This window comes from Colossoma macropomum, unplaced genomic scaffold (assembly GCF_904425465.1).
Source record: "Colossoma macropomum unplaced genomic scaffold, Colossoma_macropomum, whole genome shotgun sequence".
NCBI classification, from domain to species: domain Eukaryota; kingdom Metazoa; phylum Chordata; class Actinopteri; order Characiformes; family Serrasalmidae; genus Colossoma; species Colossoma macropomum.
Genome location: NW_023494794.1, coordinates 12,248,025 through 12,361,681, shown reverse-complemented (window position 1 = coordinate 12,361,681; position 113,657 = coordinate 12,248,025). Strand labels below are relative to the sequence as shown.

General features: G+C 38.7%; 6 protein-coding genes across 10 annotated transcripts; 3 read left to right on the top strand and 3 right to left on the bottom strand.

The window, feature by feature from the left end:
- Positions 1-5,721: 5,721 nt before the first annotated feature.
- pax8 (paired box 8) lies at positions 5,722-24,295 on the bottom strand. Of its 3 annotated transcripts, XM_036580189.1 has the most exons (13): positions 24,166-24,295; positions 23,628-23,767; positions 19,973-20,095; positions 18,717-18,882; positions 17,610-17,807; positions 16,600-16,676; positions 16,364-16,489; positions 15,402-15,571; positions 14,384-14,504; positions 12,869-13,111; positions 12,400-12,501; positions 7,897-7,983; positions 5,722-6,667 (listed from the first exon to the last, which is right to left on the bottom strand). In XM_036580189.1, the coding sequence occupies exons 2-13, from the start codon at positions 23,647-23,649 to the stop codon at positions 6,597-6,599; spliced, it is 1,506 nt and encodes a 501-aa protein (XP_036436082.1). In that variant the 5' UTR covers positions 23,650-23,767; positions 24,166-24,295; the 3' UTR covers positions 5,722-6,596. The 3 variants fall into 3 exon arrangements, with proteins under 3 accessions (XP_036436082.1, XP_036436083.1, XP_036436084.1); XM_036580190.1 differs by lacking the exon at positions 23,628-23,767; XM_036580191.1 differs by lacking the exons at positions 19,973-20,095; positions 23,628-23,767.
- Positions 24,296-48,428: 24,133 nt separating this feature from the next.
- Positions 48,429-59,823, bottom strand: LOC118814543 (ADP-ribosylation factor-like protein 3). Of its 2 annotated transcripts, XM_036580188.1 has the most exons (8): positions 59,767-59,823; positions 57,419-57,619; positions 54,156-54,299; positions 53,421-53,537; positions 52,504-52,554; positions 52,234-52,419; positions 49,840-49,899; positions 48,429-48,675 (listed from the first exon to the last, which is right to left on the bottom strand). In XM_036580188.1, the coding sequence occupies exons 2-7, from the start codon at positions 57,419-57,421 to the stop codon at positions 49,852-49,854; spliced, it is 549 nt and encodes a 182-aa protein (XP_036436081.1). In that variant the 5' UTR covers positions 57,422-57,619; positions 59,767-59,823; the 3' UTR covers positions 48,429-48,675; positions 49,840-49,851. The 2 variants fall into 2 exon arrangements, with proteins under 2 accessions (XP_036436081.1, XP_036436080.1); XM_036580187.1 differs by lacking the exons at positions 48,429-48,675; positions 49,840-49,899 and having other exon boundaries at positions 52,071-52,419.
- wbp1 (WW domain binding protein 1) lies at positions 58,688-65,567 on the top strand. The gene is made up of 4 exons (XM_036580186.1): positions 58,688-58,903; positions 60,606-60,708; positions 61,166-61,333; positions 61,896-65,567. The coding sequence occupies exons 1-4, from the start codon at positions 58,841-58,843 to the stop codon at positions 62,387-62,389; spliced, it is 828 nt and encodes a 275-aa protein (XP_036436079.1). The 5' UTR covers positions 58,688-58,840; the 3' UTR covers positions 62,390-65,567.
- A 2,190-nt stretch (positions 65,568-67,757) lies between these two features.
- lman2la (lectin, mannose-binding 2-like a) lies at positions 67,758-81,391 on the bottom strand. 2 transcript variants are annotated; one of them, XM_036580185.1, is made up of 9 exons: positions 81,298-81,391; positions 80,437-80,555; positions 78,649-78,766; positions 78,262-78,344; positions 76,643-76,675; positions 76,060-76,221; positions 73,214-73,328; positions 72,992-73,111; positions 67,758-69,764 (listed from the first exon to the last, which is right to left on the bottom strand). In XM_036580185.1, exons 2-9 carry the CDS (start codon positions 80,518-80,520, stop codon positions 69,622-69,624), a joined length of 858 nt encoding a protein of 285 aa, XP_036436078.1. In that variant the 5' UTR covers positions 80,521-80,555; positions 81,298-81,391; the 3' UTR covers positions 67,758-69,621. The 2 variants fall into 2 exon arrangements, with proteins under 2 accessions (XP_036436078.1, XP_036436077.1); XM_036580184.1 differs by having other exon boundaries at positions 81,194-81,388.
- A 3,146-nt stretch (positions 81,392-84,537) lies between these two features.
- mtfp1 (mitochondrial fission process 1) lies at positions 84,538-94,421 on the top strand. The gene is made up of 4 exons (XM_036580183.1): positions 84,538-84,710; positions 90,785-90,912; positions 92,166-92,398; positions 93,240-94,421. Exons 1-4 carry the CDS (start codon positions 84,641-84,643, stop codon positions 93,304-93,306), a joined length of 498 nt encoding a protein of 165 aa, XP_036436076.1. The 5' UTR covers positions 84,538-84,640; the 3' UTR covers positions 93,307-94,421.
- Positions 94,422-95,418: 997 nt separating this feature from the next.
- Positions 95,419-100,873, top strand: LOC118815069. Its single transcript, XM_036581002.1, has 10 exons — positions 95,419-95,515; positions 95,750-95,925; positions 97,275-97,366; positions 97,464-97,531; positions 98,661-98,841; positions 99,014-99,119; positions 99,207-99,295; positions 99,493-99,578; positions 99,728-99,817; positions 99,909-100,873. The coding sequence occupies exons 1-10, from the start codon at positions 95,455-95,457 to the stop codon at positions 100,061-100,063; spliced, it is 1,104 nt and encodes a 367-aa protein (XP_036436895.1). The 5' UTR covers positions 95,419-95,454; the 3' UTR covers positions 100,064-100,873.
- The last annotated feature ends 12,784 nt before the right edge of the window (positions 100,874-113,657 follow it).

The following is a 113,657-nucleotide window of genomic DNA, read 5'->3' as shown; positions in this document are numbered from 1 at the left end:
ACTGGAATAAAAGGCCATTTTACAGAATTAGGTATAATCTCTGCTGAAGACAGTACTTCTTCTTGATCCATCAATGGCTTCCCCAATCACAAGATCTAGACACTGTTCAACATTTATTGGAAGTCATGGAGTACAGAGAGAATTACACAAAGAACTAGAGGGTGTCCTTCATTATCCTTCAACATCCATAGCAACATTCCAAAGACTGAAACTGTTATGAAGGCAAAGTGTAGCTATGCTACTTATTGGGGACTTGATATCTTGTTAGGTGTTTACAATTTTTTTGTCAACACCCTTTAGTATAATGTGTAGTTATGGGCCATGAGCATGTAATCTAGCATAAATGCAGACTCAGAAGAAGAAGGATGGAAAGCAACTTTAGGCCTTTAAGGTTCTACTTAATATTTCAACAATACGCAATATGAACCACAATAGTTTTTTCATAAGTTTGACATGTAAAAACAGACAAAAAAGATGCAGTAGTGCCATGTTTAAAAAGTACAATCATTTTTATTCAGTGTTTCACATACTGACACTGATGGTCTGCTGAAGTCAAAAGTTCACACTTCATCTCCTAAGGGCTGTATCTGATACCTGACAGATTCCAACCAGGTAAGAATGTATAAAAGAGTAAGTGTGTGTGTGTGTGAGTGGGGGTAGTGGTGGATGGGGCAGGCTTTGTTTCATTTGTCTGCTGTAGTGTCTCTGGTCAATAGGACTTCCTGCCCCTGGGGTTCCTGGCAAATTAACTGGTCAAACAGAGTTATTTAAATTCTTCTTGGAGTTCCTTGAAGTTTCTATTTTTTAAGTGAATTTATTTATTGAATAGAAACTATACACTTTGGATTTCTTCACTTTTGTGGTATGTTTTTAGAAACTATTTTCCCCACCAAGTTTATAGATTTTCACAACATACACACACATTTGCTCCTTAAGAGTAGTGACATACAGTCACATGAAAATGTAAGTACATCCCAATGAAAGATTTAGACTTTTTCAACATATTTGGAGATACGGATATCAAGTCTTCATTTCAACAGTGTTGATAAATAAAAGTGATATATAGTTTAACAAGTGACAATTAACATTTTTATCATCGCCTACATAACTGAAATAAACAGTAATGCAATTTTTCTGATGTGGAACAAGTAAATACACCCCTACATATATCATTGCTTTAAATGTGGCAAATTGAAATCAGGTGCACCTGAATGGGTGCTAATGATTAGAACACTAGTAGAGAATATCTTCGAGGAATCTGTCTTATTAAAACCTCAGATATCTGGTCTGGTTTGATTTTTGTTATTGGAATGTGTGGCATCAAAGCCTTTAAAAAAAGTTGTAGATTCCTATGAGTCTGGGAAGGGGTTTAAAAGGATATCCAAATTATTGGAAGTCAATTATTCCACTATAGAGTCAAAGATAGAATTGTTTGGCCACAGTACCAGAAGCCATGTTTGGTGAAAACCAAACACTGCATTTAATCAGAAGAACCTCATACTAACTGTAAAGAATGGTGGTGGAAATGTTATGGTTTGGGGCTGCTTTGCTACCTCTGGGCCTGGCCAACATGTAATCATCGACTACGAATTCCTTTTCATACCAGAAAGAGCTTGAGGAGGAAAGTGAGACCATCCATAAATAAGTTGAAGCTGAAGAAGTGGACCTTCCAACAGGATAATGATCACAAACATACAAGTAAATGCACAATGGCTCAAAAGTAAGAAATGTTTCTCCCAGTAGGCAGAAACAAGTACACAGTTATAAGAAATGCCTACATAAAGTTATTTCTTACAAAGGGGGCACTACCACTTACTGAAGCGGTGTACTTACTTTTTCAACAGATAAAAAGGCATCTCATTTTTTTTTTTAAATAAATGATTGCAAAGTCAAATTTCCATTTTTCCCCACTGTTCTTTTACAGAACTTTTATCTACAAATACTGTTTAACTGAATAGCAATTATTCACATGTCGACATATGTGAAAAAAGAGAAACATTTTATTTTGAATAATACCAGCTGATTGCAGGTCCTGTGGGGGTCCTGAAAACTGAAGAACGGGCAATTATAAACCACTTGCATGACAAAGGGGAAAGTCAAAGAAAAATAAGCAAAAAAACAGGGGGTTCCAAAACTGGAGTTAATAAAAGAGAAAAGAAAGTAGTCAATAAAGTACATAATCTGAAAATCAAACAAAGAAGCTGCTGGCGTTCTCAGAACAATAGACTGACCAGTCACGAATCCAGATCTCAACATCACTGAAAGCGTTTGGGACTATTTGGATTGTAAGAAGTGCAACCAACTTCTAAGACTGAACTTTGGAGGTATGGAAAAATTTTATCGAAAAACTGAAAGCAAGTCTCCTGAAAGGAATGCAAGCAGTAATAAAGGCATTTAACCTGACACTGAAAGATGAATAACTTGCACATAATGGTCAGTAATTAAATAAATGAAGGGTGGCCTTTGACTTCTGCACAGTACAACTGGACCTGATACAGTGGACAGTGAACATAGATACAAGGTGGCTAGTGAGAGTAGTAGCTAAGGAATGAACTTGTTCACATTTATACTAGATATCTAAGGATGGTTCAGCATGTAAAAACAGCAACAACAAACTGCTATTTGAGCGGAATGAGCTCACCCTAAAATTGTTGATCACTAATTAACTGCCCTCAAACGTTCTGTAATAAACTGACATGGTTCACATTAATGGGCTATGTGCTACTGAAATCAATTAATGAAGCTGGTTTGTTCATTCACCCAATCTGGGTTAAGTGTTTCACTCAAACCACAATGACCGCCCTCACTTTTCATTTGCGCTCACAAACATTCAGCAGACAGAAGATGACTGCAGCTTTCCAATGTTGCCATTCACCACTTCCACTAACAGCATAGCTTAATTCATTTAGCCAGACAAATATTGTCTAGTGGACAATGCTAAAGGGGAATTTGAGTTTGTTGTTGACAAATGTCTCAGTCCGGGATACAAATGCAGAAGTTTCCAGTTGACTAGCGCAGGACAGAGGGGTGTAAACTCTCGGATGGTCCTTCCACTCATTGTCACACACGGCGTGTGAACGCGCACACACACACACAGAGGCCAGACTGCCTTTTTGGCAGGAGCTCCTCAAGGGGCCTCTGTGCGTCTCTTATTTGGGCCCAGTAATGATAGTAGCACATGCACCCCCTCAACACACAGACACAATCTCAGCCCCATAACACTCTCTGTGCCAAAGGTAGTTACCCTGTGCGCCAGCCCCATCCTGCTGGCTTTGTTCTCCCTCAGCTGTTCCAGCCTGGTGCCCGTATTGTGCTGCTGGGCTCATTACTGGCAAAGCTACGGCCCAAGCCACCACACTAATAGGCCCGCAGTCGTCCTGAACTAGTGAGAGGGAAGGGGGGATGGTGTGAATGAGGGAAAGATAGAGAAAAAGGCTGTTAAAAGAGATAGGGAGGAAGTATTATCATTGGCACATTCTTGTTTTTTTCTACTCACTTTGGCATCTCAGGAGCTTTAATGTTTGACAGTTGTGGTCATTATGTAGCTGGCAGCGTCCCATTTGGCAGCACTGATCAGGAGTTTTCAGGGCATGGATTGTGTCATATTCGCCTCTATGAAAAAATTAAGGAATATTTACTTTAAAAAACGCTTTTGTGCAGCCCCAGAGTGACTGCATGTGCCTTTGTGCTCAAGCATACAAGTTTATATGTGAAATGCTCACACATGAGCACTCCTTTCCATGTGCCAGTTAAAGGGGAAAGCCACCTATTTTTCCAAATTTCTGCAAAATTTAAAAGTCATTCAGAGTGGTTTGATGTGGAATGCTTTGTTCTAGAGAAACTTAACAGAATTGGTAACAGTGGTGTGGATAGGAACCAGATGTCTGAAGAGTTTACTGCCTCTAAAAGCTCCCTCACAGAAAATTATTACAGGTGACAATGATCAGGAATGCCGTTATTTGATAAATTAAGTGTAAATTTAGAAAAATCAGTGGAACTTCCCTTCATTTGGTGCCAGCCTCTTCCGCCTCAGAAACAGGAAGTGTGTGCAAAGCTTGAGGGTCAAGTACTGCAGGAACAAAGTGAGGCTAGAATAGAAAGCCACAGAGTGGGTCATTCCTGGGCTTTTCTGAGTGACTCAAGGATGAGAGAGATCTCATGAGTAACCTGAACCACAGCAATTAAACATGTTGTCAATTAAACAGTGCTCAACTCAGCAGATGTAGCCTTACAAGACCTCTGGAGCCTTTTAATTCAAAACCAGCCTTAAAGACCTAAAGGCACTGTGAGATGCTGCGAATTTTCTGCCAGCAACGTGACATAATGTAGTAAAATTATTAATTATCCAAATGAGTCTTTTAATCACCGCTAAAACCCTCTGGTTTGTCGCATACTTGGTAATATAGTTAATAGGGACAAAAAAAATATAATCGATGCTAAAATGCTACAGAGAAAGAGTTAAGGCCTATGCACGTTCATAAACGGGCCTACTGTGTAAGACTAGCTTAGCTTAGACACGGTCATCCATCTTCTTTTAAATGTTTTAGTCTGTTAAAACTAACCGTATAACAACTATTACAGCTCAACAAACATGAATTTTATCTAACTGCAGGGTTTTCGACGGTATAAAACTTTAGCTTCACTCAGACATGGTTGTCCACCTTCTCTTGTAGCATTTAGCCCGTTAAATAAGCCTCTGTAACGTCTATAACTGTCGAGCTGCTCAGTTGTCGTCCGTTAGTCCTCATTTCCAGCTGTCTGATGTGAGGCGTTTTTAAGGGGGGATTCCACCGATTTTTTCCTGAGGAGTTTAATTCCTCTAAAAGCTACCTCAAATAAATGTATTGCATTATTAATAGCCGGTCTGCTCTAAGACGTTCCAAGATAAGGTTTTGGCCTAAATTTTATTTTAAAACATATTAATGGCGCGTATGGCGCTGCGAGGCCAAGTAAATCTTATTTTCAGATTTACCACTGTTGTACCACTACATTACAGAGAAAACGTAAACGCTCAGAACCAGTCCGTAAGGACTCAAATTTGAGAAACTGGTGTACCGTCCCTTTAAAATGGGCGCGCGTTCTGTGAGGAAGGGCGGGACTCTGCGCGAGCTCACAGGACGCTGGATCCAGGTGGGCCGCGAGCGCGTCAGAGCGTGGCCTCGTTAAAGCGCCGCTGTAATGAGGCCGCAAAGAGCGGAGAAATAATTGCGAATAAAAGTACACCAAGCAGAAAATAAAAAAGGAAATTAAACAGATGCGCGTGTTTTCGGGATCATTGCTTTTGCCCCTTTCAAGCGTTACGTTAAACCACTGACTTGCGAAACATGCAGCATTACTGGGTGTGGCTTTTAAGAGGAGATAATAATAATAATAATAATAATAATAATAATAATAATAATAATAATTACACTGGTTCATAATGTATGATTGATAATCTCAATTAGATTATAGCTGAAGTTCTTTAAAAAGAGATTATTCTGGAATTGAGGGGCAATCACATTGGTCAAATTAAAATTTATCTTATTTAAAAACTGAAATGACAGTAATAACATGCAGTGGTCATACAAAAGCCTTCAGGCGCGCAAACCCAAATGTAGCAGAATGACCCAACAAAGTGAATAACAGTTTACTGCACTATATGATTGTAACCATTTGGGACCGTACAGCATTTATAGACAGAAAAAACGTTTTCTGTCATCCACTGATATAAAAAGGAAGAAGTCAGTTTGTCATGCTTTATTTAATTAAAAATAATTCTGTAGAAATTGATTATTATTATATACTTGACAGTACAATAAAAAGAAATAGTTTAATCACAGATCTTAGCGAAACCATTTCACAACAATTGTAATTACATACAGGAAGGATAAAATAAAACATTTTAAAACCTTTAACTTCTTTTGCAATTTACTAATTCGTTCCCATAAAATTCACTCCTAATTTTTGTAGCATAAAAGGGGATTTTCAATAAGGGTTTTCCTTTTCTACATTATTTACACATGGGCCCAAATAACAAACACACGGTTTGTGGTGTGTAATGTTCTTTCATTTCAGAGGGACCAGACACCAGCTTTATAACCACTGGCATTTGCTGCTTATGATGATGATGATGATGATGATGATGATGAACTGCAGGTCTTTTGCTCAGAAATCCTCACAGGCTTATGAACACAACATACGAACCGTAGTTTTCATGTTTTTCTTCAGAGGATGTACCACAGGTCATGAACTCCTGTTGGACAGAAAGTTGTGCAGTAAGATGATCTTTGGCTGCTGGTCGTAGTTGATGAATGCAAATTCATATGGCTTTTAAAAGCCAAACCCGGGGCGAGGTATGAAAGCTGGTTAAATGGAGGATGTAAACTTGTGCGGTTTGTAAGTTTGCCTCGGTTGAAGCTGTCAACGACGTGAATAAATAATCAAACCAACAGCCGTCAACAACGAGAGGTGTTGTCCATGAAGAGGGGTCTTCTTCATGTCCTTCATATCCTTTAATTTTTCCTCTTGATTTCCCTCTGTAGCTGAAGGAGAAGACCAGAAAGGTCCCTTTTTTTCTCATGTCCATCCAGTTTTTTGTCCACAGTGCTCGTGTGACACTAGAGGTGGTCGTACGCAGCGGTAGAAGGCGGGGCCGAGCGGGGTGCGGAGCTGTAGTAATACGGAGAGCCTGTAGGGGGAGACAGAGATTTAACAAGACTGTGAATAACGGCGAAAACCAATGTTTTTCCTTAAAAAATACATTTTATAAATTTATTTTAGTGCTTTTGAAGTAAGATTTGGTGGAAAAATACTTCTATCGTTTTCATTTTATGGGAAGACCTGATAAAGGAGATGCATATAAACTTATATTGGTACTATTTGGGACTATTTTACTGCTCCGTACTTGCTTGGATGTGGAAGGTAGTGTTGTGTTTCTATACATTCTTGCTTGTCACTGTCCTCCCTTATTCAGCTATGTAAACACTGTTAATACTGAATATGTTAAAATACTTGTTTGTGGGTTAATTCAGACAAAGACGTGATGTTAAACTGTTTGTTATGCTTGTAGTAATAGCTTATTTTTGCAATATATCTTACTTTAGGGATGTACATAAAAATCAAAACCTCTAAACTTGGAAATATGTATTTTGAGAAAAACATTTAATTGGACTATCAGAAAACTCATCCAAAAATCAAGAACTTCAATATGTTCGTAAAAAAAAAATTGTAAAAATGTCAAAAGGTTAAAAAAGACCTTTTTTTAAACCTTTTGATGGAATTAGACATAAAGGTATATTTTGTCATATATAATGACTCTGGTGCGCCACTGTAGCTTTGAATATTTTAAGGATTTTTTGTCTCTGTGATGTGTAATTTGTTTGTTTAAAGCTAGAAGATCACCTGGCTCAAAGTTAATGGCTGTCTTGTGACTGCCCTGTAAATGTCCTCTAAAAAACGCTGAACAACCTCGAGCAATTGACACAAGCAGGCCTATTTGTCAGCAAGCAAGCTCAGTGCCCACCTCAAGTCTGTGTGTGTGTGTGTGTGTGTGTGTGTGTGTGTGTGTGTGGGGTCTACTGGATGTCATGTGACTGAAACCCTGTGTAAAAACTGCATGGTGGTTCTCCTTTAATTTGTGCACAGGTCACTGATAATTTTCCACATGTCCTCCGAAAATGGCTTACAACTAACCTAAGGAGGCCAAAGTTCTGGATTGATGAGGGTTGAAACAGAGAACACGAGCACGCTGACATAAAGTTTTCCAAAATATCTGATAAGCAGAAGCCAGAAAACATTTTTAAACTTTTAGGGGCTGATGCTGCTTAAATGCCAGGCAGTCAATGACATCAGAAATCAAAACCCCATCCATTTTCACTGTTGACCAACACTCTGAACTTTTTGAAAGTTTTGGCTTACCTAGTATGCTGGAGTTGGTGAATCTCCACGCGTCACTGTAAGACGTGTAGGGTGAGTGTGTGTAAGTTTGGCCTGAGTACTCTGCACCTGCAAGAGACAGGCGCATTCAGCACTATTAAACAAACATGCATAAACAACTGCACATACAATTACATGACACTGTACAAAGATGGATGGATGTACTTTAATAATCTCCATGAGAAGTAAACATTATTATACAGACTACACATATTTAGCCATACAATGCAAAGACATCAGTGCACAAAAATATTTGATGTAAGAAAATCACATCAATTGAAATATTCACATTCAGTGCTGTGTTGGATGTGGGGCTTTTGTGGGTTATCTTGAAAATTTTAAAGATGCCATATGCTGCATTTTTCTTGTTCCACTTACAAAGTTTATTTGGGTTTACGCATGAAAAATACTTATCATTTATTTTTGCATAACTATTTTCCACCCTCTATCTCTTAAAATTGTACACAATTTTCCACTATATTTTTACCACTAGTAATCAGTCAGCAAAGACATGTTTAGAGTCCACTTAGCACTGGAGCTGGGAGGCTAACAAACAACAGAGTTCAATAATCACCCAAATAGTTTCCATTTTAATACATAACCAAAGCCGCACCCAGATATAACTAAGGTCACATGGACCAGTTGATATGTTTTAGGACAAGGTATGACTTACTATGTTAGTAAGAATAGTAAGTATGCATTTTTACAGAAACAAATTCGGTGGCTGTTGAGTTCTCGTGGTTGTCAGCAACGATAGCCTTGCATCTCTATTTCTACGATAAATAAGCTAAATGTGGCCTCCAAACATGTCATGGAGCTCAAAACAGTAGTTTGGCCTGAAACTCTCTATATAACTCCACAATGAATGGGCAGGGCCAACCTGTAGGCTGAATAGACTAATTGCCTTGGTTTTTGAAAGAGACAAAACAAACAGTTTCCATAATATGGACTTTTTAATGCCTGGGTGTGTAAAACATGGTTTATTGTTTTTCAAGCCAGTAAGGCATTTACTGTAACAATTGCACTCCTACTGTAAAATGTACCGTAGAGGCATTTCAAAAGGTTTTCTTATGCTTGTTGGTGAAACACATACAGGGTTGCTTTTTGCACAGGCACTCACAGACGTCCGTTTGTCCTTCTGCCAGGCTATGCTCTGCCTTAGCACATCATTCACTCGACGGTTAAGGGTGCCTTGTAAACCATTAATCCGTCGGCCAGGTGGAGGGCTGGGGGCTAAAAATCCCTCCGCTCACTGGTGCGTACACCCGGCGTCCTCTCTCTAGCGTCAGTCCCCGTCCTCTCTTCCTCCCTCCGTCCCTTACTTCCTTCTTTAACCTTTCACGCACTCTCTCTCTCTCTCTCTCTCTCTCTCTCTGTCTCTTTTCTTTTTTTTAAACATTCCAATATCTAATTGGTAATTATGTCGGCAGGATTGAATCCCCTCTGCCTAGCCTCCCTAACCCCCCCACTTCACACACACACAGTGCTCTGTGAGTAATTGTGTATGAACGCTTCCTCTCAGCAAGCCCACCAGAAAAAAATAATAAATCAGACCCTCTCATTTCGCGCTTCGGAGGACAGACTTCAAATAAAAAAAAGGGAGGCCCATCACACCACACACACTCACAGACAGACACACCAACCAGTCCCTTATATTCAATGCTCTCTCACACTGATGTCCTTTAAACATACATTTTCTACAGACAACTCTGTTTTTCTCACTCATCCTCTCCCTATCCTCCTCCTCTAACTCTCTTTGTCTTGCTCATGTGCTTCCTCTCACCCATTTGAATTCTTTATTTAGGCCCATGATTTAAAATGTAGTATAAAAGATTAAATTAAATTTCAGATTTAGTCATCCAAACATTTGTAAAAATGTGACTATGTCAGTGATAGGTGTACAACAGTATGGAGAAATTTATGGAAACAAAATATTTACTGAGGATACGGAACAATGTTCTATGAGATGTTTCGCATTCATTTTAATGAAACCATGGACACGCCTAAAAATGTGAAACCAATTTACACTCTTAAAAATAAAGTTCCTAAATGAGTCTTGGCTTGGACCTACACCTCAAGGAAGAACCTATGATTTGAACTTTTTTGAAGTTTATGTACCAAAAACAATCATAATTATTTTTTACATTATCATTTTCCAATCTCTTTATCCCTTACAATTAAACTGATTGTGTTTGTTACTGTGCTTTTAAGATTGATATATGTAAATGAGCTCTGTTCTAATTGGCTGACCTGTATTGCGTTTCATTCAAAAAGCAGTCTGGCCTGAAATGTTGCTTATAACTTCAGTGTACACTGTAGGGTTGGTATTCAACTTTTTTTGTGGCATCACTAAAACAATGAAAAACAGGCTGTTTCTGTAGCTTACTTTCAATATATGGACCATATGTTTCCTCAATGGCATCACCCAAACGAATCCTTTTGTGCATCTTTTTAAGAGTGTAGTGACTGATCTACGTACATGCCCAAGGCGTCCTTGTAAAGGAATATGAGGAAAATACATTTGTAGCAAAAATTGTTGAACACCTGCGCTGTAAGTAGCTGATATTTCCAAAAATTACTGATAACAAGAATGGAATCTTGTATTCTAGTATTCAAGAATGAGAAAATACAAGAATTAAAAAATGCTTCTAGGTGTGCTTCAAAAGCACACACCTATATACACAGTGCACACACATACTGTACATTTTTCAGTCCTCCTTCTCTCCCTGTCCAATGCCACCCATCACTGCCCCCCATCCCACCGCCCTCCTTGGGGCCCCACAGTTCCCATGGCGATGTGTGGTCGAGCTGGGGGCGCGCGGGCAGCAGGGCGGAACCCTCGCTCTGCTCCTTCGTCCCCCCTGGGCCATCCTCTGCTGCGATGCAGTTCACCAAAGCGAGCAAAGCTACTCATTAACCCACCTCTCCTTCCTGTTAATCTCCAAACCTGCCCTCATAGCACTCTCATTCTTTCTCTCCCTTGCTCTCTTTCTCTTTCCCTCTCTCTCTCTATTTCTTTCTGTCTCTCACTCTGAGACCACAGCCCATTTATTATCACCTAATCTAATTTTTCATCAAATCATTTCTTTATGACACTATGGACTAGTTTCTCACCCCAAATTAAGCCTGGTTCTCAACTAACAAGAATTTTCAGTCTTGCATTACCATTGGTGATGCACTTTGCAGACATAGATTAGACTTAAATCTGTGCCCGACCCTACAGTCTTAAAAATAAAGGTGCCATACAATACAAGCCAGATCATTTTATACATTGTAGACACTGGGGTGCTACCTTACTGGTTATAGAATAAAAAAGCAAGAAATAACCACACACTAAATACTAAAACAAGCAGAAAAATACTGGCTCAGGTCAGTGAAGAAAACGTCCTTGACAAACTGGGTGGCTGTTGTTGGGCAAAATGAGCACATATTTATTTTAACATACATGTATGTTCACATTACCAGTCTGGCAAGTGTTGCTGTATATATTTTAATTATTCTGGATGTTATGATCTTTCAGCTTTGTAGCTAAAGGTCTGTAAATTGTGGCATGCTATTTTGCTAGACTTCCATTATCTTATTTTTGGAGATTCATATTTTTTGTGGTATTTGTGGAATGCAGCACTGATGGTGTTCTTGAGAAGGCTGGTTGTGATGGGGTTCAGTCGGTCTTGTGCTATTTACCTCTAGCTTAATGCTGATAATATGCGCGGTCCGGCTGTTTTGTCACGTGTTTTTGTCGTGTGCACCTTACGGACCTGGCTTGTAACTATCACTTATCTAAGTTTTGCAGGCTGAAGGCTCTTCACAAGGGAGCACTGAAGGAGCTTTTATGTGCACCATTAGAATAAAGGAACTTGCATAAATATTGCATAACAGTTATGGAAACAATAATGGTTTTAATATTGATTTCATCATCCAGGTTGTGGATGACTGCAGGCAAAAAAGCAGGAGGGACGCTAGAGAAGAGAGGAAACTAGCATCAGTGGCTCAATGTGATTAGGCCAAGGCAGAAAAAGCCACAGAATACAAGAAGCTCTCTTAATTCCCTAAAGAACTTGTAATGGATGGTTCCCTAAAGAAAAATATTCCTAAATGAGATGTTAGAGTGTTTGAACTTTGAACAGAATCATTCTGCATTTTGGATGTAAAAAATGGAGGTATTTCCTGGAACTGTACGTCCAAGCCAATAAACATTTAGGAACCTTGTTTTTTGAACCTTCTGTGCAATTTTGAAGATTTTCTCTTCTCATGAAGTTATATGCCTACTCCTTTTTTATAGAGATGGAGGTGGCTAATTTATTAGGCAACTCACAATGCAGCTGGGAAGGTCAATTTAAAAAGTGATTTAACATTAATTCCTAAGGAATATCTAAACTGATATGCACTACAGGCCACATGGAATTTTGTGTGGTGAATGTGTTGGAGTGGCCTATTGTGTTCAGTGTTTAACATATGGAGTGTGCTTTTAGACAGCGCTCTCACCTGCTACCATTCCTGTGATGGCGGAAGATGAGTAACCTGTTTGACCTGCTGAGGGAATGTGTGGAGGATATCCAGGGAGAGTGGAGCTCACCATATCTCGTCCTGTGACATGCACATACGCAAAAAACAGGCAAAAAAAAGATTACTTTAGTGTTTAAGAGTCCAGCACTTTGAAAAGAGAGGTACAAAAGGTACAAAAAGGGTTCTTTGGAGCAATGCCATAAAAGAACTATATCCCTAAAGAACATTTCTTCTAAGAGGTTTCAATGTAATTTTTTAAAGAGCCATCCACTGTAAGGTTCTTAAGGGAACCAATAGTGATTTGTTCCGAAAAAACCCTTTTGACACCATTGTTTTTAAATTGGGCTGAGATTTGCAATATTAGACCAATCAGCACATAGCATACTACACTTTACTTGTATAGTAAGGTGCATGAAGGTGTGGGTTAAAATCTATTACTGGTTTTTACCTGTAATGAGAGACTGGCTGCTGAACTGGCCATACACTGGCGTGTGATGGGGGAATGAGTTGAAGGCATGAGAGAAATGTGTGGAGCTGCTGCAACTGTTACCCATGGACACCGGCGACGGAGCCGAAATAGAGCCCATATCCAAGAAGGATGAGTTGGCGATAATGCTGGGGGAGGGGCTTGAACTGGCCCCCTCGGGTGACATTTCCTGTTTCAGGCAGATGGGAAGAGGCTGGAGGGGGTCTGAGGTGGAAGCCATGCATGCGATGGACAGGTGGGGAGAATGAAATAATGGAATTAACTTAATGTGAAAATGAAATGGATTTGTGGCAGCAGTAAATGGAGCCCCACTACATATGCAAAACTAAAATATGAAAAAAAAAATGCAATTAACCCCTTAAACTCTTTCAGTTCCTCACTCTCATAACTAAAAAGCTTCAAATTACTTTCAAAGTAGTTACTGAAATAATTAATAGTAGTTACTGAATTATAAAGTTAATAATTTACATGTACAGCATCACTTCAAATAACTCATTTTTGGCACTTTTATTTTTAAGAGTAAACAGATTAACCCATTAAAATCCCAGGCTTATAAGATACTAAGCCTTATTATTTAGGAACTACAGGGGCTTCAGTGCAAACTGGTTGAGCTATTTTTAGGTTGCAGAAGTGTGTAATAAAACTTTGGGCCCACAGACAAGCGCTGGCCATTTACAAAGTTAAGCCCAATCTTTTGGACTAGAGTGCAGGGCCAATGGTGCCAATAATATCCTACATTTGTCTTGCATGTATTTTTTCCCATTTTATGATGTGTGCACCAAAAACAGTCAGAATTAATTTTACATGACTATTTTATAACCTCTATTAATCCCTTTGATTATTTTTTTGTTTTTACCTTATACCTGATATAAGTAAATGACCTCTTACTGGCTGCCCTGTATTTTGCCTCATTAAAAAAGCAGTCTGGACCGAAACACTCCTTATAACATAAAAGTATGAATAAATGGGGCTAAACTGCTTTAGGCTGAACAGTTAGATATGTGTAAGCACCCTGGTTTCAGAGACATCACAAATACAATCATTTCGAAACGTGCTGTTTTACAGCTTAATTTTCAAATATGGATTGTATGGACTGGGAAGTTAAAGATATGGACAATTTATTAACTGAGTTATAGGCCTAGAGTTTAAGGGGTTAAATATAAATTATGAAGAGGCACAGCAATGATTAGCTGTCACAGTACGTGATGTGGAAGTTTCTGCACCTGTTTTTATAGGACTCTGTATGGGTCATAGTAATTAGCCAAATTTATTTCATAATGCATGCTTGAGCATGGCAGGATGCAGCCACCCACTTAGCACAGAGACCATCCTATGCATGTCTATGCTCATTCATGTAAAAGATTATGACAAGTGTTGTGCATGGTACGTTTCTCTTGATGTACCTCCATGCTTGTGGAGGAAAATACAGAGAAAAAATGAAAGAAAGAGAAAAAAGCATTTGAGCTTGTCATTCACCTGTGACCACGGTGTAGCCCTGGTGTGTTGCTAGGTTCCGGCCAATGGTGGTGCTGGATGTTGCAAGACCACTCTTGCCCTCCTCTAGACTGCCGTTGAGGAGAGAGAGAGGATACAAGGACTGGAGAACAGACAGAGAACAAAAATTAAATACCATCTAACACTGTAACACAGATAAACAAGAAAGCCTAGTAAATATTATTGAACTAATTTGGGTAAGCTTTACTTTTCCTCGCATTATACGCTCCTGATGTACCATGCCTGAAAATGCTAAACGCTGTTTATTAAACATTAAACAAAAACGAAGTTTGAACCCCCCTGGTCAAATTACTTTTTTGTTTTCTAAGTGAAAATAATTTCCTCCACAGGAAATAAACTTAACATGAGCAATGAAACGTCTATTGATTTGCTTAACATATTCCGAAAAAAAAAACAAAAAACAAAAACAACCAAAAAAAAAACATTTTATGTTTTATGTTGTTTTCCCAAAATGTTCAATTTAGCAACTGTAACTGTGGCGCCAAAACTTGCATACAACACACTCATATTTCTGTTATTTTTTTCAAATTTTACAGTAACACTGTAAACATCAAAACTGAATAGATATTATCCAAGAGCCAAATTAATTTAAATTAAATGAATTAAAACTATCATTTATTTTAGATAATTGAATATTACAATTGAATATATTATTATTTATGATTCTTGTTTTGAAAATAAATTAATAGACATCAGCTTCACTATTTATATTCATCGTACAATCCTTTAGACACACTTTTCTGTACTTACAAAAAGAACAGAAAACAATGACAACTCTAAACACTTAGAGCTAAAGTCAATGCGCACTTGCTGAAGCACCTTCCCATTGGCTTCTATCATAATTGTGTTTTATGTCACAGGTTTTCTGCACTTTTCTAATTACAGAAAAAAATATTGTTTATGATTATCAACCATGTGATGTTTAGGTTTAAAAATATGGCAATATTCCTTTAAGGCACATGTACTGTGCTGTATGAACCTGCTCGCTCTTGCCAGACACGGTGGGGCTGAATGTGTCTGAGGTGTAGTGGTGCCGCTCAAAGCCGCAGTCCAGGTGCTGGGAGGGGAAGTGTTCGGGCCTCAACTGCTTCCTGGGCCCGCCTCCACTGCCCTGGGAGTCCACGCTGTGCCGACAGCTCTCCTGGTCACCTTGGAAATGACACAGACCATAAGACTTAATAAGTTAACAGGTATTTGTTTGTTGTCACTGGAGTTTGTTGTGAATGCATTAGTTCATGTCATTATACTTCACAGTTACTCCCTGTTACTAAGAAACATGAAGATACACTGCCTATCAAAGTTTGGAGAGACTATGGCTTCTTTTGAAATGTGAATTTTTTACTGTTTTAATTAACTAAAAACACCAGCAAATAAAACATCCACTAATACCTGCAACGGTGAGCTACACGTTAATTAAAGTGTCCTCCTAGCTATGCAGAGTAGGTATTCTTATATGTAATAATTTGATTTTATGTTAAAGCAAGTATTGAAACTCTTCTGTGCCAAAGCTGAAAGATTTGAGTGCTGATAAGTGCTGACATCACAACAAGAGGATAAAATGCCTGTGGTATGTCTAGTACTGTCAAAAGTATTCCCACAAATGCTTACACATTTGACATAATGGTCCCCAAAATAAACCTGGTTAATCTTTGGATATGTTACTTATGTTACTTATTTCAAACCAACAAAGAAAACATTAAAACAATTTCAAAAACCTATATGTCCCCTAAGTATGTTATAACATGTATCACATTAGCTGAAAGCAGGACAACGTGCCTGTATTACATGTTATGGGTATAATATGGTGTCTTCATTCTTTTTCACATTAACCATATGTTCAGTCTTCTATGGCTTTTATTTAGTCATGAGGGGTTAAATATTATCCAGGTTTGACTATGTGAACATGTGACATGTCCGATTGAGAAAGACCCAAGGACTCACTGTCATCATGACTCCTCTTGCCTTCTGAACTGGCCTGTGGAATGCCCAGCAGGCCGTTGATGGAGTAGGTGGATCCCAGAGAGTCAGACTGAGGCGACTCGGGAGGTGTGACTGCTGAACTTGGAACTACAGAAGAACAAAAAAAAATTAAATATGCAGGCTGAAAGATTCAGAGTTAAAAGTGTACAGTGAAAAAACTGAAGATTCATATAAGTAACATAATAAGTGGCGCTCACTTAGTGTGTGGCCTGGGCTCAGGCTTTTGCTGTCCAGGGGTACATTAAATGGCTGCTGCACCTTTGTTCGGATGATCCTAGAACACAAGTTTAAAAGTTTTAAGTCATTGTATCACAGTGGAGAATTAATGTCAAATATAGTTAAGAAATGGTAATGTTAACCCCTTAACTAAGGGCATATTATTCAGTAAAGAGGAATTATTTAGTAACTACACAAAGCGTTTCTTCAAAGTTTCATTAGTAAAAACAATGGTTATATATAGAACCACGACAGCTCCAAGAAACATTTAAATGTTTAAATGGTACTTCAGAGTTCAGAAAACAGCTAATTTTGTGTTCAGAAAACAGCTAATTTTGTGCCATTCCAATTATGTCATAGTTGAATGCTAAAATTACTCTCTACTGCATTTACTATTATTATTGTTATTATTATTATTATTATATATTATTAAAACTTGTGGCACATTTTATATTTTATGTTTTTCCAACATGTGGAAAAACAAGTTTGCTCCCTGTAGAGGATGTGTTAACTTATTTTCATTTAGAAACCTAACAAAAAAATATAATTTGGCCAGGGATGTTTTTGATGACGTTTCAAGTAACTTCTTTAATGAACCTCTTAAATAGTTCAGTGCCAAAAGGTATTCCAATACTGTTACAAGTCATAGGACCTTTTTGCTAATAACGTATACTGTAGGTATATTCTGTTATGTATTATATACTACAGTGTACTATGAAACAGTATAAAATTAAAACTATGTTGTTATGTTGTTACGTTGTTACGAGAGTGAACAATTGAAGTGCAGGCTCTTGTTGTTTAGTGGGTTAATAATATCATACACATTATACACATATTTAAAGACTTAACCAAGAACATGACCAGGTTTTGTGTGCATGGTGTATTACTATCAAATAATCTCATATAATCTGGGTTTGGGATTCATTTGAATCAGTTCTCACAATGTTGTAATTTTTTTATGAGATATGGATGCCAATCTCTGTGTTGTTACCTGTTAATGGAGCTCACGCTGGGCACTGTATCGCTGTCACACACTCCCTCTGCCAGCAGCCTGTCTCTGATCTCCCATGCAAACATGGTAGGATTCTGTCGCTTGTACTCTGCTATCTTCTCCACCACTTTTGGAGTGGCCACCTTCGGCTTTGAGCCCCCGATCACTCCAGGTTTTATACTCCCAGTCTCATAATATCTGGAAGGGTGTATAGAGATAGAGATAGAGAGAGAGAGAGAGAGAGAGAGAGAGAGAGAGAGAGCATGGTCTAATTAATTCTATTTGACAGCAACATCCAGACATCAACAAAGGGATTAAACTGTTAAGTACACCCAAAGAGACCTCCTTTAAAATTCTGCACAGATGTCTACTAATTATAATGATTAATATGTTCTAGATGTGGGCAACACGGTGGCGCAGTAGGTAGCGCTGTCGCCTCACAGCAAGAATGGCCTGGGTTCGATTCCCGGCCGGGCGATCAGGGTCATTTCTGTGTGGAGTTTGCATATTCTCCCCGTGTCTGCGTGGGTTTCCTCCGGGTACTCCGTTTTCCTCCCACAGTCCAAAAACCTGCAGTCAGGCTGATTGGACGTGCTGAATTGCCCCTAGGTGTGAGTATGTGTGTGACTGTGTCTGTCTGTCTGCCCTGCGATGGACTGGCGACCTGTCCAGGGTGTATCCTGCTTTCTGCCCAATGACAGCTGGGATAGGCTCCAGCACCCCACCGCGACCCAGAAGGATAAGCGGTTTAGATGATGTATGTATGTATGTATGTTCTAGATGTATGAACATGTATCTATATACTGTGGTAGGCAAAAGTTTGAACATCCTTGGTCATATGACATGTTTTGTTGTTTTTTTGACTGAAAATAAGTTAACACAGACTCTCATAGCAATGCCATGGAACAATTACTTTTGGTTCTTTAAAGAATCTTTACATTTTAAAGTCAAATAAAAGACAACTACAAGTGGTTTTTCTTTGCCATCACTCCAACCCTCTTTTGCATTTTTGTACTTAAAAATTGATGAAAATTAGTATGACCAATTATATAAAGCTATACAGCGTGCTGCCCTTTGGAAATGTTTAGACTTCCTCTAGCCTCTCACCTGCCCAAGATTTTGCTGACGCAGCCATGGCTCACACGGAGCTGGCGGGAGATGTCGCAGGGGCGCACACCCTGGTGAGCCATGTCCACGATGCGCTGCCGGATGACCTCCGGGAGCGGGCGTCCATTCACAAACATGCCGCCTAGTTGATTAAGACCCCCATGCCCTGGGGGAGAGAGGGGATGAACATACGTAAATGTCACGCCACCTAACCTGCACCTGACTGCACTACTAGTGTGAAAAAATAAACACACTCTTGAAACAGATGTGATATTACCAGCACATAGAAGTGTCTGCCTAGGGACAAGGCATTACTTTTGTATTATTTTTAACACAAACCAGTTAACAAAATTACTTGAATAAAATGGAGTGTTAAATTAAGTGTACACTATCCAAAACAACACACGATTTGTACTGTTAGCTGTTTAATCTAGTCTGTAAGGCCACAAGAACATGGCTCATATGAGAGAGACTGTGCAACTAGAACAGTTCTTTGAGTTAAAAATCTGCATTAACTAAGATTGCAAATTGTTCTTTGCTAAAATGTGTTGTTCATAATGGAACATGCCACGTCTTGTTTTTAACACATCTGTTTTAAGAGAGCAGGCTGTTTTCAACAGGACCCGAATGACTATATACCAATGCATAGTCATCAGCAAAGCACGTAATCAGCTTTTATTACATTGTATGAGAATTATTATTATTCAATAATTACATGGAAAACTGGCTGAGTTATTGCTAAGTTAAAGGATTGAGTTTACGAGTTAGGAAACTTCAATAATAAATCAGTTATAATATTGGGCATCAAAGACAATTCTATTATTTCTCCTAATGTAATAAAAACTGTAAATGTCTCTGTTAATAATAGCTTACTTAAAGATAAAGGACATGAGTTTATATTTAATTCCTAATGTTCAGCTCACTAATATTATCTTAAGCTAGATAATGAAGATGAAAATGTGATTGCTTTTTACTTTGAGTCATCAGAAGCTTAGACTCTGAATCTAAATTCATCTAGCAAGTAGAAAATTTTATATATTAGTGGGTTTTCTCAATGCAAATGTCTAAACCATTGATCAATGTGTTGCTTTTAAAGGCTGGACCACAAGATAGAAAATATAATATGCCTGAACATTTGTCCACATCGGAATCATAACATTCTTGTCCTACAGTGTTTAATACGCACATAATTCAAGTAAGAACAAGCAAAAGGCATATTTTCCTTCTTAAACATTGACAAAAGGGGGGAAACTGACCACTTGCGTCGGATCTAACTAGCATTTTGACAGCCTCAGGTTTACACAGCTCTGTGCAAGTCTTCCACATTATAGGCAATCTGTCACAACAGCGGCTTTGAGATCTATATTCCTGCAGATTTCCTAAAGGGGGACACAGAAGGCAGAAGGGATTTTCAGTAGGGGAAAAAAAACTACTCTTCTTCCACTCACTTCACCTCAGCTTTTAGCCACAACAGCAAACTACAGTCCCAAAAGGCAGCAAAATGTTTAGAGGTTGATTTCTTATCTTGGATTAGGCCTGTATACTCTTAAACTTGTTTGTATGTAGGTGTACACTGAAAATCGGTTATGACTCAAATAAAATCTGTTATATATATATATATATATATATATATATGAATACTGTGAAACGCAATACATTCCATATAAACACAAAATATTCCATAACTTATTGTTTAAAAAAACGATGAAATAAAAAGCCCGGAGAGGGGGAGATGTGTGGAGTCAATACAACTTCAGAAATATTATTGCAATGGAAAAGGTACTCAAGATCTTGAGGGGACCACCCCAGTGACAGTTTAGTACCTTTTTCTGAGAGTGTTTTGATTAGAAAGATCTGTTTAGATAGATTTGCGATATAACCTCTATATATAAACATAAGACGGTTGAATTAACACCTAAGTTTTAAGAATGATCACTAAATTCTGTCGGTGTTAATTCAGCGCTTTTGGTGTTAATTCAATGGGAAACTCACTACTCAAATATAGCTTTGTTTCTTAGGCTACGTTCTCAGTTGTAAAACCTCAACTGTAAGGAATAAATATCGAAATCATCGGTAAAAAATGGCATGACATATAACCTCAGACGGCAGTTAAAAATACTATGAAAAAAGGACAAGGAACTGCAGAGAATCTGCTCGTTTTTGTGCACACTGAGAGAGTTCTGTTTTCTTCATAGCTATTCAGTGTCGTGCGCTGGTTTGGAGAGACTGTAAAACACGTTTAAATCGAGAATATATTCTCATTGTCAGTTTTAACAAACGATACAGTTCTCGTCTTTGAGCGAAAGCAGGGATTAGTGCTGTCGTGTTTTTTTAAGGTGTAGAAATGCTGGCTGTTTTGTCAGTGCCGTGCTGTGCATCAATAACTCTCTTATTGCTTTTAATTTAACCCTTTAAATCCCCCTGCCCAGCTTTCATTTCCACATCAAACGGCACCATTAACGCTGGCGGCCGAGTGTGGAGGACTCTGCTCGCCAAGCTCCAGCAAGCGGCAGGATATTAAACACACACACACACACACACACACAAGCTCAAAGACCCCCTACAACATCTCCTACAAGCAAGCGATCTGCATGCGTGTCTCATATTTTTGCCTTCAAAGAATTGATGATGACATTTATTTATGACTCAATGTTAAGAGTCTTGCAAAGTAGAAATGAAGAAATAAAACACAGCAGGCCTCGTTCCAACTGCGTTAAACGAAACGTACGTTCTAGATTTATTTATTTATTTATACTGGCGTTCGAACGTTTGAGACCATGTTTTCAATGAAATAAAATAAAAATGTTGCAGATAAATGTATGAATTGATTTTATTACGATGCTGCTACTCTGCAACTTCACAGATTATAACTGTAGGAAGCAGGGAAAAGAAGAAGGGATTTTAGCTGTCAGAGCTGCAGATGATTCCTTAACGACTGAGAAAGTTGTATAACGTCAAGAATTAAGTTATAAAAATAACATCCAGAATGCCTCGTATTTAAAACGTGTTGATCAGACATACTTTATCAAGAAATTACTAAAATAATTAAGCGCAGCTCATTTAATAACTTCTTGGTGTTCCCCCCAAAATTGAAATATTCAGTACATAATCTTTTAAACCATCTTCTAGCGTGTAGTATTTCAGTCAGCACTGGGTTAAAACTGAGCAAAATAAGAGTATCATTCATTGACAATGACAAATAATTTCTAACTGTTGAACTCTATTTATTTAGCCTACATTGTTTTAGCTTGTGAGTAAGTATACTTAAAATAGTATGGAAACGAAGCCTTTAGTTTTGCAATATGATCTTTGAAAATGATGATTGTAACTCTATTCACTGTCAGCTAAGTTTACAGCTAATACAGTAAAGAAAGGCGGTAATACACGTATCCCAAAAAAGTGCGTGAGCGAATAATAGTTTCCACACAACCAGCACCAAAACCGTCAGTACATTCAGCATTTCTCAAAAGAAGCTTTTAATATCATTTATACTACAAAATGCAGATCATGTAGCTACAATTTCACGCATTTCTTAACCTATTTATGTCTATAAGTGAAATTTTACATTTCCTTTGCTCCAGATGCTCTCTAACCTTGTTTTTAAATCAATCGAGCAATATGGCCAAACAGTAACTCCTAATCACTTAATTTATCATTTCGTTTTTTATGATTTTCAACAAAACAGCAACTTGTGCAGAAAAGTACGAATACAACAAGAAAAAAATGAAAACTGTTAGACGTTATTCCAAGGCATAACTACACAAAATTGAATCACTTTAGACCCATCAGGACACGTTTTCCTCTATCTAAATTTAGTTGTTGGACTTGAATGGGTTACGAACAGAATAGCGAATTCAGTGAATATCGCCGGCTAATTGAATCTCGGAGCAGGGGCCTCAATGTACACCCAAAATTACTCTCATCTGAAACTGCGGGGAGGATGAAAAATGACAGGGCAGCTCTCAGGTCCCCCACCGCGCTATCTGCCCCTCTCACTTTCTCTAGCAGGCAATTGAAGTGACAGTGGATTGCCCCCAATTCTATATCAGACACCAAAACAGTGTCCAATTAACTATTTCAAACTCTCCACTAGGGAAATCATGAAGGCCCTGCCCCTGCTGTTCATTGTACAGCCCACATACAGATATTGGTAAATGCCCTAATCAGGTCCTAAAGCGCCTGCTTTAGTGCAAAACTCAACATTAAACGACTCACGGGTTTTAGAAGAAAAAGTATGAACATATATGAATACATTAAAAAACGTTTAGAGTTTCCAGCACTGTTTACAAGCTCATGAAATGGAAACCTGTTCTATTATATCATTTATTACAATATTTGGTAAAAAAAAGAGTACATTCTTGATGCCGGATTTGAACACTTATGGCTAGCTTTTGTTTCTTTGCCAAATCAATAACTTTTTTTTATTTAGCAAGAGTAATTTTACTCCTTAAAAACTACTCCTGAAAAAGTATCTACACGGAAATACACAACCCAGATTTAGCACGAAGTACATTTTTTTGCATCGATTAAACATTTATTTAACATGGTTGAATGGACTTATAAAAAGTTAACACGGCTTAGAAAGTTTTGCCTTTTTTAATTAAAAAAATATTTTTAAATAGTATATGAACACTATTTTTACGGAATTTAGCTTTCGGAATATGCCTTCGTTGACCCTTTTCTATATATTCAGTCATCGTTTTCAATTACTGCCCTGTATATTTACACATATCTTTAATACACGGACTGTAATGATTCAGACCCGGTTCTCAGTTTGTCTAACTGAACTCATATAAAACCACCCACAGCCACAGCGCAGAAACGGCGGTGAGGATCTACCTGCCTGTCTGCAATGTGCTGTAGCAGAAAACGCCAGCTCAAATCTGAAGAGACTAGTTCAGCAGTGTTTACCTCGACCGCTTGTGCTGGACATTGCTCGGGGCTCTGGCTCGCTCGCAGTCCGGGGGAAGTGTCCGCACTGTCCCTGTATTTTAGTCCATAAGTGGCCTCGCTTCGCGTGTAAAATCTCCTGCGTGGACACTTTAAAAGCTCTGCAAAAGGACATATTACATGGTCAACAGCGGCTTACCTAGTTAAGACAGCTGTTAGCCTAGCAGTGCCGATTCCTGCCATTTTATGTCTATTTAAAACTTAGCATCGTGTATTCTGCTAGTTTTACCCGCTGTGTTTAGCCCACCCGTTCGCATCCCTCAGACTGTTTAAAGTCAGCAGTTTTAAACCTCTTCATTAAGAGTCTGATTTGCGGTTGTCTATCTTGATTTTTTGGCAGTTAAATTAATTAATTAATTTTAGCAAAAGGTAAGTTTGCATTGCATACATTCATTACAGGCACGTGGGCTTATAAGGCGAGAACTGACGCGGTCAGTTGCTAGCGTTAACTGAAACCCAAATAAACCCATTTCTCAGAGCATAGACCGTTACTAGTTACCTTGAGGTGAGGAAAACTGTCCGTACGTTATTATCCAACGACCAAAAACGCAGACTAGGTGCAGAAAGTGTGTCCTCGCCTCAGTCAGCCTTAGAGCTTCTCCTCACAAGCTCTCCGTGCTATTTTGTTGCAGAAGCTGCTAGAGAGCAGCTGACACGCTTGTATGTGTTTATATGGCACCGCCTCTCCCAGGCTCTAGCAGTGAGAAACGACGCGCTGCTCCTATTGGACGGCCTGGGCTGTGACGTACCGAGGAGGGGCAGTTACTCGCGCCGGGCAGTTCAGATGGATGATTCAGAGTTTTGAACAACTCGCTCAGCACAAGAGAAACACAGCAAGACGTCAACGTTTACGAAAATATTTGTGAATGATCCGAGCTGTTTGAGCTCTCTGACAGGCTCTGTGTGATTAGATCCAGTGTGAGATGGGACTCGAGTCCCGGGGCTATGTGAACGCCGGCTCATTTAGGCCTGCAGTGCTCGTTTCTGTTACACACAATTTGGCTCTTGATTTGCAGAGTAATGTGTCATTACTGTCAGTGCAGACCTGCTGTCTCTAAGAGAAGCACCTGCTCTGTTGTTGTGCCCACACTTTTATTACTTGTAAGCACAAAAATGAATAGTCAGTACACTTGAATAGTCAAGAGGCTGGACGAATAGAAGTACTTTTGCAGACAAATTTAGGACTCCATAAAGATCTCATTTGGTATAATATTTGGCCTTTTGCCTTATTTAGCATACGTATACGCCTATGAGGGCATAATACAAGTAATTAAGGAGTAATAAAGCAGAACTGTTTTAAACCCCTGTTTTAAATTTCTTCTCCTTCTTCTTCTTCTTCTTCTTCTTCTTCGTTTTTCCTGTTCTTTTTTATTTATTGTTGTTCTCTCTGCCATTTGCAATAATTATTAATCTGCAATTATTATTATTATTATTTTTTTTTATTATTATGTTTATCATGATGGTGGAGGATTTATTACATTATTATTACTACTACTTCTACGCCTAGTAGTGATAGTCTTCTCCTTCTTGTTCTTCTTCTTCTTTTTCCTCTTCTTCTTCTTCTTCTTCTTCTTCTTCCTCTTCCTCTTCTTCTTCTTCTTCCTCTTCTTCTTCTTCTTCTTCTTCTTATTATTATTATTATTAATTTGTGCGGCTGTACCTATGTGTCCTCTTATTCGTCACCCTTGTTCTTGACAGAATTTATTGGCATGGTTTTTGCAACCTCTTCAGCAGAAACTCTCTTTTAGCAGTCCTTGGCCTCAAATTTAACTGTCCCATGTTCGCCGGGCACAGTTTTAAAATTCGAGCCAGTCAGCGGGGTATTCGGCCCCCTGCGAGTGTTAACACGGGCTATGTTGTTCTCACAGCTCTGTAAAACAAACAGAAACACCTCATACTGCTGACAGTCCTGACGCCACTCCGTCACCTCTCCTCAGCCGCGGTCTGTTTTTTTCCCACCGGTATTCAGAAAACCCCGCCCTCGCGCTAGGATTGGCTTACAATTCAGACCCGAGAGCTCTCTAGCACTGTGAACACGAGCTAAAAGCCAACCGCAGCCCAGGTGGGCGGGGCTCTCGGAATGCGGGTGGGAAAAAAGTGCTCACTCTGTTCTAGCCATATGGCGCGTGGCATCGGTCTTTTTAAAGCGCCTGTCATTACAGAACGAACCTTTAGCCAAGGGTTTTATGGGAAAGTGTTGGGGACTCGTTTTTATCAGTTTGTCACAGGAAGTGTTTTGAGAAATGTTTTATAAGGCTCGCCAAATTCTATCAAACTTTTTTGTCCAGTCTTGGAAGAGCCACCCGCTACGTTAGGAAAAAGTAGATTCTCAAACGAAGATTTTCTCACTTTTTCCATGTTTTATATTCATATTTTTTAAACACATAAAAAATCTGAAAAAAGGGCAGAAAAACGGCAGCGCCTTTACTCCCGAACTTCTTATCTCGTCGACCCACCAAAGCTTATTCAGTCTTTCTTATTCAAGGTCCGGCCCACAGTAAATGCAGAACAAAAAGTGAGGGTGTTTTGAAATAAATACCCCTACCCAGGGGGGGGGATTAATGGAAATCATAACAAAAAAATAGAGGCCGAAAATTCCTGTGTTAAGTATGGAGAGAGGGGACGAAGGGCGAGCGCCGAGGGCGAGAGAAAAGAGAGAGAAACAGAGGAGGTTACCGAAAGTTTAACAGGGGATTAAAACTCTGTGATGGTATCGAACTTCAGGCAGTATAAAATGATAAAAGCACGTTAATGATCATAAGGTACAGTAGATTTTTTTGTCTTGCTGATAATATATGGGTGATGCACAGCACAGTGTGGATGCCTGTTTCAGATGTTTTTGCTTATGAACTGAAATTTAATGCTCTTTTATCTACGGTCAGTGTTCAGTGGCTGTCATGTAAGTAGATTGCACAGGCTGGGAGTCAGAAGAAATCAGAGGAGCTGAGTAAAAGTTTAACAAGTTTAACCTGCCTGAGCGCAGAGCTGAAAATGAGCTTCTCATCCGCTCACTGCAGGTGACTTTTTTTTGTTCTTTCTTTCTTTCTTTCTTTCTTGTATTTAATTTGCAGGCAGTTTGAGTTCAGTTGAACCTAAACTTCTCGTGTTTGTCGCCTTTAACCGTTGTGAAGTCTTTGACAACTATAACAGTTATAACAACAGTTCTTCAAATATTAGCCATTAAAAAATAAGCAACGACAATTTTTTCTTTATTTCTTTTATTTATTCAATATTTCGTATGCAATTTTGAAAAAATTCATGACAAAGTGAGCAAACATGGTCACTTTGTCTGCTCGATCACTGTCGCCAGTGCCTACAAAAACTGTGCCTGCAAACACTGAAAAAAGCCATATTTATTTATTCATTTATTTATTTTTATTTATTTACTTATTTATTTGATTGCCAATATTGAAGATCAGTCAGAACCTTTTAGTTGTCGCTTCATTTAATTCAGTTCATTCAGTGTGTAGAAAATAAACCCTACTCAACTCTAAACAGCAAATAATTCAAATTTGTCCAAATCTCTAATTTGATACCGAGTGTGAGAATGACAGCATAAAAACAAAACAAAACAAAACAAAACAAAAAACATTTTCCTGGAAACCTTCAGATTGTCTTGGCACAGTGAGAGGCAGCATAAAGTATACGAGGCACGTCATAACAACGAACAGTGTACGTCATAATAGATCAATACGTCGTAAGTTATAATGACTAAATAGGTAACAACACTTCATAGATGAATATTTAGACAGCTATTAGGCTATTCTAACCCCCAAATACTACAACAGAGGTAACGCTCACCTCATACGAACACAGTTTACAACATACGCGTATAAAAAAGGTCAAAGGCCATTTGATCAGCTGTTTTATGAACTCTGTAAAAGTTGTCCATCAGTTCGGACCTTAAAGTCCATTTCCTCTCTCAGTGGTCTTCAGTAGATGGAGATAAGTTAAGACAGGGTGTGTGTGGTATCGGCTCGGCCTCCGGGGGCCTCGTATGGAAATGAGAGGCCAAAGGGTCATGTTGTTGCATCTTTCAAGTCCAAAACGATCCACAATGCTGCTATTGTCAGGTGCATTTAGTGGGAAAACACAGGACATGAAAGGCTTTATACACACACACACACACACCTAAACCTCGGGACGTCTGGGGGAAACACAAGGTTTTACATTGCAAACCTACCTGTGTGTTAAAAGGTCCGTGTAAGGCAAGATGTTCCTAACATCTTTTTCAGCTGTGTGAGATGGAGAGGAATGCAGCACCAACCCGCACTTATCAGACAAACCAGCATCGTAAAAAACTGATGACCGAGGCCAGAATAAACGAATTTGTTCTTCAGATTAATAGAGAATGTGTTGTATATGGTGTGTAGAACGTTTTTCAAAATAATTCTATATAACCACCTTTTTGGTGCCATATAGAACCACATACAACATATTCTTCCATGTTCGCCATGTAATGATGAAATGGTTCTATGTAGACCTCATGGTTCTAAATAGAACCATTCTCTTTACTAATGAACCCTTGATAAACCATTTGTAAGTACATATATATATTATATATATATATATATATATATATATATATATATATATATATATACTGTAGAGTTTTGCCTGCATCTGATTTTGAAGTCAACATTTAAACAAAAAAAAAACGTGTAAAACACAGGAACAGCGTTAACTGTTCAACAGTTTTGACTATTAACAAAAACTGACACAATTTGCAACATTTTTTTTATTTCCCGCGCTTTCCCCCTGCGCGCGCCGAGCCGCTCGGTCCTGTCACGGGCTGAGATGAACGAGGCTCGCGCTTAACCCCACTTAATGGCGACTTTTATAAATGTCCTCGCGCGCCGCTCTCGCTGTGGTCAACGAGTCGAGATGAGCCGCGTAATCAGATCAGAAGAGCAAGAGAACCGACTCGGTATTGATGAAGCCATTAAGCTGTGAGCTTAAAACTCAGACAACTTTACAGAAGTGTCTCTTCTACAAATGCCAAACACTGTTCGACAAAAGTCCTCGCTGTGTGTAAATACAGACAAATATGTTGTATAATTGGCTAATTCTATATCCGTGCTCCGGCGCGGACAGCAGAAACAAACAGGCCTCGCTGAAACCTGTTAACACGCGCGCAGGGCCGTTTCTGAGCATTTCTGAAATCTAAATAACATCCTAGTTGGGATCCCCCACCCACCTCAGACATGTTATTTTGTGTGCAAGAATGTTAAAATGTTTAATCGTGAACACGATCAATCAAGTCTGAGGTAAACATAAAGCAGTATGCAAGTATATGCATAATGGAAACAGAAAAAAAAAAAAAGTAATACAAAAAATGTGTGTGAATGCCATGTGCTTGATGATCTTTTAAACGTTCTTTGGAAGTAAAGCCATGACATCTTTATTTTTAAGGGGTGGCCCTTATAGCACAGTACAAGACCTACGTCAAAACACATAATGTTTACTATATAATATATATTGTTATACATATGTGTATGTATATACATATAACATGTCAAGACATTGAGTATTGTATGTGATTATGAAACTCAGGAGCTTCAGTGATTCAGTTCCCTACTAAAAAGAAATTTTTAATAATTTGAAAAAAAATCTAGCTTTGTTTAGAGAGAGTACAATAAATCAAAATAGGAATAAACTTTTACCAAGTTTTTTAAAGTGTCCCCTATTATCTGAAAGCCATAATACATGAAACCACTCTAAAATGCTTTTAAATGTGGGCTGAACCACATCTACACTCACTGTATTTTTGGCAATAATCCTACTTGGATTTTTTCTTTGTTGTAAAGCCAGATTGTTTGAACAGATAGTGACAAATTCACCCATCACGTATATTACTACATTACACAAAAGCAAAGCACCATCAAAGCAAAGAATCATATCTCCTAAGTTCAATGTAACTCAAACTAATTCTGGTTAAAAGGTTGTGACAGGGGGTCAATATTTTCTGAGGGCCTATAACGCCTGAATCCACACCCTTTACACACTTGCTTTACAGTAGTTGAACCTTTTTCATTTCCTCTCCCCCACGCATTAACTCCTCCCCTGATTTTGGCTTTTTGGCTTTTTCTTGTTCCACCTCTGGTCTTTTTTCCCCTCCTTCTTTGCTAACCCCTTCTATTACCATCTGCTTCAGACTTGCTTCTATTCGGCGCCCATCTTTCTATCCCCATCTTCCTGTGTTTTGTGTATGCTTAGCACCCCCTCCATCTTTGTCTGGGCCGGTCCAGCCCTCCTCATTGTTCCCCCTCTGTCTCCCATTTCCGCTCTGGGCTTTGGCCTCTGACCCCGAACCCTGTTCCAGTCTACCCCCTGCTCCCCTAAATCTGCTCGCTCCACTGCGGGCTGCTCCCCCAGCAAGCTTTTGGAGGTCTTATAACTGTTTCAAAAAGAGCCCCCCTGCAAGACTCCTGCGCGACGGCCATTGTACGAGCCACAATGGCACACAGGCATTAACCAGCCATTAGCAAGAGAGTGACTTGCCCCTCATTGAGCTCTACCTGCTTCATGGTGGAGGCCGCTTAGGTTCTTTCTGACCTGGCATGCTCTGAAGCAAGAGTTGGTTCTGTCCACAGTTCAGGGCTAGAGGCATTAAGATGAGCTCTAGAATCAGCAGGACATTTTTTTGCAGGAGTCGTGGCCAATATGGAGGCATTTCTGCTTTGCTTATCTGATCATCAAATGATCATCTGATTATCTACATGCTTTTGCAAAAAGGGTTGTAGTGCCAAAAAAGAGTCTATGACTTGTATCAATGGTAGAGCCCTTTTAGTGCTACACAGAACTATTTTTAAAGGTTCTTTAAAGAATTAAGTACAGCAGGTTCTCCACTGTGAAGAAGAACCATTTAATCAAAGAAAAAAAAATTAAGCATACACAGTTCTTTGAGATGTTGTGGGTCTGTATATAATCATTGCCTTTACTAAAGAACTTTTGACCTCTTTTTAAGGATGTCAAACAATGCTTTGCAACTCTAGTCCTGGAATACCCCTGATATACCCTCTTCAATGAAAAATCCTTTAAGGAACCATTTCCTTAAAACCATTTAGGAACCATTTTAATAGCATATAGAAATACTACATTAAGTAACTGTTCATCAAACTTTAACAGGTTGTCATTTACAAAAATGATTCTTTAAAGAACCATCCGTTGACAGGTTCTTCAGCCATCACTCCAAGAACCCTTTTGGCATCTTTCATAGGGGACTTTTACTAAAAACATTGTCTCAGGCATCAGATCCATGAGTTTCACTAGATTTGGTAAGCTTCTCTAGAATGGAGAATTTTACCCGTACCTGGAGGAAACCCACGCAGGCACGGGGAGAACATGCAAACTCCACACAGAAATGACCCTGATTGCCCGGCCGGGAATCGAACCCAGGCCATTCTTGCTGTGAGGCGACAGCGCTACCCACTGCGCCACCGTAAACACCATCTGTTTACATCACAGCAGAAATTTTGTCTAATCAGTGGAATTTCCTTTAAGAGTGTAGAACAAAGAAAAACAACAGAGTTTAGGGCTATATCAGTACCAGCACTGGAAATTAGATGATGCTAAGCCAGTGGCAAATCATGGCTATTAGAGTTAGGCCTTCAGTCTTCGCCATTAATGTCAAAACTAGGTCAAAAATCCAAAATAATGAAACCCCAATGAGATTCTAGCAGTATGTAAGCACTAAGCTAACAATGATTCACATGGACATTTTTTGGCCATTCTAGATTAAATGTGGATATTTGAACCTTTTAAAAGACATTCAAAGTTTTATTTGAAGATTGTAACAGTCATTAAAAATATATTTTTCCTTGCAGCAGTTTTACAGCGACTTTTTCAGTAATGAGCCCTGATGTAGAGCTGCTGTTGCAGATTTTCATTTCTAACACATGACTGAACACATTGGACAGACTATCACTTATACTTGCAGTAAGTGACATATCTGGGACTTCCAGAAATCCTAGAGTGAGATTTTTTCCTCACAAAGTTGGCCCACCCTGTGGAAATCAAAATGTGATTTGTAGTTTCCACTGTTAAATTCCAAATTATGTTAGTGGTTAATCTGACAAGTTAGGCCTTCAGTTCAGCTCCTGAAGTCCTAACCAGTGGTTGTTTCCACCTAGATGCCGTGGAGAAAAAAACTTGGAAAATTTTCTGTTGGGCAATTCAAGATTCTAATCCTTTTTTCCCAGCCAAAACTTAATGAAATAAGATTATTATTACAATATTTGCAGAGTTTAAATACAATATGATGATTCTATCTTTAAAAAATCACTAAAATTAGGCACAGCTCGTGGTAAGGTTATGATTTCCAAGACTTACAGTGATAGACTAAGCACCTTAAGGGTCTATATGACATTAGCAACAACACAGTGTTAACCTCTTTACTCTGATCTGTCAACATATCTGAAAGGTGCTCTTCAGCACGTGAGGCGGAGAAAATCACAGATGCTTCCAAAATCCAACACCATGTTATACGAGTGAGTGAGAAAGGTTGGTTAGACGGAGAGGAGTGGTTTTTGGGCTTGTGCTGGGTGGCAGGGCATGAAAGTTAGAGAGGCTTTCATTTGATTGACAGCGCCCCCTCCCCTTTACCCGCCAGGAGAGATCTCTGCTGGGGTGTGTCAGACAGAGAAGGGTTGCCATAGTAACTGATGTCACAGTGACTGGGTCAGTTGTTTGGGATACAGTAGAGAGGGCTTGGGCTTTTTGGGGTGGGGTGGGGGTAATACAGTATTTTCTTTTGCTCATCAACTGCAATTGGAATAAACAAGTTTCTTAAAAGGGAATTCCTCTGGCCTCATAAAATTTCTGCATAATTAAATGGTTGAGATATAAACAAAGTCATTCTAAAAGCTTCAATGTGAAATGTTCTGTTCCCAAGAAGATTGCAGAGTCAGAATTTTTCACAACAGTAGTGATAAAAACCAGACATCTTAAACTCTTAAAGCAACATCCCAGAAAATACTCTCATGAATTGGTTACGAATACACTGCCTGTTGTTTGAAATATTATGTTATGAGTTTTACAATAAGGTTTTGACTTACAATGCATTTTTTTAATCCATTCATGGTGGAGAGGTACATGCAGGGCAAAATTGTCCCTAAAGAAAACTTAATTTTCAGATTTTCCACTATTTTACCATCATCAGCACTACAAATAAAAGCTCAGAAAATCTAATAAAATGGCTGTATTTGCATTGGACACGTCATAAATCCTGGTTCCTATCATCATTACTGTAAAGTCAGTTCCTCCTCAAGTTCCTCTACAATGAGCCACATTAAAACAATCTGAATGAGTTTGTTTACATCTCAACTATTGAATTATGCAGACAATTTACCCTATTTTACCTGGTGACCCTTAAAGCGTGAATCCACTCTTACTGACTTTTCAATTTATGCTGATCAGCACACATGTTTTGGAACAGACTGGAAAGATTTAGAATGACTCTTAGTTTTTATATTTCATCTTCAAACCAGATTGTATAACTAGATGATGACAAATATCTGTATTACATCCTCACTCATTGCATATTTTTGAATAAGTACAATTTACATTTACATTTACATTTACAAATGACCAGTCCTTTAGTCTAATCTGTTGTCCTGGTATAATTGTTCTCCTTTTTGACGCATGTTACTTGTCACCACTTTTGTCAGCTGTGTGGTGCTGTCTCGCTCTGAACACGATTATAATGACTGTGCTGTCAGCTCCCGCTGTTCAGACACCATTCTGTTCTGACGCAGACATAGACTCCAACCCAGTTAACTCCTCGTGTAGCCTTGTAAACTGCTAAATGTTTTTGTTAGCACACATAGATGTCTGAAGTTCCTGAATGTGACTTTGAGGGGCTACACATGGGTTTATGGGCAGTGTTTCCCAAGCCTGTTCTTGGAGTAACCCGTAATTCCCTGCTTTAACACATCCGATTCAAGCTCAGATGAATTGTGTAAGGTGTGTTGGGAGCAGACATAACACAAAAGGGTGCATGCAGTGTTGGTGCACTTAAAACCGGGATTGAGAAATAAAGGCCAAAAGCTGTGATGACTCCATAGTCAGGCTGTAAAAAGCAACATGATAGTGTTATGATATATATATATATATATATATATATATATATATATATATATATATATATATATATATATATATATATATTTCATTTTTGTTAATGAGATGTACACATTTCAATATAATGTAAAAGTTCTATACTTATTAAATGTTTTTCCCTACACTCTTAGAAAAAAAACTGTTTACAAAAGGTTCTTTAAAAATCAGGCTCTCCATCATGGATAAGAACCATTTGAAGACCATTAAAACATTTAAGAACCATTTTAAAGAACTCATTAAAAGACAGTTCTGTAACTTGTAACATCAGTGGAACAGGTACTCAATCATGATATAGAACCAATGAAGCATTCAAATGGTTCTTTTAAATGTCGTGGTTCTACATAACCATTGCCTTAACTAAAGAACCCTAAAAGGAGCCTTTTGTTTTTTAAGAGTGTAGGTTCTTCGTAACATATCATTTACACCAGGGAATTGTCTATATTTCCAGCACCAACCAAACCAAGGTCTTTTTAGTAAATGGCAAAAATACCCCATAGCCTCCACTCTTCAACATCACCACACATTTCTACACCAATTTCTACACTCCTCTTCAGTCTGACATCATAAGACTACATTGAGTTAAGTCATTCCTACCTTCACACCTGATCTTGCACCGTCAGTCATTTCTTCATTAGTGGTTTTAAATCTTTCAGTCAGTCACAGTGTGTACAGTAAACAAGGATCTGCTTGATGTGTCAATTAGCTGTACGCTCTGAGCCGTTAGCTTATAACGAGGGAGTCCTTCTCCCCACATGCCTTCAGAGCCGGCAAATTTACGGCTAGGGAACCCCACAGAGGTGACGTTTAATGATCTGCTGACGTTTACGGATGGCCCCGTATAATTACGATATAATTGGCCCTTTATAGTCGTGTAATTCACCACCAAGCATGCTGCCAATATGTTGTTTGTCGAGGGTGAGGAGGAAGATTGGACTCGCTGACCCGGGTCAAGCTGGGTGATAATGTCAGCCCCTCATTCTCGTTTCCTCTAGGATGTTGATGGAATGTTTTATGAAGGTTTGCTTTTAACCTCTTAAACTGCAGGATTATAATTTGATTGTTAATCTTAACATGTACTATTCTGTAGCCACTACAGATTATTCAAAAACTACACTCTTAAAAAAACATGCCAAAATGGTTCTTGGAGTGATGCCACATAGAATCCTAAAGATTCCACTGATGGTTCTGTTCAAGTCATTTTTGTAAATATGTTAATTAGACATGTAAGTCTAGACAACTTTTCTTTTTTCAAAGGACTCGCACATAATATAAAGGTTCTTTACCACATGAAGTTTTTTTCCTAAAATCACATGTCTAAGCCAAGAATTATTTTGGAATGTGTGCAAAATAATTGTTTTATGTGGAAGCTTTCGGAACTTCTTCACACTCACACATCCCATTTATAAAATGAGTACCATTCATTCAAAGAGAATCAAAAGTGTCGTAAGGCATTGCTGTGGACTATGAAACTAATACATTATATGTCTCAAAGTTTGCAGACATCCTGTCATCCAACGTTTCTTCTGAAATCAAGGGTTTTAATAGGGAGTTTGCTGCAGTAACAGCCTGTACTATTTGAGACAGCTTTACACTATATGTTGGAACATTGCTGTGAGGATTTGATAGCACTAACTCTTTAAAATCTCAATTTCATACCTTATTATTCAGTAACTACAGGGACTTCAATGCAAACTGGCCGAGCTATTTTTAGGTCATAGAAGTCTATAATAAAACTTTAGGCCTGCTGGTGGGCCCTGGCCATTTAAGGGGTTAAGCAACATTAGTGAGGTCAAGTATTGATGTTGGATGATTAATTCTGGATCATAAATCCCACTCCAACTCATTCCAACAGTATTGGATGGCGCTCCATCATTCCAGAGAATGTAGCTCCACTATTCTACAGTTCAATGCTGGGGGGCTCTACCTGATGTTTGGCATTGGGCATGGTGACCTTAGGCTCATGTGTGGCTGCTCCAGAGCATCTCATTCTATTGGCGGTGTTTTTGTGGAGATTATACAAACTGTGTGCAGACAATTAAACTGTCAGCAGTGGGTGTACCTTAAAGTTGCTGATTTCACTAATGGAATCTCTGAATACTTTTGGACATGGAACTGAAGAACAAGTCTAGATACAGGCCCTTGGTGTAGGCAGTAATGCACTTATTAATCTGCATCTACTATGAAATATTCAGGAATAGCTCTGTGAAAAAAGTCTGTGTAAAAAGACTATTTATTTTTACTATTTAGACTAATTATTTATTTCTTCAATTTGCAGTCCACAGTCTCAGAAAACAAGGTACATAATTGTCACTGGGGCAATACCCCTCTTCTCACAGGGGTGGTACCCTCAAGGGTACATCTCAGTACCCATAGTCAGGAAACATAATTGTACCATAATCCACTGAAATGATATTTTCTAAGTTGTATTGACTCCACATACCCTGTCTTATCTCCTTTTATGTTGTTTTGTTCTGTTTTAAAATATTAGGTTATGAAAAGTACAAAACTTTTCACTGGGAAAAAACTTATTTAAGGTACACATTTGGACCTTAAAACCACTGTTGTACCTTTGCCTTTATTACAGCTTCCAATCCTTTCAGGAGTCTTGTTTTCAGTTTTAAAAAGCAAGCAGCGATATTTTTTCACACCTTCAAAGTTCGGTCTTATTAGTAATGTCTTCTTAACAGCTACACATCCTTTCAGACCCATAGCGTTGAGCTTTCTTCACCTCGGAAGGATGGACAGAAGGATGCAAGAGTGGAACTTGATTCACTCCTATCTCTCCAAGAAGAAAGCTTTGAGTTCTAGTTATCTGATGGTGACAGTTTTCATAGTCAACCAGGTCCAGCACAGTTGTTATCCCATTTTCTCTATATCTTTTAAAGGTTTTGGAAATCCAGTGTTTTCACTGGATTATCTTATATCTAATCTCCTTAGAAATATCTCCTGAAAAGTGAAAAACTTGTTCTTAATGGCCACTTTGACTAGAAATAAATCAGCGAAGGGTGGCCTCTGACTTTTGCACAGTGCTGCAGAGTGAGCTACTGAAATGTAGGTCCACATATGTGTACTTGCAGTTTGAGGGCTAAGGCAGGCTTAAATTTTTATGATGTAATGCTGTCCAGTGCCAATGGGAGAAAATAAGCTCTAGTGGCAAGGAGATGGCAGACAGCAGGACAAAGAGAAGGACTCCTGAAAGAAGGCAAGGAGATAGAGAAGAAGAGAGAGAGAAAGCGCTAAAGAAAGAGAGAGAGCATCGTTCCTTTCTGTCTAGCATGTCAGTTGTGTGTCACCAGTGGATTTGCTGGAGCGGAAGCAGATCTTTTCCTTCAGTGACTCTATTAATTTACCTCATTTATCTTACCCACCCCTTCCCCCTCCCATAAGTACTGAAGACCACGGTGAGAGGCTGTGTGTGTGTTTTTGTACGCGTTTGCATGCCTGTGTGTGTGTGAGAGGCAGCTCTTCATAGCCACTGCTTTGTGTGTGTGTGGGTGGGTGTGTGTGTGTATGTGAGAAAGAGTGTGTGTATGATAGGGGATAAAAACACAGCAGCTCCCCTTTCCATTCCCAGAGGACAAATCCGTAGCGGAAAAACTCATTTTCCTGCAAATAGTTTGTCAGTCGAGCTGGAAGGAGTGATAAATTATCACAGACGTTAGGTGAGGGAGGGTGAGAGAGGGAGAGCACTAAGGCCCTCCCTCTTTTTCTTTCCTCTCTCTCTTTCTCGCTCTCTCTCTCTCTCTCTCTACCTCCTCTTTCTGCCTTGCCTTCACGTTCTCTCCTGCTTTTTTTCTTCCCTCTCTCATTTAAGAGCATTACTCAATCGACTCCCATTCCTTCTTCACAATCTTCAAGTTCTCCCTCTCTTTCTGTCTTACTCTCTCTCTCTTTTGCTCTCTCGCTCTCATTCTCTCTTACACAAACACAAAAGCAACGTGCACGTGCCTTAGCATTGTTGTCCACGCAAGTGGAGTGTGACGTCCCTTCCCAAATGATAAATTGATGGGCAGCAAAATGGATTTGTTTTCAACTAGTAACACATCAAAGAAATAATAATTCTGTAGAGGGGAAAGTGGTGGGAATGATGAATGGGCTTGACAGCTAGATAGCAGTGGAGCAGTGGAGAGAGAGAACAAGAGAGAGTGAGAAATGGAGAGAGAGAGAGAGATAAAGTTAGAGAGAGACAGAGAGAGAGACAGAGAGATGGACAGACAGACATACAGAGACAAAGTCAGATGAGAGATGGATAGAGAGAGACGGAAGGAGAGAGAGATGGACAGACAGACATGCAGATAAATAAAATCAGAGAAAGAGAAAGGGATAGAGAGAGTTAGAGATAGAGAGAGAGAGAGAGAGAGAGAGAGAGAGAGAGAGAGAGAGAGAGACCGGGAGGCAGAGGGAGACATTAAGTCAGAGAGAGAAAGAGAGATAGACAGAAAGAGAGATAGAGAGACAGAGAGATGGACAGACAGACATACGGAGACATAAAATCAGAGAGAGAGAGAGAGAGACAGAGAGACAGAGGGAGAAAGACAGAGAGATAGACATACAGACATACAGACAGATAAAGTCAGAAAGAGACGTGCATAGAGAGATAGAGAGAGAGATTGACAGAGAGAGACAGAAAAGTGAGAGAGAGGAAGGTAGAGTGAGAGAGAAAGAGAGATGCTTGAACATATCAAAAAGTGGCAACACACCACAATATTAGCTACTGCTAAAGTTTGCACTGTACTAGTACAGCTTCAGCGGCTGATTCTTCGTCAGAACAAGATGCCAGTGCTGAACTGGAGGAACGGTCCTACATAAGTCTTTCCAGTTGAAACCGTTGGCTCCATTCTCTCCCCAAAATGATGGAATTTGCTGCTTCATTTACCTTCGTAAATGCAGTTTAGTTAGCTGAAGTGATTTATGAAATCTTATTGGGCCATTTGAGCAGTAATCAAGCAAAGGCTGAGCTGTGGCAAGTAGATTGCATTACTTCTAAACCACAAGTGATGTAGTCTGTATTGGTATTATTATACTAACTTATAGTAGACCTTAGAAGAAAATGTTTAACAGTTACAGTCCATCCAAAACCATTACATTGAAAAAGTTCTGGAATTAGAGCAGATAGGGCCTAACACAATCTCACACAGTAGTTCTTGAGTACGTGGTCGAATATAACATCTGCATGTTCCAATACAGGCCTGAAAATCCATTATCTTTCCTGGCCACAGGCATGACAGATGCTTGTATATAGGTACGTATTAACTCTGTATATGATCCACATTAATTCATTTCCAAGCCTTTTAAACCTGTCATCTATATAATCACCATGCCATCAAACCCATGTTTATATGGAAACACCAAGGACATTTGGACAAACAGGGAAAAAAAGGCGAAAAAATCTGTTCTTCTTTTTGCAACAACACAAACTTAACAGGCCTATTTATCCTGTTTTTGTAACATCACAATATGCCTTATAATATGATGACTATCTGAGTTCTGTGCCCACTAGAAGCACTTTAAACTCTTGTAAATCTGCACGAAAGCTCCAAAACTGAAATTTCTGTCCACTTCTGCAGCTTTATGTGTCCTTTTTCATGTTCATTCTGGCTAGATTAACTGGATGGGTTTGGAAGTGATCAGTGAGGACTCCTAGATCTATAAACCTCTGGCCTGCCTCCCGCTGAACAGACACACAGGCCAGTTTGCATTGGTTACGCACAGTATAATAAAAGGGCACGTGATGACCATAATTGCAATCATCATCATCATCATCATCATCATCATCATCACCAAAACCATAATCATAATCGTTATCATCGTAATGACAGTCCTAATCATGCTGACGGCCTGTACTGAACGGTATATTCATACAGCTGCTTTATTTAAATACTAATCCAACAGTTTTAGTGGCGCATATTCATTTGAGTCGCCATATGCAGTGTGTGCTCCTAACTGCATTTCTCTTTATATGAGCAGCTAACGTCCTTTTGTGTTTTATTCCCTCAACTGCTTTTCTGTTGTTGTGTTCACAGCTTTGTGTAGGCAACTTCTTTTATCAATATCTCTTTTATTCTCTCTCTCTCTCTCTCTCTTTCTTGCTCTCTCTCTCTCTTTCTCTCGAGTGATGGATGGAGAGAGGCGGCGAAGCAACAGAGCGGCGTGTGGCCACTAGTCCAAGACAGCATGCTGGAGAACGAGAGAGAGAGAGGGAGAGGATGAAGCCAGAGAGAGGTGGAAGAAATGGAGAGAGAAAGAGAGTGTAAGAGAAGGAGACAGCGAGAGAGAGACTGAAGAGATGGAGAGAGAAATGAAAAAGAAAAGACAGTAAAAGAGGGAGAGTGAGAGAGAGAGAAGGTATGGAGTGGGAGAGAGTGAAAGAAGAAAAACAGGGAGAGAGAGATGAAAGAGATAGAGATGGAGAAAAAGAAAAGAAAACTAGAGAGAGAGAGAGAGAGAGAGAGGATATAGTTGGAGAGGGAGTTAGAGTGGAGTATGAAAAAGTAGTCAGAAAGACAAAGAGAAAAAGGAAGAGAAGAAGAGGATGAAGTGGGAGAAAGGTGTAAGAAATAGAGAGAAAAAGATGGCAAGAGAGAGGAGAAAGAGTAGGAATGGAGTAGGGAAAAACAGAGAGAGAGATTGAAGAGATGGAGAGAAGAAAAACAAAGAGAGAGAGAGAAATTGTGGGGATGGAGTGAGAGAAAGAGTGAAAGAAGAGAAAGAGAGATAGATGTGAAAGAAATGGAGAGAGAGAGAGGGAGAGATAGGGAGAGAGGGAGAGAGAGGGAGAGAGAGAGAGAGTGGGGGTATGGTTGGAGAGGGAGTAAGAGTAGAGCAGGAAAAGTAGTGAGAGAGAGAGAGGGAGAGAGAGAAGGAGCGGGGGAGAGCGGGAGTGTATGAGCGAGAGGGGAGCTCAGCTGAAAGCCGCAGACTTAATTCTATGCATCATTAAGCAGTCTCACTCAATGCAACATCCCCTATACATCATCCACGCTCAGTAAACACAACGATGACATTACATTAGCAAGCGCAAATGAATTTTCTTTTTAGAGGGAAATTGAGAATACTCTCTTGCGCTCTCTCTCTCACTCTCTCTCTCTCTCTCTCTCCCCTGCCTGCCACGTTGTGCAGGCGCTCGCAAAAAACCTCACAGTGCAAGCCATTAAAAAGGGGGGGACTATTTAAACAAACACAAACAGAAAACACTGTCTCTCGCCATCCTTCCCTGTGTGTGTCTGCTTCCACACACTCACACACACTCTCCGACACTGCAGCTAGTCACTATTAGCCGTTCTATTATTTACTGACTGAGTGTGGTCTAGAAGAAACAATATCGCGGTTTTATTGCGAGAATATGGCTGATAGATGCGGCTCTTCCACTGTGTTTAAGCTTTCCTCCCCACTCAGCTTCCTTTTCCTACTTGTCATGCAGTGAGTGAATTTCAGTTCACCTCTTCTTGTCATGTTGCTGAAAACGGCGTGTGCTTTACAATAACACCCGGACAAATTCGGGTGTCCACCCTAAGACGGAAAGGTCAAGAGAGGGCAGGGAGAGGTGTGGAAAAAAAAGTGAGGCAGAGACCTACAGAACAGCAGAGTTCATGTGCTTGACTGTCCAGGGGGAAATCTCTGATTTGGTGGAAATCACAGTCGACGTAGCCAACGCTTGCCCTGAAGCGCGACCCTTTGTGTGTTTGTTTAATGATCTGATTCGGTGGCCGCAGGACTTGCGTTTGTCTCCGCTTGTCTGCGGCTTTTCTCCACAATTTTGTTCACCAATTCTGCCCTTGGTCGATTTATGGCGCTCTGTTGTCACTGTTCAGACCCCAGCTAATGCAAATAGCATAAATTACAGGCCTAATCAAATGAATAATTATGTTTTCATTGCTCACATTATGTCTTTTTCTACACCAAAGTAGCAGGCCTCTCCTCCCTGTCCCGAAACCGACAGAACCCATTAAGGGGTAGCTATAGATCATCTCATCGGGCCTGGCGTGTACATGTATCGGCCGGCTCGTTTGAAGGACTATTGAATCGGTTACAGTAAGGTAACCCCCTCCTACACTCCACAGATTTGGCCAAATGTAAAAATCCATTTCGCCCGTGCATGCGTGAGGAGGCTGTCATTTGCGTGCTGTAATGACGGATGGAGGCGGCTCCCTCTCTTGTGGTGAGAGGTGGTGAAAATGTCGAATTACTGACAGACGGAGAGAAAAGGGAGGGATGGAATCGCGGAACGGAGGGAGAAACGGGAACGGATGCGTCTGGAAATTAGGGTGATCCGTCACCTTGTTGGGGGTGGGGGTCCATGCTTGTGTGAGTGCTGCCTGGTGTCTCAGCTCAGGACGGACATGAGGGCAGTCTGGAGTCAGGGGTTAGCAAGGAGTCAAGAGCATGACCTTTGACTCCTTGGCATCTGAGCCCCACAACCAGCCAGACTTCCCAAAGATCTGATGCTTCCACTACTCCTTGTGGCACTTTGAGAAGGAGCACATGATATCTGAAGGGGACATCAAGTCTATTTGTTTTACATGGTCACTCTTAAAAGCAGATGTTCTAGAAAAGGCTCATTCGAGCAGTAACATAGAACCACTTTTAGTTGCCGAAAGAAACTTTCAGTGGATGGTTCTTTTAAACACAACTGAAACTCCTCAATTAAAAGGTTCTTTATGGAACCATAGTGGTTCTCCTGTAGCATCCCCCAAAAGAACCCTTTTTGGCTCCTTTGTTTGAGGGCTTGAGGACAGAGCATACTGTTGCAGTCGTAATAAAACCTTACTCATGTCTTAAAAACTTTACAGGAGAAGGAAACCCTATGAGACTTTATTCCAAGCAATTATGGACCTTTTATATCGGTTCACTCATCATGTTTGTGGCTAGTGTTTTCAAACAAAAAACTAAAAATACATGAGAGTTTTTCATATGGTGACAATGACACTGTCCCAGGCTACTGCTTATGTAATAATATCTACATCATTGCCACAGATTGTGGCTCCATCGTATGGGTGCCTTTACTTATCCTGGCCACACGAAACCTTTGTCAATAGTCAACAGAGTTGTTGTGTTTGCATCTGTATCATGTCACAGAAGATAGAACCTGCTCCATCTTCCCAAAGGTTTTTACGCCCTCGTTCATCTCCATCTTTGACAACTACCTCCCTTACCATATCTCTACTCATGTAGATATCTCCACATCTTCAAACAGAACGATGACCCCCCACCAAGCGGCCTCTCTAACTGACCCCCTTGCTCTGGGGTTGACCCAAACTGAGGTGTGAACTCACCAAAACATCCATGTCATCACACCAATCCCACCCGCAAACTTTTCTTTATGGTCTCCTCTCTGATTAAAGGAGTGGGCAGTCTACTCCATGGAGCAGTAAAGTTGCTGTGGAGAGGGGGCCACATCAAAGCTGAGCTGTCAGGAGCGCTTGCTCCATGTTCGTTTGCTTTTTTATCATTGCAGCATGCCGCAGAGCAATCAGGCCAGATGAGGCTGGAGAACGAGCTCGATGAGCTCTCAGAGGAGCCAAAGCTCTTACAGCACTGTAAATGGGGCCGGCTGTGCGACACTTTGCTGGGTGGGGGAGCTGCTGCTGATATCCAGGCTGGAACATTGGCTGTAGGAACCATAGATTTCTGCAGAGGGAAAAGTAAGTAGCTTGATTTTGAAGGCATTGTAAAATGGAAGGAGTGGGCTGTATTCCTGTGTAGACATTAAGAATGAATCCTCCTACATGTTGCTGAATGATTTACACCCATAGCTCATTGAAACAAGCAAAGAAATTTTGTCGTAAGTGTGGACTTTAACATTTCTACTGAAACCACAATCGGAAGTATAAGAGGAGATATTCACTAAAATTTGAATTTCACAAATAAACTTGTGTGCATGTCTTGTCTTGTCTAGTGGAGAAACATTCACTACATTTTCCATGTTTTGGCAACAACCGGGAAAAAATTAAATTCATTACATAACTATGTAATCGATGCAGTAACATAACATAATCACGCACTGACATTTACAGTACGCAAAAGTTTGCATACCCTGGTCAAATAATTTTGTAATTAAAAATAACACATTTTCTACTGGATACAAACTTTAAAAAGGCATTCTTCTGCTAATTTTAGTGCTCAGTGTTTATTTTTTAGCTAAGTTTAACATATTGGAATATATATATGCATGTACTTAACATTTCACTTATATTTACTTCGTCAGTGAATTATGCTTATATTATATCTCTTACACCTTCCTTTAGATGCCTTCAGGTAAGTAAAGGACTGATTACATCACAAATTGGCACCAAACAAGGCTAAGAATGTTCAAATAACTAATTTATTTCACCTTTTTTGACAAGGCGTATCTCAAACTCCAAACCAGACACAATGAGAATATAATGGAAGAACCAGATCTAAATAATATTTTCTTGTTGTTTTGCAGTCAGGATTGAGCGAGGAACTGTTGAGTGACAATCAAGACTGAAGATAATCAGGAACATAAACACTGTTTTATTACTATTACCTTTCATTGGTATTTGTTTTGTTTTGATTAGGGGTGGAGATAATGAGCAGTGGGTGGGTGTGGGTGGGTGGGTGGGGGAGTTTGGCAGGACTGCTTGGATTCTGAGGCATAGTTACATGCGAGTAATGACCTTTATGGTGTTTAACCCTCATTCTTACAACATTTAAAGAGGCATGTGGTGCTTCAAACAACAAAGTATTACTGGCTGCTTTTATGAGACTTCTTTCTCAACTGAGTTCAACTTTAATTAATAAATTAACTATCAATCAATTGTAGATGTACACAATTATGAGTGGATATAAAATTAATACACATACAGTATTGTATAAAATCATGGCCTACTCTTTATTTATTTAATTTCTAAACAAAACTGGAAAAAATATTAAGAGGTATAGAGACAATGGGGCTCATAATAACTGTGCAAGTCCAGGTAGACCAACAAAACTGCCCCATCAGATAAACAGTACTTACGGCTTTGATCTTTGAGAGATGAAAGAAAATTGAATTTGTTTTTCTCCTATCAGGTGTTTTCAACATTATTTAATGTGTATAGGATTACTAGGATTACTTGTCCAACCAACATCTAAGACTGAACTTTGAAGATATCATTAAAATATATTCCTTGCACATACAGTATAAATAAAATATCCCTGCAGATTTCTTTGATAAACTGAAAGTGTTCTGAGAAAAATGGAATATGTCTGTAATAAAGGCAAAGGGTGGACACACAAAATACTGGTAAACGTGGTATTCTATTTAGTCGTTGAGGCTTCTATATAAAGTTGATGTGGCTATAAAAAATGTGACTATAAAAACACTTTAAACTTTAAAAAACCTCCACATAATGTAAAAGTTATGCCAACTAAAAGTTTTTCCCTAGAACCATGTGTCCAAGCCAATAACCATATAGGAACCTTTATTATTAAGAATGTATGGAACCTTTTGTGAAGATCCTATAAACTTTAAAAAGGTTGTTCATACTCAAGTGTATCAAAAAACACAAACGGCACACGGTACTAAAACAGATATGTGTGAATGGGAGTCATGACATATACAGACACATCGATTATGGCAGAGGACAGAGGATATCTCTTTCTGGTTCCCTCCCAGGCCATCAGCCTCCACCTTCCCTGCTGAGGAGGGCTCACTCGTGGGCCGGCGAGGGCCGGGAAACTCCGGTGATTTATGGAGCTCTACAGGCCTCACTGCCTCTCTCCTCAGCGAGGTCATTCGCACAAGTGGAGCCTCCTTGATTGCTTGCCCCCCTCTTTTATTTGGTAATCATAGATTGTTCATTAGGATTGATCGTGGCTGGAGTCATCCACCCCCTCGACCCCGTTTGGCTGGTTGTAACATCCTCTTCAGTGGGTTATGAGGTCGTAACCTGAATCGTATTGAGAGAAGTGAGTTGCTTTTTTTTTTTCAATAAAGATTTGTAGTGCACGTGTTCGGGGCAAAAACTGCCCTCAATGATAACACAAAGTAAATGCGATTTGGTACAGTCCAGTTCTCCACAAAGACACAAAGACGTTTGACTGCTACTGTAAACAAAAGGAACAATGCAATCAAAGAAGCCCAGGGAACCATTTTGTGATTCCAAAAGGGGCTGGGCGAATGATTTTGGCCTAATGAACAGACAGATCAAATTTCACAGTAGGCTTTACTGTTAGCAAAGAATACTTACAGTTAAGAAATGTTAGTGCGGCACACATAAGATATTGGCAAAGGTGATTTATTGAATGTATTTGATTTTCAAGTCTGTATGTGTACTTTTAACAATAAATGTGTTTATGCAAATTCAAAGTCAATGCAATTACAAAGATGATTGAAAAATGCAATGTGCTGAATAAAGTATTTATTAATAGAAATATAGGTAACAATTTACTTGAAGGCTATTTACATAGGACATGCATAAACTTTGAACAGTGTACTTATAAAGCAATACTTGAGAGTTTATAAACAGTTTACGCCTGCATTCTCTGAAGTAAATGACATTGTATTGACATAAGGGGCCTTAAACTAAAGTGACAGATATTAGTTCCAGTTCTAACGCTTTTATGAAGCATTATTTCCAAGCAATGGAACTTTTAAGGCAGAGGCTGAGTTATGAGACTGATATATGAGTGTGATACAATTGAACTTAAGCGATCATTTTCATACATTTTCCCATATTTATACATATACATTCAGAAAAAAAATAACACATCACCATAATTAATAAATAAACACAACTACAGCAAGAATTAACAAGAATTACTTGATATATTTTGAGTTAGTTTGAAGGACAAAGTTTGGTTCCAGATTTCTCCTGGACACCCCCGACATCATCACATGGATTTGATAAATTCCATCAGCGGCACACTTGATTTATCATAATGAAATATTTATTGAGCCAAACCAGGTATTAGATGATGACTAAAGATAATATTAGGCTTTCATGAGGAGACGTTTGGAAATGGTTAAGCAAACACATTGACATGTAAAATAACTACTTATTGTATTATTATTATTTGTATTTTTTGTAAAATAAGTGCTTCTCTGGGCAAATAAATAATCATTGCCAGGATTTTCCCAGGTGCCTTTAACGTATGCACAGTGCTATACATATACATACAAAAACACTGTACTGGAGTAAAAGTAAAAATACTCTTTTTAGAACAGAAGTTGCACAAAATAACTTGCTTATAAATGTACTTAAGCATCAAAATAAATACAATGTGTGTTGTTACAGTTATGTTAAATTAATTTGATGGCTGCAGTAAAAAGCAGACTTAATTATAATTATTCAGGTACTTTAAATCTGATTTATGTTGATATATAAGTTCCATTACTTGTGAATGATGTTTCATGACAGTGTTCTAAAAGGAACAAATGTCTCTTTAGTTTACAGCCTTTCATGTCAATACAGTGCCATTTATTTCATAAAACTTTTGTCATACAATTTCCTGCATAAGCTGTTCAAAAATAAGTATTGCTTTATAAATGTGTTATGCAATGCTTATACATGTGTTATGAAGTTAGCTTTCATATGAAGTGTAACCAAATATATTCCATCAACACAATTCTGAGTTTTTATCTATTTAGTTTCAGCAATAATTGTGTTCATGTAATAAATTTGACTCAGACTAGACATTTAAATCAAGTCAGTTCAACGCATAACTGAGTCTACTGTTGAATTCCTTCCTCTCAATAATTCCATAATAGACACAGTTTTATAGTAGTTACTGAATAATTGAAATTAGTTACTAAATGATAAGTCTCAAGATTAATGACTGAATAACAAGAGTTACTGTCTCTATGCTGACAAAATCAGAAGCACACTAGTTGGGTTTGCACTTATAAAGTATTTTCTTCTATTGTACTGAGCAATCCTATTTTCTTGCCTATGCAAATAAACAATTTCCTCCTACTGACCATCTGTCTTTCTGTGTGCCGAGTGTGGACTGCTGATTCACCTTGAGGGTCTCGCTGCACTGCCCTCTCTCTCTCAATCAGGTTGACCATTATTAAATTCGAACCTGGGGCCTGCTGCATATGGAGAAAAGGGCATGGTGGCGGCCTGGCCCCTGCAAGTCAAGGCCGGGGCCCGGGTTTGTTTTCATCACGACAAAGCACCCAAATCGTGTCACTATGAAGTGGGCTATATAAATGCAAATGCTATTGGGCATCTATTAGAGGGCTTGGGAGAAGGGGGCTGTATGTAAATGTCCTATAAGAGGCTGGCGGGGCACTCATCCCAAGCCGATTACTATAGCCCTCGGTGAAAGGCGGAGCAGCACAGTGGGGTGGGGGGGAGGAGTGCCAGCACTTCGTGCTAAATCATGGCGAACAAGGTGAGAACCTGGGTAATTGAATAGTTGCGGAGTCCACCTTTGATTTATTGTATATGCAAGAGGGACGCACGGGCGAGAAATTGCTGTACACATCCATATGGTGCGGTAGAGGTTTGTTCTGATTGTACCCTTTGCTCGATAAACTGTTTTGGACTGTGATGTATGTACGGCATGCGAGAGGTGGCAACGAGCTCAATATAAAGTATTTTAGCTGGTGACTTTTATTATAATTTGATTCCAAAAGAAAATCATTGCAGTGTTATGGTTCAGAGTCAGAGACCACTGTACATGAAATTACTTTACCAAGTTCTAATATTGGGCAGATGCATTACAGCAACACTAGCCTGCTGAAGTGAATAATAATTATTTATGTGTATATTTCTGCATCCTTCATGTAAAATTCACTTAATGGTGTAAAGTACAGTTACCTGACTTCTCCCTGCCTTTGTCTAATACTGGGGAGATGCCGCTCTCTAGTGATGAAACAGAAGAAGTACATCTGTCTATGACCAAGTCTAATCGTCTGACAACAGGGTTCAGTCCCCTCAATCTTGGATCAGAAGACAAATATGTAGAGTGAAATGTTAATAGGTGTTTATTTGTTCTCTGTAATGAGCAAGTACAGCAGCTTACAATACTTCAGTGTGAACAGAACTGTAAAAGGAAATGATACACATGGCAAATAAATATTACATTCAGACATACCATAAACAAAGACAACATGCTAACACTTTACTTGAATTCTGCTACAACCATGCCATAAACATGTCATGGCAGATGTCATATGCGTTGTCATAACAGATTTGTTTAGCAATATAAGATTGTATGCAAAAGTTTGAATACCCCAAATAAATGTTTGTTGATTTTTAAGTGAAGATAAGCAAAGACATCCTATACAGGGAACAAACTAAAATATAGCATTTTCCTGCAAAGTTTAGAGCAAAGTACCTATTTATTTGCTGATTTGTACATTGGGAAAAATTAAACATACAGTAAAAATGTGCCATAACTTTTGTACAGCTAACATTTTATGATTTTTTTCTTCCAATATGTGACATTCAGCATACAACAAAAAGTTGTGCATTAAAATGTGCAGAAATGGGTTATCTGTAGAGGATGTTTTAACTTATTTTTACTTTAAAAAAATCAACAAAACATGTAATTTGACCAGGGGCACTCAAACTTTTGCATACAACTGTAACAGTGACATGTTACCCTTGACAGTAATTGTCATGACATATGTTTGATGTCATGTGACATGCTAATATTTGCTAAATGCACTCTAGTTAGCCATCATGACGTCACACGTTATGACACCTATCATGACAATTTATGCTAATGGTATCATGACACTGTTATGTTACTAGACATGATATGTCATGACAACTCATGACAGCATACGACATCTGCCAAGACATGTTTATTTCATGATTATGTCAATGTTATGTGGCAGGGTTCAAGTATTACCAAATCTGCATACTGTTGCCAGGCCATGCCTATATACTTACATACTGTGACATTTTGGTCTTAAGTCATTTCATTGCAAAAGCCATGCTTGAAATTATTCTTTTAATGGTCAGTTTTTCATGAAAGATTAGACTTAGTCCAGAACCACACAGCATCTTTACTCTCATTTGACACTGTCTTGATTTGATCAAAACTATATTACTATACTGTTGGTTCAACTGCATAGTAGAAAGGATCAACAGCCTACTTGTGTTGTGAATCATTTGGTCCTGGTTGGAATATTTTTGCATAACCACATCATCCCATCCTACAGAGAGAGAAGAAAAAATAGGAAAATGAAGAGATGAGTACCCACTCACCATGCACTTTATTAGAAATATCTCATGCTTATGGTCACAGGTCAACCTACCTTATAGACCCACTGTATAGGTTTACAATTACAAACTGCAGCCCATCTGCTGTCCAGCATAATATGTCAGCCACCCTTTATAGCAGGGGTTGACTTCAGTCATGGAGGGCCACTGTCCACCACAGTTTGGTAATTCCCCAACTCAAACATATCCACTAGTCCTGACAAAGACAAATGAGTTGATTCAGGCATGTCTGAGCAGTAAAAATCACCAAACTGTGCTGGAGCTCTAAGACTGAATGGCTATCCAGACCAGAGCTAAACAACCTGGCTCTATACTGTCTGTCATTGGCATCATCCCAACACTGACCACTGATGAATGACTAGAGGATAACTGACAAAAATGTGTAAGCAGATGTTCCACAGTCTCTAACTGTGCTCAGGCTTGGGGGGGGGCATCCTTCATTTATTTAATTTCCAGTTAAAACAGTCATTACACATTATTCTTTTTTCAGGAGATGTTTCCAAGGAGACATAAGATATAACATAATCCACTTGCATAAGGAAGGGAAAGGTTACAAGAACAAAAGAGTTTCCAAGACTGCAGTGATTGCAGCGTGATTAAAAGATATAGAGAAAAAGGGACTCCTAACAAGCATATAAGACCTGGTAGCAGGGCCGGATTAGGAGCATTTTTCAGGCCAAGAATGTAACCCAGGCCACACACACACACACACACAAATACACATATTTTTTACAGTATTATGCAAAGTCTTAAACTGTTTAAATCTAATTACCTGGGCAGTGTAAGTATTTTTTCTTGTAAAAACTACTGTATGGATCATTCTACCTCACTGGTTCCAAGTCAGAGTTGAAAACATATTTTGGACTTTTAACAGACTTGGACTTTAGACTAAAATCCTTTTGCTTTGAATGACCCTATACCTTAATTATGTTCATTTTATTAATTAAAATGATTCAACAATCCATTTTGTCACTAACAATATACAATAAAAATGTTATTAAAATTCTACCATGTTTAGGGAGTAACTGTTTTGGTAGTGACAATTTTAGTTAATTTTGAGCAAAAAAACACTGGCCAGTACATGACTAGAAAACACAGATTTGAACAGTTGCATGTAAAATCATAATATTTTTCATTAAAGCACAATACATTGCAGAAAATATGCATTTCATTAGTGAAAGCTCCTAATGTTACATACTGATTTTCAGAATTTGGGACAAATTTACTTCAAAACAATTGAATCTAACTGCTCACCATGTGGCCACGAAGAACATGGATGCAGTCTCATTTCCTGCTCTAAAATTCAGGGGTGTGGCTAAAATAAGGCTCCGCCTATGGACTTAAACTTCCAGTTTCCAGTGTTCCAGTATTAAGCTCATACGGTTTACTATGCACATGCTTGAAAAAATATTTTAGGCCAATTGTGTGTAGACTACAGGGCAGGGATGCAAGAGGGTAGGACGTTTGATGACATATGAATGGTTGTAGCTGTGCTCTGCAGTTACAGTATAGTTCATCTTTGTATTTGGCCTGACTGCCTGGGCCAACTGACAGGCCAGGCGAGTGGGAAATCTCCCAGTCTTCCTGATGGGCAGTCTGGGCCTGTCTGGAAGACCACTAAAACAGTCAACATCAGATACACTGTACTTAAAGCTTAGATGTGTAAAAAAAATAGGTGAGAGATGGGACAAAATCAAGCTCCACTCTTGCTTCTAATTTGAAAAGTTTCTGTCCATCCTTCCACAACTTAGGTTCAAAAGGATGTGTAGCTGTTAAGAAGCTGTTATTGAGAAAAGTAAATAGATGAAAAATAAGAATATTCAAAAAATCAAACAAGAAAAGCTGCTAGTATTCTGAGAACAAAGCACTGACCACCCCAGAGTCCTGACCTCAACATCACTGAATGTGTTTGAGATTACTTGGATAATAAAAATCAAAAAAAACAACCAACCAACTTCTAAGACTGAACTTTGGTGGTGTGAAAAAAATATCCCTGCAGATTTCTGTGAAAAGAAAGTCTCCTGAAAAGAATGGAAGCTGTAAAAAAAGCAACGAGTAGGCACACTAATTACTGAAAATTCTGAAATTATGTTTGGTTGTTGAGTTTTTTGTGTAATTATCTTTTAAATATATGTTTTCTGCTTTTTTTCCTGATCCTGTGAAATGATTAAGTTAATTGTTAAGTCCTTAATTTTTATTTAGTCTACGATTGAAATAAAGGATGCGTGGTCTCTGACTTTTGCACAGTACAGTATGTCTGTGGTTACCTGTACTCCTTCAGTACTGACAGCAGAGCAGGGTTGGATCTGCCAAATTCGGTCTCTAATAGTGTGAAGGCTGAGCCCCTCAGCCAGCTCGGATGCGGATGCTGCAGTCATCAAATCTTGTTTGTTGGCAAAAATTAACAATGGCACCATGCTTAACTTCTCCTCCTCCAGTAGTTCAGCCAGCTCCTGTTAAAATGTATGAGAGAAAGACTATGAGTAGACATTTCTGAAACTCTTTCATAATGCTCCACTTTGTTCCTCAGAGCTTACCTGGCCTGTCTCCTCGAACCGTTTCCTGTCTGCGCTGTCAATCACATAGATCTGTGAGAAAGAATTTTATATGTCATCAAAATGTAAAATGACTCCCTTATGATAGAGAGCTACATAAACTGATCTTGAGTTGCATAAATTCATTAATCTGGTGATCATTTGTACTTCTACTTGTATTTGTATCTTAAAGGGCCCATATTATGGAACACCAAATTTTCCTCACTTTTTTAAATAAAGAAGATGTACAACTTTTGAAATGTATTATTCACCTGCCAGGCCAAAATTGCCCCTGTTAAATTCATTGTTTTTGTGATGTCACAAAAAACAACATATTTACATATATACCTATACCAGCCTACAGCAGTTTAGTCACCCATTCACAATGTTATACAGAATGTTTCAGCCCGGACTGCTTTTGAATGAGGCAAAACTAGGGAAGCAAATCAGAACAGAGCCCATTTACGTATAGTGGTACGCAAAAGTTTGGGTACCCCTGATCAAATGACATGTTTTTGATGTGAAAATAAGTACACATCCTCTACAGAGAACACACTTTAATTCAACATACTGTAAAATATAAAACATAAAATGCGGCCTGTGCAAAAGTTTTTAAGATGGTATGTTTTTTCTGCACCAAAATTTGCAGAAAAATGACACTTTTAAGTATGTTGCTTGCAGATAATGTATTAATACTTTACTTTCACTTATAAAGTCAACAAAACATGCACATTGACTAGGAGCTTTAAAATTGTACATATGGCTTAATGGCATGGTAACAAAAACAACCTGTTAATTCTAAGGAATAAAGAGAAGTTGGTTGTTTTTGGATACAACAAATCACACAAATGTCATAAGTGGAAAAACTGTAAACTCAAATGTAGGATATGGGCCCTTTAATGCATTTTAAATAAAGGTACCAAGAGATCTGTATTCTCAAAATAATTCCTCCAGTAAGGTCGGATCTTCCTCTGGCCCCCGATGTCCCAGACATTCAGCTTGAAACCCTGAGACTGAACGCTCTTTATGTTAAAGCCCTGGAGAAACACAAAAATGTATTATATACATGATGCAGAATGTAATGACTCATGTAAAATTACAGTACATTTTCCAAAACAACTTAAACAGATGTACAAAAGTAATAGGTCACAGTAACTACTTAAAGGGAAAAATCACCAATTTTTCAAAAGTTCTTCAACTTTCAATCATTAAGATGTCAAAAAAGTAATTCAGAGTGGTTTGATGTGGTCAGATTTTCTTTACTGTGGTGTTGATGGGAATCAGGGGTCTACAACAGAGGGTCTACAGCCATTTTGTTTACTATCCCAAACACTCAGTGAGTTTTTTTGTAATGTTGATAATGGTAAAATAGAGGTAAATCTAAAAAATAAGATTCCTTTAGGGACTATTTTGCCCTTTAACTCCTTGCATGTGCCACTCTGCAATAAATACATTTATAAATGCAAAAATATATACATTTTAGGAGAAAAACTCAGTAAAACAGTGTCTCAGACATTAGGCAAAGTATTCGTAGTCATTTCATGTAATAATTTCTGTGAGGTAAGTTTAAAAGGCATTCGGACATCTGGTTCCTATCACCACCACTGCGCAATTGACATCAAATCACTCTGAATGACTTTATATCATATCCATACCTGAGTAGGAGTGATGTGGCTGATGTCCTCTGCTGCCAGCTGTTTCAGCAGCGTGGTTTTGCCTGCATTGTCCAGTCCCAGCAGCAGAATGCGCACTTCCTGATCTGGAGAGTTTTTAAGTTTCCTCAGAACAGACAGCAAGCCCTAAGCCACAATTCAATACACATTAACATGATGAACAGTTTTCCTGTATGGACTGACCAGTTTTATACTTGTTGTGTTTCATGGAGCAAAGTGGACACTGTTCGATGTCCAGTTCTAAACAGTTCTGAAGTAAAGCAGTTCCCTCCTGGCCTGGTTTAGTGCAGAGTCACTAATCCTCCTCTTACACTGCAGACAGGCAATGACTCAGTTAACTCCTGTTCATAGTAGCCATTAAATGCAATTAGTGCCTTGCATTCTGGAGGTCCCTCAATTGAAATATGCAGAACACACATTGATGAGCCAAAACATTATGACTGCTCAGAGATAAAGCTTTGACTATCTCATCACAGCATATGCCAAGGTCTGGGATATATGAGATGGTAGGTGAACAGTCAGTACTAATAATTAACATATTAGATGCAGGAGTTTTTGAAGATCTGAGCAACTCTGACAATGGTCAAACTTGTCATGCTATGGCCGGACGAATGGGTCAGAGCATCACCAAATGGCAAAGCTTGTGGCTACCAGTCAAAAACAACAGTGGTCAAAAGGAGGACAAATGACGAAAAGGTTTAGGGTGTTGGGCGCCCAAGGCTCACCAGAGCGAGAACAACAAAGCCTATCACATGGGAGTACTGATTTTTAACAAAACAACTGAAAATCCTAATTTAAATGTTGATAAAAGCTTGACAAAAAATCTAATGGGTACTATTAGATTTTCGTCCAAAGTGCGACTACACAACATTTCATCACTTTATACCAATTAGATCAAGCTTTGTAGCATTTTTCCTCATCATACTAAACTTAGTTATTGCACATGAATAGGTTAATGTAAATGCACGTATTGTGGCTACTTTTAAGATTGACCACATGAGCCACAGAGGCCTTTCCAGATGTAGCTGAAGGTCTTGGTTGCCAGTTACTTTTTGAAATGTTGTATAAATTAAAAGGACTTTGTACAGCAAATGTACAACACAAACTTTTTAGAGTGCTACAATAATCTATTTGTGACAAACCCCCTCTAAAGGGAAATTACACTGATTTTTCAAAATGTGTGTATAAACTAACATTTGAGATGTAAAGTCATTCACAGTGGTTTGATGTGCAATGGTTCAGTACTTACAGAATCCAATTTCTTTCCAGTGGTAGTGATGGGAACCAGGGTTTTGCGATATTTTAAAGCAAGTATAGCCATTTTATTTATCTAAAATGACCAGTGAACCTGCCTTTTTCTGTCTTCTGTCTGCTATGTTCTATATATAAGTTTTCTTTGAGGAATATATTCCCTTATAATGACCTGCAGGTACGTCTCTGTCATGAACAGATTTTTAAAAAACACATTTTAGGCCAAAACCTTAAAATGACTGTAAATCTAACCTTATGGTCAAACATTATCTGAGGCATAAGGCACAATTTTTCATGTAATACTGTTTCATATACATTTCTATGGGGTTGCTTTAAATCCATGAAACACTACAACATCTGATTTTACTGCTTCACCACCGCTGTAAACAATTCTGACTGTATATTATTCCAGAACGTAGCAGTTCACATTAAACCTCACATTAAACTGACTTTGTTTACACCTTAACCATTTAATTATGCGGATGGTAGAATTAACCCTTAAACACTTCAACATATGTGGTGAAATCCTGCTTCAGTTTGATAGAGAATGTGCTGTATGGTTCTATATAGAATATTTCTGAAAATGGTTCTATGGGGCACCAAAAAGCGTTCTGCTATTGTTACGACATCAGGCTTGTAACAAAAAGATTCTGTGTAGAACCATATACAGCACATTCTCCATCAAACTGAAGCAGCATTTCATCATGTGAACCATAAGGCATGAAATAGTTCTATATAGAACTCATGGTTCTAAATAGAAGCATTACCTTTACTAAAGAACCCTTGAAGAACCATCTTAGGTAAAACGTGAAACAAACTGAAATAACACAGAGAAACGCAGCACTCGTAAATATAGCCATGACACCTGCAGATCCACGGAGCTGCTGCGTTAGAAAGCCTTCAGCCAATAGCAAAGCTTCTTGAGAGGCGTTCCACCAATCACGCTAAGCTTCGTTCTGATGAAGATTGACACAGATTTAACCGGGCTTGCTGGGAACGTACATGTGCAGCTAAAGATACAAGAATAACCTGAGAACACATGAACAAGTCCTTAGCCTAGTTTCTAAAACCTATGGGCCGATTTATTGTGAAGACACGGACTAACTTTACTTCCAGACTGAAATGGAGACGCCCCCACACCATTATCAATGTAATTTAACCAGTGTCGTAATCTAGTACATATAGGCTATGAACAGCAACAGCTTGTTTTAAAATCTTACCAGGCAAGTAAATTAACCCATTCGACGGCTATGCTAATATGATACGGAAAATGCCACACGTTCTGCTTGACCTAAAATGATGAAATCTTGTATAGCTGTAACTTGGATTAACATAAAAGTGTCCATCACAGTTTTGTGATTATATGTCATTTTAATTTTATTTTCTTTTATAAGCTTTTCATTTACACTCAAACTGGAATTGTCCACCGTTTTGTTAACAATCAGCTGTCACACCAGACCAAAATGCCAAATGTATTATGATAAACGATAAAAAAAACATATCGTATTATTTTATTTTAGATTTTGTGCTCAGACAAGTTCTTGGAATATACACACCAATGGAAATGTAGTATTTCAAATATGGACACAAATGGGTTATCTGATAAATTAGAGTGAGTGTGGATGTATGGGAAGATTCTCCACACGCATACTGTCTAACAATATATCTGCTACATTAAATTTTAAATAAAATACTCGGTCATAAGGTGTTGATTCTTTACAGTGCTGCCCTAAAGCAGAAAAACAGGAAAGGCACAGCAGCTTCAGCAGTTCTGCTATGCAAGTGCAACAGGTGACACAGGCACATATACGAAAGAAACTCAATAGCCGGAGATATAAGAGCAACGTGACCACGAACTAACACGGCCGCGTTTCTGCCTCCCTGCACTGCTAACCTGCTAACAACAAAACTGGTAGCTAGTGTGTGACAGGGCATTGTTACTGGTCCTGCTGTTTTGTTTTCCTCCATCATTCTCGGTCAGACACGCTACTCACCATGTTTTGGTCCGCTTGTCGCTGTGTCCTGCAGATCCAGGATTTGACATCAGTCTGGCCTGAGCAAGCTGTCAGCCTCTATCTGTGCCACATGTGACGTCCTACTAAGCCTGAACAACGTTCGTTTGTCTGCCACTTCAGCACAGCTATAAGTTCCTTTTCACTCAGAAAAGCGTGTCTCCATTCATTTTTCTTCAAGTGCTAAATGGTAGTGTGTGTGGGTACCATGAAATCATATGTACACCTTTAAAGAATTCATTAATTACAATTTATAAGAACGACTAAAGTAATTTCAACTTCTTTACATCCTTTTAGAAAACTTGATGGAACTAATAAATTATACTTTAAACATACTATTTATTAGTAGTAGTATATTAGTATTAGTAGTAGCAGTCTAGTAGCAGTAGCAGTAGTAGCTGTGGTGGTAGTAGTGGTATATGTTTTATTTATATAGCCTTTTTCTTTACAGAGCATCCCAAAAGGCCAAGAATGAAGCAAGGATATCACAAGGAAAAAAAGAAAAAGAAGTGCAAAATAGAAAGCAAAAAGGAAAACCTGAATATATATATATATATATATATATATATATATATATATATATATATATATATTAAGATAAATAACTGCAAAGTTAGTTCATGAGGAAAAGGCAAAAACTGACAAGGACAAGGACAAGAAAAAAGACAATCATAACAAAAAATGGGACTACAACATGCAACAAAAGCTGACTATAAGGCTGAGGCAAATGAGTAGTATCGGATGAAAAGGCGTTTTATCAGTGCATATTTAGCGCAATCGAGCAGTTTCGTGAAGTACTGAAACTTGTTACGCCTGCTTGTTTATATTAGACAGACAATCTTAAATTTGACGATTTGGTGAACAGAATATGACAGGGTGCAATAATGACACAGAACAAGACACGAACAGAATAAACGGAATAGATTAATAACAGAGCAGAATGTAACAGTGGCATAATCCACCCGTGGAACATTCTCGCAAGTGAGAAATTGGATTTCCGCGCGCTCGCCCGCTGCAAGCCTGTCTGTTTATATACGGCGTGAAAACCGGCCACGTGACGCGGTATAGGGGTCATACGCCTCTGGCAGAGCTCCAGGAACTCTGTTTGGATGAAAGAATTCCTGACGGGAAAGGGGATATGTTTAGATATCTGCTCTGGAATGAAAATGTCGCCAGGCCTACAGACTGCCCTTATGTGAAGCAACACTGCCGCCTGCAGGCAAGCGCGGACAATCGCTCGGCTGCCATTGCTTTCCCCAGCCTGCCTGTCTGCCTCGGTGCAGTTCGAATGTGAACAAAAACATGTCGCTCGACTCTTCGTCTAGTGATTCTGCGGATACTTTCTAACAGTTTAAACCAGAGCTATATGATTTCCGTCGCTTTTGTGGCGAAGAACCTCGAAAGATGGGGCAGAAAACGCTGGGATCAATTGTAGGTCTGCTTTGCACGGGGACCTGTTTGGCCCAGGTAAGCTGATATGTGTGTTTTTGATGCGGGGCCGCCTGTAAATCAAGCTCCGGGATCACAGCTGGAACTAGGCCCTCTATTGTGCGGTTTTGTTTAGTTTCATCTCGTTTCCCTCACAAAGGAACTTGGCACGGAGACGTATTAAATTCAGCTGCGAGGAAAATACAACAGGACGCTTAATTTGAGCGACTTGCTGTATTTTCTTTATTTCTGTTAACGAAGAATCATCCCTGTTCTTTGTTAGAGATTCTTATTTTATTGGCTTGCGTTCAACAGATTGCTAACGTATGCTAGCTAACCGCGCTAGCCGAATCGTCTAACGTTAGCCGGCTAACGGTAATAGCATCAAGGTGAACAATAGTTTCAATAGTTTGGCTGTTTTGAACAGTCGACAGTGGTGACATTCGGAAGAAATGTTTGAGAATGACATATAGTGTAAATTATGTAGCTAGAGAATATTTTAAACAGCCAGCTCTCTGTTGTTTTGTTTCTCTTGGTTAACGTTAACGCTACAGTTTTACGAAAAGATAACATTAACGTTAGCTAGCTAGCTGGCTAGCCGTCCATAACAACGACGAGTAACATTACTGTTATAACGGAAGTGGTTAATATCCCAACTGTGCGTTTTTACAGAGAAAATGGTGGCTAACTGAATAGTCAGCTCGTTGTGAGTGACAAAAAAGACTTTTTTGCCCATAGTCGGCCGTTACGTTAGCTACATTTTTAGCAATATCACATAAGTGTCCGGCGTTCCCAACATTTTGTGTTTGTCTCTTTATATGCAGTGCTAAGTTACTGAGAAACTTCAGCTAACTAGATAACTCCCTCAGTTGTTTGCATTTAGGTTGGCTAATAACATTTACCGGCACCATAGCTTCATGTCTTCCTTCTTTCCTCAGTGTTTCCGATTTTAAGGGCTGGTGTCTAGGACGTGGGCTAAGCTTTGTAACTAAAGGAGTGTCAGTGCTGTCTGTCTTTCATTTTCTGTGGACACTTGCATATAATAACGAAAATCTTAATCTTAGGTTATTTCCTAAATAATACATTTAAAACAGTACATGTTAATTTTGGTAGTGGTCAAAAAAGTAATTGCCGATGTTTAAGTGCAAACGTAAACAGTGCTCGCTAGCACAAAACAATTTGGCCACAAGTTCTCCCTTAAAGTGAGCTGCATAATGTCTTTTCTAATTGGATGAAAAAAAAAATCCGTAAATGGAAGTTGAGTCCTAAATCCTAAGTTCATCACTTTCGTTTTGGGCACTTGCAAATTTTAAGTTCATATTTGCAGCTTGAAATGTATCCTAAGACATTTGACCTAAAATAAGTAGTTTCTTAATATGTTTTATGCTAGCTGTCCAAAGGTCTTTGCATAATATTTCATGTTCTACTGAATACGTTACTTTGTTTACCTAATGCTTGTCTTCCGTGAAAACACTTGCATATTATCTGCAGTTCAGCTGTGTTTATGGCTGTGGCGCATGTATTTCACACTTGGAGAGCAGCTTCAGATAAATTAGAAAATGCTTTCTGTTTTCTACATAATAGTTAAGTGAATGGTCTAGTTGTGTTGACCCAATGGTGTTGAGGTCTGGCATGTTAGACTGTATTATATCAGATATGCTGTATGTATAGTAAATGATTGACCATCAATTCAAATTCATGTTCTCTCATTTATTGACTCGCTGTATGTATGTTTTCACAGGGAAAGGAGTTCTGTTTTGGTGTGAACAATGAGAAATATAGGTGTGAGATGGGCTACTGTTGTGGGGAGACAGAATGCTGCACATACTACTACGAGCTGTGGTGTAAGTGTTTTTCGCTGACCTGTTTCACACATTGCCCTCCTTTGTCTTCTTTCAGTCGGGACCAGACTGATTTTATTTGAATTAAAAATGTATTGTTACACATAGAGCTCTCCAAGATTTTAGTCTTTGGGTGGTCTTTCATTTTTTTTGTACTTTTCATATTTTTTATTATAATAGTTAGCAATGTATATATTTTTTTACCTGTGTTGCATTTGTTAGCTGTATTATGTTGAAAATCTTATTTAACAAAGCTTTTCCTATTTAATGCATGTTTATGCATTCTCTGCGACATGCTCAGTAAGCTTGTCAAATACTTCCACCAGTGATGCCCTCTGTTCCTTCTGTTTTACCAGGCATGTTATGTAGTCTTAAAATAGATTAACAGGAAGCTTATTCATTGGTGCACTTAGTTAAGTGCAGTGTGTGTGTATATATATTTGTGTGTGCATTTATTCAGGGTTCTGGTTGGTGTGGACACTCATCATTATGCTGAGCTGCTTTTGTGCATACCGACACCGGCGTGTGAAGATGCGACTTCAGCAGGAGCAGAGGCAGAGAGAGATCAGCCTCATGGCCTATCAGGGAGCATCCAGCTCTTTCATCTCCCCACCACCAATCAACCTGCGTGAGTGTACTTGCTTGAGCCTTAGAGTAGTGCATTATCCCCTTGCCAGAAAAAGTTCTTGGAGCATCCAACTCAGGGTTTGTTGTTTTGTTGGAAGGGTTGTTATAGAAGGAACCTTGAGTGTCTGCTCAGGCTGCCTGTAACGTAGCTCTGAAATGAATAAACCAGCTGTTTGTTTTGGCGGTTTATTTTGAAAGGTGCTGATTACGTCTGGGTATGTATCATTGTGGGAACATGGCTCGTGCTGCTAAGGGTGTATGTGTTGCCACCTTAGTGCACAACTTGGGCCAAATCCCAGCGCAGTATTATGTTGTCTCTCACTTCCCCTCGTCTGTTCATGCTGCAGAGGGATTGTTTTTCAACTTGCTGTTTAAGTTCAACTAAAGTAGCCCCAGAGTTGAAAAATTTTGATATGGCTACCAAAGTGTGTTCTTTTTACATAATGTTTATCTTTCGAAAGTAAATTGATAGATGTTTTTTCTGAATTAGTTGCACCCATTGTTAAACAGTTTGCTTCTTATTGTTGTGCTTGAACTAAACATATTCTCTTATTCATTTTCAGGTTTCTGGACAGACTGCAAGCTCCCTGATTATGAGGAAGTAGTAGGCCACCCCCCAACGCCCCCTCCACCTTACTCTGAGATGCCCCCAGAAATCTTGCCCTCCATCCACCCATCTGTAAATCACTCAGAGTCAGCTGTGGTGTTGGAGCGCCCTGTAGAAGAGGTGCAAGCTGAGAACCGAGTTTCTGACTCACTGGAACAAGACCCTGCAGCAGTTGCAGCCCCGTCAGGATGTGAGGAGGGCGGGGGACCGGACGTCCCCTTGGAGGAGGAGTTGAATACCCGGCGGAGGCACGTGACTGGCGACTCAGGTATTGAGGTGTGTGTGTGCCAGCTGGATGCAGATGAGTGCTCCGGGCCTGAGGAGGATGAGGGCAGGCTGTGCCAGGTGGCTGGTGGTGGCTGTTGCTCTGAGCAGGAGGCCCTCAGACCCAAAGAGCGCTCGCACTCACCTGAACCCTCTAGCGCGCTCAGCGGAGACCGTCTGGTCTGATTCACACCTTGCAACGCTTAACGGTTCCAGCAATACGACATGGGGAAGGGGGACAGCAAAAGGTTTTGTCATTGTTAGCCTCATGACCAAGTCGATTATTGAAGGTTTTTTTTTTTTTGAGCTAACGGGTAGGGAGAACCTTTACATGCACATGGAAGGACATTGGATGATGGCTTTTGCATTCAAGTAATATCTAAATGAGTGACTTTTTTCCTATGTCAAATTTTTTTTCTGGAGTGGACTTTTTTTGGTGAGGCTAAGGTTTCAATTTGCCCGTTTCCATGAATCACTGTTGTTTTGCTCATTTTGCCATGAGTTTGAGTAAAGTGCTGCGATTTAGAGTGGAAATAGCAGCACTTTGAAGTAGAGCTTCTTCATCCCAAAGCACTCAGCCACATTGCAGCAGTCAACCACAAATGAGCATTCCCAACCACTCTGTACTTTGTCTGTGTGGCTTGGATTTGGACCTCTATAACTCAACCACCCCACCCCCCACCCACCGTGACATTTTGCTTCAGCCATAGCATCATAGCCCAGCGGTCACTGACTCTCATCACATGGGAAAATGCTCCAGGAAAAGCGTCCCCCTAGCGCAGTGGCGTCGAGGTCTGACTGCATGCTTTGTTTTTCACAAGCCTCTGCTAATGAGAGCACAGCTGCGGGGCTGACATCAGCCGAGCTCCGTCCCCCCAGGACCAAAGTGCCTCTCTGTTAAAGACAAAGAGAAGGGACTGGACAGCACAGCTAAACCACAAGACAGCTCCTTCTAGATGACACTGTTGCGACATACTCACACACTGGCACACCCCCAGACACACCCCTGCCCCTTGGCTCAGAAACATGCTGTGCTCAACAGGGGGTCAGAAGCCAGCAGACGAGTTATGCTATGACCACTGCTCTGGTTTTGGGGGCGACACTGCTATGTGCCAGCTTCTACTTCAGCCCCCCCACGGATGCTGTGCCTGCAAAGTTGACATCTATAAAAAGCCAGTGGTTGGCTAGCTTCTTAACAGACTGATAGTGATATAATGTGTGGCCAAGTCATCCCTCCTTGGGGTGTGGAAAGGGGGTGCTTAAGCTCTTCTAACAGCAGGGTTTTGCTCTTTCAGCCGTGAGAGAAGAAACAGCACACATTGCGGTTTGGAAAACAGGAGGGAGGAAATTAACAGCTGTGAATACTTCTATGATGTGCTAAACGTCAGATTTTTTTCATGAGCTCACGGTTAACAGTAGCCATTTTGTACTTGCCACTCTTAGAAACAAAGCTATCTCTGTAAGGTGCCCTGATCTCTCGAGTTTTAGACCACTTCTGTAAAATGACTTGCATTGAGAAAATGCATGTGTGCAACTGCAAGTACATTTCTCTTTTCTTGCTATGATGTGACACATCGAAGAGGTTTTTCACAGAAAAGCAGATAGACCCAGCCTTGACCAGTACTGCTGCTACTTCTGCTGTTGCTGCTATTTTGACCCTTTCTTGATAGGCTTGAGATCTCCGTGTGCGGGTATGTTTTGGTTTCCTCTCACCCAGATCTCACCTCCCCTAACCCATTTCAAAGCGTTGTAATGAAATAAGCCGCTGTTACTGCTTAGGGTACACTCTTCTAGCTGACTATCCATGACCAGCACATAGAGGCAGCGTGTGCCACTTGTGATATTTTCCGTTCATGTGGGCTGCCTCAACAGTGCAAAGTCAGCTCAGCTGTATGCTTCCCTATATATACATACACATGTGTGGAGGGGTGTTTCATATTTTATGTCTGCTTTCCCCGCAGAAAGGCACTTGGAAACGACCGTCCTGTGGAACGTGTGACACCTGCCACCACAAATAATGGGAGCAGGAAAACACTCAGCTCTCACAGTGTCCTGGAAGTCCACTTGTGGCTTCACCACTCTGCACTGATTGCATTCAGTGGCTATTATTAGTGCTTGCTCTCACTGCTGACTTATTCTTATGTGAATGAACCGACTAGATGCAAAACTTAGATGGCTTGTTTATATTTAACCTCATACTTTCATATGTGTGGATTTATAACCTGTGAAGAGGATGGACACTTTGAAAACGGCTACTGCTTCTTTTGTGGCAGATGTTTTGAGGCACCGCAAGCTGCCTTTCCAAGGTTATTATAGTGCTGATAAGCAGGGGCAGTCCCACGTTTAGAGCATGTCAGGTGGTGGGGCGCTGAACTGGTTGTCCTGCAGCGTTGGCGGTATTGCCTTATTGTGGTCATTTGTGGTAATTAGAGTAATACACAAACATCTTTACTTATGGATTTTAAGTTAATCTGTATGAGCATATGCTCCATAATCATACGTAGAAACTTCAGCTTTAAGTTTAGAATGTCTGAGTTATAGAGTGTTGGTTGTGACGTTATGGATATGGTTCAGGTATTTTAAACAGGTGAAGGCATGATATGTGTGTTCAGTAGTGCAGGTAGTTTGTTGTTCCTCCCTCTCCACAAAGCCTGTTTAGAAAATACTGGTAGAACCTTGAATTTTTGGAAAAAATGATGCGTCATTTCTGAAATGACCATAGTGATTGGTCTAGCTTTGAGAAGTTTGAAGGTGTTGTCCAGTTGATATGTTGATCTTCAGTTGCATGTCTTCTGCATAGCAGTGTGATCTAAATGAGATTTGCTAAACGTAACGTTTTGTTGTTGGGGTGTTGTGGTGTGTGTGTCTGAGATACGGTTGAAAATTAGGGAACGGGGTCTGATGGCACTCAGACTCTGCATAAACCCACAAGAGCGTGGGAGAATATTGCCAAACCAATATGGCACTACATGTTTACCTGTATAAAAGGGCTAGAAAATAACACAAACCTTTGGTTTGAGGTTCATGTGATTTATAGGGTATATGGAAGAATACATGATTGTACACTTTAGGGCCTGTTTCCTAAGAGCATTTGTTTGATGGCAGTATCACTTTATGTGATGCTTTTGGGAAAGTGGACCCCAGATTATATCTGCCTTTTGTGTAATACTGTACTTCATGTGTACTTAGAGACATGCAATGCATCTGATTCTGTCCTCGACCTGTGGGAATATCCCTTGAGTGTCTGTGGAACTTAGCATGACAGCGATGAGAGCTAACTTTGTGCCTCTTGTGGTCCCATTTCACCGAATGGCTTGAACGTGGCAACAGAAACTTTGGTGACTGAACTGTTTAGTCTAATCCTTCTTTTAAATGAGGGGCGTCATGTCTTCTGCAATCACATTTTCAGTTCCGTTTCAGAAATTGCCACATCGCCCTCAGTGCTCTCCTTCTCTCCCAAGAATTTAGTCTGAATTTGACTCCATCCAGTTTCCACAACACATCCAACAGGGATGTTTACACTTTCTGTGCCTTGCTCTTCACAACGAAGCTTTCTCAATGGAAAATTCCCACCTACCCACCCCCACTGTTTTCTGTGTGACTTCACACCTCTGTACTGTACTGTATCTAACTAGGCTATGCAGGAAAGGAAAAAAAAAGCCCACCCACTCATAGATTGCGTGAGTGCGCTTTTGTTGTCAGTACAAGCAATACTATTCTCAGTACACATTGCACTGTACCTTGGTAGGCATACATCTTATTTAAAGGGACGGGAGAAAGAAAAAGAAAACTGTTGCTACTATGATCATTTTCGTGTGTGAATGCTTTTGTAAGGTCATGTCTTTTGCTGTGTAAAAGAGGAATGGAAGGAAAATGAAAAAAGCCATGATAGTTTGTTTGTGTCCTCGTGTCTTGTATTATGATATGATTTAAAAATAGTTTGCAGTCACTCTGTGTCCTCTATTATTCTCCTGTCTGCCTACCATGGGAGAGACTTTTTTGTCTTCTTCTTTTCCATTTTAATAGTGCCACCTCACAGACTACACACAACTTTCATTCGTGTATCTCTGTAACGGTGGTCTTCTATACTTTTGCTTACTAAGAAGTTTTCAGTGACTGAGATCTGAGCTGTTGCCTTTTATGAGGATCTGCCCGAGTGGATATCAAGTGACAAAGCCTGTGTTAGAGGGCTGTATGATTGAACTGTGTCATTTAGTGAAGCTTAGCCTTTTCTGCATGTCATATGAAGGCCTTCCTCACAGGTTAGGGCAGTTATTTCCTTCACAAGGCAACCAACCATTTTAACCCTGTAATCAGTAACAGTCATTTAAGTTCAGTTAAAAAATATGTATCTCATGTATGTAACTGCATTTCTTGGACACTTAGTGCTAAGGTGGCACCTAGAAGGTTCTTCTTGTTGGTTTTGTGCGTAGAATAATTTTGCCAAAACAACAAAAAAAATAACAAATGTTTGCTTGAAGTGGTCATTGAAGAGCACAGACCCTTTTCCGTTGTTCTTATCACCTAGATCAAGCCAGAGGGTTAAAATGTGGAAACTGAAATACAAGCACTGAAATGTGTGGTATAATGTAATGCTAGGGTTTAGGAAGAGGTTGGCTGTGTACTCTTTAGTTATTTGTATTTTATTTTTGTAATAAAATATGTAATATGCCACTCAACCGTCTACCTGCTTTTCTTTGCTCTTTGCTAAGCTAAGAGATTTGAGAGAGACATCTTAAGCTGACATTGATGCAACAATCGTGATTACATAAGGCCATCATGTAACCACTAATGTTACATGGCTGTCTTTAAGTCCAAAAATGTCAGAGTTTATAGAGTGCTGTTGAAGTGAATGGCAGCAAAAAGGAATTTTCAAATGAGAACTTTCCAGAAAACATGATACTCGGTGGTAGTTTTGCCCAAACATGTCACTGTAATTCCTTGTAATTTCCCCTCGCAGGAATAGTAACTCGAAAGCACTTCGAACAAACAATGGCCACAATCCGGAGTTCTGCTAAAGGACATTGCTTCAATGACAAAAGTGACCTTTTTCCCCTTGCAGTGCTGCCAACAAAGGGAAACAAAGGGCATACACAATAAGCGCAAAATCAATGCTTCTTGGATGCATCCGTTTGATATTTTCTTCCTCTGCATTGATTGTGCTTGAATAGTGAGTGCAAACTGGGATGACTGATATTTTTCGTAAGAAATAAGGAAGGTTTTGACAATTAATATTCTAGTATTTGTAAATATTTAATACTTTTTTGTTTACTTTGGCTACTCATCTGAAAATAATTTTAGTGTGTGACAAGTATTCAAGTGTGTATTATATAAGAAAGAAGCTAGAAGTCTGACAGACAATAATGGCACATGTTCTTTCAAAGTGACTTTTTGTAATCTCATAAAAGTGACCCTTTTACAGCAGCAGTATGACAGCAGTGGAGGATCTGGATGTAGGAAAATGTCTGAATTCCAAAGCTGCTGTCAACCAAATGGATGAAAGGAGGGCAAATTATTACATTTCATGGATATATGCAGTACCATGAAAAAAAGCTAGAGATCACCACTCTTTTAATTCATTTCCAGTTCAGATGGCTATGAAGTACAAGTAATTTTTCAGTGCCAGAAAAGGCAGAAAATTACATAGAAGCCTCAGCAAATAAATATAATATGAAATATTTCAGTATTAACTGTCCGTGCTTTGCCTTTAATAGAGCTTCCATTTTTTCCGGAGACTTGCTTTTAATTTTTCAAAGAAATATATAGGGATATTTTTCCACACCTCCGACGTTAAGTCTTAGAGGCTGGTTGTATTGTCACCATCCAAGTAACCTCAAACACTTCTAATAATGATGTTGAGGTCTGAGCTCAGGGGTATTTAGTTTATGGATCTGGGAAAACCAGCAGCTTTTTTGTTTGATTTGCAAATTTTCTTCTTTTCTGATCTATTCCCTTTTCTCTTTAACATCTTGACAGCTGCACATCCTTTCAGACCCATAGTGTTGTTGTCTCATCACAGTGGAAAGATAGAAACAGTTGTGGAGCTTGATTTTCTCTGCTCTTTCAAAGATGAAAGCTTTAAGTACTGTTTATCCAACTGTAATGGTTGTGGGGCTCTACCAGGTTGTGCATGGTTGCTAGGAGTCCCATTTTCTCTACACATTTTAACTCCTCATTTTTCACTTATTTTTCTTTTACTTTCCCCTTCCTTATGCAAGTGGATTATCTACTCTCCTCAGAATTAAAAAAAAAACTGTACTTTTTGTCTGTTTTGACAAGAAATGAAAGAAAAGAATAGTCTCTTTTGCTCTGACTCTTGGTCAGACTTTTGCACGATACTGTATCTGGATTTCTGGACCTGTATTCACAAAGCTTCACAGTAGGAATGCTAATCTAGGATCTGTTCCTGTCAGAGGAATCTGATCCTAGGTCAGCACTCCTACTTTAAAGCTTTGTGAATAGTGTCCCTGCTTGGCAGTTTCTCAGTGAAGAGAGAAAAACACAGCAGTTAAGGGCAGGTTGGACTTGGAGTAATGATACCTTTTACCAGACAGCGATAACTTTGACTACAGCGCCCTCTCTTGCCAGTGAAATTATTTCAAACATGCAGAATGTGACAAATAAGAACTGCAATGCTAATGCCTCACTCTGATTAAAAAAAACAGATTCAGTTCATTACACCAACTAGATTTTAGTGTTTCATGCATGTCTGCAGTCTGACAATATCAGCAATCTAATAAAACTATGAATGGCTTTTAATGCTTGATTTAAAACACAAAGGTAATAATTACTTCTTATGAGCAATGAGGTCAAAATAATAAATATAATATTATAGCTTTAGTTCTATAGTCAGTTTTCAGACCTACTGCCTCTTGAAAATGATAAAAACCAGAGGTGTTGCATGAACATTTCATGCAATTAAGTACCATCAAATGTGGCTTCTGATGCTGGGACGGCTTTACAGACTGGTAGGAGGAAGACACTTTTGGTAGGCTTATCAAAGGCAGTGGTCCATACTTGATCATCGCAGCTAGATTTGCAAGTCAGAGTAGAAATAATGAATTATAATTTACAAGAGAAACTGTAAATCAATTATTTCATAGTTCAAATACTCTCAAGACTTTAAATGCCCCGTTTGTTTGGGTTCAGACAGGCAGAATGTAACCCAAAACATCCTATTACCATGTTTTCTTTGCTTTTAGTGTTTAAAAGTTCTTCATAGTTGTATCTCTATGATGTCCTTGTGGTTCCTTCTTGTAGTGACTTTCTTATACTGTTACAAGTCATTGGCTCAGAGGGCACTGAATGAGCCTGTGGGGTGCTGTTGAGTCCACCAGTCCAAACCGCAAGGTCTAAGTCACTGTCTCAAAATCTCAGGCCTTCAGTAGTTGCAGTAGTTGTGAAGAGTTGCTTTGTGCTCAGTAGAAGCGCTTGCGTCTGCTCTCATTCCAGTGGCTGTAGACCACAAGCCCTACAACGATGAGGAGAAAAAGGCCAAGCATGGAGAAGAGGACGGTGAAGAAGATGGCAATGCCGCTCATCCCTTCCCCTTCATAGTAGTCTGAGGGAGAGAAAAAGAGGGTTTGTTTGCATTTTCACAAACTAGACAATCTTGAAGAGCAGTTTCAGGGATGTACCTAGAAACTAAAGACTGAAAGAGTTTCTTAGTTGCCCGTATGTCTCCATTTATTTTCAAGGGTAATTCCTGCAAAATTCCATCATTAAGATGTAATCACAGCCGTTCAAAGTGGCTTGATGTAAAAAAGATGCCCCATTCTAGAGAAACAAAATGAAAATTGTTACAAATAAGAATAAGACATTGTTTTATGATAGTTCTGCTATAAGGTTCTGGCTTAAATGATTATATAAAAAAATAAAAAATAAATAAATATATATATTGTGGATGAGACGAGAAGGTTACCCAGAATATGACATATTATTTGAATCTCTTTAGAATGTTGCAACATGTGCTGATTTTTGAGACCTTCTAGCCTGATTCTCATTGCCAGACAGGTTCTATTTAAGTGATTAGATTCAGCAGGTCTGGCAGTAATCATGCCTGAGTTTGGATACTGAAATTGAACCCAACAGTTAATTCAGCTTTGATAACTGGTTGATTTAGTAGCTTTTACACATACTTTTTTTTTTTTACTTTTTCCACATAGGGCCAGGTAGGACTGAACAGCATTTTTCCTTCAATAAATGAAATAATTTAAAAACAGCATCTTGTTGTCTTTGTCTTATATTAAAATTAGTTGGATGATCTGAAACATTTTAATGTGACAAATTAGCAAAAACAGAGGAAATTCAGTGAAGGGGCAAATCCTTTTTTGAAGAATATCGATACTAGATTTTGTGTGTATGTATGTATGTTCATTAGTGGTTTTGAATAGTAAATGAAATGGCTATATCTGTGTCGTAGATGTTGAGATCCCATATTATCACTACTGTAAAGAAATTGTCAGTGAGTTTCTCAAACCACCATTTCACATCATTCTTCATTCCTTTCTTATTTTCCTGTAGTTGAAGCGTGAACTCCTTAGAGACCTATTTAAATCCCAGTCCCTCTTTCTATAGTGCTGTAAACTATTAAAATCATAAGCTAATATGCTGCTCTGAGCTTGTTGGCCTAGTAGATGCGTTGCACTTTACTAATGGGCACAAACCAGCAAAAAAGAATGTGACCGTCACAATAAACAGATCTGCTGCTTGTGTCATAATGTTTTAGAGCCTGCTGGCGGAAGACAGTGTGGATTGGATAGATGGTGGGTTGCATTTCACTTACGTTGCCCTTGTTTGTCCCTGATGCATCTTATGTAATCTTCCAACCATCGTTACACAAAACCTTACATCAGCTACTCAGTTATATGTGCTCAGTTATGCTGCTCAGTAGTGCTCCATGATATGGACATACAGTCTCCTCCGAAATTATTGAATGTCAAGGCCAATTCTTTTGTTTTTGGTATACATTTAAGACATTTGGATTTGAGATCAACAGATGATTATGAGATGATAGATTAGAATTTCAGCATTTATTTCCTGATATTTACATCCAGATGTGTTAAACAACTTAGAACACGACACCTTTGGTGGAGCAAATTTTTGAACAAAATTATAGGAACAAATACTCTTAAAGGAATTAAAGTAAATAACACCTAATAATTGGTTGCATTTCCTTGCTGGTAGTAACTGCATTAAGCTGGCAATCCACTGACATCACCAAGCTGTTGCATTCTTCTTTTTGATGCTTTTCCAGGCTTTTGCCAGTCTAAAACCTTCCACTGTTTTACCTGGTCCTTTGCTGTGTTGACAGTGTGTCAATGTGTTGCGGCATGATTAAGTTCCTCCCGATTAAACTGTATGCATTTCTCCATAAATTATCAGACAGAATGTTTCTATAGACTTCTGAATTCATTCTACTCATGAGTTACATCATCAATAAGGATTAGTGAGCCCGTTCCAAAAGCAGCCATGTGAGCCCAAGCCATGACACTACATCCATGCTGGACCAATGAGCTTGCATGTTGTTGATTATGAGCAGATCATTTCTTTCTCCATATTTTGGCCTTTCCATCTTTCCACTTTGGTAGAGGTTAATCCTGGTTTCATCTATACATACAACTCTGCTCCAGAACTTTTGCAGCTCATGTCTGTACTTCTTTTTAAATTCCAATCTAGCCCTTGAATTCTTACTGCTGACGAGTGGTTTGCATCTTGGGTTATGGCCTCTATATTTCTGTTCTCAAACTGTTCTTCAATTGGTGTATTGTGATGCCTACACCCCTGCCCTGTGGAGGTTGCTGGTGACATCACTGACTGTGTTTTTAGGTGTTTATTCACAGCCCTCACAGTGTTTCTGTCATCAACTGCTGTTGCTTTCCATAGCAGACCTGTTCGATGTCTGGATGTTTGTATACCAATAGTTTCTTTCTTTTTCAGGACATTCCAAATTGTTGTTTTGGCCACAGCCAATGCTTGTGCAATGGCTCTGGCTGATTTTTAGTTTCAAAATGGCTTGTTTGTCACCCATAGACAGCTCTCCGGTCTTCATGTTGGTTTATCCTTTTTAACCCGCAAAAGCAGTTTTCACAGGTGAAAACCCAGAGCTCAAACCAAGAGTAGACATTTAGAGCTAGTTACTGTTTCAGAACAATTAATGTAACAGGGCACACATTGGCAACAACAAACACCTATCAGTCACATGTTCCACTGTTTTGTTCACCTGAAAAATGGGTGAGTTCAAACAAAAGGTGCCATATTTTAAGTTCTTTAACACATCTAGATGCAAATATTAATAAATAAGGGCTGAAATTCTGATCTATTGTCTCATTTATATTTTGATCTCAAACTCAAAATATCTTCAGTGTACAGCAAAAAGTTTGGCCTTGCTGTTCCAATACTTTCAGAGGAAACTGTATAGTGTGATTTTCGCTAAATCTGAGGGACACTGCAGTGATGATGAGGGGCGATAAATTACGATTAAAAGAGCTTATACTGTATTTCAATTTGTAGGAGATATCAAAAACATTAGGACTTTGTTTTCACTAATTTGGTTTCTTTTTAGTTTGATGCTGATTGCTGATGTTATCTGATACCAAGGAATGCCAGTATATTTTTATAATTCTAATTAACTTCAATATTTACCATTGGTGGTCTTACATATGTCTACATAATAAAAAAAAAAAACATCTCTTTGGTGTGCAGTAGAGAGATGCTGATATTTCTAGCTTTTACACTTTATGAATCTTAGACATAAAAACATGCAAAACTTGTGAAATAACGTCTTACTCCTGTGTAGCTCCATATTGTCTACACTTGGAATTGTGACCTCTTCTTCATCCTCTTCCTCCTGTTTACTTCGCAGCACTGTCAGCTGGTACAGCTTCATAGAGATGAGGTCGTGGTTGTCTGCCAAAAATAGTGCATATTAAATGCAGATTCTAAAAGTGCAGTATAACTGTTTTCCATCTGAAGAAGAGACTACAGTGATCTTTTCTAAATGGATATTACCTGAAAGGTCTCCAGTGATGGCAGATGCACCGAAGTAGTAGCCCAGAGGCAGCCGCACACCTGGTATGTCCAGGCAGTCCCTCCATTCATGCTGACCATCGATATCAATCATAACCTGCAGACAAGCAGTAATATAGTAAACCACTCACACTGCATACTAAGCTAATACAGCAATGTGAAGCATAGTGTATAAAAGGGCCTGATCAATTTTTGGGGTCAATACAGATTTGCTTGTTTGTGCAAGAGCTGCTTGTGCAAAATTGAAGATATGCAGTTACTCTCGTAGTTAAACAGGCTAAATATAACAACACTGGTTTCTTTTTACTCCTTGGATCCACCTCCAATTCCCACCCATCAACACAAAGCACGCGCATAGAATCAACTGTGACGGGCAGAATTCATTTAGAGTTTGACAGCATTACCAAAGAATTGTCATGACTTCCCTTTCTAGTGATGATTTAGGCTGTCTATTAAGGCTATTGCCTTACTTTGTTATTTTGATATTGATAATAAAAGTATGGCATCATGCTAACATGGCTTGAGAGAAGATCAAAATACTCAATATGGCCTATATCTCAACAGAGCACACAGAGTACAGCCCTATTCAGAGCTAAAACAACAATTTTACAAGATGTTAATAACATATATGATTATCAGCTGACTTATCTCAGGGTGGCTGTGCTTGCTTTCAGGAACCAAACTGAAAGATCTAAGCATAAGAAGAGGGCTACAATACTGCTCTCCCCCAGCAAAGTATTAATTTAATGTACTTGGTGAATTATGATAACATACTATTATATTTTTCTTATTCAGAGAGACCTTTTGACTAATCATTATGTTATGCAAGCACTGTCCAGATACTTCTTCATATAGCTGTGGTGTTTGGCCAGAGCAAACATCATACTCCCTTGTCTCTTTTATGCAGGGGGGATTGTAAAGCCTATAAACACTTAGCATCAATTCATACCAAGAAGAGTGTCTTTGCTGTACTGTTTTTCTAATGATCTCCCAGAAGTTTTTTACTGAACCGTCACCACCAGGCAAATTTTGCCTCTACAGCAGCATTTAAGACAAAACGGAAAGTTCGAATAAAAAGCCAACTTAAGCCTTGTCTTGTTAGCTTCATGACCTGCACGCGAGTTTGATGCAGCTGACTAGGATTACATAAATCTCTAGGATGAGGATGGTTCATCCAAAGTATTACTTTACCTGGCTCTATCAGTTTAACTCTTTATACGTACTGCTTTTATACATCTGTCCAGGAGGAACACTTTTTTGTCAGCACATTGTGGTTCTCCCCCATGGCACTAAAAGCGGCTGGCAAAGGTCACTAACTGGATTCCACCATTTTGAGCAGACAAGATGGGGGCAGAGTTATCTGGTGTAGGGGAGGGTCTTATAAAATGACTGACAGGAGGTCAGTGTAAACACAGACATGTCCTTCGCTCCACCCTACAGTTTTCCAAATGGGGTTTCTCAGATGCCATTGATAAAACAATTATTATTTTATCATGTTTTATATAAATTGACTAATGCACCTATAAGGGGCTTATCAATTTAACGCTAATTATAGGTAATAGCCATAAAATCTATAAATACAATTTATTGTTTATTCCCATTTTGTAAGCATGAGCATTCTGCGCTCCGATCTGTGATCTGAAACTCCAGTCCTGGTTTTATTCCATTGCGAGGTCTTTCCTTAGTTGATATTTACAGATGTAAACGCGACTGATTTTAAACTCACGGAAACTTTTGCTTCAAAAATTTCCCCCAAAGAAAATGAAGAGGCCAAGAAAGATTCACTAAATAGTAACGACAATTAAGTTAGCATTTTGCTTTTAGCCTATGTGACAAAGCCGGTTAACAGCCCAATGTTCAACAAAGACTCACAGCTCAGCTAAAATTCTTCAAAGAAGGTGCTCTAGGCACTGTTTGTGCGATATAATTTGAGGCTCTGCTTCAGTGTAGAGCTCTGAACATTTAAAGGAGCAAACTAACTAACCATGAGCAACCATGAGCTATGATGTGCAAGAACTGGTGTTAATGTGTACATATTGAAAACTTGCCTTGCGCTTTGATGTGGCTTTTTAAAACTTGTACTTGGTGAAAAGGCCTTAACCAGTTCTGCCTGTATTTCTGTATTGGAGGGGTCCCTCATATTGGGCTCGTCAGTGGCACAGCCATCTTAGGGTTTGCCCTAACATCAGGAGATTGTGATTTCAAATTCCAGCATTATCAGAACTTGAAAATAAAATCTAAAATTATCAGTATGAGGCAGATAAAACCACAGGTCATCAATATTGACCAACATCACAACACTGTTCTTTCTGTTTGAATTACTAGGGTGCCACCACTTTAAAGAACAGAATGTTATCATGAATTGAATTCTATATCCATGATCCAACATCATAGATATAATCAACTGATATCACACATATCACACATATAAAAAATGATCACAGTGTGACATCAATGTTAGCTGAATATTTTTTGGCTAGAGAACTAATCTCAGCCATGTATTGACACTGAGCCAGAAATTATGAAAATCTTGTATGAGTGCCAGTCACACTACCACATCAGTGTCACTGCTGCGCTGAGAATGGTCCACTACCCAAATACTATCTGGTCAGCAATGATCCATAGTGGTCCCTTTCCAGTGATGGATGCAGTAGAGGACTACAATCAGTAACTGTATACCTACAAAGTGAGACTATATGGTAGGTGTACTTGATAGAACTGTCAATCAGTGCAGGTACAAGGTGGGTGTATGTAATAAACTGGCAATTTAGGCTATTTGTTCAATTTTTACGTATTCTACAAGTTACATATTCTCCTGCAGTGCTCACCGTTAGTCTGCGACGGACGTATCTGATGAAGAGGAAGGTGTCGTGCTTCAGGTTGCGCACCATAGCATTGCAGCCTCCTATCTCTGTGGGCCTGCCGTCTCGCTCATGGTCATAGCTGATCGTCCCGTTCCCCACCATCGCCAACACGTAAGGGAAGATCCTCTGATACAGCAAATGAGAGGACTTAATTAAAACAATATTTCTTGTGTAAAGTGTCTTAAGAAAATATTTAGTTTTGACCAGGTCCTAGAGTGGTTCTGAGCTGTAAATGCATTTTGCAGGACAAGTGTTCCTTAATGAGTTTTGGTATTAGGAAGGTTCGGTGTGGCCAAGAAACTGGGCTTTACTCAGTTACATTATAAATTATAAATTAAATCACTGAATCAGCATAGGTCATTGTATCATACATATCATGCATATTATACTAACAGTGCAAACAATACAACTCATAACTATATTACTATTGCAACTTGACATATGTTAAAAAAGAAAAGAGTTAAAGGGGAATTCCAGCAATTTTTCAAATTTTCTGCCAAATTAATGGTTACAATGTAAACCAGGATAGTATGTTGTGAATGGGTACCTGGGTGCGAGGGGTGTACCTTTTCTTCTGGGCCTAGCTCCATGAAGAAGCAAAGAAAAAAGCAAAAGACATCACTCAAGAGACATATATATGATATGATAATATGATCATTTTTACAAAATCCTACTGAATTCAATGACTGAAAAATGAGCATCCTCACATACTGATGAAAAAACTAGAATCCAGAACTTTGTATTAAGCCAAAGATAAACTGCGTTCTTTTTGACCAAAGTATACGTCAACTGAATATCTTTAATCAATCAGATGCTATGTAGACTAATGCCTGGCACACAGTATAGGATAATCAGATCAACCTTGAGGCAAATTTATCCCTCTCTGCAATCGCACAAGTCCAAATTCAGTGTGTTCTGATCTACTCTTGATTTAGTCGCAGTTCGTTTTCAAATCGTACATATTAAACACTTTCAATATTTATGACTTAACTTCTTCTAGTTTAGGGGATGCATCGATCGTTTCATATGAAATGCAGTGTTAGCGTCACAATAAGGATTAACATAGCATTAATTTACACTAGTGCTCCTGTGGGATTTACAGTGTTATCTCATTCGCAATCTTTAAACAACCTTAGATGTCCAATTGCTGCTTAGCATGCCTGCATTTGACATGAATAAGTTTTGAATTTAAAGCTTCAGAAGAAATAGATGCTTTGGTACCTATAAAAGCAAATCCCCATAACCCAACAGAGCACAGTGTGTTGTTTTCTACCGATTTTCAAATCCAAACAGAAAAAAAGCTGTCAGAGGTCCGCTATATTTATACATCTTCTGGGTCTAACTGCTTTTTAGTCATATTTTCATATAGTTATATTATATCTTTCTATAGCCTATAAGAGGAATGTAATTAACCGATTTTAGGAAAGTTAAGTTGGGGCTGTAATGCTAGAACAGAAATTTTAAAAGAAGTTGTGGTTTTGCTTGAAGCAAACCAATATATTTTTGAGCCCAGTTTCTAAACACATGTTTAATATTGAATTGAATTTGACATAAAGCTTTGTTAAAATATGGTGTCTAAAATATGGTGTGTGTGCACTGCTGTGAGTCGCTCTCACACCTGAAATAGTGATTTAAAAGTCAGAGGTGTTGGGTCGGATTTTGCAGGAGTTTTTTTGGGCTACATCTTACATCTTCCTATTAACATCAAACGCACAGCCACAAAAAAAAGTTCCACCTCGATGTTTAGCTCTCAAATGCAAAATCAACATTATACTGATGAAAACTTGATGATTATAATAGATAATTCACTTACATCCTCAGAAGACACACTTTTCATCAAGGTTCAAAGAGTTCTCTTCGAATACTCTTTTAACTTGCAATCATCAGATTCACCCTGTCATAAGAGTCTGCAACCAACCTTACAAAACATTGTGCAATTGTATCAAACCTGAAAGTGTGTGTATTGTTACACCCCACGGATTTAGAAGCCTAATCTAAAAGTGTGTGATATTTTGTTCTGTGTGCATCTTTGATGACTTAAAGATAACCAGGGACAAATTTCTGAAACCTATAAAACATTTGGGGAACATTTGTTTGCACTTCAGAAATCCTGTAGTTTGGGTCAGGCATAACAGAGAATATAAGACAATTCTGGTGGAGTCATACCTCTATATGCTTTTCCTCATTAGGGTAAGTATCTACAAACACGCCCAACCCAGTGAAGAAATCCTTATTTCCAAACACTGGACCTGTAAGAATATCAATGCAACAAAGGTAAAGGAGATGTTGCTATTATTACTCCAATATACACAGGACAATCGTATATCACTCTTTAAAAATGGTTCTTCAGGTATTCTGCAGTTCAGGCAAATGTTCTGTACAGAACTATCTGAATGCATAAATAGTTCTTCTCTATGGTATAAAATGAGTCATAGACAGTTCTTTAAGAACCCTTTTAAAATGGTTCTTTATAGCACCAAAAAGGGTTCCATTATTGATACAAGTCAAAAACCCTTTCCCAGTACAACAGAGAACCCTTTTTAGCAGTTTTACCTTTCTGCATGCGTTCTTTTGTGTACCACACCGCCAGGCCATCGCCATTCAGGTTCTTCTTCCCTTGACCATGGATTTTAAAGTGCACCTGCAGCTCCCAGTCTTTCAGGTGGCATGGCTACATGCACACATACATACATACATACATACATAAATAAAACACACCCATACATAAACCCATTTTCAACTACCAAATTAACATTGAGCTTTTTGTGACTCTTCAAACAATGGAATTCTTCAGATTTACAAGTGTGAAATTAAACAGTACTAAACAAAATGTGGGAGGGACATTTCTAAAATGTATTTCTACTGTTATCAGAGTTTAAAAGGTTTCACCTGTCTTATGATTCAGACTATTGTATGAATGTTTTTTAAAACGTGCATTTAATTATACTGCTGTTCTAATGATCAGTTTTGCAAAGCAGTGGCATGCAATGAATGCTGTAGAACAGGCCTCTAACTCAAGGCCTAAAGGGCCATACAGTCAGATTTTTTCACTTCCAACAGACCTGACCGAACTCATCAGCCAGGATTGGAATTCACAAATATTCATTCCTCTCTAACAGTAGGATCGCCACTCTGTGCTGTAATTTTATAACATACCTTATAAAATAGCTAAATTATCTGTTATGGTATTGCAGTATCAGGTGTTATACCATTCAAGTTAGTATTGATAAAAGTTCATTATTCCTGAGTGCTGCTAATCTAAAAGAATATCTAACATCCTTGTTTTTCACTGGATAATATGGATAACGCTCTCTTCCAATTAAGCGTGGTAAAAATAAAAAAAAGATGTAAAATTACAAAATAAAATTACATCTTTGCAGAAGCAAATCTTTTATTAATTTAGGAATCTTATCTTACAACATTGTATCTTAAGGTAGGAAATCTTAATCTACTCAATCAAAGTCGACAAACAACTGTCACGTCTGTTACCTGACAAACAAACATACACGCACAGCTGAAACATAAATGCATTATCAAAATAATCAAGTTAGTTAGCGAGACAGCTAGCTACTGTTATTGATGTAAAAAAAGGTCAAACAAAACTGAAGTGCTGTAAATTTGGACTGTGACAGAGCAATGTGCAGTTTATCAGAGTGTCGCCGCTCTATAGTTTCAGTTTCCCAAGCGCTTTAGCTGACTAATAACGTCTTCCTAATAAACAGACACACATTCAGCTCTGCCTCCTTATTATCCACCACCATCACTGTAATATTTTATCTGATGAGTTTTTATCAACATTAACACACAAAGGTAATAAGAGGCGACGGTGGAGGTCATGTCTGCAGTGTCTGGGATTTTTAAAATGCTGTTAGAAAAACCCTCATAAGTCAAAGCGCCATTTTCAACATAGATAACTGTAACATCATTATGCTAGTTTTAGTGAACTATGCTGCATAAAATGATAGAGGCAGACGGTTAAATTGTTAAAGACACCTCTGGGGTTGCCTTAAAGTTAGGACAGATTTTAGGAAATTTTGTCTAGTTAGGATGTTTATGTAATACTGTTTTCTTATCTGGAGCTGTTGTAGGTTCTGTCCTAAATTCAGTCCTAACTGTACTTATTATGGTGACTAAACAAATAAGAATTTAGACTTGAGAAGGTTCTGTAATACGGCCCCACGTTCCTATCACTACTGCTGTGGACAATTCTGACTTTGTAAGTTTCTCTAGAACGGAGCATTTCACATCAGACCACTCTGAATGACTTCCTTTAGCCATGTGATTATGCAGAAATTTTGAGAAATCGGTGGAATTCCCCTTTAATGGCCATGCAGTACTCACCATACGGCTCCACACTGCCCCCTGTTTGCTTTGCATGTCGGGAGTTAGGCGCACCTGATCAGTGGTTACCATGGCATCACCCATCAGCTCCCAGTGAGAAGAGCCAGAGACACCGATAGCTGACAGAAAAGAAGGACAACACACATATTACAGTGATTAATGCACTACTGGGAGTGGCCATCAAAAGGTTTGCATGGTTTTAGTTCTTCTCGTATCCTAATACTTAAAAGTTAGAGCGTTTTGAGCTTGTGGTACGCCTACTATAATCAGAGATATTCTAAAAAAAATTCTACTGGAATTAGCCTACTCTTTACAGAAAAAAACATCTATGGTAACACTGTGAAAACTATGCTTTGACGTCTATACCGTTGTACAATACTAATAGTGATCTCGTAATATTTGCCCCCTCCTATTATATTTCTACTGTCTTTTAGTAATATATATAGCGAACTACAACATTTGTCTGAATTTACTATAAGAATCCTACAAGAAACCTCTAGACATTTATGTCGTATTACTATATAGGCCATCTTAAAGGGCTAAAATTTATTAATTTCTCATCAGCCTAATGTACGTAACGCATGTTTTAGCTGCTAAAGCGAAATGACCCGATGATAATAATGCTTTATAATAGGCTACAACACTAAAAACACAGTTCATGTTTGAATTATGTAATAAGTCTCATTTTGCTAACTGACATAATTTGGTGCTGCATGCATATTGAGACACTGGTTAGCAGCTACAGGACACAGCCTACCTTGGTAAGGTTTCGTTAATGAATATTCTCTCTTTAAAAACTCTTCCATTTCATGTCCATCGTCGGATAAAGAGGAATGTAAATAAGCAATAAACATCACATACGTTGCTATCATCATTCGGGCCATTTTGCGCAGATTTACTTCCAAACCCGTTCACTCGCCCCTCTGTGTTTTCAATGATAAGGCAAGGCGGCGGCCATCGTAATGCTAGTGCACACCTCCGGGAGCAGACGATTGGCTGATGCAAATACATGGCGCGTTGCTATTGGCTAAAATGCTACTCTATCAAATCGTGAGGATATCAAATGTCCAGCCGCTGTAGTGGCCGCTGAAATCAAATGTTGACCCGTTTTGGCCATCCAAGCACTCATATAAATGTATGTTTTGTACAATAAAATGTAAAAGAAAAGTTATTCACTCGTTACGTTAAATGATATTGATAATGAATGAACAGTGATTGAACTGTACAGTTTTGCACCGCAGGGGGTTCATAAAAAGCCCACAATGTGACCCATACTGTGCTGTTGGGAATGTACAGCAAGGCTGGCAAGGACGATTTCGAAAGCTAATAAATCGTTCAGAAAATGTGTATTTAATTTTTTAAGTTCTTAATTTTTCTCCTTGATCAAGCTCAATAGACCGCTAACTTCCGGGATGAATTATGTAAGCAAGACTAAGGGACTGTCCAAAAAATTTTAGATCAAAAAGATACGTGTCAACAAGCGAGGAATTACGTGACAGTGGAGGACTGGCGTCCACAAAACATTTCAGTGAAGTAATTCTGGACTAGGACTAGATTCAGAACGTTAAACCAGTTTTTGAGCACATGTATTTGTAAAATACTGGTAATACAAGACCAGGTCTACATTTTATCCATGCATCCATTAGCATATATCTTCAGAAACTGTTGCTATATCAGTACTGTTTCTTTGGGAATGCCTGCGTTATATCTATGTACCCACAAACCATGCAAACACTGTTCCTAGATCTGTAGAGTTATTTTGTGAAGTCTGATATGGGTCCAGAGTGTTTGGTAAAGTGATAACAGCATTAAACATTTAGTGCTAGCTTATCTGATGCCGTGCAGGTCACTCCTAATTGTAGACTCTAAATGGTCTTACAGCGAAAGCCTTGCCCTGCACAGTATTCTGACTGATATGGATTCACTGTAGTTCTTTTTATACTAGGAGTAGACTTGAACCTTGAAGGTGTAAATTAGTTCAAGACGAGATTCATTTTGTTAGGAAAATTGGCCCTGAGATCTGATGTACCTCTGTTAAACCAGAGAGGGAAAGAGATGTTGTTGTTGCAAACTCTAATGGAAATAATATGCCTTCTGTTTTTAAATGATGTAAACATACATACATACATCATCTAAACCGCTTATCCTTCTGGGTCATGGTGGGGTGCTGGAGCCTATCCCAGCTGTCATTGGGCAGAAGGCAGGATACACACTGGACATGTCACCAGTCCATCACAGGGCAGACAGACATATACAATCACACACACATTCACACCTAGGGGCAATTTAACGTGTCCAGTTTGCCTGACTGCATGTCTTTGGACCATGGGAGGAAACCGGGGTACCTGGAGGAAACCCACGCAGACAAGGGGAGAATATGCAAACTCCACATAGAAAGAAAGAACCCTGGTCGCCCGGCCAGGAATCGAACCCAGGCCCTTCTTGCTGTGAGGCGACAGCGCTACCCACTGCGTCACCGTGCCGCCCATGATGTAAACAAATTTTTAAAAATAAAAAACATCTTGACCATGTTCATGTTCGCCACATTTGACACCAGTGTAAATGGTATGTGTTTTCATTATCTGTATACAATTACATGAGTGGAAATGTGTCTGCCGAGCACTGACAAGCAGGTGAAAGAATAAACAATGAGACAAAAGATGGGAAATGCACAAGGCTGAAGTTAGCCCCAAACCACGTCTTCATGCACTCCAGGCCGATAATAGCAGCCAGGCCAAGCTTGTCCGCTCATATCATAATGGGGAAAACAGTGAACAACTACAACAACAAAATAAAGTTGTGTATTAGAGCAGAAAAACACTGTAATGTAGATGCCAGGTATACTGCAGGACTAGGGTTAGGAACCACTGCACTACGTAATACCACTATACACAGCAGAACAGAGGATATCAATTCTGGTCTTGGAGGGATGGAGTCTAATATAGTTTGGTTTAGTTTCTGCAGTAGGCATTTACTCACCATGCTATACTATTCTACTGGGTTACTATGTACGACATTCCAGTGAGTGTGGAACCTTTTCATACATACAACGACTCTACAAACACTTGAAACACTTTAAGCTTTTCCAAACACCTTAGAAGGGTCATTCAAAGTTTGTCTTGGGAGCTAAAGTGCAGTGTTTTTGGTGGGCAGAGGGCCAAAAAATAAAGCACACACACACCCACACACACACACATTTTCTAAGCCGCTTATCCTTCTGGGTTGCGGGGGGAGCTGGAGTCTATCCCAGCAGTCATTGGGCCGAATGCAGGAAACACCTGGGACAGGTCGCCAGTCCATCACAAGGCACACACACAGACATATACATTCACGCACACACTCACACCTAGGGGCGATTTAGTGTGTCCAGTTGGCCTGACTGCATGTCTTTGGACTGTGGGAAGAGACCGGTGTGTGAAAAATAAAACAAAATATATAAATAAAAAATTAAAATATTTGGAAAATAACATTTTAAAAAGAAAAGGAAATAATTTCACAAGCTATATGTAGTATTATTATATATTTGTTCTCTTATTGGGTGAAGGTGTGGGATTAGGGTAACTTTCAGGTGGGCCAAACCCAGTCAAACATCCTCATGGGCCAATTCTGGCCCTGCTATTTACCCTTATTCTATACCTCTGGATTTATGGGACTGAATTACAGTCCAACATTCACATATTTGAAGGTGAATTCTAACAATTTTTCAAAATTTCTGCACAATTTAATTGTTGAGATAGAAACAAAGTCATTCAGAGTGTTTTTGATGTGAAACTTACCAACGCTTTGTTTACAGTGGTGGTGATAGGAACCAGGGCTCGAGATGTCTAAAACACAATCACAGCCATTTTATTTACTATCTAAAACCACCAGTGAACCTATGGGCCTTCTGGGTTTTTCTATTTAGCACTGGTATTAACAAAATATTGGTAAATCTGAAAAAACAAAAAAAAAACTTTGAGGCACCAATCTTCCTGGTACTGCTGTTGTAACACATTTCAAGTAGAAATACGCGATCACACTTATTGTGTAATACAGTAGTCAAAGACAACCGCCCTAAATCTCCCCCTGTAATTTGTGGATAGTCCCTTACTTTACAATGTGGCGCATTGGACGAAGTGGCTGCAGTCAGACCCTACAGTCTGTCATTACTCAGTGCACTACTGCGAGCCTTTGAGAAGGTAGCTTATGTACTAAAGAAGGAATAATGAAGCCCAAACCTGAGGACGAGGGTAAAAAGGTCGATATTTATCGTGACACATGGGTTCGGTTCCTGGGTGAGTAAAGCTGGTTAAAATCTCAGCTCACGTGTACACATGTTCGCTAGCTAGCCATCTGTGTTTCTCTCTCAGGAGACGAGTTTACAGCATGTCCTGGTCTCCTTGAAGGTAACTTATGCTGGCTATGTATTATGCCGTACAAAGAGCCTATCTGAATTTAGACAAAGGTAGCTTACATGTGTTAGAGCTAGAGTGCGTGTAGTTGTCTTGGTTATCTAGCCTGTAGTTGGATATTAAACGTGAAGACACCAGTGAAGAAGTATGAGTCAGTGTAGCAAACTAGTTAACTAAGTTAGCTAACTAACTAGGAGAGTCACACCCTGTAACTTACTTGTGTAAAGTCACACTTTCAGTCGAATCAGTGTTCAGTTGCAAAGTTACACTGTAACTCAGTGTATCTACACTGTATGTGAAAACGTGTTTATTAATATTACAAACAATTCAGCATTCCAGGTCCTTGTGTTTCAAGGCGGAACTTTAGCTACTTAGCTAATGACTTTCAGTGCATCACACCACGGGTCAGGTATTTAAATCCTTAACCGGTTTGCATATCCTTTGACCTTGGAACCGTCACAGATGTTACTAGTTACCATTCATTTTTCCACAGAAAGACCTATTAGTTTTTAAAGCTAAGGAACATTTCATAATGTAACCGTTGAGATGTAAACAAAACCATTAGATTTGAAACTTACTGACTCAGATTTCTTTATAATGGTGGTGGTTTTGTTGACTATACAAACCAGTGAGGTAGCTTTTAGAGGCCTTAAACGCTTCAGATGTCTGACAATTCTGACTCTGTTAGTTTCCTCAAAAAGATGGTTCTATAAGGGTTCGTTAGTGAAGGGAATGGCTGTATTTAGAACCATGAGTTCTATATAGAACCATTTCATGCTTAAATGGTTCTTTGCATGGTGAAGAAGTTATTAAGATTGACAGAAAATCTGCTTTGCGTGTATATACGGTTCAATATAGAACCTTTTTAAAAATGGTTCTATATATAGCACCAAAAAGAGTTCTTCTATTGTTAAAAAACCTTTTTTTAAAAAGTGTAGAACAATGCATTTAACATCAGACCAATCTGAATAACTTCATTTATCTTGACTGTTTAATTATACAATGGAAAACTGGTGGAATTTCCCATTAATCCACAATTTAAAATGTTAAATAAATAAGTTAACATGTTATTAGTACTAATAAAATGACATTTCAAATTTGGCATGTAAGAATGGAAATAAAATTTTACTAGTAATTTAGCATTTAAGATTTCACTTCCCACAAATAAGAATTATTGGCTTTTCCCATTTCACTAATTGATTGATTGATTCATTCATTCATTTATTACCACACGGCATGTCAGTGGGAACTGCATCTGGTGTAACAAGATGTAATTCAATTCTCTTGTAGCAAAATACACAAACATACAATATAACACACATACAGTAAACTGCATATAATACAGTTTACAATATACAGTGTGTGTTATTGGGGAGTCATGGAAAATTACACAGCAATTTCATCTGTGCTTTCTAAGGTTTCTAATCACTTTAAAAGGTGGAACAATTTTTACCACAATGAACAAAACAATTTTTAAAAAAAGGGTTTCACAGGTAAAAATGTATTTCACATTTTGAATTCTGGCTCAAATTAAATCTTATATTTTAAAAAGTATTTCTAACATCTAAATAGAATCTTTCTATTCAGGTGACATGACTGAATTTACATGTAACAATTCAGTTTTCTAGTAAGAGATTAATTCCAACTTAAGTGGAATTTCTAGAATTTAGTAGTGAAAATTGAATTAGCACATGTTCAAATTGTTCCTCCCATGAAAAAGAATTACTAGTGAAAACTGAGCTCTCATATACTAAAATATAATTACTACTAGTAACATGTTAAAATATTTTTTTTTGTCAAAATGTATTTTTTTTTTCTTTTGTTAAAATTGAATTTCAAATATCAAGAAACTTACTAAAAACTAAACTCTTTTTAAGTAATATCGACAGCATTCAGTCATATTCACAATATCGCTTTCAGATACACTGACCTTTTGCACTACGGTTGTCAGTAAGGCCAGGGTGACTTTGAAATCTGCTGTGTTACTAAATTAGATGCCTTCAGCCAGCTGGCTGAACACTCCACCCTCCCCTCAACTACACACACAATTTAATAAAACACAGCTCTGCTCTTGTATGCTGGATGTTGGGCGTCTCAAAACTGCTCTTTTGAAGTGTTATCTCAAAGTGCTGCAGCTGAAGTGCTCTCACAACCAAGTGCACATTTGGTTAGGCTAACAGCATGTTGGCAGTGTGACACTGTGTGGAGGGCGTCCACTAACCACTCCATGATGGTTTTAAGAATCAATAGTATCAGTATTTGGCAAAGTGCCAAATGCTATTTTTAAGGCAATATAGAGGGATTGACTGTACTGCAAACTCTGGCCCATATGTTTATTTTTTAATTGAGCTACCTTGATGTTCTTTAGGTAGTAAAGCTAAAACATTTTGTGACCTGGCTGGCCTCATGCCATCCACTTTTCTCTTTTATTTATTTTTATATATAAAAAAATCCCAACAAAATACTCCAGCTAAAAGGAAGTGGTCGATAAAGCACGCTAACATAGCTAAAAATGAATGGATGCTAGTTTGCATACTGCTGATGGTAATGACTACTTTCATTCAGCGTGCTTTTTTTGACTGAACTATTCTTTTAAATACCTTTTGCTTTAAAGTTCTGTTACTGTACATTAGTGTTGAGCCCTGCCCTCTAATGCTGCATTTGAACATGGTGAAATGCTCAAATCTGTTTTGTTTTTATCAATTTTTATGTCCATTATATGTCCATATCTGATTTGTCTGATTTGTCAGCGACCACTCTTTCATTTATGTAATTCCCAGGCAAAACAGCCATTTAGGTTTATTAAAGTTGTACATTTTTCAGTGTCTGGAAAAAAACAAAAAGTTATACTGAACAGAAAATTACACAGATGATGCAACTTGATATAATAATTTTTCAGCATTTATTGTGTCCACTCTCTGCCTTTATTATAGTTTCCTTTTTTCTGTTTTTGCTTTCAGTTTTTTTTTTTTTTTAAAGAAATCTACAGGGATATGTCTCCATTTTCATGTAAACACCTCCAAAGTTCAGTCTTACAAGTTGGTTAGAGTTTCTGCTTGTCACAATCCAAGTAATCCCAATTACAGATTTAGTCATCCGAGTCATCAGTCTGTAAAACCTTACTCCAAATCTCAGATGTCCAGTATCAGTATTCTAGTGCAAATTATCTCCTTTTTTTGGTCTGTTTTCTCAGTAACAGCTTCTTGACAGCTACACATAATGTCAGGCCCATAGCACTGAGTTGTGTTTTCATAGTGGAAGGAAAGATATAAACAGCTGTGGTGTATTTTTTTCAGATCTGAATCAAGAGCAGAGCTTCTCTCAAATATATAAGCTTTAAGTACTCTTTATTTGATGCTGACAGTTTTACTGGTCTGTCAGATCTTACATAGTTGTAAGGTGTCCCATTTTCAAGTTTTAAGAATTTTTAAACATTTTTCATTTGACTTTCCCCTTCCTTATGCAAGTGGATTATCTTGTATCCAATCTTATAAGAAATATCTCCTTTAACCATTTTAGATGCACATTAAAAAGAAATTTGCACGGCAGCTGAGGCATGTTTGGGTAGTTGCTTGTGTAAATGTTAGAGTCTCTTTGAAGGGGAACATAATGTCAGTGACTCAGTCATTCAATTACTCAATCAAATGAAAAGAGCATTGGTTGGGAGGACACGGCTGTAACTGTAGGACTGGAAGGATAGAAGAGTTAAAGTGGCAGTAGTGTGTACAAAAGTGAAAGAGTGGGCAAATTAAACACAGATAGATTTGATATTGTACTTATAACTCATAGCTGGTCGGCCCTATATGCTCACTATGCACGTTGTGCAGGACCCCGCAAATTACTCAAGTAAGTTATCTAGTCTCAAGGTTTAGTTACAACTCTGGGCTAATTCAAAACAGAAAGCAATGGATTGACATTGACAATTGATTAAATATTGAATTTAAAGTGTTGATTAGCTGAGCGTACAGGGAATATGGATGTAAATCTCTCAGTAAATAGTAACCATCAAGTATTCAGCCAAGCCATAGTATAATAAGTGTTTTACATTTGAAAATATATCAAATGAAATCTGGGAGAGGCAGTCTGAATGGGCCTCATGCAGCTGTTAAAATTAATAATAGCATTATCTGTAATTTTAAATATTCTTTGTTTATACCTCATTCTGTTCTGTGTAGGTCTACTTATTCTCAGACTGACAGATGGAGCAAAGTTTTTAAAGGAGAGAGGATTGTATTGGGAGCACTGAGGTGTCAGGTGTGACTGTGTGACAACTGCAAATGGTTTATATGGCTCACAGGTCAGGTAGGAGGGCCACTTTGCAGAATTTTTTCTTAGGGTCCCAGGGAGGTCAGGACAGGCTGTTCTTAGTGTTGAAGGCTTTTTTGTAATTTTCTGTTAAATATGTTTCTTGCTGTTTTTTGAGAAATTAATGAAATAAAAAAAGAAGCCTCTGAATCTTGCGCAGTGTTGTATGATTAGACAAGCTACTGACCTCCAACAATGCTGAAACTCATGTGGTTGGAATCAGAAAGATCAGATTCCATGTGTTTAGACTTAAAAGAGATTTGCTATGAAAAATATTTGAGAAAGAAGATATTGTGACATTGATAAGGTTTGGCTAAGGTTTGCTTTCATAGACATCATTTTTAGTGATGTAGTAGTCCAAGTCATACAGGGATAAGCTCTTCTTCTGTTTATAGTGTAATCGTTCTGATAATCCCTCATGAAAATACAGACCTTTCAAAAAACAACATTCCTAATTTAGTTAATATGACCGTGAAACTCCAGATACCAGACTTTTTTGCAAAGTGAATTCATTTTCAATATGAATGAAATATATACTACCATTTTAAACAGTGTTTCAATAGTATTAAGGTGATTTTGTTTTAGACACAATGATTGTAATATGATGCGAGTACTCCACAATTTATAGAACGGTTTCAGCTAATTTGTATGAAGCTGTATAATAATAATTGTGAAGGCTTTGTAACATTGAGAATGAAATTACAATATAATTAACACCCAGAACACATTGTATTTGTATCAAATCACATAACTTGACTAGAAATTACCATAAATAGATAATTACAGTATATTAATTGTCTTTGAACAACTTGGTTTTGAAATAATGCATATAAAAAAACTTCAGACTCCAAACAGGATCAATTATTCTCCCTTTTTAATGAAACATGCAATTGGTCACTATTCAAGTACTGGCGATATCGCAGAAAAGCATCTGATGTGTATCATAATAGTAAAATTTAACGATTTTACATATATATATATATATATATATATATATATATATATATATATATATATATATATATATATATATATATATATATATCAATCATATTGCCCACCTCTACTCCACTGTGCATGTTATTAATGAATGAAATGGCAGCAGTTATTAATATGACAAGTGATTGAACAGTAGTTCACCGAAAGAAATAGTATAAAACTCACATCAGATTTTACTAAACAGGTGCTTTGGATTGATGAGGAAAAATGAATGTTTCAGAAATGTAACTCACCTTATTCCAGTGTATCTGCCTTCTTGCTTTCTGAATTTTTCCTACCAGCACTGGCAGCATGATGGCAGCAGAGTTTTAAAGCCTTAACATTGCTGATATGAGGCCAGAATCTCATTAAAGCCTCCGGCCCTTTTTCAGAAGCAAACCTAGATGTCACTAGAGCATTGTTTTCATTAACATGTCAGACCTGTAATGAAGCCTGAATATTGATGGAGCCAAGCAGTCGCCGTCCTTGCATGGCAAAGGGCCAGCGTGGAAATTATAATAATGGTTCTAATACATTAGCTGCTAGTGCAGGGCGCTGAGGGACTGCTGTGTTGGGGGCCGCAGCGAATTGTTCTGGGGCTTGCCACAATAGCAGGCAGTTTGGAAGTTTAATTGCTGTCGTATCTTACCCTGGCACTGCTTATGCCCCTGCAGGCTATGCCAACGAGGTGGGGGAGGCGTTCCGTGCCTTGGTGCCCGTCAGCATGGTGTGGGCCAGCTACGCGGTTGCCATGACGTATGTGTCGGCGGATGCGGTGGACAAAGGGAAGAAGGCAGCTGCGGTGAGTTTTGTTTTTTGTTCTTTGATCTGTGGAAAGACCTTAGGAATTTAAAGTTTGGGGACACCTTGCCACCTTTTAAAATGCTTGATTTTCATTTGTTGTTCAATCAAGTAAACATACCTGTAAAAGTTTGGTTAACAAAGCTGTTTTGTAATATTCTGGGTATATTTTGCTATGCTCACTTTCATGCTTATAAAAGTGTCTTCGTTCACACTGTTGTAACTGTTGTTAATATTACTTATTAAATATTTAGGCCCAAATGTGCATTTAACACCTAAAAGTGCTGACATCACAACAAGGATATAAGGGTGTTCGGTCATGCACACTTGTGTAATTTCCATAGAAATTGCAAATGGCCAGTGCCGTGCATTAGCTAGAAGGATATAAAGCTCCCCAACATTGGGCTATGTAGCAGAGGGACTGCGTTCTCTGGAGTTCCTTCCAATAACTCTGGGATGAGTTGGAGTGATCCTGAATGACCAACATCAGTACCTGACCTCACTAATGCTCTTGTGGCTGAATGCAATCAAATTCTGAGAGCAATGTTCCAGCATCTACTGTGAAGCCCTCGCAGAGGAGTAGAAGGTGTTACTGCAGTAAAAGGGGACATACTCACTATTAATACCCTTGATTTTAGAAGAAACATTGGATGGGCACGTGTCTACAAACTTTTGGACATACAGTTTTAAACCTGATTAGTCTTTAATACGCTAATTATTATAAACCAACAAAGAAAACTTTCTAATTGATGCTTGGTGTCCCCAACTGTTTGATAGGCCATGTATATGTGAAAAAGATGCCATGAAGAAACATAAACTATAAACCTATAATACAGTATCAAAGTCATGGAAAGCAGTCCTCTTCATTGTAATCTGTCTCACAACTCAGCTGATTGAACAGCTAAATAAAAAAAGAATGAAAATTAAACCTGTACATATCATTTGTTAGTTGTTTTTGCAAATTAGGCATTCTTAAGACTGATGTCTAAAAAAAGCTTGCAACATGCAAATAAGCCCTATAGCCAGATGCCATTTTTTACTGTGTGCTGTCAGCATCTTGACCAATCACAGCTCCAGATGCGTGTTTCTGTATTTCTATAGGTGTTCAACAAAGTATATTATTTTGGTCAATAAAATGCAGGTCAGTCTTTGGTTATATTACTGAGTCACCAATATGTTCTTTAATGTATTGTAAGGCATATAAAGGCAGTATAACGGTTAGTATTAGTACTAGTAACTTTCTTCTGTGTCAAGGCTCATGGTGACAACCCAGGGAAGACTACACGGATAGCTGTGGCAGTCGTGGACACGTTTGTGTGGCAGGCCTTGGCGTCTGTGGCCATTCCAGGATTCACCATCAACCGTGTGTGTGCTGCTTCTCTGTATCTGCTAGGCAAGACCACACGGTGGCCTTTACCTGTGCGCAAATGGACCACCACCGCCATCGGCCTTTCTACTATTCCTTTCATTATTACACCCATCGACAGGTGTGTGAGCTAAAATGATCACTTTTTACAGAGGATAGATTAAATAAACTAAAGAATTATAAATTAATTTTAAAAATGCCATATCCTACATTTTACCATGAAGACATTTGTGTGGGGTCGTGCACTGAAAACAGTCATAATTAATTTAACATTTCTAAACCATTTTCTCATAGAAAAGGATTGGCTGCCCTGTATTGTTACTCATTCAAAATGCAGTTAAGCGGACCGTATTTTTAAAATAAAACTGTTGTTTCCAAGCAAAATGACAACTTTTTAGGATAAGGATTTCTTTTATTTCTTTTGTCATTTGAAGCATACCACCAGTTTTAGGACTAAAACATTCATAATTACTACTAACAAGCTAAAGTAAAAATTCTTGTCTGAAACCACTCAGCACATGCAGGGCTGAAAACCAAAACCAGAAAGCATAAAAAGCAAACAATAAATTAAATGTTTATGAAATCAGATGTCCTCAACAATGGTTGGTTATCCAAGCATTTTGCATGATTATCAAAGCATTTTGGTGCATCTCTACTGCTCTAGACTGAATAGGCAGATAAATGTAATTTTTTTTTTGTGACATGATAAATTATTTAATTCAAAACAAGTCTTCGCAGCCTGATGTTGATATATAGACTATGGACTGTAAATTGTATGTTTTATGTTTTGAAAACAGTGTTTGCATACTACATAAAACTTCATTTTAAAAAGTGAGGAAAATTGCCTATTCCATGACATAGGCTCTGAAAAAAACATTACTGATAAGCATATCTTTGGTATCAGTGATCTTTCGTTTGTTTTTGCATTGTTGACATGACCTCTTGTGTGTGTTTGTGTAAAGGTCTGTAGACTTCCTGCTGGACTCCAGCCTGCGTAAGGTGTATGGAGGAGGAGAAAAGCATGAATGAGCCCTGTGGAGCCAAGCTGAATTCTAGCCTCAATGCAGTGGTCCAGATAAACCCCAACAAACCAGTGGCCATTTATTTTATTTACCCCCACACATCACCCTAAACGCACAACCTCGTTCAGTTTCATGTACTGTCAGCCACACAACTCTGATTGTGGTATGTGATAATGCTGAAAACAGCCCACCAGAGAGACATATTTATTTTACGAGATGTTATATTGCCTGTTCACAGGTTTTATGCACCTTATACTTCCTTCTGTTTGCATAAAGGTTGAAAAGATCAGATTACATTAAGGCAAAAAATGATTTCATTTGCTATTCCTAACAATGTTTTGGTGCCATATTTGGTGCGTAATATTTTAAGTTGTACCTCAGTAACAGTTAACTTGAAGGATATTGAATAGTTTAGATCAAGGTTTGAGGCAGTTACAGAGAAAATAACAAAAGGGGAAAATGTAGGCTTTAAACTACACTATGCAAATGAAACCAAAGCACCAGTTAAAAACATCAATTTTAGCTGCATAGAGGAAAATGTAGAAATAAGACAAAAAGGGAAGAAGGCAGAAATGTAACAGTGATTCAGGGCTTAATTTCCAGCAAGAACACTGAGAACGTCCACATTATAAGCCATGTCTCTATGAGAACTGCACAAAATTGCCTAACAAAGCGGCAACTGTGACGTCAAATACAGAAAATAATGAATACACAAACTTTTTTAGGTTCCTTCAGTCTTTTATCCAGGTATATACAGATTTTATTTTAAAAGTGCATGCATTTATGAATACTAGCTGGAAACCTTTTGTTTACATAAATGTACTTAATGTTTTTCTTTTTATAAATAGTGACTTATTTTCTTTGTTTTCATGTTTTGGGCATCAAATCCAGCACTGCAGCTCATTATGAAATGTGAGCAGGCATTGTCAGCTAGAAAGGTTTCTATTCTGGCTTCCATTAGCATCCTTTCTTTGAGCACTGTATAGAGTATTTTTCATTCTTGTACAAATACTGTAGGGAAATATATGTATTTTAAATGTAAAATCTTTAACATGTGAAAAGGAAAAACACTGTTTAGAAGAACGGTTGGAGTACTGTAATAAAATCCATAAGAACACCAAATACAAGCATCCAGCATTTCCATGGTTGACATCCAAATAAATGGCACAATGGGTTGTTTTACACTTTTCCTGTCCTTGTCAAATTGATTGCCTTATATGTCACCACACTGAAGTATTTCTTCATGATTAAGTAATCAGTAGGAAATAAATCAATTTAGTGTAAGACTATTTTTATAGCTGTGTTTTAAGATAATGTATACAGTGCTGTGCACAATCCAAGACCAAACTTTCATTTATTTAATTTGTCAAATGGCCTTTATGTACAACTTCTTAATTTTTTTAGCTTCACGGAAAAATCACAAAACCTGAACAATTTTTTTTTTTTTAGTATTTAGCGTGTCCACCCTATAGCTTCCATTATTGAGAGACTGAACATGGCGTCTGTTTACGAGGAAAGTCCCGCCCTTCAGTACAATGAGCCAATCAGCTTGCTGGTTAAGTAGCAAGCGGGAAAAGTTCCCTCTCGTTGGAGATATTCTGCCTAATGCGCATGCGCACAATCTGAGTTTTTGTGCGCTATTTATACCAAATGTTACAAATGATTGTTTTTGTCAGATTTATTAGCGATCTCTTTTTGAAACGTTAATGTGGCTTTTAGTTTCTGTTTTAAAAGTATCTGCCCATTCAAAGGGAAAGGAATCTGATGTTGTATGCGTGGAAATAACTGGCCGCTTGCGTTGCTAAACTGGTCGTCGAGTGGATCGACTTTGAGTTATTCTCTGTGCTCGTATCAGTGGAATGGAAAACTTAACAAAACCTTAAGTTTAGCTCAAATTACTCGCAGTGGTAACTATTTGATTTCGGCCTGTTTGCATGTTTGGCAGCTAATCAGAATAATTTTGAATAGCTTTATTCAAACCGTCCTTTAAGTTTCCCTTCTCACTTTGGACTTGTAACACCTGATTCCAGTTCACGCCTCGGTATCCGTGACTGGATGTTTAAAATAAAATAGCTCCGCCTCCACACTCAGTTGAAATGGCGTCTTAAAATACGAATGGTTCAGTAGTAGGCTACTGCTATTCGTTTGTTTGAAGATGGTGTTAATGCAGGTTGTTCTGGTCTTGCTTTTTGTGGCCTCTACCTTTGCACGAAAAGGTATGTTTTTAAAGATGTGGTGATGAAGCTGTAGTTCCGTTTAGTTAGGAAGAGTTTAATGTTTTGTAAAGTGGGCTAATCATACACTTAGAACAAGTCAACATGTCAGGTGTATAGCTATATGATGTTTTATTGCCAGGCTTCTTCAGAGTACTCCAATATGAAATTACTAAAGCTGCCTAAATGACTTCACTTGTGAGGAAACGTAATTTTTGGTCTGTCTCTGCCTCACAGATGTAGTAATAGACTGTAAAGCTAATTCAGTCACTGTTAAATGGAGGCCTGTGTTGAGCTGGGCCCAAAAGGTGGACCCTTCAAAAGCTCGTCTGGGTGACTGTCCACCCTCAAGTTTGAATGAGGATGTGCTGCTGTTCTTAGTTTGGCTGAATGACTGTGGCTTCAGAAGACAGGTATGTATGCTTAATGCAGTGGTCACCAAACCTTCAGGACATCTGTTTTCCTGCATATTTTTGTTCCAGCTTGCATAAATCCCTCTTTCCTAACACTAATGCACCTGATCAAGCACATCTGAAGAAGTTAATTAACTGAAGCATGTTTGGCAGATTGTGTTTGGAAATTAACTCTGTAGGAAGGTACATCTCCTTGACAGACCACTGTCCTTAATGCAATGGTTCAAACCCTGGACCTAGAGTACGCCTGCCTTGCACAACACAATGTGCATTTGGACGGTCATGGACGTAGTTGGTAGATTTGGGCAAGTTCCACGTCACCCAAACTAACAAGTTGTGATGTATGACCAGCCAATTGTTCCTGATACCACAGAAACACAGAGTGAAGTCTGAAATCTGAACTGTGAAAGCGGTTTCCATTCCTGTAGTTTGTCATCACTGATGGTTAATTGAACTGTTGAAATAACTGATTGTAGTCACTGGAAGGTGTGAACAAAATCTTGGCCTTTTTATCTGGATTCAGGGTCTTGATTTGAAGACAAGTCAAGACACTGTTGGGCCTTAAGTGTTGTTCATGTGACAAATGTACCAGTTGTCAGCACCCCAACCGCAAACGACAAGAAGTTGTAATTTTGTGTCTTTGGGTTGAGGAGGGCCATCGATATGAAATATCATGATGGAATTCCACAGGGAATTCCACTATTTTTTTCAAAATGCATAATTAAATGGTTAAGATGTTTAAATAAAAAAAATCATTGTTTTTCAGAGATGCTCCATTCTGGATAAACAATCAGAATTCTTCAGTGGTGAGAGAAACTAAACACCTGAAGTGTTTAATGTCTCTGAAAGCTACTTCACAAATTATTACATGGAAAAGTAACAGATACACTTCCTGATGCCATGATAGTTCTAAGCTTTTGGCCTAAAACATACTACTTAGTCCTTTCATTGCAGAGTGGGTCATGCAGGGTGTTGTAAAGCAAAATGGTCCCCAAAGAAAGCTTATTTCAGCTTTACCATTGCTTTACTTTTAAAGTTGCACAGATATTGCTGTAGATATTGCGACCCTTGGTTTCTATCACCACCTCTGTAAAGTAATCCGAGTCAGTAGGTTTCAGCGTTTATCAAAATTCAGAATGACTATCTCAATCATTGAATTATGCAGAAATTCTGAAATTCTGTTTATTTTTAGGTAATTGGTTGGCTCGAGGTAAATGCCAAAACGCACACTGGGCAGGGGTGGTTTAGGACCAGTATTAGGAACCATTGGGTTAATAGATCTTGTGTATGGCTACAAATTATAGCCTACTTGTGGGTTTGTTTGTTATTTATTTTTTTTTATATAAAAGGTGAATGAGGACAAGGTGACCTACATTAATGTGCTGACATATGGACCAGACCCTGAACTTCCTCCTGAGCCAGTAGAGTGCATTTATGACACGTGGGTTGTTTTTTTTTTTTATAAATATATGCAATGTTTTTTTGAAAAACATCTTCAAGAGACATGCATTGGCTTTGTTTTCTGAATATCACAACAGATCTGGAAAGAGGACTAACTTAGAAAAGATGGAGAATGACCATGTCTTCAGTATGAAGTTTATGAACAGTGAGTGGAAGATGCCCTAATGTCTACTTGAACTTTGCATGTATCTTCTTTGGAAGTTCATTTCACTCTGCTATACTATTAGATTTACCCAAGCGCTCTTTATCTGAATGTATAAAATATTAGCTTAAGGTCAGAACAGACTTGGAAACTGCTGTGAAAAACAGAGACCTTGCTTCATTTATTTATATTCCTGTTAAAACTGTCCAAGTTGTTTGTCAGGAGATTAGACATAAGATAATCCACTTGCACAAAAAAGAGGGGAAAATCAAAGGAAATAAGAGGGGAAAAACAAAAGTGATTAAAAGATACAGAGAAATTGGAACTTCTGACAGTGTAAGGCCTGTTAGACCACCCAACCTGCCACCACCAGATTAAAAAGTATTTGAAGCTTATGTCTTTGAGAGAAATGAGAAAATTGAGCTCCACTCTTGCTTCAGATATGGGGGGAAAAAGAAAAAATCCACAAGTGTTCGTCAATCTTTCCACTGTGAGAAGACACCTCAGCACTATGGGCCTAAAGGATGTGTAACTGTCAAGAAGCTGTAACTAAGAAAAGTAAATAGACCAAAAAAAAAATTGCAAATCAAACAAAAGCTAGTGGTGTTCTCAGAACAATGGACTGTCCACCCAAGAATCCTCATCACTGAATATGTTTGGAATTACTTGGAGAAGCAGAAAATGCAACCAACTTCTAAGACCGGACTTAAGACACAGAAAATATCGCTGTAGATTTCTCTGAAAAACTGAAAGCAAAATACCATGAAAAGAATGGAAGCTGTTAAAGACAAAAGTGAAGACTATATTTAGTTGACGCTTCTGTGTAATTTCCTTTATATAAATGTGTGTATATGTATGTATAAAATCTCCATAAAACCAACACTGAAATCTGAATCACTTGTACTTCATGGTGGTTTTCCAATTGGACATTAAACAATGAAGGGTGGTCTCTGACTTGATTGTACTATAGATAGTAGCCCATGTTTTTTCCTGCTTTAACACACTTAATCCAATTTTCCAGCTAAAAAGCCCTTCTTAAGCTGGAGTGATTTTAGAGCAGGGCAAAAAATGTGAAAGTGTCCTCCAGGACCAATGTTGGAAACAGCTGATAAGTGTTAGACCTGTTCTGTAGGTGATTTTAGTGGGCCTGCCCCATCCTCCATGTTCACCTTGGGCTCCAGAATTTCCATCAAGGCTGAGGTGGAGCAGCAGGGTCTTCAGCCTCTGCAGATTTACCTGCAGAGCTGTGTGCTAGCAACAGCTCCAGACCTCACTCATGCCAGCCAGCTGCATACCATCATTTCCAATACTGGGTGAGTTTCACTCTACATCTTCATGCCCATTTGCATTTTTCCGCTTGAAATGCGTATGGGAGAAACGTCTTAAGAACCGCTTCTTGTAGTTACTGATTCAACATCAACAGCTTTTTGTTCATCATTGGATTTGACTATGTAAAGTGCGTTTACGATTGGATTTCTCTCAAAGGTGCCTCATTGAAAGCAAAGAAGGAAACTCGATGTTCTTGCCAAGACAGAAGCCCTCTGAAATCCGCTTTTATTTTCAAGCCTTCAAGTTTGCCTTAGGAGAAACTGTAAGGGACCATTCTGTACCTAAATTTAGAGAGTTTTTTGCTTTTGTACTCATTTCCATGATTTAATGATGCCTTTCATTTCTTTAGATTTTCTTCCACTGTGACATGGATGCATGGGATCACAAGAGCTTTGGTGAAGATAAAAAGGCTTGCTACTACTTGAAAGAGCAAAGAAGGTAAGTTTTGTGTGTATATGTGTGTATGTGTATATATATATATATATATATATATATATATATATATATATATATATATATATATATATATAAATATATATAAAAAATAAGCAGCTCAGTAAGTGTCTTAAATCTTGCATGGTTTACCAATATTGACTTAAGTTCCACTAAAAGCTAACAGTACATGAATGTTCTAGGTGGGAGCTTCTGGATGATTCATACCGAAGTTACATCTGTAGGTGCTGTGACTCTGCTTGCATAAAAAGAACCAGCTTTGAGTCTGGTACTGTACCTTCTTCCAGACTGTTACCCTTTGTCAGGATCACTGGGACTGATGATGGGGGGGGGGGCTTGTTTCTGTCCCTGGTCTCTTCTTTTCCCATGTATTTTAGTTGTCACACTTTCTGTTTTGACTTGACTTCTTTTTTTAAGGGGCATCTACAAAGAAGGTTATTGGACCTTTTACAATAGTTGAAGCTGCTCAGAACAATGCATCAGACACATTCTGGACTGCTGAAGAAGGTCTTTTTATAATTTTTTTTTATTTTATTTTATCCCCAATATCCTTTTAACAATGTCTTTGAATACATGGACATCTTGTGTTTCTGTTCAGGATTGATTGGAGTTCCGGTGTGGGTAGTGGTGGTCACCGTCCCACTATTGCTGCTATTAGTGGCTGGAGCCATTGCAACAGGATACTACCTGTGCTTTTGGAGAGGTGGAAGACTAGGATATCGACCTAGCCGAGATCTTCTGACAAAATATTAAGCTTAATAAAGATAAGTATTCTTAAATGGCTAACGCCTGGTTCCTGATGTTTCTTACACTGACATGAGGTGGTTAAATTCTTACTGCAGGTTGACTTTTCCTGCAGAGAATTTGGTCTTTAAAGTAATGGTTTGGTGAAAAACCTATTCATGTAATTCCATTTTAGATGCTGTTGAGAAACCAAGATATCGTCGCTGTCCAATGGAAAAACGTATCTCCATTTTTTGCGATTTTTACTTTTCTGCATTTCCATTTACTTACAGTGAAAGTAAAGAACATTTTTGTCCTCTCCTGCAAAGTTACTATTTAAGATACTTGGTTTTCTTTGGACAGCAACGATGTGTCAGTTTTGCTTTTTTATGTTGGCAGTATGAGGCTAGCATTGCTAACAAACTCTAGAAGTAGTCACCCAGTTCCCCCCCATCCCTTCCCTTTTGGTAAATACATCCCGCAAACTTCTCTCAAACTGCATCCAGGTCTTCCTGAAGGTCTTGCACACTTGTCAGTGTCATTTAGGGCCTCAACATGCAGATGTTTTAGACAACAGGTGTTGTGCTGAATTCTGACTCCCTGTCGTGTGTATCATACAGGCATACTGATTCCACCAGTTGCATTTGTTTTGTTACTTCAACAGTTATTCATAATAAAATTTTCAAAATGAATCTCTAGAAAGAGAAACAATGGAAATTGTGAATAATCTAGCGTCCATGTGCTTGTGTGATGAGTATATATGCAAGTGGAGTCACCATGGCTGAACTAGCTGCCTGCTGCATTTTGCTACAGTATTTTGCTTTTATAGCTCACTGTCATACCTTGTCTTAAACCATGATAATGAATCTGTGTGCAGTCTTAATCTTTAAATATATATGTTTATATAAAATAAATCTGACAGCAGGGGTGCTACCGAAGCCATTGTTTCAGTGCTGCATACTCATTCAAATTTACCTTCTATCCACAACCAGCATAGTAAAGGTGCGATGTTGTGGGGTGTGTGTGTGTGTGTGTGTGTGTGTGTGTGTGTGTGTGTGTGTGTGTGTGTGTGGGTTAAATTTACTTAAAGTCTGCAGCTTCATGGCCAGTCTGTGGAGGCTGGAAGGGGGGCTGACTCACCTCTGCTCATCTGAGCTTGCCACACCGGATGAAAAGCCTCATCAATTATTCACACCAGTGTAATGTCACTGCAGCCCAGGTTGTTTACAGTATCTGGATGAGAGGCACTGAATACCCTTGACCTTGTCAGTGCTGTAGAGAATCCACAAGGGGGCCCCACCAACACTGTAGATTATCAATTGTACTCCTGTCAGGCCTGGAACCTGCAGGAACAGTTCAGGCAGCCAGCAAAAACAGGAGCTGGCAGGCATCCATCCTCTCGGGACTATCACGGCTGAATATTTCTCAGCAGAAGGGCGTGCAAGGGGGAAAGACAAAAGCACATGAAATGGGAGGGAGATTTTAGGAGAGAAAGCAAATGTTTTCTAACAGTTTAGTTTATGAACTTAAACATCAGGTTCGCTTTAGATCATACTCACACTGGAACAGTTAGCACTTTAGAGCGGCTCTTTACAAACAGCTGGATTCAAAGTAAGTGCGTTGTAAACAAGTGCTGTACACAATCACGTTTTTCCAGTAGTATAAAAACTGTTCTTGGATAAAATAAAGATAAAATGGGTGGTCCTCCTTTGCCATCTTGCCACCCATATTTCCTGTCTGCGCCCCATTTTCCTTCATCCCTCCGTCTCTGCCACTCTTCCTCGCCCTAGGGCTGCCTCCTCGCCCTCATTAGAATAATTGGAATTCTGCTGCGATTGGCAGGTTGGTGAGCCACGGCAGGGAGTGGGAGAGTAATGTTTTAATTCAGTCGCACGAGTGCCGGGCTCCGACCGCATCCAAACATTTATTATGAAGCTCCCTTGAGCAATATCAGGTCGCATTAGGAGGCCCAAGGAGACAAAGAGCTGATGAATTGAATTAATCTGTGGAGCCCAGTGATAGATGGGCCTGTTCAGAGAGGCCGGGAGAATGGCCACATTGTTCATCTGTCACTTCGATGGCCACGGACCCTCTTTGATTTGGGCCTTGTATTGAAGGCCACAAGTGGGCAGGAGGGGTCCCTTCTCACCCCTGCTTTAAACTCTGGAACAGTAGATATAAGCTTGCCCTGTTGCAGCATTGCTAGAGAAATTTTTCTAGGATTAACTTAGCTCACACAAGCTTTCCAGACGCATTATTTTTAAAGATTTTGTGTGAATAATTTTGATTAATTAGCTTTAATACCAATGACAGAATTTATAGTCCAAGATTAATTTTGCTCTTGCATTCTTAGAAAAAGGGTAATATACTGTACCAGAAAAACAGCTTCTTTGACTTTAAGCAAGAGGAACCTTTCTTGGTGCTGTGTAGACTGAATTTGCATGTCTGTAAACATAAAGATTGGCTATACTTCTGGGTAAATAACTTGCGTTCAGTCGGCACGGACGTAGCTCAGTATACGGCAATATATTGAGCTACAACAAATTCAAACAGACAAAACATTTACTACCTTGTTTCACAGTTTCCAAAAGCAAGTAGAGCTGCTACAAATAGTATTAAACTCACTGAGTGATCCAGTCTTTGGTAACACTTTGGTAACAAAAGAACAACAATTTAGTGAAACCGTTAGTCTTCCAGATGAATTTACCAAGCACTTCTACACAGCCAATAAGTGCACCAGAATAGGATGGGATGTCATGTTTGCTTTTTAAAAATATTACTTTGTAGAATTCCTCTGCTAGAAAAAAACAGCATAGATCAGCAAAGCTGGTCACCAACAAAACCAACATATGCTGTGTTTTTGGATGCTGGTCAGTCAGTATAACCATGCTGGGTGACCAGCTAAACCAGCAGCAGAATTCCATGCTGGTCTGTGCTGTTTTTCCTCAGCAAGGTCAACACAAGGAGACACACACTATAAGAAGTTAACACTATTAGCAATTTAGCACAAAACGACTCGCTTTACTCATATTTTCACACATTTAGCTGCAAAAAAATTAAGCTTTATTTGATTTTACACATGATTCTGTGTACATGTATGCATTTGTGTGAGTGTGTATGCAGAACAGTGCAGTGCATCATTTCATGACAGCCAATAAGGTAAGTTAACTGGCAAGCAAGGTAGTTAATTAACCAGATTAGATGCTTTAAAATGACATAAAAGACCGTTAAATCGTTAATTGGCTGTATTATAAATGATTCCAGCTGTCTCTTGAGTGTGTTTCTTGTGAGGTGTGAAATGAACTACAACTTGAATCATACATTCAGTTGGTACATGTTTGGGTCATGTTTGGGTCAGTTCTTCTTTTTAGACATGCAGTTGGAAAACAGCTTTACAATGCGAATATTTTATTAAACCCTGCAATGAAATGTGTGGTTGGAGCATATTCATAATTATACAACGAAAATGAAACACGAAGTCGTGAAGTTATTGACCTGGGAAGATCAAAACTTTGTTTTTCCAATGTCTTGTTATGTAAATCTCAGAATTAGTACAAAATCTCATTGTACCAGTGCAGTGCTACCTGAGTTATCCGCCTGGACATACAATGTTTTCTGTTACGTAACACAACTTACTAGCATAATGCTGATTTATCCTATAGAACCATTTTAAAAGATTATTTAAAGAACGATATACTACAGGTTCTCTAACATGGTGATTATACATCATAACAGGCCTAATAATAATAAGTGCTGGACAAAGTTAGCCTGTGAGGACGTTTGATTTGGCCTGCCAGAAAGTTACCCTAACCCCACCCAATGACAGAACAAACATTTTTATACTATTACTTATTATTGTGCTTTTATTATGGTATTGCACTTTATTACATTATATACAATAGACAGTGTTATGTAATAGAGAACATAATAACTTGGAAGCAAATGTGAACATGTCTGGTACTAGCTAACTATTAAGTTTGGCTGGCTACTGTAGTCTAAAATAAATGGCTGACTGTCAAAGTCTTGAATAAAAAATGAAATGACATTTACATTAGGGAAACCATTGGTTGAAAAACATAGACACATTCTAACATGCAGTAAGTCTGTAGGTTTTTGTGATTGGACAGGCTACTTCTGAATTAATCCTATCCCAGTAGGGAATGCAGACAAAATTTTGTCCTTAAAATACACAATCTCATATTTGCTTTTTTAAAATTTTTTTTCTATATTTTTCTCAGAGTTAATCTGGCTAACAGCTATACACAAGCATAGCATTGGGAGATGTACTATGTTTGCAACCAGAGACTTGTTTGGAGTGCAATTTTTGTATTGAATCACGCATCACAGACCTTACCAAACTGAAACTGACCACTGCGCTTTGCTTAGATATACAAATACCTAGCCTGAATGTGAAACCCAACAGTGTTTAACTTGTATGCATGGGTGGAGCATTGGCTTTGGTGTCTTGTTGCTTATTGGTTGTGATGTAGCAAATCTGCAGGGGCAGCACAATTATGTTTCACCTAAAGTGGCAAAATGGCATGTGCCAGCCCTGGACTACAAAAAAGGACCTTTTTCTGAACTGCAAAGAACCAGTTAAGCAATTAAATGGTTCTCTGAGTTGTCATGGTTTTATATACAGTTGTACGCAAAAGTTTGAATGACGTGTTTTATTGATTTTGTCTTTTTCATTAGTTTAACAAATTGGAAAAAAAAACTTCACAATACTTTTGCATATACTTTGGGCCACATTATTTTTTTTTGTTTGTTTTTTAATGTTAAAGGTTTTAATGTTTTAATGTTAAATTCAGCAAATAAACAGTAATTGTACATTATGATATATGATTAAGATACACTATGATCTTTGTAGCGGATGTGTTAACTTATTTTCACTTAGAAAATCTACAAAACATGTCATTTGACCAGGGGTGCATAATTTATTGCATATAACTGTATGACCATTGTGTTTAAGACTTTTTTTAATGGTGCAATTTTGGTGCCTGACAATGGAATTGTCCCAATTTAATGGAATGGAAACCTATTACACAACACAAAGTTTACCCAGTTTTAATGGCTGAGAACTTCCAAAACGTATGTAGAGTTGAAGATGTCGACAGTCACAGTATTCCATTTTAGCCAGAATTTTTTTTGTTGTATTTTAAATATGCATTAACAGCATTCGCCCCTGTATGCCAGCACAGAGGTCTTACTCCTGCAGTAATCAATAACTGATAGATGAGCAGCGCTGCAACCTTAATGGTTGTCTAGTGACTGACGTGCATTCAGTGCTCAATTGTTGCATTTACTCCTCTCACATTGCAGTCTCCTGCAGGATGTGTCTGTTCACACTGATGCAAGGAGTCCAGGGGAAATGGTCCTGTGGTCAGCAGGGAGGGAGAAGAGGTCATGCTGAAGGCCATAAATGAAGGAGGTTAATTTATTGGGGTCAAATTCAGGCTAAAACCAGCCAGTCTTTCTAATAGACAAACCTGTACTGTGCTTACAATAGCACTACAAGTATAGATTGATTTCTGTGTCTGATAATGATCAAAGTCATCATTATAGGAATATTGGGAAAATCTGCTGAAAGTGCACTAAGTTACATACATTTATTGAGCATGGTTATCTTCATAATCATAAGTAATTTCTATGACCACCTATAAAAGTAATGGGTCGAGAGGAAAATGGAGATTGAATGCAATTTTTTTGCAGTATTAGAAATGCCAATATTTAATAGTTTGTGTTACATTATGTCGTAGAATAGGATAATTAATCATGGTTAGCTAGAAATGTAAAGTTTGCAGAAGCTAAATATCCAATGATGCTCAGCAGTAGGATCTGTTAAATGCTTTGCATAAATGCATTTTATATATTCCTGGCTGACTTCTAATTACATGTCTGTCTGCATAGCCGGAGTATGGAAACAGGAAACTATAGTTCAAGGGGAATTCTGCTGATTTTCAGTGTTTTAAAATACATCAATCTAGAAAAACTTGCTTGGTCAGAACTATTGACAATAGTTATGATATGAACCAGATGTCTGATGCGTTTAATACTTCTAAAAGCAGACTTACACAAAGCTTCTGTGGCGTCATGCAGAAGGAGAGTCAGGGAAGGTCATAATTTCTGCTTAAAATGTACTCTCTTAGTAAAGAAACAGCAGAAAAAGCCACTGCCTACAGCCAAACTCATACGCTCGCACCTGACAGTGCCTGAAAGCCCCTCTCAGTCCTGATCAAGTGTTCGGCACCACACTATTAACTGAAATGATTATGAATAAGTTACCTGATGCTTGATATGGTGTTTTACCGACAGTTTGAGACAACTTTTGGCCTAAAGTAGCCTTTTTTATATATTTTTTTCATGGCAGAAAGGTACATGCAGGGCGTTGTAAGGGGAAATAGTCCCCAAAGAAACGTATTCAGATTTATAACTATTTTACCATTATCAACATTCCATATAAAATCTAACATGATACATGTATGTTATGAATGTATTTAATGTATAGCTTAAGTTACCTGTTGCTATGTTAACATATATGGTTGCCAAGGTGTTGCTATATTTGTGATGTAGACACAGCAACCCCTGGTTCCTACCACCACCACTGTTAATCTGAGTCATCTGAGAAATCTGAGTCAGTAAGTTTCTCTACAATGAGCCATTTTACTTCAAACTCTATCCTAATATTTGTGTACGCAGATTATGCAGAAATATAGAATTTTCCTTTTATTGTCTCCCAGGCTTAGAAAGTAAAAACTTGTTACTAAATGTTGCTAAAAGATCAGGGCCTGTATTCACAAAGCTTTTCAGAGTAGAAGAACTGATTTCTTATCAAGTTGCCTTTTTCATTATATATGGGAATAATGTGCTTTTTGGTCTGATCAGACATACGGTTTTCGTACAGCGATCATCCAAAAACAAATGTTTTCCCATTCAGATCTGTCACACATGACATTAAAATGGACACCTTTCTCATTGACACTCATAGTCATTACATTCAGACTCTCACACACAATGTATAATAGATACACTTGTTACACAGTAATGCACTAAACATGCAATACAAACACTTATACACAGGATGAACTCACACGCAGACACACACCTAGCAACCACCAGAGATACCACAACAATTGCCAAGCAACACCCTAGCAGCTACCTGGGATAGCATAGCAACCACATGTGATAACATAGCAACCACCTAGCAACACCTCAGCAACCACCTGAGATACCTTAGAAAATGCTTACTATCATTCTAACAGCCACAAAAAACATCAGCCACCTATCAATACTATATCAGTGACCTAGAACCACCAACCACCAACAATGTTCTAGCAATGCCCTACCAACCAGCAGAAATACCATAGCAACCACATATCAACACTGTAGTAACAACTTGGAACACCATAGCAATCCCCTAGCAACCACCTCCAATGCCACACAGCAACACCCTAGTAAGAATCAGGAATAAGATATGAACTATTAGCCCCCTAAGATACCATAGAAACAGCACAGCAAAACCTTAGCAACCACCTGGAACAACAGCTACACCATAGCAACACTTTACAATGATCAGGGATACCATAGCAACCACCTAGCAACACCTTATCAACTACCAAGGATGACTATAAAAACTTAGTAAAGTTATGAAAAAAAAATTAACAGTCAATTGCTTAACTTTTTCAAGCATTATAATCTGACTTTTCAGCTTTTACAAACTTTCTTCCTGTAGTTTACTACAACTTTACCTAAAGGGACAGATCATAGATCAGCTCTTCTATTCTGAGAAGCTTAGTTAATACAGGCCTTGTTCTTATTTTATTATCTTTTTGCAATATTTTGTTTTTACTTTGCCCTTTACTTTCAGTGTGATCAATACAATTTAGATCACACCTTCCTTTATTGCTAAGATTGCCTATTTTAAAGTGTAATATTGTGTTTTTAATGTAAGTAAACATAACCATCCATGCTCTACCGCAGGGGTGGGGAACTCTGATCTTGGAGGGACAGTTTAGTGATTTTCCTGCTCTTAGCAATTACCAGGTTTAGCTGGTGTGTCAGAGCAGAGAAATCCATGCTGGACTCTGGCCCTCAGTTCCCCACCCCTGCTCTTCCACCTAAATATATAAAAAAGTGTCTGATCTTGTACTGAGGTGCCAAATCGTAGAGGACAAAGTATTCCCTGTCAAGACTGCAACAAGGAAGCACATCAGACAAATATCAGTTTCGCTATTCCTTAACAAAACGCCACATCCGTGTGGCATTGGCAAAGAGTCATTGAAACCAAGCTATAAATGACTTTGTTGATGAGCTTTTATTTTCGTTTTGCAGCGACAGAGAGAAAACCCGTTTTCAGCAAGAGACACACAATGTTTGACACATTATTGTTGCGATTCATGTGCCACAATGCAAGGCATGCATCAAGGCGGCGCAGATGGAGGAGAACGCCAGCAGCGGTGTCTGAGGCTAAATGAAAGGCGCTTGTCTTGTGAGATATGCTTGTTGGCACAGGCCGAATAGATGAGCGCTAAACTGTAATCCACAAAGTGCCAACAATGCCAACAACGAATTCATCTGAAGCATTAAACAAGTGGTTGTTCTTTTTCTTCTTTCTTTTTTTTACATGCTCAGTGTAATTAAAATGCACGCCCTAAACTGGAGAGACAAAGATTTGGTGGTATTGATGGGGAATGTTGGAAAGTACATAAAATTAAATAGCCACCATATGCTGGAAATAACAACAGATCAGGGGAACTCTATTGGGCATGGCAGGATTCATGCAGCATGCGAGGACCTTGGCAAGGCTCGTGCATTCTTTTCAAAAACACAGACATGCATGGAATTAATTAGGAGCTTGGTCATAAACAAAAGGGGATGTGAAACCTCGTCATATATCACAAATAAAAAAAAAAATACATCACACAGCAGTCATAAGGCCGTTTCGGAATAATGATGGCGCAATATAAGCGAGTATCTCATAACCGTGCTCAAAATTGATAGCGTCTTTGTTGGAAGAGGTTCAGATTTGGCCTTGTCCAACACGCAGATGAGGTCTGCCAAGAGTGAATAGAACAACACTGAACTGAACAGGAAACATTTTAAAGGGCCTTGAAAGAAGAAAGTCCTTCTAGTGAATGAGTGTTTATGAAGAAAGGCTGTATTTGAAGAAAAACCGTCATGGAATTTTTGGATGTGTAGAAAGTAGGGATGTGCAGATATTGAATTTCTAGGCTGATACGAGCCAATAATTAACACCTCACTGCTGCCACTTTGGACTTTTTTTACATTTTATCACTATAATCCAGATATGAAATTCAATTGGGTTAATACAGTTAAACCTCTAGGCCTACTCAGATGAAGTATACATTTTATTTTGACAAAAAATTATGATTTTTTTTGTAGTGGATCCTTCACACCAAGTCAGATGCATTCTTTCTAACCCTTATCCACAGTAGCCATAAAAGGCAATTTCCATCTGTTTTGGAGGTCCCTCAACTATGCATTTTTTTCTTCAATAACTTGATCACATGTTGAAAGTTTACAAAACCGGAAGCAAACAGGATTTTCATCCTCATAGGAGAGCAAACACATCAACATTGATACAAGTGTTTTATTATGTTTAAATGATATTTTTTGTGATAGTGGTGCACAATTTCTTGATATCAGGAAAGCCACCGTCATGCTGTCCGAATTTTTTAGGCTCGTTTTCACAGTAGCCCCCCTCTTAACTCTCACTGCTCGCTAGTAGCTCAACACTTTTAGACCCACATCATTTCACACAAAGACAGGCAACAGTGTTAAACGCTTTAAGAATGCAGACAGAATACAGAAAAGAAGATTCCTTGATTAACGACAAAACATTGACACGAACAGACTAGAATACATCTAGATACACCAAAAAATGAATAAACTTTCACTGAGTTGTACTAAAGTACTCACCATTATTCTCCAGGCTTTCAGCTACAGTGTGGCAAATATGTTTTGTTAACCTCTGCAATTTTATGGCTAGCGTGTTGCTTGTTGTATACGCTTTGGTGCTCTGCCAAGAAAGGTGAGGTGTTTTGCTGCCATCGTGACACAAATTTGTTTGAATTGCAACCATGACAATGGACCCAGCCTGATTTTTAACATATCCATATAGTGCAGATCATTGAGCTGGCGCAGATTAAAAATGTCTACACAACATCGCAGACTGCTCGTTTTAAACTCATTGAGAAAGATGGCATAATATGCAAGGTTAGGATTGAAGTGCTGAAAATATCCCTACTTAAGGCAGAGTATAGTCACTGTAGTGATAATTTGCTTTACATGTAAAAATATTAGAAAAGGAATTACTCAAGTAACTTAGTTAATCATCAGAGAACTACTTGGTTAATCCCAACCTGAGAATATTTCTGAGTAGATTTGGCAAAACTAAAGCTGAACATGATATTGAGAAAAAAAAGTTTAGTTCCTTGTGTTTAGTTCCTTGTGTTCCTTGTGTGTACTGCTAAAATTATTCTCTTTTTTTTCTCCATTAAACTTGACATCTCTGAACTCAACAGAAATATTTTTGTGGCGGGGACCTGCTCTATTTTGATTGGCTTTCAGAATTAAAATCTTCTAAATTGAACCAGGCTTTCTTCCAGTTGATTTATGAGCCGAAACACACATTTATTTTTGCTCTGTAACGATTATTAAAAATCAAAGTAATGAAATAAAAGTACTTCATTCATTGGAAATGAATGTTTTTACCTCCATAAAATAGGCAGTGAATTGGATCACTGATTGATTTTACACTTCGACCTTATTTTATGTAAAGATTTTACATTATTTAGCAGACTCTCTTATCCAGAGCCAATCACAACAGCAGGTGAATACAATATTAGCATTCTTGCTTAGTGATGCTTATTGATATATTGCTTGCCTGGATATGAAATCAAACCCCAGTTTTCTTTGTGTGGGGTGATGGTGTTATCCACTACACTATCTATTTGATGCCTACCACTAACATAAGCTTAAAATGGGGTGCCAAATTATTGTCTATAAACGATATATCAAACCAATAAAAATACATTTTCACCTCCTGTGGCTGCTAATGCTAGAATGTCGGGGAATTTTAGGACAGTGTGCCATGGCCTTTTAGTTTTATTTAAGAGTAATTTTATGGCCACTATTCTTCACCTGTCCAGCAGCAGCTGGCAATGACAATGCAGGACCTACCTAATGTGGATAACTGGTATCTTACCATCACCTCACACCTTTAATTCTCAGTGCCTTTATCTCGGGGAGGATGGCAGGAGAGAGTTTTTCCCTCAGTGCTGTGCCATTGGGAAGTGGCTGTGAGTGGCTCTCGTGCTGGCCGGAGTGCTATAATTTTCCCAGGCTGGATGATGGATGAGCTGGTGTCAGCCTCGGTTCATTATAATGCATGCCATCTATTCTTCTCCCAGACAGCCTCTTCTCCAGGAAATGCCATTGAGAAAGAGAGAGAGAGAGTGTGAGTAAGAGTGAGGGAGAGGCAGAGAGAAGAATGTGATTATTTTGTGATTGTTTTGATGGACTGTGGTTATGAAGAGTATACACATTTTTCTTTCGAGATAACAAGCTTGCATTATGGGCTCCCTGAAGAGGTTTCGGTCGCTGCTGTTGGTCATTTTGTGCTGGGAATCAAGTGATTTGTTATAGTCTGAAAAATCAGCCTGCTAATGCAGCAGCAAAAAACACTATTTGAGGAGGCACCTGCGATTATCCGAGTAGGCCTAATTATTCTGAACTAATATAAAAGGTGCTGTGCATTTGGAAGTAGTGACTGGTGCTGTAACTACTCTTGTTTCTTTCTTTGTAAGGCTTTAAAAGGCCCATTTTCTACATTTTTCTTGTACCTTATTTTCCCCCAACCCCGAACTCCATTTATCTCCATATGTTCACATTTGTGTAGGTTTATGTACCAAAAACAGGCATAATTTATCTTTACATGGCCATTTCCCAACCGCTCTTTATCCCTTAGAATTAAACAGGCTGTGTTTGTTACTGTGCCTTTAAGACTGATAAATGTACATGAACCATGTTCAGATTAACTGCCCTGTATTGTACCTCATTCAAAAAAGCAGTCCACGATGAAACCCTCTTTATAACTTCAGCATAAATGGGTAGGCTGAATAGGTGGATATGTGTGTGTTGGTTTTCATGACCAAACAGTCAGGGGCATAGCTAGAACTTTTAGAATTGGGTGGCCAGGTAAAACCCACAGATTTTATTGGGGTGGCACACTGCCAAGAAAAAATAAAATAACATCACTGTATTAAATATAAATTGATATAAATTGATGTGTTAACTTTTCTCTGTACATAACTAAATCTGTCCATCATTTTCACATGAATAAAGTATTACATCAATACAACTATTGCTAAAGTAAACTGAGAGGCAAAAAGTGCTGATGTAACTTATTTTAGTCATGAATGAGAAAATGATGTATTTGAATCAAGCAAATTAAACACATCACTTTAAGAAAAACTATAAAAGGCCATAAAAGTTATTCATTTAGGGTGCATTCAATGCAGGTTATACATGAGTGTAATGATTAGAAAGCTCAGTACTGTATCAGGGAACCTACAACATGTGCATGTCCTCAACTGTGAAAGGAAATTAGCATAATAGATTTATGATAGATTATATCATAATCATGATAGATTATAGCTGCCTATTTGTTAGTTAACTCATCCTACCATCAAGTATCCTACTTTATAATGTAGCTCAGAGAGCAACACTGCTGAAGAGACACAATACACATTCAGTAACCTGTTTACTATTAAATAGTAAATTATCCCATCACAGCAAGATATGCTAAATAGTAAATGTAGCGTCATCAGAGTCTCATAACTGATTGGTTCCCTGACAGCAGATTTTCACCATAAAGCATAATTTATGCTTTATTACCGGTGGCTATACGATGATGGCTGGATGTCTCACTTTGCCATAATTGGGGTGGCTAGAAGGCTGGCCATGCTTCATTCCAGGGTGACACTGGCCAGTGAATTCAAAACGAGCTGTTTTTGCATTTTGTTTCCATATATGAACTGTATAGACCATATGGGGACTAAAGAGTACATACTGAAACTTTACCAATGTTTACATACTATAGTAAACTACTGTATTTTGAAAAAGTGAGGAAAACTCAGTTTTCCATGATTTGGGTCCTCTGTGAGGCATTAGTGGTATGGCTTCATACTTATATATATACTATATGTGATTATTACACCATAGTGCATTCCCTTCTATCCATGACTCATTCCAGCATATAAACTAAGAACACCATGGTCAGTGCTCCTTATTTATTAAATAAGGTTAGGCTACATCGGAGAGTGTGCACATTGAAGGCATCTCACAACAAAGGTGGAATGCTGCTTAGGAGAGTCCTTTTCAGGCCTTAAGGACATATTGAACAAGGTGAAGAAACTACAAATGAATTCTGCCGTGTTGCTGGTGCGGCTGGATCAATAAGTGCTGGGCTCAGCTCATGCCGCGTCTGATGCGTATCGCTCTCTCTCGCTCTCTCGCTCTCTCTCTCTCTCTCTCTCTCTCTCTCTCTCTCTTCTCAGTTATAAGAAACGGCACCATGCCAACATCCACTTCTCTCCAACAG

Bases quoted from the DNA above. Each gene is read 5' to 3' on its own strand.
- pax8 (XM_036580189.1), bottom strand. From the start codon at position 23,649: ATGTCCAGCACAAGCGGTCGAG. The intron at 20,096-23,627 runs GTAAACACTGCT...GTCCCCCTTTAG, and splicing joins GTCCAGCACAAGCGGTCGAG to GAAATCTGCAGGAATATAGA. The intron at 15,572-16,363 runs GTGAGTCCTTGG...GTCATTTCCAAG, and splicing joins CAAGAGGAGTCATGATGACA to GTGACCAGGAGAGCTGTCGG.
- LOC118814543 (XM_036580187.1), bottom strand. The intron at 52,555-53,420 runs GTACCTTTATTT...TCTTTCTCACAG, and splicing joins TTGAGAATACAGATCTCTTG to ATCTATGTGATTGACAGCGC. The intron at 52,420-52,503 runs GTAAGCTCTGAG...ACATTTTAACAG, and splicing joins GGTTCGAGGAGACAGGCCAG to GAGCTGGCTGAACTACTGGA.
- wbp1 (XM_036580186.1), top strand. From the start codon at position 58,841: ATGGGGCAGAAAACGCTGGGATCAATTGTAGGTCTGCTTTGCACGGGG. The intron at 58,904-60,605 runs GTAAGCTGATAT...ATGTTTTCACAG, and splicing joins CGGGGACCTGTTTGGCCCAG to GGAAAGGAGTTCTGTTTTGG. The intron at 60,709-61,165 runs GTAAGTGTTTTT...GCATTTATTCAG, and splicing joins ATACTACTACGAGCTGTGGT to GGTTCTGGTTGGTGTGGACA.
- lman2la (XM_036580184.1), bottom strand. From the start codon at position 81,320: ATGGCCCGAATGATGATAGCAACGTATGTGATGTTTATTGCTTATTTA. The intron at 80,556-81,193 runs GTAGGCTGTGTC...CTTTTCTGTCAG, and splicing joins ATTAACGAAACCTTACCAAG to CTATCGGTGTCTCTGGCTCT. The intron at 69,765-72,991 runs GTAAGACGTTAT...TCTCTCCCTCAG, and splicing joins CAATATGGAGCTACACAGGA to ACTACTATGAAGGGGAAGGG.
- mtfp1 (XM_036580183.1), top strand. From the start codon at position 84,641: ATGAAGCCCAAACCTGAGGACGAGGGTAAAAAGGTCGATATTTATCGT. The intron at 84,711-90,784 runs GTGAGTAAAGCT...ATGCCCCTGCAG, and splicing joins CACATGGGTTCGGTTCCTGG to GCTATGCCAACGAGGTGGGG. The intron at 92,399-93,239 runs GTGTGTGAGCTA...GTTTGTGTAAAG, and splicing joins ATTATTACACCCATCGACAG to GTCTGTAGACTTCCTGCTGG.
- LOC118815069 (XM_036581002.1), top strand. From the start codon at position 95,455: ATGGTGTTAATGCAGGTTGTTCTGGTCTTGCTTTTTGTGGCCTCTACC. The intron at 99,296-99,492 runs GTAAGTTTTGTG...TGAATGTTCTAG, and splicing joins TACTTGAAAGAGCAAAGAAG to GTGGGAGCTTCTGGATGATT. The intron at 99,818-99,908 runs GTCTTTTTATAA...GTTTCTGTTCAG, and splicing joins ATTCTGGACTGCTGAAGAAG to GATTGATTGGAGTTCCGGTG.